At 40.3% G+C, this 123,730-nt stretch overlaps 11 protein-coding genes and 1 long non-coding RNA gene across 19 annotated transcripts; 9 read left to right on the top strand and 3 right to left on the bottom strand.

The window, feature by feature from the left end:
- The first annotated feature begins 2,752 nt into the window (after window positions 1–2,752).
- Window positions 2,753–6,790, top strand: acta1b (actin alpha 1, skeletal muscle b). Its single transcript, XM_079338697.1, has 7 exons — window positions 2,753–2,912; window positions 3,783–3,919; window positions 4,526–4,850; window positions 5,253–5,414; window positions 5,783–5,974; window positions 6,063–6,244; window positions 6,362–6,790. The coding sequence occupies exons 2-7, from the start codon at window positions 3,791–3,793 to the stop codon at window positions 6,503–6,505; spliced, it is 1,134 nt and encodes a 377-aa protein (XP_079194823.1). The 5' UTR covers window positions 2,753–2,912; window positions 3,783–3,790; the 3' UTR covers window positions 6,506–6,790.
- A 198-nt stretch (window positions 6,791–6,988) lies between these two features.
- On the top strand, window positions 6,989–13,367 carry ccsapb (centriole, cilia and spindle-associated protein b). 3 transcript variants are annotated; one of them, XM_079338698.1, is made up of 6 exons: window positions 6,989–7,993; window positions 8,967–9,348; window positions 9,439–9,543; window positions 10,330–10,544; window positions 10,629–10,777; window positions 12,297–13,367. In XM_079338698.1, exons 2-6 carry the CDS (start codon window positions 8,985–8,987, stop codon window positions 12,451–12,453), a joined length of 990 nt encoding a protein of 329 aa, XP_079194824.1. In that variant the 5' UTR covers window positions 6,989–7,993; window positions 8,967–8,984; the 3' UTR covers window positions 12,454–13,367. The 3 variants fall into 3 exon arrangements, with proteins under 3 accessions (XP_079194824.1, XP_079194825.1, XP_079194826.1); XM_079338699.1 differs by lacking the exon at window positions 6,989–7,993 and having other exon boundaries at window positions 8,747–9,348; window positions 10,629–10,741; XM_079338700.1 differs by lacking the exon at window positions 6,989–7,993 and having other exon boundaries at window positions 8,749–9,348; window positions 10,629–12,515.
- Window positions 12,964–18,533, bottom strand: rab4a (RAB4a, member RAS oncogene family). Of its 2 annotated transcripts, none has more exons than XM_079338701.1 (8): window positions 18,418–18,533; window positions 17,450–17,530; window positions 17,105–17,219; window positions 16,803–16,865; window positions 16,539–16,693; window positions 16,300–16,395; window positions 15,876–16,021; window positions 12,964–15,311 (listed from the first exon to the last, which is right to left on the bottom strand). In XM_079338701.1, the coding sequence occupies exons 1-7, from the start codon at window positions 18,431–18,433 to the stop codon at window positions 15,906–15,908; spliced, it is 642 nt and encodes a 213-aa protein (XP_079194827.1). In that variant the 5' UTR covers window positions 18,434–18,533; the 3' UTR covers window positions 12,964–15,311; window positions 15,876–15,905. The 2 variants fall into 2 exon arrangements, with proteins under 2 accessions (XP_079194827.1, XP_079194828.1); XM_079338702.1 differs by lacking the exon at window positions 18,418–18,533 and adding an exon at window positions 18,252–18,342.
- Window positions 18,534–18,895: 362 nt separating this feature from the next.
- Window positions 18,896–27,699, top strand: phf10 (PHD finger protein 10). The gene is made up of 12 exons (XM_079338703.1): window positions 18,896–19,016; window positions 19,800–19,909; window positions 20,016–20,146; window positions 20,250–20,333; window positions 20,467–20,591; window positions 20,725–20,874; window positions 21,203–21,312; window positions 21,466–21,613; window positions 21,739–21,888; window positions 25,454–25,562; window positions 26,149–26,337; window positions 26,485–27,699. Exons 1-12 carry the CDS (start codon window positions 18,945–18,947, stop codon window positions 26,580–26,582), a joined length of 1,476 nt encoding a protein of 491 aa, XP_079194829.1. The 5' UTR covers window positions 18,896–18,944; the 3' UTR covers window positions 26,583–27,699.
- A 994-nt stretch (window positions 27,700–28,693) lies between these two features.
- On the top strand, window positions 28,694–31,229 carry psmb1 (proteasome 20S subunit beta 1). The gene is made up of 6 exons (XM_079340172.1): window positions 28,694–28,895; window positions 29,240–29,347; window positions 29,549–29,630; window positions 29,847–29,976; window positions 30,386–30,492; window positions 30,618–31,229. Exons 1-6 carry the CDS (start codon window positions 28,795–28,797, stop codon window positions 30,801–30,803), a joined length of 714 nt encoding a protein of 237 aa, XP_079196298.1. The 5' UTR covers window positions 28,694–28,794; the 3' UTR covers window positions 30,804–31,229.
- Window positions 31,230–32,751: 1,522 nt separating this feature from the next.
- psmc3 (proteasome 26S subunit, ATPase 3) lies at window positions 32,752–34,748 on the bottom strand (the record flags this gene model as incomplete). Its single annotated transcript, XM_079339856.1, has 2 exons — window positions 32,752–33,206; window positions 33,753–34,748. 2 exons carry the CDS (start codon window positions 34,746–34,748, stop codon window positions 32,868–32,870), a joined length of 1,335 nt encoding a protein of 444 aa, XP_079195982.1. The 3' UTR covers window positions 32,752–32,867.
- Window positions 34,749–34,784: 36 nt separating this feature from the next.
- Window positions 34,785–40,921, top strand: tbp (TATA box binding protein). The gene is made up of 9 exons (XM_079339861.1): window positions 34,785–34,867; window positions 35,324–35,550; window positions 36,265–36,418; window positions 36,608–36,785; window positions 37,674–37,761; window positions 38,574–38,665; window positions 38,839–39,006; window positions 39,158–39,252; window positions 39,577–40,921. Exons 2-9 carry the CDS (start codon window positions 35,500–35,502, stop codon window positions 39,654–39,656), a joined length of 906 nt encoding a protein of 301 aa, XP_079195987.1. The 5' UTR covers window positions 34,785–34,867; window positions 35,324–35,499; the 3' UTR covers window positions 39,657–40,921.
- Window positions 40,709–45,322, bottom strand: pdcd2 (programmed cell death 2). 4 transcript variants are annotated; one of them, XM_079339857.1, is made up of 9 exons: window positions 45,274–45,322; window positions 44,185–44,396; window positions 43,656–43,764; window positions 43,249–43,305; window positions 42,597–42,773; window positions 42,328–42,483; window positions 42,052–42,152; window positions 41,832–41,945; window positions 40,709–41,411 (listed from the first exon to the last, which is right to left on the bottom strand). In XM_079339857.1, the coding sequence occupies exons 1-9, from the start codon at window positions 45,308–45,310 to the stop codon at window positions 41,229–41,231; spliced, it is 1,146 nt and encodes a 381-aa protein (XP_079195983.1). In that variant the 5' UTR covers window positions 45,311–45,322; the 3' UTR covers window positions 40,709–41,228. The 4 variants fall into 4 exon arrangements, with proteins under 4 accessions (XP_079195983.1, XP_079195984.1, XP_079195985.1 ...); XM_079339858.1 differs by having other exon boundaries at window positions 42,328–42,480; XM_079339859.1 differs by having other exon boundaries at window positions 42,597–42,770.
- Window positions 45,323–45,383: 61 nt separating this feature from the next.
- On the top strand, window positions 45,384–48,142 carry LOC306821477. The gene is made up of 2 exons (XR_013778800.1): window positions 45,384–45,645; window positions 47,438–48,142. It is a non-coding gene; the product is annotated as an uncharacterized lncRNA (long non-coding RNA).
- A 2,838-nt stretch (window positions 48,143–50,980) lies between these two features.
- rhoua (ras homolog family member Ua) lies at window positions 50,981–54,272 on the top strand. The gene is made up of 4 exons (XM_079339602.1): window positions 50,981–51,886; window positions 52,190–52,242; window positions 52,911–53,099; window positions 53,587–54,272. Exons 1-4 carry the CDS (start codon window positions 51,586–51,588, stop codon window positions 53,869–53,871), a joined length of 828 nt encoding a protein of 275 aa, XP_079195728.1. The 5' UTR covers window positions 50,981–51,585; the 3' UTR covers window positions 53,872–54,272.
- A 1,685-nt stretch (window positions 54,273–55,957) lies between these two features.
- Window positions 55,958–59,449, top strand: LOC306820952 (uncharacterized protein). Of its 2 annotated transcripts, none has more exons than XM_079339055.1 (4): window positions 55,958–56,055; window positions 56,241–56,421; window positions 56,586–56,714; window positions 57,553–59,449. In XM_079339055.1, exons 1-4 carry the CDS (start codon window positions 56,024–56,026, stop codon window positions 58,081–58,083), a joined length of 873 nt encoding a protein of 290 aa, XP_079195181.1. In that variant the 5' UTR covers window positions 55,958–56,023; the 3' UTR covers window positions 58,084–59,449. The 2 variants fall into 2 exon arrangements, with proteins under 2 accessions (XP_079195181.1, XP_079195180.1); XM_079339054.1 differs by having other exon boundaries at window positions 56,241–56,472.
- Window positions 59,450–86,688: 27,239 nt separating this feature from the next.
- LOC306821741 (immunoglobulin superfamily DCC subclass member 4-like) lies at window positions 86,689–99,990 on the top strand (the record flags this gene model as incomplete). Its single annotated transcript, XM_079340315.1, has 13 exons — window positions 86,689–87,778; window positions 88,058–88,222; window positions 88,597–88,734; window positions 90,574–90,756; window positions 91,190–91,399; window positions 92,089–92,275; window positions 93,631–93,758; window positions 95,049–95,219; window positions 95,368–95,502; window positions 97,211–97,313; window positions 97,499–97,730; window positions 97,844–97,972; window positions 98,811–99,990. The coding sequence occupies 13 exons, from the start codon at window positions 86,689–86,691 to the stop codon at window positions 99,339–99,341; spliced, it is 3,402 nt and encodes a 1,133-aa protein (XP_079196441.1). The 3' UTR covers window positions 99,342–99,990.
- Window positions 99,991–123,730: the final 23,740 nt, after the last annotated feature.

Genomic DNA, 123,730 nt, shown 5'->3' with positions numbered 1-123,730 from the left:
GAGTAAATGTGTCAGAACAGTAAATGCACATTCACTCTCTGACTTTAAAATGGTTTGTGGAGCTGCTAGCACACCTGGCACTGCTGATCTGAGAAGCCTTTTTTAGCAGTCAAGAGTTCCATAGTCACTGATATACTCTGCTCCTGGCCATGTCAAGTTTTTAGTAAAGGTTACATTCACTCACAAGTCTGTCTTCAACCAGAGATAGGTTCAGTGTATGACCACATAACTGGGTTTGGAAAAGCTTAAAAAAGTAATTATCTTTAGCCTTTTACCTGCACATTACCATATCCTCAGACTTTAGTCACTGTAACATCTGAGATGGAAAGCCTAATTCAAATCTCCAAAAGCCTCCTGTGTGTTCTCTCTTCATCTGTACATACAGCCCACAGCCACACTTAAAAAGGTAGGACCCTCATGTAGAGCGAGTGTATTGGTTCCAGCATCTGAATGCTGAGGCGTGTTGCTATTCTTACACTTTAACACTAGCACTCTCTCCCTCTGTGCTCTCAGGAGATAGAGAGTTGTGTGGACTGAAATACAAATCTGACTGGATAGGTAAGACAACTGTGCATGCTCTGGGAGAAAGAAAAATCTATTTTCGCCATCTGTCCACTTCTTTACCTTTTATTTTACCGGTTAAAATACAGACACGCGATGAATATGATATAGGAAAAAAAATGCTACTTGTAAATAAAGATTTAAAAAAATCCTCTCTATGTCCAAAGTGTCTCCTTCAGCTGGCTCCATCACATTTCTTCTGACAAACTGAACTCATTCTTTCTGCCACCTGCTGCCCACAACGCCCTTTCACCTCCCTCTTTCTCCTCCCAGTCCCCAAGAAGTCTCTCCAGGAGACTCCCTCTGCTCTCCTCCCCCCTCGGCCCCTCTGACCTCTCCTCCCGCCCCGACAACTGCCAGCTCCTTTACATTTTAGGCGTTTCACAGGCCCCTCGGATCCAGAATGGTTCACAACAAGTACATAAAAGTAGCTCTACCTTGCTGTGCAGCCCTCTACTACCAATCCCTGCCACAACATCCAAATACACACACGTACACATACCCTAGATTGTGATTGCAGAACCTGTAGGTTGAATTCCCTCCTTCTTTTAACCCTAACTTACTTAACAAATAATACAGTTGTATCCCCATATTTTTCAATTTAAAAAGCAAATACAGAAAAGATATTTTCTGAATGCTTTTCATGATCGATGAGGGCATAAAAGCTTAACTATGCCCTTGTCTGTCGACACCCAAATAAGTGTTTATACCTCAAGCAAATCATGTGGCTTATTCCCAACTCCTTGAAATCCATTTAAAGTTTACTGTTGATGCCGTAAGAAGATCCAGGTCATGAAAGGCTATACTGTATTTTAACAGAGCTGCTCCCTCATGAGTCCAGCTTTAGATTATGATTTGAGAGCTAAATGTTTGTTTCTTACAATGATTTTTTTTAGGGGGGGGGGAATAAAAGCACTTTTCAAATTTCTTATAATCAGCAATCAAAAGGTTCTAGGTTTAAATCTTAAATAAATGTGTATTGCTTTCTATCAGGTTTTTTTCAATATTAATTGCATTGAACAAGGAATCCCCTGCTGAAATGACCAAATCAAACCCATTATCTCAGATGTCCTGTAGCTGTTGTCTTGTTCCTCTGTTTATCTCCCTGCACCTGTGTCATTCTTACACTTCCATGCTCCTTATCACCTCCTCTACCACTACTTTCTTTCCGTCGTACCACAACATACAAACATACATGTATACACAATGTATTTTTTCTCACTCCTCAATGCACACGTGCACTTGCTCCCCTCCTCCAGTACAGTTATAATTAATCCAACTGCTCCAGTGACTGAGCAGAGTAGCTCCTGCAGATAGTGTTTCAGCTGTTGGCTGTTCCAGAGCTTCTGTCCTTTTTGGTTCAATTTAAGTTTCAGATCTGTTGCATTGCTTGCAAAAAGGCAGATTTAGAATGCACTGACTTTTTTTTATGGCAATTGATAAAGTTTGCACATGTAGTATAATCAGAAACAGGAATTCAAATTAGGAAAGAGCAACACCTATATTCTTCACATGAGGCAAAAATCCTTATTAACAATAAAAAATCAAGAACACTAAGAAGTTGGGGAAAAAGACTTCCAGAATTCTACGTAAGAGTTATATTGGCTCAGCTTAATGCAACCTGTCTGCAGCATGCAATGCATCAATTCTAGTCTGGTTGAATGTAAAAGTGGATTGTTTTGAATGAACTTGTGAAGCTCTGCTCCTCCCCTTATCCAAAGTGTTGAATATGATCTTTTATTGATAACAATGATCATCAATTGAATTCCTAATTGACCCTCTCAGACTGCAGATCAGTTCCTGGTTGACCTGTCACTCAAATGTGTAGGCCCTCTCTTTCTCTGAGGGCTAAATTTGTTGAGATGAGGGCAGCATTTTCCCATTTTAAGGCTGGATGAGGCCGACTAGCAGCAAATCTATAACCCTGGTTGGTAGCAACTGGCGTCTCCCCTAGAAAACCCAAGCGGCCCGCGGGCTCCTTATACGGCCCTCTAGGTGGGACCGCGTGGCTCGATGGGAGGTCAAAGCGACAGTTCCATATATGGCGCGCGCTTTCTTCTGACCGGGAGCGCGCAGCGTCACTCCTGATCCCCTTCTGAAGCCTGATGGATGGATCCCCCTGCGTACCTCTGCAAGGCGCGCCTCCTTGCTGCACCCCCTCCTCCCACTCCTCCTCCTCGTTCTGTCAGCGTCCTAATATGGCAGAGGGCCGGGATGGGGGCCATTGCTGAGGTTTGTGAATGGTGGAGGTCGGGTATATAAGGGAGACCAGCAGAGCAGAAGACCGTAGCTGGTTCAGCAACAGCAATTGTTGGGTCTTTCTCTCCGAGCCGCAGACACTCTCCACTAAGGTAAGACCCTGCTGGGACCTGCCACTCTTGAAGACCCACACCGAGGTTTGGACACCAGAATACAGGCCTTAAGCAAAGCAACACCGCAGCATCTACTGGAGCAGAAGTCAGCCAGGACTGCCAAAGACAGGAGGCTCAGGACCAGAACACCTAGAAAACAGAGTAGTCTGTAGGGGAGGCATGAGACTAAGGCAGAGGCGATGGAGATGTAGATGTAGGTCCAAGACTGATAGGTTACAGTGTTAAATCTTTATTATCATGTCTAGAAATTGAGGCCAGATAAATTGGTAGATTCAACAGAAAGTAATTTCACTTAGTGACTTATCATGTTCATAGGTGTGACACTACATGTTTAAAAGGTGCTGATGCAGCAGGATGCATTGCGCCTTTAAACCAATTAGAGCCAGAATGGTTTCCTCGAAGGAGGTTTTGGAAACTGAGAGTAGTAAAGATTTACACCTGACATTTGATCTCTGAATTTGCTTAATAAATCGCAGGTTTGTGCTCCGAATTAAAATAAAAGAGGAAACAGGTGATATATTGAGGCAGATTAGTGTCGATATCACAATAAGTGGAAGAAGAAGAAAAAAAGATATTTAGTTTCGTCTTGTCACTTTAAATGTGCAGGTTTTCACAGGCCTATGCGTCATGCGTAGTGGCCCGGGGGCATTGTGCCAGTGTGCACATTTAGCGCAAAACTTGGCCCTGCTCATCTTCCTGCTCCAGTAAATGCTTTAGTTGTTTTAAACAAAACACCTGGTGTGATCTCAGGAGAAACAAAGGAGTGAACCAACGTTTTGTTTTGAAGGCACATACAGCATGTTTCTTGATGTGGATCTTGACAGTTTTTCTCCCCCCTCTCTCTAACAGAAGCCACCATGTGTGACGACGAAGAGACTACCGCCCTTGTGTGCGACAACGGCTCCGGCCTGGTGAAGGCTGGCTTTGCCGGAGACGATGCCCCCAGGGCCGTGTTCCCCTCCATCGTTGGACGCCCCCGTCACCAGGTAAATAGCGGATAAAATAGCCACAGAACAATAAGAGAAACTAAATGACAAATAAATAGATGTATTTTATAAGAAAACCATTTTTACAATTATGGTGATACCTCTATCTCAGCCAATTTAGACAAATTGAAGAATTCCAATACTTTTTTTTTTGCAAATGTAGATAAATAACTAATTGGCTCTTCCTTATAGAAAATGTGGCCTTATCATTTTTTAAGTATAAGTATTGTGCTAGTGGAAATAATATATGTTTCACTGATATTTTCATATTTTTGTGTTACAATTTAGTTTGGTTTTTTTTGGACATTCAACAACAATTCGGCGTTGACAGCGCTGCATTATTTTGAGCCGAGTTGTTTAGGCTGCCTTTGCCAGCAAATGTGGCCTTTGACTCTGTGAGACTAAATTAGTCATAGATGAACAGTTGCACAGTTGTACTGTGTCTGTCTCTCTGACCCGTGCTTTTATTTGGCACATTTACGTAATGGTCAACGTGCCTTCTACACCACAATGTAAAGACTTTAATCTGGCCAGAAGAAGGTCACTACTCTGTTTGGATTATTTAAAGTAACCTTTCCATCATCTCGCCCTCTCTCTCACCTTCAGGGTGTCATGGTCGGTATGGGTCAGAAGGACTCCTACGTCGGCGACGAGGCCCAGAGCAAGAGAGGTATCCTGACTCTGAAGTACCCCATTGAGCACGGCATCATCACCAACTGGGATGACATGGAGAAGATCTGGCACCACACCTTCTACAACGAGCTGAGAGTTGCCCCCGAGGAGCACCCCACCCTGCTCACTGAGGCTCCCCTGAACCCCAAGGCCAACAGAGAGAAGATGACCCAGATCATGTTTGAGACCTTCAACGTCCCCGCCATGTATGTGGCCATCCAGGCTGTGCTGTCCCTGTACGCTTCCGGCCGTACCACCGGTAAGACTGACAACAACTAACAGCTGCTGATCACAACACAGACACATCTCCCTTAACACTCATTACACAGACAGACACACAGAAGTCTACAATGTCATAATATAATGTAACTTGCAAATATTACTTATGACATGGCACCGCATAATAGTAAAAGTGGTATTAATACCCAAAGTTCACTTATTTCCATTTTACGCAAAACTTTTACGCACTATCGACCAGCCTCTCTGAGGCGGTTGATGGTTTTTTTTTGTTTTTTTTTACGATACTTACCACCTACACATTGTGTGTTATTGTTAAACAAGTATTCAATTTACCACTTTAGAATCATTATTATGCACAAATCTGAAACGCGGTCTTTTTGTCGCCTGGACTTCACTCAACTCTTGTCTTTCCTCTCTTCAGGTATTGTGCTGGATGCTGGTGATGGTGTGACCCACAACGTCCCAGTCTATGAGGGTTACGCCCTGCCCCACGCCATCATGCGTCTGGACCTGGCTGGTCGCGATCTGACCGACTACCTGATGAAGATCCTGACTGAGCGTGGCTACTCCTTCGTGACCACCGGTGAGGAACTCAGCATAAAACACAAAGAATAAAGAAGGAAACCGTCCCTACTATGACCCTGACACATTTTCTGTACATTTTGCAAGAAAAACACATTTTGAGGTAACATTTAATGTAAGCTGGCCTTATTGGACACAGCTTGTGTGCGCCCTGTGCTCATTATTGCGAACTAAAATTTGGCACACCATATTTTCTTATTGACATGTGTTATTGTTCACAGTCAACATTTGATGCGGCCAAGAGTTAAAGAAAATATAGAAATAATCCGTTTTTAGCAGTCTGTTACTTAGAATAGCTGTTTAGACTGTCGTTACGCACACGAGTCTCCTTGCACTTTGATTAACATAGCATAACTTGTCTCCCTACAGCCGAGCGTGAGATCGTGCGCGACATCAAGGAGAAGCTGTGCTATGTGGCTCTGGACTTCGAGAACGAGATGGCCACCGCTGCCTCCTCCTCCTCCCTGGAGAAGAGCTACGAGCTTCCCGACGGTCAGGTCATCACCATCGGTAACGAGAGGTTCCGTTGCCCCGAGACTCTCTTCCAGCCTTCCTTCATTGGTGAGTCACTTAATCATTCATACTCTCTTATTAGCTCTAGAAATACTTCTCGTCCTCCTCTTAACACTTGTCACTCTCACCTGACTAGGTATGGAGTCTGCTGGTATTCATGAGACTGCCTACAACAGCATCATGAAGTGCGACATTGACATCCGTAAGGATCTGTACGCCAACAATGTGCTCTCCGGTGGTACCACCATGTACCCTGGTATTGCTGACCGTATGCAGAAGGAAATCACTGCCCTGGCCCCCAGCACCATGAAGATCAAGGTAAATATAATCGGGGGAAAAAAATCTATTTATCCCCTTATTGAAGCTTAAGCATTTTTACGCAACATAAATCTACTCCTGGTACTTGACTGATCCATTCTCTCCCCTCTTCTACAGATCATTGCTCCCCCCGAGAGGAAGTACTCCGTCTGGATCGGTGGCTCCATCCTGGCTTCCCTGTCTACCTTCCAGCAGATGTGGATCTCCAAGCAGGAGTACGACGAGGCAGGCCCCAGCATTGTCCACAGGAAGTGCTTCTAAATCATCAATCTTCTTCTCCAGCTTCTCCATCATCTCCATCCTTGACACCACCAGCTCTCTGGAGATCATGCGAGAAGGAGGATCGACCTCTGCGGCACAGCAACACTCTGCAGTCAATGGACTTTCTGTCTGCGCTGTTGACATTCTTATGCATTATTAATCTTTTTTAAATGTGCATATTTTAAAAACGCTGTCTGTTGTCTGTGTTGCACGGAGAGAGGCTGTGAAAACATCACTGAACCATGCATCCATCCAAAAATCTTTAATAAAAAAATAAGAACAACATGTTGCCCAACACATGTGAATGTAAGTGTATATACATATTGATAATTTATTAAAGTCCATTATTTGGTATTTTGGACCCCGGTCTTGTTCTTAAATCAGAGGGAGGGAAGGGGACAGGATGAAAAAAACAATAGACAAAATGCAGATCATTTCTATTGTTTTGAAAGGGTTCCATTTGCATTAACTAATGCAATTTCATCATGGGATTTAATATTTAGGAAATTCAGTAAAATAAAGGAAAATAAAAACGAATAACTATAATAATCATGACCAAAAAAAATCTTGAAAAGACTTGGCTGACTGGCAGATAAAGTTGTATAACAGAACACATCTATCCTGGCTCAGTAGCCGGAGGAGTTCATAGGGGTTGTATTGGCACAGCACCTCCGAACTTTGTTGGCTATGTGGGAGGGAGACAGGGTGCCACTCTCTGGTTGGGGGCTGCTGGGTGACAGAGACAGGAAAAAGACACGCCTCTCTGACAGTCCGAGTGTGACTTGCCAGGAATGTGCCCGTGCAGCAGCAGCTCCGCTTTAGAACGAGCGGATCAGTGGCATGGGACACCTGACACCCGGGTTTGAATCCTGTTAGGCTGCCTGCCCTGTGCGTCTTTACGCGCAACTCCGACACCCGGACCATCTATAGACAAAACCGGACCTCTGTCGTTCCTACCTTATATGCATAGAGGGCCGTAAGGTTATCAGGGTGTGGACTTAAAGCACAAAGAAGTGCGCTGGGCATGCCAAGTGCGCGCACCCCCCAGCGTAGCCTACCTTATGTAACCTTATGAGACATTATTCAAATGATTCTTTCACACCAGTGTTTGTTCCTCAACAAGACGTCGGTGCAAACACGAATAATAATAGTCTACCGTAAGCTTCTTTCAATTGTTATGAGGGGATACTGTCTGATCTAACTTACCAGACTAAAGGAACTCAATTAAGGACTTAGGCTGTGTTTAACGGTCTAAACAAATTAATCAAATCGTATTTCTATGCTCTTCTATCATTTGATAGAAACCATAATCAGCCACATGATAACTACCCTGAACACATTCATTCCCTGCCCACCTGTTGCGGGTGTGTTTGGCTTTTTAAAAACGTCCTCACGCGGGCGGAGCTAAGACACGCAGCCTGTGATTACAGCCACCGGCGTCAACGCCATCTGTTCTCCTCCGCTTCTTCCGTGAAACCCGACCCCTGGGTAAGTATATTTACTGTACACTAAATTAGACTCTTACCGCCCTGAATCACTGCTGCTGTCAGGCACTGCACAGCCTGGATGAGAGACGATTCGTTGTCAGTGAGGTTTTACGGTCACGCTTTATGTGCAACCGATGACAGACGATTATCTGCACCCTTAATACCCCCTGCCTGCCATCTATTAACAACACAGACACGTTTGCCCTGATATTCAAAAGCGGGGGCGAAAATCTGATAATTTGATCAGCCGACATATTTACGCGTTGTTATTGTGTAAGCTTATGATGCAGTAGATGATGATCGCATATTAGCGTATTTGAAAGCGTTGGAATAGAACGTCTTCCTTTGACATCGATAAGGGAAAGCTGTCATAGATCTAGAAAATTGAAATTAAGATTGTTTACATGTAGTGGATCAGCTGACCTTTAATATATAGCAGCCTACTCGACATACAAGAGGCGAGCTCTGGAACCAATCAAAGTAAGAGACACATGCTACGTCATCACGCTCGGCCGCTACAACCCGTTTGATTTCGGAAGATTAAATATTCATTTTTATTTATTTAACAGCAAAACGTGGTGGAGGTGAACCCAGAAAATATCTAGATGTAAATTTTGCAATAAACTATTCTTTTACCTCCAACCCCAGCCGAAAGAGGATAACTCTCCCAGAAAAGAGGAGGAAGTGGGCGGGTCCTTTAGTCTGGAAGTCTACCATCTGCTCTGCTATTGGCTGGAAGTCTACCATCTGCTCTGCTATTGGCTTTAACTGTCATCGCATCTTGGTTTAAATGTCTGGCGGTGATACTGAACGACTTTCATCTCGGCGTGAAAGAAAACTTCACGTTCGCTTAGGCTTTATTTAGGGTTATAAACTGTTGTTTTTTAAAAATAAAATAGGCACATGACTGTTTTGCTTGTTCAACAGAGCAGGACTTTCTAAAGTGTTTTTATTTTTTGTGCTCGATTTCAAAGTGTTTCCAAAGGGACAATATGGTGATGAAAAAGATCCGGTCGGAGTATATGAAAAAGTTCAAAGACCCCAAATGGGAGACCTACACAAAGTGTTATGAGGAGATGCTGAAGTACAGGTTGACTCGCAGGCTGCTTGAGCACACACACAACCCCTGGTTTTGGGCTGGCTCCGAAAGTGATTCCGATTCTGGAGGAAGAAGTCCCCCACCTCCTTCTCCTGCCAGCAAGGAGCTGGTACAAACTCGGAGCAGAGAGGAGCCTGCAGCGGCTGAGCTGGAGGAGTGTGAGGGGGCGAGGAAGACCAGAGAGCAGGAGGAGATACAAATCACAGAATCTGTTCCCAGACTGGCCCTTCAAGAGGGAGAGGAGTCTGCAGAACATGGTAAAAAGAAAAAGAAGAAAAAGATGAACATACTGGGCGATACATGCACGTTACTCTACTGTTATTCAGCATGCCTTTCACTGCTTGCAGGCTCACATCTTGAAGGTGTCAAGGAGACAAGAGTAGCAGAGGAGGAGAAATCCAGCAGTCAAGGGAGCAAACAGAAAACGCTCCCTCACAGGGGACAAAACAGAGGTAAGGTCATTAAAGCTAGTGTGCATTCTTCTGGGCCTTGCACATACACATGTAGACCTATGTAGTCAAAATGATGGTTAAGATAAATTAAAGACAGAAATATTTCTAAGAGGACAGCGGAGCAGGCTTTTGTCAAATTAAAAGGAAAAGCAAAAAACATAAAGTCACAAAAAAAGGTTCAGATTTAGAAAGGGGTTAGAAAGGTTTCATCATGTAAACAGTTGCTTGTAAACTTCTTAAGGCTATAGATGTTTTTAAATAGTGTCTAAATAACACAACTTCAATGCTTTAAATTCCTGACTAATTTTTTAAAGGTGTTCGCACATCACTATCTCAATAGGTTTACAGGACGTCAAACTATATAGCCTTGAAAAGAGAAAATCCGGCACACTTCTCCTGCTCAGCATCACCATTTATTATTACAAGAAGACAAAAACAAAGACTGTGTTTGTAACATGCATTACTGTGTTGCACACATGAATATATTTACTATTGTCCATCATTCTTTTTACAATATAGTGCAAATGTCACATGGTATCAAACACAGTATATCAAACAGTGTCGGTGGAGTAGCCTGGGACAGTCTCAGGCTCTATATGGATTTATAATGTTGAGTATTACTTGATGATTGTTCAGCTTATGATTTAATATTTGCATAAATTAATGTGTATTTATAATTATACAGAAATCGTTTGGTAGCAGCTTTAGCAAACCTTCTGCTCTTTTGATGTGTTGGTGCATTTTGGTGTTTATGTTGATAAACCTTTTTGTCTTTGGTCTTTGCAGTGAAAGACACAGGAGAACGGCAACAAATGAAATCCTCCAAAACCCCAAAGCAATCTTGGCGTTTTCAACGTGTGAGGCCTGCACAACCACAGCAGCCTGAGTGGGACAGTAAGGAGTCCAAACATCCTTTTGCTTTGTATGGCTCAGGAGAGAAGGATGCAGACATGGCAGCCCGGAAGACCCACAATGTCATCCCTGCAGCTTCCACTAATGAGGTCTCTCCAATGTCCTTTAGAAGTGTGCGTGACAGGTTGTGTTGTGACAACAGGAGTTAAATGTGTATTTTCTTCTACCGGTAGATCCATGACTCTGCGCTACGTGCCAAGACAAGACGGGAAGTGGAGCGTCAGATCCAGATCCAGAGGGCAGAGCGTCGGAGATCAAAATCAGCTGATCTGAACAAGGCCAGAAAGTTGGTTCAACCAGAATACAACCCCTGGCTCACTGAGTACATGCGCTGCTTCTCTGCTCGCTCTCGATAGGACACACACACACTCTCGCACACATATTCTAGCAGATGTATATTAGGGTGATGACAGGATCAGATAGAGAGATAAAGCCACTAATGCCTACAAACCCTGAACTTTGAATACTCAGAGATGGAGAAAAGAGGGTGTGATAGACACCCTCAATGTTTTTTACTCAAACTATTTAAATATGTAAGAAACATTTTACAGGGTAAAAAAGTTAATTTTTAAAAATTGAACTGAATTGCATTAATGGATACTTACCGTGAACTATTTAAATTAAGCTGTATTGTACAGCCAAACTTAAATGCAGCCCCTTTAAACACAGCTTATATAATATGTTGACAACAGGGATATCAGAACATGGTGGTCTCAGGGTAGAGAAGGCCACAGCTGCCTTCTGAAAAACAAAAAAAAAACCCACCCAAGATAAAATGTGAAGCCACAAACATGAAGAATAAAAAATACACTTGTTGTGTACACACGTAAGAAATGGCCATGCCCATTCGAATCGTTTGTATCCTTACAAGTTTTGTCTGTAGTAGCTTTCTTGTTTGTGTTTAATGGGAAGCACTGATTGGCATACAGATATGTTTCTATTGTATTGTAATGTTTTTGATCTGCTCAGATTTGGTGCTGTGACGTGGCTCTTATGGATGTGCAGCTTTCTCTGACGTGGCTCTTATGGATGTGCAGCTTTCTCTGTACTCACTGAGTTGGTCTAGAAAGATGAGGATACACACTTAATACTGTAGTCACATCCGGAAGGATCCTTTTATCTGTTACTGACTGTAAGAAGCTTTTGTTTTATTATGCGTGTTGTGATAAATAATGCTGGTGCTATCACAGTATGTAAATACAAGCAGCATGTGGCTGTTTAAGCCATTGGGTGACAGTAAACAGGGTGTTTTTGTGGCACTGTTTATACTGCAGGACTTACGTTATACACTTACACGCCATGGATATTCTTTTGTAAACCAGGTGGTGTCACGTTAAAGATGGAGAACTGTACTAGTACTTTTTAAAAATGACCAACCCTGCCTTTAAGGTTCTTCAACGTGTATCTATCAAAAGTTCATCATTAAAGCCAAATCTGTCACTACTGTTTCTAAATGTGCTCATGACCCAAAAGTTGAACCATTAAGATGGACATATGGATTTGTATCTTTATTCAGGAAAAAAAAGAGGAATACTTCTTCTCCTGATATTGAGTGTACACGCTAACGCTTGACCAAAATATAGAGCACTTTGAAGATAAATAAACTTTCTGATATCAATATTGAGCTACACGTATTTAGTCTGTAGAATGTTATTGTTGTGTGAATGTGTTGAGAATCAGACACAAGAAGACAAACCGAAATAATGTAATCAGATATTTTCAAAGACTGTTTTTAATTGTCAAAACGATGAATCAGACTGGTGTTGAAATCTTTGTGTCTGCAATCACGATAAAATCAACAGTGCCATAAAACCTTTAATCATTGTTTCCTCCTCTTGCAGCTGGGCTGGATGTATTCTCGTTGTGATAATGTGCATGGACAGTGATAAAAGAAAAGGAGGCCTGTACTTGACATCCAACCTCTGCTTTATTAGTGTATGTGTTTTGTTGATTCAACTCTTGGTTCAGTATTACTTTAATTTAGTTTTTCCTTGTTGACATATTGTTCCACTAAAGTTTTGTCATCAGTCATTAAAATTGTGCAATATTAGAAAACTGAAGATGCATTTCATCTTGTGTCACTTTTTTCACTTTAGTGACCCGGACAATCTCTTAGAGCTGAAGGAAAACACGTCAGTGTATAATTTTAGTCAGTTTAGAGGCTGAGCAAGTTCTTTTCTTTCCATGTGTCATGGAGATCCACGTCTTTGACTATAGCATTGATCCACTCTTAATCGGAGGTAATCTGTACTCTGAGGAAAAAGAGATAGATTTTATGTACCGTTTTCTTCTGTCTGTGTGCACATTTGGTATGGATCAGAGGACGAGAGGTGGAAGCTGTCAATAAATCACTCTCTGACCTGTTGGTTTGTTGTTTTTCCAGACACAAAACACTTATTTAGAGAAAGTCTTAGAAGTTGGATCTCTTTGAACAAAAACTGAGATTACACCAAGCTGTGCTTCCAAGAACATGGATTCTAGCAACAAAAGACACCTTTCAAACACAACTCTGGATCTGTAGAATTTCTTTTATTCTAAAAACATATGCTTTTATCATACTCAATAAATTAAAAATCCATGATATTCATAATGATAAGAGAAAACCAGACATACATCAATATAAACAGGAGTCAGTGACGTAAACACGAGACAGCAACCTGACATGTAACAGCCAGAGCCCCTTTCAACCTTTCAGTGAAATGCTTCTGAAGACTGATGTAGACTAATATGTCATTTCATGGGGCAGAAGTGTAAAGACATTAACAGCATGTCACGTTTCATTCAAGCATTGCACATCTCAGCCTTTCATCCAAATTTTACCGCCCCAAAAAAATCCCTGTAAGTGGCTGTTCAAATGATTCAAACTGTGGACACTGAGGATCTTCAAAGACAAAAAAATAAATCAAAACAAACACACATCAGATCGTTTCACACAGTCGCTAAAACTTGAAATGCATACAGTTAGTATTACCCCACAGTCACTGAGGTACTCATGTAAACAGGGGACGTTAAGAAATGTAAGACCGGAGTGAAGAAGTGTGTCCCTCTGTCAGATCAAACTTTTCTCTGAAGCTTCACGTGTCAACTAAAACATGATAAAACTCTCTCACACTCCAAGTGGTTACAAAGCAAACCCAAATGTATGCTCTAAATATATTTCAGGTTGCCTGTTTGTCAGGTTTTTTTTTTTTTTTTTTAAATCTATGGCCTGATACAATGATGACACAGCATTTTCTCACATAAATGTGGTAGCCCATAATGTCCTCCGCATGATCTTACAAATAAACATCATTGCAGTAAACAGCCCATCCAAACATCTTGGACGTCACCAGTGTATAGTAGCTTTACATGATAATAATACAATGGAGCATGAAACAGATACTGGATATGATTTCTACTTTAATATAGACATAATAGCTCTTCAAAATGAAATACTCTGATATTCTGTTTGAGAAAACATGCGTCAATCTTTATATACAGAAGAACACTGTACAGTGTGTAGGGTGCTGTAGGGGGGGGACAGGTGGGATGAGGAGGTGCAGGCAGGTAACAGAGAGGATGGTTAGATGTTAAGAATGTAAGAAAGAAAGGGATGGAGGGCAGGTGTTAAGTGGATCTTTACATCTGCTCGCCTGGGCTCACTTTACACGGAGAGAAAGTGTACAAAAAAAAAGAAGAAGGAATGATTAAAGCGATCAGGGAGTGCAAAATGTTCGGGTGGTCTGTACTATGAGTGTTGTACAGGTGGTTGGGAAGGTCAGCTCACTGGCTGATGCTTCAGGGGTTTAAAACATGAAGGTGCTTTAAGGAACTTGTCAACAATTTGGGATCATTGCATTCCAAAGCTTCAGGTGAGAAAATGATTCCTCTTGTCAAGCTAGAGTCTGGAAGCTATTTGCTTAGCTTAGCTTAGCTTAGCGTATGTTTTCATAAATCTGCTAGCTGATTGCTATCCGATTTAGTTCACTAACTTCAAAACACAGGGCGTCTACAATAACGTCTACAACATCAGTCAATGTGGGAACATTCAAACAAAACAGAGACGAGTTCCTGTTGTCATGGGGGAAGTTCAACTTTAAGAAAGCTTTGTTCTCATTAACTGGTAACTTCAACTACAACTCATTGGATTACTCTGAACCTCAGAGTGCATGCTCCATAAAGATTTTATTTAGCTTTTTCAAGGATATGACAAGTTTTCTGAAGATTACTGAGCAACAACATCTGCTTATTTTCGACATCAGCATTAAAAAACACATTGGATAAAAACCATTCTTATTTCATCGTAACTTCAAAGAGGAGAATAGAATGGAGGAGGCATGACTCCCTCCAAGATCCAATAATTATCGGCCGAAACCTTTTTAGCAAACTAATGAGCCGCATATATCTTATCTTAATTTGACAAAGAAAGAGAGCTAACTTTCCGAACGGTAGCTAATTGTGACAAGTTGGTTCTGTTCCTGGTCGAGGGGACAAGTGAGGAAACAAGAATGAACTTTGGTATGAGGTTAGCAGGGGTACGTGCACGATAAAAGACATACGTGTTAGTAGTTCACTTCCTGATTGGAGGGGCTTGTAGAGGGTTTGGTCCAATCGTGAGCAGAATGTTGGAGGGTGGGCCGCCAATAGTTACGATGAAGAGTTCTGAGGAGGGGGGGTAAAGTTGGGAAGTCTGTTTGGCTCTCTGCAGGTGAAGCTTTGAAAACAAGGGTTCAAAAGGCTCTGAAGAGTTGGTGTGAAGGTCAAACCGAGGGTCAGCGAGGAGTCACCAGATCATCCACCTGTACCCTCGACTGTGAGGGGCCCCCCCACACCCCGAGACTGATCCTCTCCTGGTCTTCACTAACCTGTCTAAAACACTAATCACACATGGTGATTAAACAGAGTCAGTAACATGGTCAAAGGCAGGCGACCATGGGAACAAAGCTGAATGTGGGCAAACAGAGACGCACATCTTTGAGTTTTCGTTTTACAAGACATTTTTTCTACCATGCATTGCATGCCTGTTGTATGTTTGATACTGTCCTTTGTATTTTACATCTATTTTGGATCTTTTATTTTGTATTTTGTGTATTTTGTATCATCTTATCTGGACTCTGAGTCTGTAATAAAGTTTTGATTCATTCATTAATTGTTGAAAATGAAAAAAAAAAGAATTACCAGCTTTTTGAAGTTTTAACCAAGCAGCAAATGTGTGGTTTTACTGAACACATTCTCTAAAAGTGTCTGAGGATGGTAAATCCTGACATGACTGACAGGTGTGTTGAGAACAAACAGATTGTGAGTGCTGCTGATGCACAGCGCCGAGAGCAACGAGCAGAATGTCAAGTGGCTCCACGGGCTCTAAAGCTCCAACACTCTGGATGTGAAAGACAACAGCAGAACAAACACGTATCTGTAAAGAGACACACTGGTCACTTCACCTTGTCTGTGTAGGATGCTGAGCGCCTCCACTAGCAGCCACACTCCTGGGTGCCCTGTGGCTGAGCACGACGAGGAGAACGGAGCTGTCGTAACGCAGCGTCCCCATACTGGATACCTGAACCCATCCTCTCCGGATCCAGTTCACCTGAAAGAGAGAGACGGGGGGAGAGGCAGAGGAGCGATGGTACGGGATTTTGAGAATAACTGTTTTTTAATACAAGAATAGACTGCAGATCATAAACAGAACATTGGCTGCCAGTTGTTTATCTTATCGAGTCCCTGCTGGAATTATGGGTAGGTACAAAGTTTAAGTCCACAAATAATGGAGATTTGTTTCAGGTACTTAGAAAAAGTCTATGAGTACCGGTAGTACCAAACCAGAGTGAGTGAGTGAGTGAGTGAGTGTAAAATGGGGTTTCCTACCTGACTCGATCTTGTTGAGGATTTTGCGAGCACACTGCACAAAGGCCTCCTCAACGTTCTCCCCTGTCAGAGCGCTGGTCTCCAGGAACATCAGCTCTGACAAATACAAACACACAGTCCTTTGTAAAATGCAATCAACTGACTCTGAGCAGTATCATTTTTTAGCAAAACAGATTAAAAAGTAATTCTCACAGAATTTTTTTTCTTCCCCCCACTAAATCCCACACTGCAGATCCTACCGTTCTCCTGTGCAAAGCGTGACGCCTCCAGGAATGTGACCTCCCTGTCAGCATCCAGGTCCTTCTTGTTTCCACACAAGATTATGACAATGTTCTGACTGGCCAGCATCCGGGCATCGCTAAGCCATGTGGTCAGAGCGTTGTATGTCTCTCGACTGCAGTGAGTGAAGAGGAAGTGGGAAGAGACGAATGTTTCATAAAAATACAAAAAGAGGCTTAATGCTGAGGCTATCTTGACTTAAGTTCTGTGATGGGAGGATGTACCTGGTAATGTCATACACCAGCAGAGCACCCGCTGCTCCTCTGTAGTAACTCCTGGTCACAGACCTGACACACACACACAGTCAATTTCATAAGACCTGGACTAAAATCTCTCCTGATTTTTTTCTGTTTTATTTGACCCTGGTGTCAGTTTGCCCTTAAAAAGAATGCTGAAAATATGGTCGGACCAAAAGTGTTTGGCAAGTCAACTTGTCCACCAAGCACATGTTTTTCATCAGCTCTCCATAAACATGAAGTGTAGAGAAGAACATTAAATGTCCCACCCAGTAGCATTTTCTCTTTACCTGAACCGTTCTTGTCCTGCCGTGTCCCAAATCTGAAGTTTGACCATTTTGTTGACCACATTGATGATCTTGGAGCCAAACTCCACTCCAATCGTGTGGTTCGATTCATCTTTGACTGGAGAACCGAAAGGTGACATTGCATTATTATAACAGAACTGCTATACATCATGGCCTACCTCAACCCAGTTTTTGCGTTTTTTTCTCAGGTGTTGATTCCTCACAAACACTTTGTGCATTGTGCTTGATGCATTCACACAGGATGCTAGAATTTGTCTGAGGAAAGGTGCAGACTCTATATCCATCGAGAGCACGGCATGAATGGTGTGGTGCATACTTCTGACTTACATCTCTTCTCTATGAACTGGTGCAGCAGACAGGATTTGCCTGTCCCAGCGTTCCCAATCACCAAGAATTTAAACAGGAAATCTAAGATGGGAAACCAGAAACAATGATGAATACATACACAGCAAAGAATAAGATGTGGCTATTGATACTGTTAACCAGACAAAGGCGTGAGCTAAACTAATTATACAGAAAAAAGACAAGGTTCTTACAGCTTTAGGATCATTTAATTTAGCTGATATTTATCAAGAAAAGGCAGTACAGAAATGTTAGAGTAATGACTAATATCATATAGAAAAGGTTTTTAACATATCATTTACAGGAAAGCACTTTCTTCATGTCATACAGTGAAATGTTCTGCTTAGTACATATTTTAGTCACAGTAACATTTACAAGGAGTTTTGTATCCATAATTGGTGATACAGAATCATCCATTTGAACGTGACTGATCTGACACAATGTGTCATGAAAATGAGCAGCTGTTGTAAACAAAGCTCATTCTGCAGCATGGAGGAAGTAGTTTTTATCTAAAAAAAATAAACGAACTTTACATTGACATTGATGTGAATATAAAGTAGTATACCAGCTTCACCCTAAAGCCATGATCAATATAGTATAGTAATAATATATTATAGACCAAATGTTAGTATAGCCTGCCATCATGGAGGTATGTCTAGTGAATTCACAGAAACACAGTCAGACTGATCTTCATGTCAGCTCCATCATCCGCAGCTTCCTGTCTAAAATCAGTGAGGATTAGAAACACAACAAACGAACTCAACTACATGAGCTCTAAGGTAAATACCATCGCTGACATGACGTTTTTTTAAGGCCACCAGCCATTACCAAAGGCTCAGTTAGCCTGCCAGCTATCTATTTACGATGGGAGAAATCTCTCTCGGCACACCTGCCTCCTGTTATCGTTGAGGCGTGATGAAGATGGAAACACTTTGAAGACACAGGCTCCTTACCGTATGACTCCGACATCGCCAGTTTGGCGCACTGACAGCAAAGAGGAGAGAAGGGAGAAAAACTATTTGACAGGTAGATAGCTAGCTAAGTACAGGAAAATATTGCTGTTGGTGGTTTCCGCGGACTACAGCTGATTTTGCCATCCGACTTCCCGTACATGGTTTGTTTCTTCAAAATAAAAGCCACATAAACGAGCAAAACATTGCAGTATTTCACGATGACCACAAGGTGGTGCTGATTTACAAGCATGAGTGTTTTAGCTTTTTGAAACAGACCATATTAAACCTTATTAAACTTAAACTGGAAAGTTGTATTTGCATTTCATTAACACTTTCTTCACTTGATCATGAAGCAATTATGTATGAAATTTAGAAGCTAGGAATTCTTCATTTATAATAACTAATAGTCCCTTGTACTCCGGCCCAGAAGGTGGCGACCACGTCCCTTCATGTAAAATAATCATCACAAAACCGAACACGAAGAGGCTAGTGAGATAGCCTTAACTCAAGGCCAAAATAAGCAAAATATGGCTACTGTACTCCCCGTTCGACCACCCTGCGAAAGCAATCCCGCTACCCCTGGAGCACAATCCATAAAGGTAACATGTATACTCCAACAAATACACCTGGACCAGTTTGTTGTGGCCGGGAAACACTAAATCTGCGCGTGCGCAGCTAATGGCGAGTTAGCTCTCTAACGGCTCTGTGTCCATAAATGAAGACAACGAGCAGCTGTAGAAACGTCATGTTTGTTTTAAATGTGTGAAAACTGAGAGCTTTGTACGAGTCACCCTTAAACACTGGTTGATGTTTATTTTTCTTCAGGTGAATTTAGAGTTTGAAGTGGTTTGACATCGAAAACGTTGTTTTGCCTCAGTCTAAACTTTGCAAAGTAAATCTACAAACTGCAATGACAAATAAATGTTCCTTTTATAAAGAGTTGATGCCTAAATTATCCGTTTGTGGTTGGTTTAGATAATGTCCTGCTTAATAAAGGATACACTAAGAACAGGACCGAGTTAAACCAGATTATAAAATAAGGCTGGAAGTGTTGTGATTCCTATTTAATGCACCGTGGTGTGTTATCATATTATATTATATGATGACTTACAGTAGGCCTATAGCAGTCCCTGTTGTTAGTGTTTGTGTCCTGTGGATTACGGTTACATTTATTGCTTCAGACTGCATTGATTCATCAGGATGTAGTGTTTATGAGGTCTTATCAACATTAAGACTATGCTGGAATTTAAAAGCACAGGTAGTGGACTTGCTCTATTTGTCCACTGTCTATCACTCTCAACCCCATTTAGTAAATAAGCATGCTTTTTTGAATTTACTGACATCAAATGGTACTATATTTTAAATTCCCTTTTGCTCTGTAGGAGGATGTGATAGAAGAGGTGTCCAACGATGGGAGCCAGCCTCCCAAGAGAAGGAGAATGGGTTCTGGGGACAGTTCGAGAAGCTTCGACACCTCCAGCCAAGAGCTTGGGTAGGTTTGCTTTTTAAAGCAGTCTTGCAGTCCCAAATGGGCTGGAAAAAAATGTCAAATCTTTTTCTTTTTTTCTTATTTAATCATGTCCTCTGCCTCCATCCAGACCGACATATTTCCCAGCAGAGAACCTGACAGAGTACAAGTGGCCTCCAGATGACACAGGAGAGTATTACATGCTGCAGGAGCAGGTCAGCGAGTATCTTGGAGTAACGTCTTTCAAGAGGAAATACCCTGGTAAGACTGACATGACATTAATCGATAATACTGTACCTGCTCTTTTCCTGACTTGGCTGATGTTAGGAATTAAGCAATCTTGTTTTTTTACATGACTCTGTAGATATGGAGAGAAGAGACTTGTCCCACAAAGAGAAGCTTTATCTGCGTGAACAAAACGTCATCACTGAGACACAGTGCACCCTGGGTAATAGCCAAACCTAAAACAGTTTGACTATTTCACATTGTTGCACTTCATTCTCTATGTGTTAGTTCTGTCAGCATATAGAACCTTACTTTGTTGACCAGACTCATTCTGTGCATCTGTTGTCTATGTGAAGGCCTGACAGCTCTGCGGAGTGACGAAGTGATAGATCTGATGATAAAGGAGTATCCTGTCAAACACTCTGAATATTCAGTAATACTGCAGGAGAGAGAGCGACAGAGGATAGCTAAAGAGTACTCTGTAAGTATACACATCAAAGTAATGTACTGGGGTTTGTGTTTTAGTAAAGTGACGTCTTTCATAGAAGTCCTTCACCTACTTCTCACAGAGTTTGAATGGTTTTTTTTGTTGTTGTTGTTTTTTTTTTTCACAGCAAATGCAGCAGCAGAACCCTCAGAAGGTAGAGGCCAGCAAGGTTCCTGAGTACATTAAGAAGGCAGCTAAAAAAGCTGCAGAGTTCAACAGCAACTTCAATAGAGAGCGAATGGAAGAGAGGAGAGCGTACTTTGACCTGCAGACACATGTAAGTGTTACCGGGGGAAAAAAGACAATGAAGTCAACTCTAAAGGTTTCACTTTGGTTTAATCTAGAATTGAGCCAGTCATGAAGATCAACAGTAGGGTTTATGATTTTCTCTGTATTTGTCCTACTTTTCCGTGTACATATGTAGCACCTTGAATATGTACCGTACGGTATTTAAGTATTTCTAATAACAAGTATCACGTAGAATGACACTAAATAACGGACACCTCTTTTATCTTACTACTTACAGAAATTTAAAAAATAACTCTTATTGTTAACATTGACTTCTGGGATGTTGACATGTGTTGTGTTTTTTTGTCTTCTCTCAGATTATCCAGGTGCCCCAGGGCAGGTTCAAGGTTCTGGCTCCAGAGTTGACAAGGACAGGGCCTTACCCCGTGGCTCTCATACCAGGACAGTTCCAAGACTACTACAAAAGGTACCTAACAGTTTCCTCACTATACCACTCTGTCGTACCCACCACAAGACTCTGAGAAGTTAGGCAATCTTGCAAATCTGATGACACCGTGTTTGGTGGATAGTCTGCTACCTGTTTTGATGTGCTGATGTGTAATTGTGTCGTTCATGACAGGTACTCCCCAAATGAGCTGCGATACTTGCCATTGAACACAGCTCTGTTTGAGCCGCCACTGGATCCAGAGCTCCCAGCTCTAGACTCAGAACCTGATTCTGACGACGCAGAGGATGGAAAGGGTGACAAAAAGAACAAGAACTCATCTGTAAGACATTGTCATATAATGTATCATCCTTGATTAACTCTAGACAATGAAAGCATGTTACTATGAATCAGTGTTAGATCCCGAGTCACTTCAATTTCCCTGCCTCCTCCTCTGTTTCTCTCCAGGACAGTTCTTCAGGCAACACATCAGACGTGGAGAGCCAGGAGGGAGGAAGTGGACCAGGTAGCAAGTCGAAGGCCAAAGACAGGACATCCACGCCGGGAAAAGACAGCAGTCGCCATTCTGCCTCGCATAAAGCCACTCCAGGGTACAAGGTAGAGGACAAAACCACCTGAACTCTTCTCCAACAACAGCAGCAGCACTTTCTACCCCCTCCTCCTCTTTCTACTACTACCACTCCCTTACTCCATCCATCCTGCCACCCCTCCCTAGATTTCTTCACTTTGTTCTCCGGCTTCTACAATTTGTCCATTTTTTTTTTTCCAAAGCTGGGGCAACCTGGTACACACGCACACGCACACACACACGCACACGCACGCACACACACACACACACACACACGCACACGCACACACACACACACACACACACACACACGCACACACACGCACACACACAGCGGGAGCTGTCTTCAGTTTTGTTTTTGTTTTTTCTGATGCCTCGTGGCTTTTTCCCCCTCTTCATACCAGACTGTGAGCAATAAGAACATTTTAAAGGAACAGTTCCCTTGTTTCTTTTCCCCTGCACTTTTCACTTTTTGTGTTTTCAGTGAAGACAAATTTGAACTTTAAACTTTTTTTTTTTTTTTTTTTTCATTTTGAATGTCTTCAATATACCTCTTGTCTGTCTTTACTTGTCAGAAACGATACATCTGAGACAAGTTAGTGGATGTTTTGGCTGCTAGTTTTCCTTTTTGAATAGCAAAGTCTTTTGTTATACTGATAGAGAAAATATAAACCACAACATGTGTGTGGTTGCTTTAAAAAAAGTAGTTCATCTTAGCACTACATCATTTTAGCATTTATATTTGAAGTGTTGAATGCACTCAACCCTTATGTTTTAAGTCTGTTCTGTGTTTATACAACATGTGATGTACTGTTAATCTGTTAAGAAGAATCAGACAGCTGTTTGACACGGGCCCTGCTCGTCCCTTTAATGTTCCATTGAAGAGCTAAGGACTTGTTGACCTTGGTCACACTGTTGCTGAGCTGAGCGAACAGTAGTGTCAGTTTGTCTGTCTGGGCTACGTCACCTTCCTAACCCTGGGTCAGTGGCTCGTCTTTGGTGGCCATTTGAATTTGATCACTTTCAAAGTGTGAGGGAGAGTTGATAGATAAAAAGTGAGCCAATCATTAATTTGATTTCTGTTTGGTTTTACTAAACATTACTTAACATTAAAAAAAAACCCAAACATCAAATGTTGGTAAGCTTCTGTTGATTGGAGTTCAAAGCTTCCTGGATTAGTCCAGTTGAGCTCAGCTCAGCTTTGTGGTGTGGGCACGGTCCTTTTCTAGAGTCTGTTTAAAATCGTTCCAGTTTTAGTGTAGCTGCTAAGTTTAATGGATTTTATTTAACTTTATTATTTTTTTAAATCCGATCATTCTGCAGACTTTGCATGCTGGTACAATAATGTTTAATTAGTCAGTACCATTACACCTTTTTATAGGAACTATTTGAAATGAGTACAAGAGTCTCTGAAGAAGGAAAACTTTTGTTGAGTTATTTTCCATCATTTTGAAACAGAAAACGTGTCCCCCATGGGTCACATGTAACACTCCCACTATGTCTCCCCTTTACACAAAATCCCCGTAGAGAGACGTGCGGACTGATTTGTCCTGACTGGCATGTCTCTACATAAGTCTAAACACGTGACAGCTGATTAACGTTACTCCGCTCTGGTCTGGCTAACATGGAGACGATGTGCACTGGTTTATAGTGACCTCATGATGAGTGATGTGCTATTTTACAAACGGCTCATTAATAAAGAATAATTATGGACAACAGAGTTGAAGTTAGATGTTCTGTTTGCATACAGAAGGACTTCATTCATATTGTGTTACATGTTGCATGTCTCATACATGTTTAACCTTTATTCCTCCATTAACATGATTTTGCTCTCCGTGAGACGACATGAGAAATGAAGCGTTTCATTCTGAGAAAGTTTACGATTGGATTCTTTTGAACTGAAAGGTTTTGACTCCAACCTGCACGTCTGAGAACATTTCAGCCTCCCTCATTAATACACATTAGGACCAAATAGGTGGTTATAAAGCACGGCTACGGTTAGCATTTTTAGCAGAGACTTAATCATGAGCTCTGTCAGTAAAAAGAACTGATGATGTTGATCCACTGATCTTAAATGATCAGCTTGTGAGGGCGTCAGAGTCCGTATGTTTGCCTCTGTGTCTGAAGGAGACGTAATGCTCCGAGCTTCATGTTCATACTGAAGCTATCAGGTTACATTAAAGCACATGTGCCTGACATAACGGTCTGAGTATGTTTTGCTTTAAGTCCTAATTATAAAAACACAGTATTACCTAACATTTATTAAACTTAGATTGATTGATTGATTGATTGAAACGTATGGGATTTTAGCCTGTGTGGATGTATTCCACTCAGGAAGTGTTTGAAGTGTGCAGTCATGATGAGGCCGTACATGTAATCGTTTCATAATGTGCCGCGAAATGATATTGAAGAAATATTGGTAAAAATCCACATTTTTAAATATATTAATATGGATATATTGCCATTGAACTCCTCTGTTTTTCCTGTTTCCCTCTCCTGCTGCTGTCTCTATTAGATGTTGCAATTGTCATTATTACCAAACCACGTCTTTTTGTCTGTACCCATTGCTGTTAAATTTGCTCTAACCTGCTTTCACCTTTTCATGGGACATTTGAATGAATGATGTCATTAACTGCATGTTTCAAAGTATCTGGACATGTTACTCGTTTAGCAACGGAAACATGTTAGCACACTAAAGTACAGGGGGAAACTACATCATCTGACAGGGGAAGATTTTCTTCGTGACACGGATTCCTCGACGAGAACTGTGCTGAAACTAAACGTTTGCACGTATTGTTTTGCACTAAATATCTCTTTGTTTTTAAGTTGAATAAGTCTAGTGCAGTTTAAATCTAAATGCTGGCACAGTCATCTCTGTTTGAAACGGTTTGCTGTAAGGTGTGAAGTGTTTCCCTGTGTGATATCCTGATTTCCATGTCCCTAAGCCTCCTGACTCCTCTGTGCTGGTTATTTCCTCTCTCCCAACTAAACTTAGAGACATGTTGCACAGAGAGCAACTCTTCAGATATCACTATCCATGTCTAATAACATTGAGCTCTGTTGCATAACAAGAGATGTAGTGCATCCTATAACTGCTGTGCAAGATCCTGCAAGTCAATAAATTGTTAAGTGAGCCGCTGCTTGATCACGATGAAAACTATTCCACTGTAATGACAGATTCCAGGTGCTGACACGAAGGTCTTTTAGACATGTGCATGCTTTACCCTGAGATTTTTTTATTCAGACCCGTAGGTCCATATCATGATAAAAAAAAAGCACAAGAAATATAAATACAGGACATTAACAAAGTGATATAATCTCTACAGTGATTCCAATACAAAGAGACTTTTGCACATATGAACTTTATAGTATGAGCTCCTTCGTGTGCTCGGGGTCCAGTAGCCTGGCCGTCTCCTCGTCCCTCTCCCCCGTGATGCGAGGGAAAACGAGCTTTGTCTTAAGTTAACAAATAGATCATGCCCAACTCTTCCAAATCACTTCTTGTTTTTTTCAGCCATGATACTTGTCTTGAACTACTTTATTGTCCATGACTGCAAGAATATCGTGGTTTTATAGCATTATTCTGCCTTGCAGCCTAAGGTCATTCCCAATGCTATATGTGGCATTTGCCAGAAGGGTAAAGAGGCCAACAAGAAGGGCAGGCCAGAGGCTCTCATTCACTGCTCCCAATGTGATAACAGCGGTAAGTTCACAATGTTTATATTTAAAGGACACATTATTTCTTGTTTTTTTTCCTCCTATGATCGATCGCCTGCCTCCAAAATGTTTACTGTTAGCTTGATTTAAAAAAAATAAATAATAATAAAGAAAAAACGATCCAACTGAGATACGATTAGATACTAATTTGAGCTGTAATCATAAATATGGCTCTCAAATGTTACTTCACTAATACATTAATTAATTATTTTTTACATGTGAATAATGAATCATCTCTGTGATCAAGAAAGGATATTTCTCAGTTTTATGTTGATCACTATCACAGGATTCTGGAAAAAAAAAAAAAGTTTAGCAGATGAGTGTTTACATCACGTCAGTCAAGCTTTTATCATATATCATTTATGTAGAGCTGTTTAAGTAACTGTTTTGTACAGTGTCTGAGCATTTAACATCTGTAAATAAATCAGACTGTTTTGAAGACATTGGTAAAAAAAAAAAAAGAAACCCCTGTCACACAAACTATAAAACTACCTAACCCCACATTCCCCTGATAAATATGCTTGTATGTATGTGTGTCTCTGTAAATGGGTCTCCCTGTTCATAAACCTCAGGCCACCCTTCCTGCCTGGACATGAGTGTGGAGCTGGTCAGTGTGATCCAAACATACCGCTGGCAGTGTATGGAGTGTAAGACCTGCACCGTGTGCCAACAGCCCCACCATGAGGACGAGATGATGTTCTGTGACAAATGTGACAGAGGGTACCACACGTTCTGTGTGGGGATGGACTCCATACCCACTGGTGAGTGGATGGAAACACTTCAGAGCACATTGTGAACATAAACACACGTCTTTGTACAAACAAACACCATGCAGTTACAGAGAACATGTAGGGTCTGCATCTATAACAAGCATGTTTGCTAACAGCTCAATCATTCTGTCTCTGCAGGCCTCTGGGTGTGTGAAGTTTGTGATACCAATTTCAACACACCCAAGAAGAAGGGAGGAGCCAAAACACCCAAGAAGGCCAAATCTGCTAAGAAATAATCAGCTCTACAAGAAACTGCTGTACTCTGACCAAATGCACTGTCTTCTTTAAAGCTGTTCAATTCTCAAATGTCACATCATTGCAATCCACGAAACAACACAAAAACTAAGTGTAGCCCTTCCTCCAATTATCAGGAGTCACAGTATGAGATCTTTACAGACCTTCACGTGCCTACCATGGAGGTTTTGACAGGTAAAAATAAAAAATGAAAGTCTTGAATCAGAGGGAAAAGAGATTTCTGCCAGAAAAAAAATGTATACATCCATGAGAAACATTCAGTTCAGCAACCACTAACATTTGACTGAACTCTAGACACTTTAAACACATCCATACATAATGTTGACACCTACACTGGAAATAGATAAAAACGTCATCTACATGTACTGCAGTAAATCCTTTCATTGGATGGCCACTAACGGTTTCAGTGCATTCATTCTTTAGACTAACAAGCCTCTTAGTTAATGACTCATAAGTGCTTTGATGAGCCTTAAGTGTTCAAACTGTCTTATTCAGACCGATGGTGCTTTTGGTCGATAACTACTGAAACTATAACAAGAGCCCACTTGTGTGCATCTCTTTCTCATAAAACGTTCTTGTATGACTTTTTGTAACTCATAACCTTAAGTTGGTGTTGTTGTTTTTTTTATTAACCTAATGAGCCAGGCCAGTGAAGAGCCGTCTGAATTGACGACATGGTGCTATAGTGATCTTATGTAATAAATAGACGCTGACTGTGGTAGACAGCAGTCATCAGGTATATTTATGTTTAAGTTTTGATTTATGAAACCAAGTGTTTCTATTTATGTGTCCAGTTTGTTTTCAGTCCTAATTAGAATTACATGGAACCACTCTGATATATTCAGATTAAGCATCAATCAGCTCTTGTTAGTCAGACGGTGTGTTTGCAGTCAGTTGGAAAAAAGTTTTTCATTGTTTTTTGTAACTTTGTTTCTTTTTGTATTTTCTTTCAGAATTTCTTTTTATACTTTTTTTTTTTGGAAAAATGTTGATGAATTTTTTTTTAACTTTAAAATAAAAGCTATTCCAAAAAAAAGGACTCATTTATAGATAACATATTGTTTGCTGTGTTATAAGAAATTCTCTGGCAAAAATGAGCCATTATGGATATCTGCATACTCTTTGTACATCATGAGTCAAAATATTGAGCATTTTTGTGACATATTCCTAATTAGACTAAACTCAATAGTATCCAAGATCAATTTACAACTTGTAGGAGAATGTTTTTTTTTGACGACCAATGATGATTTTAATGGTAATGTTTTATGATATAGATATGCTAGATCAGATGTACTACTATTGATATAGCCCCGTTATTCCTGCTTCTGCAGAGATTGTATTTCCACCATCAGTTAAGGAAATTGCTCACAACTCACTACAAACCACTACTAATACTACTAACCAAAAAAGAACTGCCCAATGTATTTACTTACATTTCCCAATAGAGCATTATGTATTTAAATGCATGACAATGAATGAAAGCTATGGCACTGAGTTGTTCATGGCTTACCATCAACATGTTGTATTAGTCAGTATACACATTGTAATGTTTGTTTTTTGTATTCCCTTTCTATTTTTGCATGCTGAAATTTCAGTTATTGGCTATGAAAAGCTCAGAATTTAACTCACTACCACACTGTACATCACACTGGGCTGTTTAACTCTACAGTTCTTCCCTTTGTGCCCATGTTTATGATACAATTATAATTATATTAACTCCCACCAGAAACAATACCATGAGATGCGTTTTTCTTTCTTGTTTTGGTCACACCACACGATTTAATCTACTTTGCAAGCCATCCAGTATGTCATGGGGATATCATTTAATTGACACAATGTGTCATTTTATTCTGCTTGACTTATTGATCCATTATATATTCGCTTGTAACAAAGTTATTGCTCTTGTAGGGGACAAATGGCCCCATATATGATTGCTTCATACACAGTATAATAAATAAGTCCAGGTTACGCTATGGTTCGGGTATGTGCATGTCCTGTACTTCTATGGTCCATCCTTGTCCCTCTCGGCTGTTTCTTGCCTGCTCTTCGTCAAACAGCCTGTGGGGGCGCTCTGCTGCAGATTACAGCTGAACACGCGGGTTTAACGATTAGAAGAAGAGGCTGCCATATTGCAGTGATACAGCGACTTTACCGGATTTCATCTTTTGCACTTGTTTGTATTTGTATCGAAAAATGCTCTCGGCGCAAACATTTGGTGATCCTGGAAAGATGAAGGATTATCATTACACCGGTCCCGTAGAGCACCGGTTTTCTCCTTACTCTTTCAACGGAGGGTGAGTGTGAATGTGTTTCAAACGCTAGCAAGTTAGCATGCGAGCTAACGGACATTGCTAACTAGCAAACCAGTGAATCAACACAACGAAACGACACAAAGATAAAGTGAAGAACAAGTGTGTGATCGGCGCACACTTTATTTATTTAAGTATAAGACTCCTTATTTAATCATAAAGTATTGTTAAATATGATGAGTCACGTTGTTTAGACTGAACATCGTGTCAGCTACAGTACTTTCAGTTTTGAATTAGAAGCTCCACCAGCGTCTTTGACCACTTTACTTCATCTTTTCAGTTTGGTGCTTTATAAGATGGACTAACTTGACTGTGTTGTGTGTTTTTAGGACCGTACTCGCTGTTGCCGGAGAAGACTTTGCCATCGTAGCCTCAGACACCAGACTGAGTGAAGGCTACTCAATCCACAGCCGGGATTCACCAAAGTGTTACAAGCTGTAAGTGTGCTCTGTCACTGTCCTGATGCTGATCAGTAATCTGTTTGTGTGTGTGTCTCCTGCTTTGTGGTAAATTTGCAAAACTCCTGAACTGTCTTAGTCTTAGGGGTGTTTGTGGTTAAAATCACAAAGACTTAGGCTTATAGAAAAGTGTACTACCCAGAGTGTCTCTGATTTGTGTGCTTCTTCTTCCCATCACAGGACGGACACAACAGTCATCGGTTGCAGCGGTTTCCATGGAGACTGCCTGACGCTGACTAAAATCATTGATGCCCGGCTGAAGGTGTGTTGATGCTGCATGAGGTTTTGGTTTCACTCTCTCTTTGGTGCATACGTTGCAGTTCCTGGTCTTCATGTCTCTACTTGAGTTTGAATTAACCTGATCATCTCTCCCAACACGTTTCTAGAACAATTATTCCATTTCGATTGTTTTGTTTGTTTTTTGAGTTTTCGTCTGAAGTGTACAAACACCTGAACTAATGCACTGTCCGTCTCTCAGATGTACAAACACTCAAACAACAAGACAATGACTAGCGGAGCCATCGCAGCGATGTTGTCCACCATCCTGTATGGAAGAAGGTTCTTCCCCTACTACGTCTACAACATCATCGGTGGACTTGATGAGCATGGTAGGTACTGCCGTAATCAAGATGGGTTAATGTTGGATCATAGATAGCCTAGGGTTAAGAGCGTGTGCACCATTACAGAGGCTGAAGTCGTCAAGAACTGGAGGTCTGGGTTTGAGTACGACCTGTCTCCTTTTCTGCATCTTGTTCTCCACTCTTTCCTTGATTTCTGACTATCCATTGTCCTCTCTCTAGAATAAAACAATAAAAGCCCAGAATGAAAATCTATGTGAAGTATAAGTAGGTATATAAATGTAATGTAGTTTGTCTCCATGTTTTATGCTTGATGATTGTAAGCGGCAGGTAATGGATTTGGGTTTTATTTTACTTTTGTTTTAAACAGCAAGTTATTAGTTGCGTCTTTTCCTTAACAAGATTTTTTTAACAATGTATTTCATTCTCCATCTGTTAGGCAAAGGAGCAGTGTACAGCTTTGACCCCGTCGGATCCTACCAGAGAGACACTTATAAGGCCGGTGGATCAGCTAGTGCCATGCTCCAACCCCTTCTAGACAACCAGGTAAATGTCACTGACGTGTTGCTGCCGTAACCCAAGTGTGTCTATGTTGTTAGATAATCAGACAATCTGGTGCCACAGCCAGGTTTCCAGGGGCACAAATTCATAGCCATCTCGCTTTTCCACAGATTGGTTTCAAGAACATGGAGGGTGTGCAGCATGTTCCTCTGACTAAGGACAAGGCGGTTCAGCTGGTCAAAGATGTCTTCATCTCTGCCGCAGAGAGAGACGTCTACACTGGAGATGCACTTCGGATCTGCATCATCACAAAGGAGGGCATCGAGGAGCAAACAATACCTCTGAGGAAGGACTGAGGAGGGAATTCTTCCCATTCTCAGCGTGTCCCTCTTTGGTTTGTTCTTTCCACATTCAGCCTCTTGGTTTTGAACTTTAACATCAAGTTTCTTTTAAATAGAAGTGTTGATCCAGAAGTTGTTTCTAGTGACCTCTTTAACCGGGGAGCTGATATTCCATTTTTTTTTTAACATTTACTGACTATACACATCAACCAGAATTTATACTTTGTTTTCAACACTCGTCCTCTTTAATTCCTGATTTAATTACAACCTTGTATCTGCGTTCTTACAGTTTCATTGTAGATCAGCACTTCTATTCAAAGAGGCAACAAACTCTCGTCAACTCTGGCTTCATTCTTACTCTTTTGGGATTTACCATTATTTCAGAAGGATACATGCCCTGCTGTTATTTTTACATTCTTAATAAATGTAAGGAATTGAAAAGTGTTGTCTCCTTTCTTATATCCTTTACTCATAAACTGGTCTTCTGGCTTATAACACAACCATGAGAAGTAATCTGCTTCCCAGAAAGGAAACTAAAAGAGCTGGAACCAGAATGTGTCTAAAATGTTTTACGAGTTGTTGATTAAATATAGACAATGTAAATCACACGTTACACTAGGACCTACTGTGTCAGTCAGCTGGAGTTTTTTTATTTTATTTTTTTTATTTTGAAGTAACTTAACTTGTACATTGACTCCATTTTGAGAGAAACCATGATCCACTGGACCTTTTCTCTACATTTAATGAATATATAAATGAGCATCCTTGATGTTCATTTATGTATAAACTTGTTTAAGGATCTATAATGTAAAATGTGATTAGAAGGCTTTAGACTACTCTGGGTTCATGTCACCACACAAGTCCTATTCATAAAAATGACATTCAAGTTGGATTTATTTCACCAAATGCATTCTCACTAAATGTGTATTTCCTACCACAAGTGTTTTAGTGTGTTGAACTAGATGTTCCTGCACAATCGCATCACTGTTTATTAGTCTTTAGAATAGAACGTGTATAAAGCACATTTCATTCCAGGTAAGCTCAATGTGCTTACCTGGAATACAGGAATACAAGAGACGAGTAGATATTTCAACAATCATGAATGTGATAGAGATATCAAGTTAGGAACGAAACAGTTGAGTTGGGCTTTGTCAGTAGAGACCGTTGTGATGGAGCTCAGGTCTACAGGTATTCTGTTCCAGAGAGGAGCACCGTAACTGAAGGCCTCCTCTCCAGACTCTGATCTTCTTCTTGGTATGACTAACAGACATATCGGATAACAGATATCAGGGTTTATCTGTTCCATTTTACAATTTACAGGCAGCTATCGCTATAGATACGCTGTGTGCCACATCCAGACTGCCGCACAGACTACATGTGGATTTCAGTGTGTTAAATGATGAATTGACAAAACTTTAATACTGGAGTTAGGAGGCAAGTCCTTTCAAATAGAAAACAGTCCTGATCATTTTGTTTCTCTTTCAAATTTAAAATGGCTTTATCTACCTAAAGATGTTAGGTTTTGGTTTCGGTTACACACGTCTCCTAAATCCTGGTAAAAGGTTTTTCAGAAACATTTGAATATCACATAATCTACAATAAATGGATACTTTTCTTTTTACATGAGTTGGAACTGGCTCCTTTGAATGGAATTCAGACCATTTCAATGTATTTATTGAATCCGGTTCTTTACCTTCTAAGTCTTAATGTCTATTAAAAAAAAAACCCAAAAAACAATGACAATACCGTTTGAAACTAACCGCTGTAATGACCTGGTGGTTTTTGAGCCTTCTGTTATTATTTTAGTTTACCTTCATTACAAAAAACAAGGTTTCATGTAGAAACGAAGATTTAACTAAACCTACAGTACCAAGGAAACAAAGACTCAACTTCTCTGTTTAATAATTTTACACTTGACATAATTCTGCGTGAGGTGAAACAGTGACAAAAGAAACACAACATATATAATTTCCATTTTATTAACCCAAATTAACCAGTAACTGTTACAAGTGTGAACACAACAACTGTTTTACTAATCAAAGACTCTCTCACACACAGGCACAGACACATGCAGTGTCTTCAGGCGTAGTACTGCAGATTAGCCTTCTTCTTTGCTTGGACCTCCAGGATTCCCTCCATGTAGTCTTCATGGTTCAGCTCTGTGGCCCCACGGCGCAGCGCAATCATGCCGGCCTCCACACACACGGCCTTACACTGGGCTCCGTTGAAGTCATCGGTGCAGCGAGCCAGCTCCTCGTAGTTAACGTCAGGACTGACGTTCATCTTACGAGAGTGGATCTGCATGATGCGAGCTCTGGCCTCTTCATTTGGCATGGGGAACTCAATCTTTCTGTCCAGACGGCCTGAACGGAGCAGGGCAGGGTCCAAGATGTCCACTCTGTTTGTGGCAGCAATCACCTAGAAATTAGAAAAGCATGTTGTGAGTCATCGGTGTAAAGCAATGCCAATATGGTGACACGACCTCTGTCATTGTTAAGTTTGTGAGAACTTTCCCATGCGCCTATATTTCAGGTTTAAAGTTTTTGGTTTTCTGTGTGCCATTCCCTTAAAGAAACCAACTTAATCTCAATATAAAGAAAAGTCCACGCACAGGTTTTTTTTATACCTTGGAAGAAGTTTGGTAATTATTATTTTTGTTGAATTAACATTTTTGGAGTACTGACTAAGTTATCTTTATTATCTATACCTTTTAATGCTCTTAATGTCTTGGTGCTTTCTTAATACATTTAAGATTTTCTTATCGATAATTTTTCTTCAGGTTTTTTTTTACTATGATGCACCCTAACATAGTTTGCAAATTCTCTTTCGTTAGTCTTCTAAACTGCTCGTATAAAATGGTGTTATATATTACACAGTTTACTGAATATGAAACAGGCAGCCTTGGTAAAAACACTTTGGTGATTGGTAAACTGTTCAGATTTTTAATTAAGGCTGCATCCTTACCTTAACCTGCATGTTGGGTTGAAATCCATCCAGCTGGTTGAGCAGCTCCAACATGGTCCTCTGCACCTCCCTGTCTCCTGCCTTCTCACTGTCAAACCTCTTGGTTCCGATGGCGTCCAGCTCATCAATGAAGATGATAGATGGGGCTTTTTCTTTGGCCAGGGCAAAGGCATCTCTCACCAGCTTGGCTCCATCACCGATGAACATCTGGACCAGCTGTGGACCGGCCAGCTTTAGGAAGGTGGCTTTGGTCTGAGCTGCACAGGCCCTGGCCAGGAGGGTCTTCCCTGTGCCAGGTGGTCCGTACATCAGGACCCCTTTGGGGGGTTGGATGCCCAGGTTCTCAAACTTCTCCTTGTGATTCATAGGCAGGACGATGGCCTCCACCAGCTCCTGGATCTGCTTGTCCAGTCCTCCTATGTCGCTGTACTGCTCTGTCGGGCGCTCATCGACCTCCATGGCCTTGACCCTGGAGTCGTACTCGGTGGGTAAGGTCTCCAGAATCAGGTAGGAGTCTTTGTTGACACCCACCAGGTCTCCAGGCTTCAGCTTCTCGGCGTCAACCAGCCCGATGACAGGCAGGAAGTAAGTCTGGCGCGTGGAGGTCTTAATGACGGCGCATTTTCCTTTCCTTTGAGAATCCAGGTCCACGTTAGCCCCGTCTTCCTCCTGGTCATTGGGGTCCACATCCAGCAGCTCGATCACATTGGACACAAGGTACGGCAGGGTTTTGTTCACCTTAATCTTCTCCGTGTTTTCTTTGATTTTATCTTTCATGGCTTGCAGCTCGTGGGTCACCCTCAGCACCTCGCTCTTCATGATCTTTATCTCGCTGTCGAGGAGACGAGTCCGCTGAACTATCTCCTCTGTGGACATTTTTAATACTTCTTCGCCGATTCCATCCTCCACTTCGTCCCAAACTGATTTGTCACTCAGCGACGCCATGTTTGCTCTGTCTGCTGTGAACTGTGACACGGCCGGAAGTGAAAGCTTCATCTCCCGGAAGTGGCCGACGACGCGGTTTATGAGCGCCGAAGAAGCAGGATGAGGATGAAACCGATTTGCAGCTGATTTTGTTCTGCTCGTGCGCCAACTTGGTTTGCGCGAGAGTTGCGGTGAGTTGACTAACTTTACGATGTGCTGCACTTGTGTGAGTTTAAGTATTTATTACTGTTTTAAAGCAAACAGTTTTGACTTGGGTAGCAACACTTTTCACATGTTAGCATTATATGCTAATATTAGCGTGGCGGCTAATGTCAGCTATTCACTGTGTTGACATGTGTCATTAAAGGGGCTGTCAATAAATCCTGCTAATACAGACCGCATGGGAGTGGATATAATGCTTTAGTATTTTTTTAAAAAAAAAAAACTTTAAAGGGACATTCCGTGTATTGGAAGCACAATGAATGAACGAACACATAAAGTTACATTATGTGGTGGTTAGCAAGTCGCTGTTGGCGCCACCGCTGCAGCTGTATGTTCCTTGTCTTTGTATTAATATCCACAAGTTAATATTTCACGGTGATAAAATAACAACTCGTATGTTTGTTTGTAACTGTCCACCTATCCAGTGGAGGCAGTGCTGCTGGGCAGAAGAAACGACAACCAGGTGTTTTTACAAGTCACCTGTGGTTTTTGTTTTCTGCTGCGACCGTACAGACCTCAGACACACAGTAGAGACACCTGCTGTTTAAAAGTGACCACTCTGTGCTAAGTCCTGCTCTCTGGTGGCAGAGAAGCTGAAGAGATGGACCAGAACAACAGTATACCAGCCTTCCAGGGCCTGGCCTCCCCACAGGTAATACTGCACTCAGGTATTATGATGAAGACAATTTAAAGTGAACGTGTCTTCTCATCCCCATCACACGCCTCCTGGTTACCCTCAACATGCTTAGATTCATCACATCACACTTGAAGTTTAATGAAGCTGAACAGCTCACTTAACATGTTCAAATTAACATCTTAACTCTGCCCTATGCTATTTAAAAAAAAATCCTGCTGCTTTAGCATTCATGTTATGACATGTACAGCCATTACTAAAGATCATTTGACACTCACTGAGTAGATATTCAAATGAGACCTAGACATTTGACCAATTGTATTAAATACAGGAAGGAGGAGGAAGTCCCTTAATAGATACTTTGAGACAGTCTCGAGATCGGATAAAGATTTTACTCAGACACTGTTAGACTGTTGCAGCTGATGAAAAGTATGTATCATATAGTAAGTATATTTAACCGAGTGTCTTAAATAGTACGCCAACTTAAAGGGTACCTGAAATGTGTTCAGTCTGACCCATCAGGGCCCTGACCTGTACTACTGCTACTTTATAGATGTCATAGCTTTGCGGTCAACATTTGGAACAAAACTCAACGTGAAGTTAGGGTGAAGATTTTTTTGAAAGGATTTTTTGATGTTGCCTTCTTTGTTTGTCATTTGTAGTCACAATTTGTTGTTTAAGACGTTTTCCTACTCAATCTTAAATGCAATATTATGGTGCGTCTTTTTGCAGGGTGCCATGACGCCTGGCGTGCCCATCTTCAGTCCCATGATGCCGTATGGCTCAGGCCTGACGCCGCAGCCTGTACAGAACACCAATAGCTTGTCCATACTTGAGGAACAGCAGAGGCAACAACAGCAGCAACAGGCTCAGCAGGCAAACACGGGTAAAACAAAACTCTACTATCCTATGCCTCTCTGTCTTGAGATAATAATGTCACACATCTGGAACTGATTCTGTTTCCATGATATTTTAAACCCAATCTTTGTTTTGTATTATTCTGTTCTTAAACATGGTAAAATGATACAATTGTTCAGTGTTTTTGATGACAATAAAGTACCTTCTTCTCCTTCAGGCCTTCCTGGGACATCGGGGCAGACCCCTCAGCTTTACCACTCCCAGACAGTCACGGGCTCGACCACCACAGCCCTGCCAGGAAACACCCCGCTCTACAACACACCACTGACCCCCATGACCCCCATCACACCGGCCACACCAGCCTCTGAGAGCTCTGGAATAGTACCACAGCTGCAGTAGGTTTCATTTCCGTACCAGAGTCTTGGAAGAGTCTCTGTTTATGGCATTTTTATCTACCTTTTTTGTCATTACTAAATGCAGTTTACATTGAAATATAGCATGCACCACAAGTTTGTTCTTTTTTAATTAAATGGTATTTACCGATCCACCACAAACAGAAGAATAGCTGATACTCCAGAGACTAACTTACAATGTTTGAATAAATTATTATTGTGACAATGTTTTTAAACACAAAATTATCTGAAGCTTTAAATGTCCCATATTAAGCCCTTTTTGGGCTTCATATATCTAATTTATGTGCCTATTAAGGTACATTCACAATCGCTAATGTTAAAAAAAAAAGTGTCTGTTTTCATGAACTGCCGCTCCATCAGGTTCTCTTATCTGCATGTGTTTCTAACTCTCAGAAACCCCCACACTCAGGGTCCCCACGTGGGCCCAGTCTGACCTGATTGTTCGGCCGTTCCGCTCTGTTGTAATTGGTCAGTCGGTCAGCTTGGACGGCGTAGCGGCGTGCAGCACGATCTTGGTCTTGCTACAGTGAGCCAGTGGGCTTGGATCAGTGACGTCACACTGACAAATTTCATTCGGGGAATGTTGAGTATTGTGAATGAAAATTCGAGGACTGAGTATAACATGCAGCTACTGCAACAGCTAACGTGAGTACGTAGGAGGTGACGCGTTTCCATGGACTGCACATAGATGTGACTAAACATGCACAAGAGACCTGGAAAACACATGGAAGAGCAGATAAAACCAGAAAAAGCAGAATATGGGACCTTTAAACATTTTAACCTGATTCTTTTTTTTTTTTTTAACTGACCGTTTGTACCTGGATGTCTCTTGGTTCTCTTCATTGTGCTTTTTTTGTTGCATACTATTAGAAACATTGTTTCTACTGTGAACCTGGGCTGTAAACTGGACTTGAAGACCATCGCCTTGAGAGCCAGGAATGCAGAGTACAACCCAAAGGTGAGTTTATGAAACATCAGTATATTTTCTTCTGTGTCACTAAGATGCTCAACTAGTGGTGCATATGTATCATAGTGGACTTGTGATCCCAAGTCTGTTTTTAAAATCAAAAACATGGAGTCATAGTCCCTTAACGCATGCTTCCCATTTTTGTTTTGTTCAACTCACTCAACACCCACTGCAGGAGCTGACAGTGCAGATACACACATTCAAAATGAACGGTGTGTGTCTTATATGTGCAACACCATGAACGCTCATACAGGGCAAATTTATTGTCCACAAAAGGATTTCTATTTTGGGCTTATAATGTTGATTTACTAATTTCCGGGGTTAAATACTGTACTTGAAAACATGCTGCTTTAAAAAAAATAAAATAAAAATAAAATATATATATATATATATATATATATATACACACACGCACACACACATATATATACATATATACACACACACACACACACACATATATATATATATATATACACACACACACACACACACACACATATATACATGCATGCATACAACTCATAAAAAGGAAATCCACTTCCATCTGACTGCTTGTTTTAGTTTTTGGAATTATGGCAGTATTGAGGCCTACAAGGAGGAATATGGCAGATGTAATGTGTTTGTGAGATGTGTTGTGATTTAATGTTGCTCATAATGCTGTTCAGTCATGGCTAGCTGAGGAGAAGAACATGTATATTCTAGATATATTTATCTATTAAGCTATTAACCAGGACACACAGCTGAGGGTAGCAAGGCTATGATAGCTGTAACAATGTTCTCGCTCTCTTCACGTCTTGTAGCGTTTTGCTGCGGTCATCATGAGAATACGAGAGCCCAGGACCACAGCTCTCATCTTTAGCTCGGGGAAGATGGTGTGCACTGGAGCCAAGAGGTCAGCTAAGTTTTCAGTTCACTATGATACCTAAAGTCAGCTGTATCTATCAGAAAAACACTCCTTCCAGCCCTGCACTGACTTTCACACCATTGATATGTTTTTCCTTAATTCTTGTTAAATGATTTGTCCTATAATCTAATCTCCCTCCCATGATTCCTCTTTCCCCCTAGTGAAGAGCAGTCGAGGTTAGCTGCCAGAAAATATGCTCGTGTGGTGCAGAAGCTCGGCTTTCCTGCAAAGTTCCTGGACTTTAAGATTCAGAATATGGTGGGAAGCTGTGATGTGAAGTTCCCCATTCGTCTGGAGGGATTAGTTCTTACACATCAACAGTTTAGCAGGTAGGTTTGTTTTGTCTCCTGTTCAGCTGATGGTCATCCTTTTGTAATTCTTTCCAAAAAAAGATGGTCAAAAGTTGACCTGCTGGAGATCTTAAAAAAAATCTTTTATTGAAATTTCTTGTGATTGTGTACTGGGGTTTGTCTGTTTCAGCTATGAACCGGAGCTGTTTCCTGGATTGATTTACAGAATGATCAAACCCAGGATCGTCCTGCTTATCTTTGTTTCTGGGAAAGTTGTACTCACAGGTAAAAGCAGCTCTTCTGTTTATGGCTTCAGTCCCCATAATGAAGTGAAATCACATCTTCTGTTATTCAACATGGTGATGTACTATTCCATATCGTCACAAAACTACACACGGCAGGAAATTGGTTCCGTTTTGAATGGATCATCCTGACAATAATGTAGACGCAGTAGATAGATAGATAGATAGATAGATAGATAGATACTTTATTGATCCCGAGGGGAAATTCAGGATATGTATGGGAAATTCAGTATGAGTATATGTCTGCGTCATTGTTAAAGGCTTTTCCTATGAAACTCATTTTGGTTGATCTTATCTTATTTTCTAGGTGCCAAGGTGAGAGCAGAGATCTACGAAGCTTTTGAAAACATCTACCCAATCCTGAAAGGCTTCCGCAAGACGACGTAGAACCTGCAGCTCCTTTTTCTCTCTCTCCCAAAGCCTGTCTGTTTTTACTCCTGTCTTTTAATCTCTCAAAAAGCATCATCTGTTTTTTTGTTTTGTTTGTTTTTTTAAGGGATGTGACATCTTTTCTATTCTTTTTCTCCACTAATGTTTTCATTTTTTTTGAAAAACCTTTCAAAAGTTTTTTTAAATTTTTTTTTTATTGCTGCTTTTGATCAGACATCACGTTTTTCAACAAGACACCTCACATTTTGGATCTCTACATTTTTCTTTTTTTTTTGCTTTCTCTGTTGTCCCACTCACATCCCTGATTGTACATAATACTGTAAAAATCGGTGAAAAGCAGTCTGACAAGGACTGTTTTTGTTTTACTTTCAGCTGTTTTAAATAGTTTTGTATATTGCGTTTTTATCATTGGTCAGCAGAGACCGCGAGTTTTATCAACACGTTCAGGTCGACCCGCCCTGCATTCCTTTTAACAGAATTGACTGAGTTTTTAGTTTTAGACACTTTGCACCAAACTGAGTCTGCTTTGTGTTCGTCATTGTGTCTCCATTCAGAATAAGTGGATCTTTGCCAATCTCGCTCCTCAGCTTTCGAATGTTGGAAGGGGGGTTTCCCTCCAAAGAGATAAGCCAGCATGGTCTTTGTTGTCCACTCTGGATCTCAGTTATGTTGGTTTCCCTTGAATGGTGTTGAATGAAATTGAACAAAGTCCTGGTAAAGTCGTGTCAATCAGTATGGGCTCAAGATAGATTTGAACTAAAATCCGAACTATAGATCTGATTTCCCTCTACTGTAGGGACTCCACTAGCTGTGTTAAGATGTGTTCAAAGTTGGATAATTTGTAAAAGGCTGAAGAACCCCAAGTCGTGGTGTATGTGTACCAGCGTTTACTGTACCGTGTTTGATTGTTCTAACGGTGCAGAGGATCTGAGTTTTACTGGATTGAGGGAGATAAGTTGAATCTTTAAGAAAGGTTAAAGAGGTGATACTCGGTCACATATTCATGAGCGTGTAAGCCTTAAATTCGATCTAAAAGAAACTCCTTACAGAGGTTACAGCATTTATTTTCTTGCATTGTTCTTTGTTTTTAAGTCTTTTTATCACTTCACATTTTATAACATTAGTGACAATCCAATGGTTTCACTCTTTGAGTAAGCAACTGTCTGACATTTCTGTAAAAACTTTCTGTAGGCTGTAAACCAGTCATAGGATGCTGTGGTAATATTCTCAGTCAGAGATGTTAAAGAATGGAAATATCTTCACATCCAAGTTTAAACTGCTTTGTGTGTTTTGTCTTTACTAAAAGTGCACAAAATGAGAATCTAAATTATAATTCTGATAACTTTGCTTGATGTGCAAACACGTTTTTTATTTATAACCAAATGTATGTAACGCTGGAAATGAACAGATCCCAGAGTCCACAGATATTAGACAGACTTGATAATTCCATCTTAATATGATTTTAAAATAATAGCATTCAGTGGGCAGGTTTAAGAACTCCTGTTTGACTCTTTGGACTTTAACCAGATATTTTTTTTATACAAACAAACAAAACACACAATCCAGAAACTATTCTGAAGGTTGAGTCTGTGTGGGTTGATCTGGGCTAAAGTCTTGTTTCCAAACGAACTCTGGGCAGTACAGGTCGTCATGGTTACAGCTGACAGAGCATGTGTAGATGGCCAGTGTCCCCCAGTCGATGCTTGCTCCTGTTGAGTCCACACAGAGACTATTTAACAGCTGGGGCATCACCTAAAGACAGACGCACACACTTTAATTACTGCATGAATTTAACAGGAATTCAATATACTGCACTGATTGTGGATTTATTGTATTTTTTTAAAACCATTAAATGTAAGAGGAAAAAAACACTTTCACTTTAAGGTTGCACACTTGAATATGACCATTTCTACTAACAGATATGATGGTTATGCTGGGGCAATTTATCAAGCAAATAATGGCCCTCTAACCAAATTCACTGCGAACAACAAGGATGTAATACTGCTATTTTTAACAAATACTTCAACTGGGCCTGTTTGACATCCTAAACCTGAATACACTGGAATACTAAATTCACTTCGCATAATGAGCATTTTATCACTTAAGACATACCTGACATTTACGAATGAAGTAAGAGGTGAGCTTAGTGAGCACTTAACAAGCAGTGATTACCTGGAATTCAAAAGTCCTCTTGGCGCCACAGGTGCATGATAGGATATCCTGATCTGTAGGGATGTTCTTTGAAGAGACCCACAAAGGGGAGCCACCTCGGCTGTAACGCACAACCTGAACACAACAAACCACAGTGAGCTGTACACCTGAACATCTGTGCAAATGTCTACTGCTTCAGGTCATAGCCATGTACCTTATTTTTGTTATGTTTATTAAATACCTGGTGCGGCTCTGGTGCAATCTTCTTTTTGAACTGCTGGATCACTTTGATGTCTTCAGTCTCATGCATAGCCATCTCCTCCAGGTCTGTGTCTGTCAGAGCTAACCAGGAAAAGTCAGGAAACAGGCTTTAGAAACATCTGTTGTGTTTAGAAATGAATGAAATCTCAGCATGGCTCGACTTTTCAATAAGATGTCGAAGAAGTAGTTACTTAAAGTAGCATATGTCATGATTTTCCCACCTAGATTAGATTTTTTTATGTGACAGAACGCTTACTGCTTTCTATAGATTGATAATCTGCAGTCTCTGCCAGTTCTTCTTCTGCAGCCTCCTTTGTTTCTTTCTCTTTCCCATCCTCTCCTTCCTCCTCGGGCTCAGTGACCAGCTCGGACTCAGGGAAGACAAAAGGAGACGTTGTGATGAGGGTCGCTTCTGTAGGGATGAAAAACCAAAAAAAAAATCAGCAAATTAATGTTTTCAAACTAAAGCTGGAATAAGTATCTTGTTTGACTGATGTATGAAGACAAAAATAAGATGAAACACACCTTGGCTGCAGCACTCCCTCTTGTGACTGTGTTTCCAATGAAGTGTCTGGTGGACTTTCCCACAGTATGTTACACTGTGACAGCGGGAGCAGGCCTTGGTGCCATGGCAGCCACAAACCCAACACAGTTTTACTCCAGAAGGAGACTTCTGTTCATAATCACTGGGCGGTTCATCTTCTGGAGAATAAAGGAAAAATCCATCAATCAATGCAAACGTCCTGGCAGACATTTGATCTGTAGATGTATTTTACTGATGCTTCATAACCGACACAGTATAGGGAGTTATACACTGACTATTCATAGTAAAAATAACCCAAGACATGACGTATAAAAAACAGTGTTTGTATTATTTGTATCATGCTGTTCAAAAACAGAAGAAAATAACACACTAGACACCTGTCTAAAATGCATTTGAAAAAAACAAAGATATATTCACTGAAACATTTCACAAGTTAATCAAGTATTTCCTACAATCTTCCTACTAGTGTTAATATTGCAATTAAAAGTAATGACACCCTTAACCATAATCTCCCCTCAGGGATTAATAAAGTATAATAGAAAAAAGATTAAGTCAACTACACTTTATGTATGTATAACTGTTTATCATATAAAGTGATGAATAACTACTCTGAGACGGGGTATATAAACTCACCTGACGGAGGGTTGTAGGGGTAGAATTCATTCCTCCTGCTGAGCTGACTTCTGAAAACTGAAGAGAAAACAAACTTGTCAGAAAAATGACTGAACGCAATCACTCGTAGATATTTCCCTCAATTTAAAGTTTTGTAAAACACGCACAAAGAAAAAACAAGCTGGACTATGTTATTGCCATACGTTACAGTCAGACCATAGAAATGTATAAACGCAGCTATAAATAAATCAGGAGAGTTATGTTAAAAAAATTATATATAAAAGTGAAAAATAAAGAAAACCCCTTCCATTTGTAGGTGTGCCCTAGATACATCATACGGTGTCTAATTTATAATATGTCATACTGTATTATTAATAATACCGTTACTGTTGTTGTCCACACTTTTGACTGGTAATATCTGCAGGTACCTTTCATACAGCGACTGTCGTTGTATGTGTAGCACTCCCGAGTCTTGCAGCAGAACAGAAAGAGCGTCCTGTGAAAACATCTGTCATCGCCAGAGATGGGTGCATACACCTGCATGACCCATGGCAGAGAGTTAGGACAGTTTAGTTAGATCTGAGCATATCTTACAGCCTGTTTAAGAGCAAAAAGCAGCATGAAGTGAACTGACATCACAATTCCAACATACAGTAGTGCAAAAAAAGAAAAGAAAGAAAAGACAACAGATAAAACTAAGAAAGAAGTTAATCTTAGTCTGTCTGGACACTTTAAAGTAAGATGCTTTGGGAATATTAATTGTCATATGTTGCAGAAAACTTCTTTCTTCTGAAATAATTTATAAAGTATCCTAAATCCCCAAATATATGTTATGAAGTAAACAAACTCTTGTCGAGTAACTTCTGGGTACTTTTAAAGCAATTTAGGGGTGGAAGGTCCCGAGTGGGTCCAGTGTCTTGAGGAACACCTTTCCTCTCCCCTCTCAGGGACACTGACCTGCAGTAGAAAGGCCATGGGCAGACGGCAGATCTCACACTCGAGCGCAGGCAGTGAGGGCAGCCCACGGAGACTGAGCCACGCCGGTTTCCCACCGACTTTGCTGGGGAACTGCGGGGACAGCAGCCGCCACGGCTCCGCATCCTCCAGAAAACCCAGCACTACTTCCGCTGTGGACCTGCTGTCTGCACTCGACATGTTAGCGGGCTTAGCTGTCAAAAAGCCACCAAAAGAGCTGTTATTATTTAGAGTCTACAAAAACACAAAACATGTGAAACGAGTGATGTTCAGCGTCCGTGAGGAAACACTGACCAGCTGATGTTTTGTTCCGCTTTCCTCTGTGCTCTGAAATTATAAATATTTAGAGAAAGGGCTACTTATCTGTTTCATGTGTGTCTGTATGTATTTGGTATCATTTTATTTCCTGTCTTACATGAAACTCTGCGTGCCTGGTTTTCAATTAAAAATAATATTTGATGAGGTCTTATTACTCAATAGCATGCGTTTCTCCACTATGGCCCTAGATGGAGCAACTGTACAATTATGGTTTTACAGTTGTTCTTTTCAGCACGTTGATTTACATTTGTTTAAGATATTTTATTACGCTGAGTGGAATATGTTATTTTCTTCTCCATAGCTGGACAGCTTTTCATTTTCTTTGGTTTTCATTTCATTGACATTATAGGTTTTTAATTTAAAAAAACGATGTAATGTCAAAATCTATAACATATTACACAGTGTTATATGATATATTGACATGTAGCCTAATTCGTGTCAACATATCTCACACACAAGTGATCTCACTTGTCGGTTTCAACAATAAAATGCTACGGTACATTGCCAGATACAACAACAAGAGTTAAAAGTGCAAACTAAGAAAAGCCTACTGATTAACTAAGTAAAAGTTGATGAACATTTTGATTCTCCATTTTGGCTCCACATAATTGAGTAACATTTACCATAGAGGCAAGAAACAGTCAGACAGACAACAGTGAGAACGCAAAAGCATAAGGTATGCTGATTAAAAGACCATTAACTTAAACATTTATTTGCAGTCGTGTTCATTCAAGTAGAAGAAAAACTTCTCACATAAAATGTACATCAGTTCAATAGACTCCGTCTGCATAAACTGCGGACCAATCACAATCAGGCTAACGCCATGGAGTGAACTTCGCTTGCTCGTGGTAAGGTAGCCAAGGTAACGGCTCAGCAATTTAAGTTTGAAATGTAAACGGAGTTTTGGGAAGAGAAGTTGTTGCTATTTTTCTAAAATGTCTGAAGTTCAGTTGCGGAGATCTGTCATCGAGCAGAGACTGTCTGCAGCTGCTGAAGAGATTTTGGAGCAGTTTGACGGAACAAATGCAGACTATGAGGAGGAAATCTGTCGATTAAAACGGGAAATGAAGCAACAACGCCACCTGTTGGATGCTTTCAACCCTAGAGTCTGCCTACACAGATTAGGTTTGTATTGGGTTTTTAATGCTGATTCATTTCCAGTCAAATGTGAACATTTTTAAACTAATGATGGGTTTATCGCTCAGATATACTCTCTGTTGAACCTTGTTTATACATAAACAAACGGCTGCGTCACAGACGTTGACGTTGACATACGACGTCTGTTTCTGGAGGATAGTGTTTAGTGTGTGGAGGCTTAAAAATAAAAAATAAAAGCAAGAAAATGTATGTTTTAAACTTCCAAAATTGATACAATTATTGAATATGTGACTTCAATCTGTGATTAATTCAACAGAAGTTTAAATTTAAAAAAAAAGGATACATTTTAGACTGAACGCCTGTGGAAATCCACTAACCTTGAGGTGCACAGGCTCTACCTCAGGGACCTTGTGTCCTCATGCAATGTGATGTTCGAAAATGCCAGATCTGAGTATATCCACCAACTGGTAGCACTAAATAAGAAAAACCCCAAAGTGTTATTTGAAACGATAAACTCACTTGTATGTCCTGCTGCCCCAGTTACCCCCGTGTTTTGTGAAGCTGACAGCAATGCCTTTTTGAGATTCTTCACAAACAAGATAAAGATGATTAAGGATAACATCCCGACCCCTCTTTGTGTTACCCCTGCTGTTTCTGAGCCTGTCTCTCTTTTAGGACGGTGACGGTTGCTGATATTTCAGCAGTGGTGTCTAAGATGAAGCCCTCCTCTTGCTCATCTGACGTCCTTCCTTGTAGGCTCTTTAAAAAAGTGTTTGGGGAAATTGGCCCGTGTGTGACCAAAATGGTTAACCTGTCTTTGTCTACCGGTGTGTTTCCTACTGCATTCAAAGATGCCATAGTGGAGACATTACAAAAAAAAAAGCAGGCCTAGACCAAACAGATCTTAATAGTTTTAGGCCTATTTCTAAGCTCCCTTTCATGTCAAAGATCCTTGAGAAGGTGGTCTGTAAACAGTTGACCCTTTTCCTGGATCAAAGCAACATCCATGAGCCGCTTCAGTCCGGTTTCTGTAACCAACACTCCACAGAAACTGCCTTACTGAAAGTGTCTAGCGACATTATGATGGCTGCTGACTCTGGAAAGTCCGCTGTTCTGGTTCTCTTGGACCTGTCCGCAGCCTTCGACACTGTAGACCATCAGATTCTGCTGAGAAGACTGAGGGATCAAGTTGGACTGTCGGGATCAGTTCTAAAATGGTTCTCCTCTTATCTAGCTGGACGTAGCTTCAGTGTAGAAGCTAACCAAATAAGGTCGGAGTCTGCGGACCTGCTGTGTGGAGTGCCTCAAGGTTCCGTTTTGGGTCCTGTCTTGTTTTTGTTCAAGGTTCAAGTTTCAGCCAGATGTTGGTGCCTTTATTTTAAAATGTTACAAGCTTTTAAAATCTATCTAAACCATATGGACATAAAAAAAATAGCTAGAGAATTAGCTTGAGAACAGCCACGATACTGTTGGTGTGTTTGATTTAATCACACAAAAACAACAACAAGTGGTTAATTAACACTGTAATTACAGCTTAAAGTACTGTTGTCGCACGTAGCAGCCATGTTGGATTCTAACTCAGGCTACTCCAAGTTGCCACGACTTTCCGACTAGTAAATATGACTTCAGGGGGCATTCCAGTTCACACTTCTGACTGAAAACTCGAAATTTCCCAGTTCAACTGGAAACATTCATGTGGGGTGAATTTGAAATTAAAGGCGTGTCTTAAAGATGATGTCATATATTGATGTTTTCAGTGGTTTCATCTAAGTAGTAAATTCAGGTTTTTATAACTTTATGTATTTCACTGTTTTCACAGATGTGCAGCAGCTGGTGTTGAGTCAAGACGAGGTTTCCCCTGAGGAGCAGGATCTGAGCCCTAGACTGGACCAGAGCGACCCACCAAACTCATCACAAATTAAAGATGAAGAAAAGGAACTCTGGGGCAGACAGCAAGGAGAGCAGCTTCAAGGGCCAGAGGAGTTTGATATCAGCATGTTAACGTTCCAACTTGTCCCTGTGAAGACGGAAGAAGAAAACGAAGAGAAACCTCAGTCCTCACAGCTTCATGAAAACCAAACTGAAGAGAGTAGAGACATCCAGCATATGAAAACAGAAGCTGGTGGAGAGGACTGTGGAGGACCAGAACCAGGCAGAGACTTTAATCCAGACAGTCATTTACAGCCGAATACTCCTGACAAGACTTCACACTTTTCTGGATCTGATACTGATGACAGTGGTGATTGGGAGGAGAGAGATGAACCTCAGGAAGGTTTAAAACTTTTGCCAAACAAAGACATACCAGATACTCTTGACAAAACCTCACACTCTGAATCAAAGACAGATGACACAAGTTGTGCTTTGGAGGACTCCAGGAATACTCAGGAAGATTTAAACCCTGTGAAAAACAAAGATGTACCTGTGAGTAATGTGGTATGTAATACAGCTAAAATATCAGTCAGCTCCTCTGAATGTGCTACAAGCTTCGGACAAAAGAAACTAAAAAAACAAAAAGGAATCCAAACAGGAGTGAAACTTTTGAGTTGCAAAAAATGTAGCTGTTCACTTTGTAAAACAAGGTTTTCTTCCCAAACAGCTGTTGTGAGGCACATGAGGACCCACACAGGAGAGAAACCATTTAGCTGTTCACTTTGTGGTAAAAGATTTACACAAAATGGAAATCTGAGGCGACACTCTGTAGTTCACTCAGGAGAGAAACCATTTAGCTGTTCAATTTGTGGTAAAAGATTTACACAAAATGGAAATCTGAGGCAACACTCTGTAGTTCACTCAGGAGAGAAACCATTTAGCTGTTCAATTTGTGGTAAAAGATTTACACAAAATGGAAATCTGAGGCAACACTCTGTAGTTCACTCAGGAGAGAAACCATTTAGCTGTTCAATTTGTGGTACAAGATATACACTAAAGAGAAATCTGAAACGCCACCTGGCAGTTCACTCATGAGAGAATTGAGTTGTTCGTGTTTTTGTTTGCTAAAACGTTGTTTTTCCAAACATAAAATAAAGTCTTGTTTGCTTCCATAGCAAAGATTGCATTGTTTGTCTGTGTACTTTCTGTGCATGGGGCCCAGAAGTAGAGAAGGTGCCCATTCTGGATCAGTCTCCATCATTTGTAAAGGACTTTTTAGAAATACAGCATATGTTTTTTTGAATTTCTTGTGATTTTTAAAATATATTATATAATCCAGTCTTTTGGAAACTCTGCTTTTGTTGTATGTGTTCTGCTGAGAGTCAATGGCCAGATGTGTTTGTTTACCACCTTATTTGCCTCTAAGATGGTTTATTCTCTGATGGGCCCACTGCCCAACAGAACTGTAGTATTGCTTAATATGTAAATGATGTAATATGAAACTCCGATAAATATTCATGAGCCGGAGTCCAGAGGCTCAGAACTCCCTGAGCTGCTGTGACAGGTGAAAGCAGAACCATGGGGACTGTGGAGGAATCTTTAAAGTGTCCTGTCTGCCAGGAATTCTTCACAGATCCTGTGACGCTGCCGTGTGATGACATGATTTCCCTCCCCTCTGACCTCACTCTGCAGGTAGGGTTGTCATGGTGCCACAACGTTCAACTGTGATATGATTCTAGTAGAAATCCGAAGATAAAGATACCTGGTTTAATAGCAGTAAACCAAAATGGAAGTAAAGGGAAAATCAAAGTTGGGAACTAATTTAATCAATTTAATTTTGATCATTTAATTGCTTTAAATGATCAAAAAACTCCTGCAGACTGTTACCATTTCACACTTGACACCTAGTGTGTGTAAAACAGGTCAACTGCAGTCTGATTTTGCTATGTGGCAGGTCACCATGGGGGTGACACTGAAGCTTCAGTGTTTAGCCAGCTCTGCATGGGTCTGTAAACCTTTCTGCGTTCTAACCTCTCTCCATTTTTCAAAAGTATCTCCAATACTGATCCTAGTTTGAGCAGGTTGGTTGAGCTTATTAGAAACATGCAGAGGGTTTTTAAGTCGGGTACAATCACTTCTATCTGAACCAGTTACACTGCCCGCTTCCATCGCTGCAACACCTGTTGGTTTGACCTGATAACTGCTCTCATATCTGGTAAACTGAGGGGCATCCAAAACGACCTAACCCATTTTACTTATTGGACTTTTAAGACCTGAACTACTTCAAATGTTACATGTTGAGTGTCCTGAAATGAGATGTCAGAAGCAATTTGGGCCTCTGCTTTTTTATAACTTGACATAAAATGTTTATGAGGACTATATTTATATATGAAAAGTTGAAATTGGAAGGATTCCCTAAACAAGACGTGATTATTTAATTAACATCGCTAATGTGTGTAAAATAAACCAACACCATCACTTTTAAAGGTATTTATAGTCCACATTATGTCACAAAGATGTATATTTACCCTCTATATCTAATATTTATTTTTCGTAAATATTAGATATAGAGGGTAGATATACATCTTTACAACCCTCATTTTGTTCCCGCTTTGCAAAACACCAGACATAACTACCAAAATCACCGTTTCTAGATTAACAGTTAAAATATCAGAAGTTAACAGATATGTTTCTTAATTATAAGGGCATGTAGTGTTGATACGAGTTAGCATTATCTTGCCACTAGAGGGCAGTATAAAGCTGCAGAAGGTCCTTGAGGTTGGTACAAGTTTTTGCCTTTAATCAATTAATTTAATGTTCAGCCAATTTAAATATTCAAATATGAAATCAAATGCCCTTCATTGTTTTTCTCATGTGCATACCTTTCTGTAAATATGTTTAGCAACGGTTCAAAGTTTAAACTGTGATTTGTAAATAGGAATAATAAAAATCTACGTGTCTTACCTCACCACTTGTTTTTCAGTCAATGCACACAGGATGTTGTTTCAATTAATGAGTATTTAATAGATTAGAACAATAAATCAGAATTGTTAATAACAATAAATCAGAATTAATAACAATTGTAATTTATAAATATTTACAATAAGTATTTTCAATAAACAAGAATAATATATGGAAACAATTAATGACAACAATAAAAAAGATTGATGAATAGGAATAATAAATAAAACATAACATGAATATTTAAATAACGCTACACAACTGAAGAAAAGTTAAATTTGGGAACTGCTGTGATGAATACACAGCACCAAACTCCTCCTCATAGCACAACTCTTGCATCTTTATTTTGACCCATGATTGTCTTTCTTGGTACAGGCGCCTTATTGCAGGAGCCAAACTCAAAAGAAAAAGCCTGATCATCTTTCTGTGACCTCTCATTTTCTATTTCTGCCCATCTAGCTTCCTTCTTCTTCAAATATTCCTCCAGCATGCTGTCACTGCAGGAAGGAAAGCAGCTTCAAGGGCCAGAGGAGTTGTTGCAAACAGCCAATAAACCTTGAAGAAGAAGAAGCAGGCGACCCCATGTGTGGATAAGGTCTTGTTTTGTTCATCGTTCACAAAAACCATCTAAAACGACAACGTGCTTTAACATATTGTTACTATAAGGCTCCCACATACACGCGCACACACGCCCGTGCACACAGCCTATGGTGCACTAACGCAGGCACGCGCGCGCGCACACACAAACACACACACACACACACACACACACACACACACACACCGTGATGTCACTTAAAGGGGAGTTTGGACAGTCTGTATGTCTGACTGGTGGACGGACACAGATTGTAACAAACGGTGAATCCCCGCTCTTTTATTCGGACTTTTATTCATTATTAAATCAACCATGGAGCTAAAAGTGGATACAAAGTCAGGTTGGGGTTTGACTGGGGTGAGCAAAAGTTCACATTTATAGTAATTGAACCATGGAAATGAAAAGGAAGCGGTCAGCCGCGACAGAAGAACAGGCAGCTGCTGAGCCCTTGCAGCCCAGCAGATAACGGAGGAATGGACGGTGTGAAAATGAGATCAAACCGGGACTAAACCAGATGCCTGGGTCTTCCCGAGCTATAGGATATGTCACCCACCTCCCCGTTCCAAATGCATCCGCGGGGCGATGGGGGCTACAAGCCAGCACCAGTGTCCCCTGCTCCGCCTGTCCCGCCTAGGAGGGTCCGAAGCCGGGACAGGGGCTCCGGCAGGACGCGGCGGTCCGGGGCAGGAGCAGGCTCAGGGGCCGGACCCGGAGCAGCGGAGAGGCGGGTGAAATGTGTACTCGTGGGAGACGGAGCTGTGGGGAAAACCAGCCTGGTGGTCAGCTACACCACCAACGGGTACCCCACTGAGTACATCCCCACCGCCTTTGACAACTTCTCAGGTGATTCTGTAGTTTAAGTTGTTTAGACCATAAAGTCTGATCATAAAGGACAGCTGTGTATTAAACAGAGACAGCTTACAGCTGTTAAAGACATTTATAAAAAACTTTCCTATAGACCTGTTTAAAATAACATCATAGCTATACACTTTTGCTATAGTTCTGGAGGAACATATTAAAATGTAGGCCTACTTACACCTGGGCTTTTTAAACATTTCTGTGGGGTTATTGATATCTCAGTGTCTTTATTGTTGATGCTCTAGACCTATAACTTCATTTTGTCTCATGGTGTGTGTGCAACGGTAGTATCGGTGGACGGTCAGCCTGTGAAACTACAACTTTGTGACACAGCTGGACAGGTCAGTAATACCCAAACACACACACACACACACACACATACACACAGGCAGAGGCAGCAGTATTTCCTGCTGTTGTTTCATTTGGAACAATCCCTATAAAGGCTTCCATCTTTATGGTTGCTCTAATTTGTTGATGAGCAGGCAGACAACACAACCATCAATGTCTCTGGTTGGAATTGAACCAGGGTTCTGTGGTCTAAGCTACCTCTCTCAAACTTGACAAACATCTTAAAACTTTTTCAGCTGGACATTTAAAACAAACTTAACAAACTTTTGGTGTTCTGTAACAGAAACTCGTCATTTTTTAAGACAGCATTTTAATAATATAGTTTTCCTTTACTTTATTTAAAATTTAAAAAAACAAAATGAACTACGAACAAGATATGTCATGTCGAATATCACTGTCAGTCTAGGTGGCCTCATTCTGTGTCCAGGAAATGGTCTGGTTAGTCCTTCCTCGGAAAGATTCCAATGTAGCACTCAGGAAGTGATGCGTTTTATTCCTGTTTGCAGCTGCAGCAGCCGTTTGTGTTGAAAAGTTCTTGTGATACAAAGCTTGTCGAACAGTTCTGCATTGATTATATCTGTGTTCTTAAAAGTGTTATTGTGCTGGACATTAAATTATTGCACTTGCTTAATGTTTTTTCTCTGACTGTTCTTCTTTTCAGGATGAGTTTGACAAGCTGCGTCCTCTGTGCTATACCAGTGCAGACGTGTTCCTGCTTTGTTTCAGTGTTGTCAGTCCTGCATCCTTCCAGAACGTTCCTGAGAAGTGGGTCTCAGAGATCAGAGGACATGCCCCATTTGCTCCGCTTGTCCTTGTTGGGACTCAATGTGACCTTCGAGAAGATGTCAAGGTGGAGTAAATTTACACTGTACTGCATATAATATACACAAACTCCATATGATCAATGCCCTTTGGGTCTTTAGCTTTTTTCTTAAAGGTGAAAAAGGGACTCTGCAGATCAAAAGGAGTTTGTTAGGTCGTTCCTCCACCAGGAGGTGACAGAGGAGTCTATTAGAGACTTAGGGCCCTGTTGTGAAATAGCATCAATATTTTGGGTAAGGGTATATCCATAACAATATACATAAATTAGCTAGTTAGTTTATGCCAGGAGAGTTGATTCTATTTATCTTTGTTTTTATGACCTTTTATGCTTCAAAGTGTGTGTGATGTTAACTATGTCTTAAAATGATCAAAATACTTTGTAAGATGCTTTTAAAATGTCTGAAATCTTTATTAATAAATTATTATTATTGGTCATTGGTTAAATCCTTCTTTAGTGATGTTTAGTAACAAGATTATCACAGATACAAATTAACCCAGTGTTGCCCTCTCTCTAGGTTCTCATCGACCTGGCTAAGTACCGGGAACGCCCTGTGGACCCAGCAGATGCTAAAGACTGTGCGTTGGAGATTGGAGCTGTGGCCTACATGGAATGCTCTTCCCTGACCCAGAAAAATTTGAAAGAAGTGTTTGACACGGCCATACTGGCCAGTTTGCAAAACTGCAGCTCCCATAAGCACCCGAGAGGAAAACAGCAAAGAAGAAAAAAGAAAAGGCAGACAGCGGACAAGATGAAGAGTCTGTCAAAGCCATGGTGGAAAAGGTACTGCTGTGTTGCCTAGGGCAGAACTTCAAGGTTACTTTGTCCTGCTCTGGATTGAGCTGGATTCTCATTCTGCCTGAACTCACGCTCAGTTTGTGTTTTTCTCTTGTGGAGCCACATGTTTCGCAACACCATTGGACTGCTGCTGAGAACTAAATCAAGACTTTGACGGATATTTTACATTTTTTTATTTTTCTAATCACTTCTTGTGTTATCATGGATAAGATTAACGTCTCAGACAATCCTGGTTCTAGCATGCCCTGAAAAGATTGCAGTGATGCAGTTGTTATCCAGGTTTGAATCTTACTTTGTGGAAAGACTCCTTCATAGAGGGTCTATGAAGGAGGCAGAACTTTCCATATGATGGACCCTCCTCATGTCACGTAGACTGTCCAGACTAAACACGAACAGAAATATTGATTTTCTCTCCTCTGCCTGACACATACATGGAATAATGTTTGGTCCAGTGATCTGGTGAAACCCTGTTTCAACCTCGTATGGATTTATGTGGCCTTATTATGTAACTCGGAGGGGGCCTGACTCTCTGGAGATTGTGCGTGACCTGAATGAAACTGCATTTAAGCTCAGCCCTGATTCCAACTTGTTTTAAACGTTGGTTGGATTTCTAACACTCATGATAAGAAAGAAACATTTTAACCTGATTCTTTTTTTTTTTTAACTGACCGTTTGTACCTGGATGTCTCTTCTTGGTTCTCTTCATTGTGCTTTTTTTGTTGCATACTATTAGAAACATTGTTTCTACTGTGAACCTGGGCTGTAAACTGGACTTGAAGACCATTGCCTTGAGAGCCAGGAATGCAGAGTACAACCCAAAGGTGAGTTTATGAAACATCAGTATATTTTCTTCTGTGTCACTGAGATGCTCAACTAGTGGTGCATATGTATCATAGTGGACTTGTGATCCCAAGTCTGTTTTTAAAATCAAAAACATGGAGTCATAGTCCCTTAACGCATGCTTCCCATTTTTGTTTTGTTCAACTCACTCAACACCCACTGCAGGAGCTGACAGTGCAGATACACACATTCAAAATGAACGGTGTGTGTCTTATATGTGCAACACCATGAACGCTCATACAGGGCAAATTTATTGTCCACAAAAGGATTTCTATTTTGGGCTTATAATGTTGATTTACTAATTTCCGGGGTTAAATACTGTACTTGAAAACATGCTGCTTTTTAAAAAAATATATATATATACACACACACACACACACACATATATATATATATATATATACATACATGCATACAACTCATAAAAAGGAAATCCACTTCCATCTGAGTGCTTGTTTTAGTTTTTGGAATTATGGCAGTATTGAGGCCTACAAGGAGGAATATGGCAGATGTAATGTGTTTGTGAGATGTGTTGTGATTTAATGTTGCTCATAATGCTGTTCAGTTATGGCTAGCTGAGGAGAAGAACATGTATATTCTAGATATAGTTATCTATTAAGCTATTAACCAGGACACACAACTGAGGGTAGCAAGGCTATGATAGCTAGTGTCTACTCACCTATTGTACTTAAAAAGACATTTAATTTCTAAATATTGAAATTCCCCTGTGAAAAAGCTTGATGATTTCCTCATAATGCAGTTTTGTTACTGTTATGTATGTGTGCCAAAGGTTTATTTGTTCACTTGGACTGTGATAGTGTTGCTTGTGTGCAGTGTGAATGGGACCGAGGCGGCTGGTGGGTGGGTGAGAGCTCCTGCCATCTGTTTCCTCTCCTCTCTATGTCCTGACTGCCAAAGAAACCCTGAATAAATGAATAATAATGAAGCTCTTCACTCCTCTGTCCAATGTTGCTTCATTTCTCAGCTACTTGTACTCTGTGTGATTTCATGAGGCCTGATTATATGTATCATATTTACTAGATACGTTAATGTGATACTTAACGTCCTCTCTCTGTACTGTACTGTGAAAGTACTTATAGCCTATTAGTATTACCTAATTAATATAGCCTCCAGCAAACGACTTAAACATGAAAATCAATATACAGTATATGTATATATAATAGTGTATACAGTATATCTTTAATTCTTATCACACTTATTCGATGTCTTCTGTTATTTTTACAGAGCTGGACATTCATGCTGTGACAGGCATCATAGTCGGCGTTTGTTTGGGACTGATTTGCATCCTGCTCTGCATGTGTTTTAGCTTTCGCAATGGGAAATCTAGGTAAGGTAATTCAGAGAGTAAGAACTTTGAATGATCTATTAACATGTCAAATGTGTTTTCTTACTTAAAACACTTGTTGTATTAGATACAAAAGTTAATATAAACGACCCTGACAAGAGTATTAATGTTCAGTATTCTATCCACCCCATCTCCTTTACTAACACTTTCATCTCTGCTCCACATAGGGAGGTGTCTGGGGGCCTGGACTCCACAGCTGTGACCCCAAAGTACAGGAGAGGAGGCAGCCCTGTTCCCTCCACAGCGCCGGAGTGCAGCGATAGCCATGAGCTGGAGACACTGATGCCCCTGGGCAGCCAAGAGTCTGGTCAGCCGTTAGAGGAGGCCCCAGAGGATCAAAGCCTGATGGCAAGTGCTAATTTAGGGGAGGGGGAGGAAGGCCCTGAAGCTGACGCCAAGGTCAAAGGGGGAGCTTTTTTCCAGAAGGGCTTTGGATGCTCTGTTACTTTTTTTCAGGTGTTGATAGAAGATAATTATGGTCATTTGGATCAACGTTGTTGTTCCTCTTGCAGGCTGCTTGGAATGGCTCTGTGAGCCATAACTGGGCCAACAGAATCACAAGATACAGAGAAACCATAACAGAAGACTCTCCAGCACTCATTAATGGAGCTCTCACCAAGCAAATTAGTGATAACAACACGGTAATGGATGACTCATTCATGGTATATAACATGTATCTGACAAGTGATTTTATTTTCACATCACTTGTTCATTAAATATGTTGCATTCAATTTTTGCCAAACCTATTTTATAGTCTTCTTTGACAGTCAAGTTTTCCAGTCTTGCACTTTATTCTCATATCACACTGAGGTTAGGGCAGCTTAAACACTTGAAATATAAGGTAAGTATTTTTTTATGAAGAAGGGGACCTAGATTTAAGTCCCACCCCCAGTTAACCTCTGAAAGAGGCTAACTGGGGGGTGGGGTCTTGCTTACTGTAGCCAGCTACTTTAGCTATAGGTCAAGTTCCCCAAAATGGTTGAATAAGATTTCCTGTGACTAACTGTGTGATATGTTAAACTGATTTATTAATGAAATCTATGAAGATTTCTCAAACATGCACCTGTGATACGGATGATACTAAACTCTTATATATCAGACAGGCTTCCACACAGTGGGGATATTAACACCTGGTGTCTTGAAGTGATTGGAGCCTTTTAACATATGCTTTAACTCTACTGAAGATATTCTGTATGCATTGAGCTGGTTTGATATTCAAACATTTAAAACTTATATTAAAGCAGAATAAAAACAAACAGTTTAATCCATACTTGCTCATACCTTTCTCTTTCAATAAAAATACAACCCTTCTGTACATATGGGAATTTTGGTCAGTTCTGTTATCGCTGTAAACATTTTGATCTTGCGGTGAGGGTTTGCACTGAGGAGAAGCTTTTGCTGACTTTTTACACATGTAACTCATAGATTAACTAAGAAGAAGTAACCAAAATAACCTTTTTTTTTTTTTTTTTCTCTCAGGACTGCGGAGATCGTCTGTGTACTTCCATGTGCAGTAACCAGGTGGAGGCAGAAGTCATAGTTCACTCAGAGCTGTCAGACCCAGTAAGAGAGAAAGAGAAGGAGGAGGGCAGCCAAAGGGAGACAGATAGTAATGCAACGAGGGGACACTCATTATCAGAGGACATGTATTCCCCTTTGAGCCCGCCAAGTCCACCAGGAGAGGAGGACACAGTTAAAGAACTATCAACAGCCCAGTGCCCCTTGAGTCTTCCCTTGATAAAGTTAGTGGCCAATCACAATGGAGAGCTGGAAGGCATGGGGGACCAGCCAGACAAAGAGCCACAGCAGAACACGGGGCTTACCAATGGCTTCCACTCCCCAAAGACAGTGCGTTGTGTGCTGAGGTCAGAGCAACTGGGGAATGGGGACTCAAGACACTGCCCATCAGGACCTGGGAAGGCCATTTCAGGAGGGCTATCCCCAGCCCCCTTTGTCAGCTCCGGCCTTGTCCACTCTACCTCAGCAGCTCATAGTTATTTGTGCCCGTAGCCTCTGCATGTAGGGCATGGACCCTTACACAAACACACAGACTGATTTTCTTTCTTTGATGTATCCAGCAAGTATCCCCTCGGATTATTTTTATGCACCTCATTATTGGATCCTTTCTCTCACTTGCAAAGGGTTTCTAGGTACTTTGAATCCATTGTTTCATATGTGTGTATGTACAGTTTACATATATATCATTTTAGTGGTAGAGTACTGTGTATGGGAATGCTTTCTCTTGCATTGCAACCATAGTTTTTTCTCTGGATATCGTTCCTGTTCATAGGAGGGAAAGTAACGTTTAAAGAAACCAAGCAGAGGGAAGAGGATTGAAAGAGGCTATCCCCACTGTGTCACGCATGGCTCTGTTCCCCTCAGGAATGAGAAAAACTGGAATGTTCTGCTCGCGAGGGAGTCAGGCTCCCATCTCGGATGAATCCAGAGCACAGGGGTTTCCTTGGGTTTCGATGTGTGAATGCTACTTTAAAGAGTGACACAGAAGTGTAAGCCTTAAAGAATACCTGCACTCTCTGACAGTGCAGTACACCTGTGTCTCTATCCAGCCACCTGCTGTCTCAGGGTCCACACACACACACACACACACACACACACACACACACACACACACGCACGCACGCACACACACACACATGCTCGTACACACAAACATACAAAGAAAGCTAAGTAAAGCTGATTCCTTGGTATTTCATGGTCATTTAAAACAAACATTTTCACATACATTTCTTGACAAGCGTGTGGGGGTCTCAGGTGCCTGACTATTAAGGTGAATTTATCACCTTTGTATATTTCTATAGATGTTATTCAGTACAAACACAAAACACACATCATCAAGAAAGAAAAAAACTCATGATTTAAAAATATTTGAAGAGTTCAGATTTGACACAAATGAAGATATGTTTCCAAAATGCTCTATGTCAAGGTGGTGTCATTCAGTAAACCAGGAGGCAGGCAGTTCGAAAGTGGTTTTGCAGTATTTCAGATAATCCCATTTTGGAATCCAAGTATTTACATGTTTATGTTAGGATTAGTTAAACTCTGTTGTTGAGAGAACTCGAGGATTTTACAGCAAACCATCTGTCGAAGATTCTTCTGGTTCTGCTCACACTTAGGGATGCACCAATGGGCAGCTATGCCACTAATTGGAGCCAGTACAAACACTGACGTGTTTTGGTTTGGTTTTACTTTGATGAAAATCACCTTACTCTACAAGCTTATTTGGTTCCAGCTGTATGAGCAAATCTCCAAACTGCTTTACTCTTACACAGTACAACTCACTCTAAATTAAGATGGATTATCTGAATGTCTCCGATAGGAAAGGAGTTAAGATGAGAAATAAACAAATCTATTCAAATGTTATTTTTTTCATTGATCCCAAAACCTTCAATGTTGTCCTCGTGAGTTCAATACAATTTCTTTCATAATAATGAAGTGTGAAAGAGGAAGTGGTGCATCTCTACTCCTTATCAACAACACTACCTCATTTATTTTCAGGACTATTTCCAATGTGTGTTATTTTTAGCTTAAATTAACTAGCACCTTTTTGAGATCTATCTTTAGCTTGTCTCATTCAACATTCTTTAGTATATTCCCAAATGTAGGGTCCCACATTCACAGTAAGTTCTTCACGTCAAAGGAATTTATGTCACTTTAGTGCATCTCTGCTTCCTCTCAGATCTTTGACACATTTTGTCAGTCAGTAATGTGCTTATGTTAAACTCTTCAGAAAACATACTGTACATCAAATGTCTTTCCTGTCTTTATTATCGAATAATGGTTTTGAACCTGAAGTTTCACTCAAAGTTGTGCCAAGTACAGATAAAGTAAGGTACTTATTATTGTTGGTTTTTTTTAAATAACAGTCTGTTTTTGGGTTAGTTAGGAGCTGGTTTCATTGGGTTTTTCATCACATCAAAAATATTATTCTAAGGATGCTTGGGACTCAGAAAGGGTAAGTGTTACTTCACATGAGTGCCATATAAACTGCAGATGACACCGTTTGTTGTAGATCTGTGATTATGAGATAATGGCGGGTTAGCAAGGCTGGGATGAATTAATTAATAATAGTAATAATTTATCCCTTCAAAGGATGGACAGAGTGAGACAGCGTAGAGTCCAGCTTTGTTTTGCGTGACGTCTTATTTTCTATCAGGTGGCTTTTGTCTCGTCATTCAGCATTGATGGAGATTTAAAAAAAAACAACCTTTCTCTTCTTCTCGTCTGTGTATGTGTTACATTTCACCAGCTGAACTCGATTACATCAGCAACAAACATGACATGCCTGGAGCACCCTGAACGCGTTTGTCACAAGCATAGTTGTTTATTCTGTAGAAGTGAAATAGTTTTCTGATCGAAAAGCATGGTTGGTACCTCAAAGAGACTTATTTTTTTAGCCTTGCCATGTATGTTCTAAACATCACAAAAAGTGTGTGTTTTTACTGCACTAGCAGTCATATTGGGACAGAAGTGAATGTGTTCTTAGCAAACCTGGGTCAAACAAGAATTACTGTAGGTCCCCAAGGTTTGCAGAATCAGGATAAGTCAGATTTTACAGACTATAAATTGCATAACTATTTTAAAATAGTCTTATCAGATTTTAAAAATGTATGGCACTTAGTGCAGACATAGTTGGACAACTACAATGAATTGATGCATTAAGACCAAATAAATAGTCTGCACATCTATAGTAGGAAACTGCAGCAGCATGTTAAACTTAAACATTGGCGACAGTCCAGTCAATGATGTCAGAGCAGGTTTCAATCAGCTGAGGGAAAATCTTGCTGTGAAGTCATTTATTTGGGTGACAATTTGAATAAACAGAGCAGTTCAGCTAAATCTCTTTATATGCAGTAAGCTTAAGCAAACCACCAAAACCACCAGTAATGTTTTATCCAGGTTCTTTTCTGATACTGTTTTATCTTGATACTGTTTTACATCATCCTCAAAAGCCCATGTGTCGCGAGTCTTAAATGAAAGAATTGTGTGTTCAAAAGCATTCCAGTTTTATATCTGACATAATACCTCTCTCAGTCCAGGTCGGCCATTATTAGTGTGTAGGCCTACATTAAGAAGCAATGTGCTTGAATGCCTTGATGTGTTCTTACATGTCTAATATGTTTCATCCAAAAAATTCAGTTCTTCTGTTCACATTTAAAATGTTTTTTTTTTTTTTGTTTCAAATAAGTTGTCAATCACTTTTTCTCTCCTGAAGTGACCATTAAGAAAGTAGTTCTTCACACTAATGCTAGTACCAATTTGTTTTCCCCCTAAAATAAAGCTGCATTACCCAGTGAATTAAGTATGCCTTTCCTACAGAAGCTCTTTCATCTCATCATCCACTATCATTTTAAAACAAGGTATGTGTTTTCTTCTTCCTGTTTGTTGGCTATAACAATCACAGATTGTTGTGAAGAAAATTGCTCAACTCTCATAATTACTGTGATTGTTTAGCCTCCTTATTAAGGGTTTTATTAAACTGTATACCTCATGATGTAAACTTGTTGGTTTAATTCTGATCAGTTGGTTTTGTAACGAGTAGAACATAAGCATCCTTTTGTATTTGTACGTGTCAAGTCGACACAAGACGGCTGACTGTTTCATTTTACCTCAGTGAGAGTTTTCACTCATTTCAGTGGCCTGGATTGTCTGGTCGGGTAGAGGGGGTCATTCAACGTCATCGAAATTGGATTTTACATAGATATTCTGCAAGGGTACAATCTTTCAAACGTAAACCGTGAGATTAAGCATAAGACCTTTCTGCCTCTGCAGTGTAAAAGCCCTTTTCAGTAGAAAGCCACACTGACACATCCAGGTGACTGAAGTAGCCTACGTTAAAGGGAGAGGGGCTGAAAGAACACCCTCCCCAGACAGATCATACCTCAGTGCAGCCAGACAATAAAAAAAAAAAAAAGTCTCATCTCTACTCAGGTGCCCCATCTTTGCATAAAATTGTGGAGGATCATGCCAGCATATTCAACTCAGATACATGTCATTTGTTGTCAAACCAAGCCTAGTTTTTACCTTTTAGAAAGTACATCTAGGAAAATCTTATCCATTGATGATAATTTGTTTTGTACAATCAATGTAATTTCTGTCTCTCTTCCGGTGCTTTGTGATGAGCTGATTTGTCAAGTGATGTCACATTGTTGTGTATTTTTTGTACATCTTCTCTAGGTTTATGTGTACCAGCTCAATTGTGCTTCTCAGAATGTGTAAAGCCCAGACTCAGACTCTGTAGTCATGTGCCTACACTCTGCAGCTATACTTAGACACCTTTGTAATAGTTGTGCGCTGGACAAGATCTCATTTGTATCGAAAAGATGCTACTGTCAGAGCAAATTGTAGGAACACTTCAACGATTAGCATTTTCTTTTTCTTGGGCCATAAGAAACTTTGGACGGTCATTTTTACATTTCTAGAAGTGCAATTTTCTTACTCTGTAAGATGACAGATGAATTACTCAGTGTTAGACATGGCAGCCATAAATTGTGATAGAAACATTGCTTGTTCAGAAGAATCTTCACAGGATAGGTAGTATTTGTGGTTGGTAGAAATGTTTCCACCATTGTTCTCGTCAAAACTCAAAACAACTCTCAGAGTGTTTGTCTAAAACAACTCTTCTGTAAATAAACATCAGAGAAAGATCAAGAGCACTGTGTCATGTTGTTGATATAGATATATATATATAAATATATGTGTGTGTGTGTGTGTGTATATATATATATATATATGGTAAATGGACTTGAGCTTAAATAGCGCTTTTCTAGTCTTCCGACTACTCAAAGCGCTTCTTACACCGCAGATCACACCTACCCATTCACACCCATTCACACTGATGGGCTGGATATGTGGCTCATCCAGTAACTATCCATTCACGGACATTCATACGCCCCAGACGGAGCAATTTGGGGTTAAGTGTCTTGCCCAAGGACACATCGGACATGTTGCTGTTTTTGCCTTCATAGTTATTAAACCCATATTTGCTTTTTGGCCTACCTTTGTCACTCAATATGTCTTTACAATAAGTACCACTTGGGGGCAGTGTGATACTTTCCAATGACTTGATATGAAGCGCCTGAAACTGCTGCCACTCCCGTTATTAGAAAAAAAGCTGCCTTAATGTTGGACCTCAGGTGTTGCTCTGACCTCATACCTGCCCTGGCTGTACAATTGTTTATTGAATCTATAGAGAACTATAATTAGTGAACTAAATTAATTTAAAAAATGTGTTTTCATCTCAAACCAAGGTGGGAGATGCAATTGTTCATGTGTATGTGTCCATGGGATGTGTGGGAATGTTGGTGGGTTTGTGTGTGTGTGTGTGTGTGTGTGTGTGTGTGTGTGTGTGTGTGTGTGTGTGTGTGTGTGTGTGTGTGTGTGTGTAAACAAGTGAGCTAGAAGAATGGGGAAAAAAAGGGGGAGGTAGAGAAGACAGGAGGGTGATATGAGGGCACAGAGTTAAGACTGGAGCTTGGAGGCAACGTCACATGACAGAATCCCCTGCAGAGATAGATAAAAGCTACCTCTGAGAGGAGGGTCGAATCATTCTTTAGCAAATCATCACTGTTATTAAAAGAGGAACATGCTTTGCTGAAAAAGAGGGGGCACATATGTTTAAAATCTACACATGAACACACAATATTTCACACCCATGCACAAACAAACATGCCTGCGTGCATTTACTGTACTCACTGCTGCACCTGTCTGACTGTGTATTGTTAGAGTGTACATTGTGTATGTGTCCTCCGGCAGCAGAGTGGTCCCTGGGCTACTTCAGCATGTCTCATATTTCATTGCAGAGTTAGGCAAGTGGAGCACGCAAAGTCAGGTGAGAGCTGGAACCATGAGGTAGAGCTCAATGCCTGTGGATCATAGTCATGTGCAAAGCTCTTGAATCTGCCTCTTCCTGCTTCTGCTACTACCACTACAACAGTCTCTAACTCAGCACCAGCTGTGTAAGTGTGCAGTCTAATACCTGCTGGGTTAGCAAGCATGGTTACATATTTACATTTCATTGTTTTGGATTGCAGAAACTGTTGGCTTTTGTGTCCAGGTATCCAACTGATAGATTTAAACAGTCTAATAGAAGAAATCCCAATGAAGATGTCTGAATAAAAACAAAAAGTTAACCTCAATCATAACATCACTGATTCCTTGCATGTTTATGACCTCGCCAGAAAAATAGGCATCATGATAATCCAGTTTTTGGAAAAAAAAACAAAAAAACAACAACCTATAATTCTGAAATTTCAGTTATAAATGGTGTATGGTGAGATCCATTGTCCTCTACATGTTAAAACACAGGTTCTAAATGACTCTTGTCATCTTTCTTTGGATAGCCGCCTGTTTAATTTTAACCTCTCATACTCTCTTTTCTTGGTCTACTCCTGCTGCATCTTCACAACTGTGTGATGTGTTGCAGCTGGTGTAATTATATTACATGGTGATCACACTTGGTGCTGGTCTAGCGCATAACCTTAGTTGAAAGTCATTTCACTCTTTTTTTATACTTAATATTTTCTCTTTATGAAAAAACCCCCCAACAAATTCTCTGAAGATTTCCACATCCCTGTCTCTCTTATTCCCTGCATTCATTTAGTTATTCTCTAAAATTACAAGATGAAATGCTTCTTACAGATAAGACATTTTCTCATTCTCGGCCCAGTGGGTTAAAACCTGCCAATCAAATATTCCCCAAACTCAACAGAGACAGCCAGAGGAGAAAGACAATGAAGGAGAATGAGGCGAGAGATAAATGAATGAAGTCAAAGAGAGGTTGGATTTGAGAAAAAAAAGTGAACGGGGAGGAAGTTGTATGATTTTTGTTGGACACATCTCTGGAATTGTATTTACTCGTGTGTGCTTCACAGTAAGCGTTAACATTGATTATAAAGTTAAAGATGTTAAAGATGAGCTCACAGGGGCCTGGCTGACAAAGAAAGGAGGGAGTCATGGCTGTAGACTGTTTGAGCCAGCTTTCTCTTTCACCTGTGCAGCTCACTATTTACTGTTGGCATGTCACGATAGGACCCTAATAGGAGCAGCTTTAAGACACATTCTACACCCACTTCCAACACTGTGGCCGCAGGTAAAGTGATGCCACTCACGCAGGAAGTTATTTCAAAATCAAAAAGTGATATATTGGGATAAATGAGGATGAAAAGCTTCACGAGGTCCCGGAGGTGTCGGAGGGCCATAACATCACAGACAACATTCTTCCTGACATCAAGAATACACTGTAGGGCCTTGAAAAAGAGGAGGAGCTTAAGTAAAGAAATTACGATTCACTAGGGGAGCAAGGAAGAAGAGTTATAGGAGATCTGCATTATGGTCAAGCGGACCAGGGAGGTGAGGAAGCTCCTGGTCATGAAGTTAAGAGTGAAAGACATTCACAGACCTTGCATGCCCAGAACCATTAACAACGTTGAAAGAGAGAAGCTAGAGAAAAAGATAGGTAATCTTGGTCAGGACAGGAAAGACAACGATGAGAGTCACTACATCCAACAAGCCTATATGGTGCCAAGGCAACACACATGAGAACCTGTAGCTACTCTCACTTCCAAAACCTGCAGGCAGAGCACCTCCAACCCACGCAGACACCAGTCAGGTTTCTGGGATCCAAAATAGACATTTGACATAAACACAAGGCCCTAATTAAGAAGCACTTTGAAAAGACATTCCATTTCCCAATCCTGCCCCTATAGCCTACTCTTAAGTTAAATAGCCTAACCTGTGGCCCTTAATTGCCACCACAAGTAAAACTGCATGGCCACCTTCTACAGGCCAAGGCTGTGTTGATGCAAGCTATAGGTAAAAATGGCGATATTGCTTACCTTACCACATGGCCACCCCCACAGCTCAACCGTATACGCCAAAGGACAGCAAGAGCCACGACTTAATTGGTGTTGTCAAGTGGGTCCCATGACACCTAGAGAAGGCCGGACATTGAGTTCCAGCATCCCAGAGGCAACCCCTCCAGGTGTATAGTTAGTCAGCGAGGGTGAGAAAAGCAAAGAGGTAGATCTTTCAGCAGACACAAGTGAGGCACTTTAAAGTGCACTTCTGAGTAGGAGATTCAAAAGGATTTGGGAGGAAAACATTTTGTGCCACAGGAAATTATTTACACTATCCTGAGGAATGACATGTGGTCTGCAAGTCAGTGGCTAGTTTATTTTATATAACTGACAGTTCCCTGTGAAGCAAACATGAGAAATAAAAAGGCTGAGATACCCAGGTTTAAGGGGCTGAAGCTGCAGCGACCAGAAGAAGCGTGATGTAAAGGGTTCATAGCGAGATCAGCTGTGTCATTACAGGTATGTCAGATGAAGCAGCTCAAGTCAGGATTTGCATAAGAGTAGTGGGAGAAAACAACTGATTTGTTTAACTCTGTTCTCCCCTTTCGACCCTCATAAAAATGAGGGGCTTGGGGAGTAGTGGGCTCGTCTCTTTTTTTTTCTCTTCTTTCTTTTGGAATGTGTAATGTGGGCACAAGGAATAGTTAAATTTTGTCTGTGGGGGGCCACAGACAAAATACAAAATTCAGTGGTAGGTTTACATAGTATCAGTGTTGTCACTATGTGTGTTGAAGGAGGCAATGCTTTTTGGTGCTGTCACATTCCATGTGATAAGGTAGTTCAAACAAAGCATTTCTACTGTACATGAAGGTGTGGTGAGTGGTTGCCATAGTTGATTCTTCTTCTTTCTGCTTCTTGGCGGATTTTCAAACAAATTATGTGCATACCCCCAGCTACTGCAGCCTTTATATACCCAAGTGTACTCTGGCATTGAACTATGTTACTCATGTAAAAGCAGACGGGGATAGGAAAAGAGGGGAAAAATGTTTTTCGGCTATATAGAAAACAGCCTTGCCCTATGTGAAAACGCTATTAAGAATTAATTTTGTAAAATTGTATCGTGTATTTCAGTACTCTTTGTGTGTATGCTTTCTCTTGTTTTATTCACTGCTGGAGTTTACCTGAAGTTTACCTTGATCATGCCCTTGACGAATGACTCCCTTATCCAGACAAATTCTAGTTTAAAGGATATAAAAGATTGTCTAATATTATGCTTGTCCCCAATTAAGGATTTATATACATTGTCAATTGTTAAGTCTGGGTTTTTGGGTGTTTCACTGGGTGTCCCCCAGTGAAACTGTGCCGATGACACACAGTTCTACATCTCCTCCACACACTGCCACCACCTGTCCCACCTCCATGGACAACATCCGGAGCTGGATGTGCAGAAACTTTCTGAAGCTCACGAGCAACAAAACTGAGGCCCTGTAGTGTACAGTGATAGTTATAGTGAGGTGAAACTCTAAACATATAAAGCTTCCAAGGATGGATCTTTCACTGGCTGTTAGCTTTCGTCAGCTTTACAGCTTGCAGTGTAGGTACAAGCAGTAAATGAACATACTACATCCTGCAGTGTGTGCTGCTGGTGGAGATGAGTCCAGGAGGAGGAGCCGATTTTTTTAATTTAACATTTCACATACACTACAATACAAACCCACCAGACTAATAAACACTTCTCTGAGGGGTGATAAATGGCAACATTAAAGCCATTAAACAATTTTTAGCCTGCTGGTTGAATGTTAACTTGTTTTAGGTTAAACAAAAGATAAAATATGTTTCCAATTGGGAGATGTGGCTGTACAATAATTTCTAAATGGACATCAACTCCAGGTCCATCAATTTCCTCAACAACATGCACACAGGGATTCAAACCAATGCTTTTTAGCCTTGGAGCTATTCTCAGGATTAATGCAAATAAAGTATCTGAAAACAAAACAAACACAGTAGTTAAATGTGGCCACACTAGTGTATCACTAAAACAGTTTTCCCCTTTAAGGGGTTGCATGCTTGTCAATATAGCAACAGTCTGCTGTCTCTAGATAACAGACTGTTGAAAGACGCACTCTTACTATAAACAGGGCTCATAAACATTTAGTCCCAAAAGTTTGCCACAGCTATTCAATGATTTTGAGACAAATTTTTCGCATCTGTGTAAACTAAACTAAAAAATAAGAATACTCTCTGCTTTCTCTGCTACTAACACACACTGCCTTTCTCCTGCATTGCAGTAATTTGAGTGATAGATTAGATGCACACGGGGGGAAGACATCCTTGATTTTAAATATTTAATAGTCCACAAATAAGCAGCTATCAGCTACCTTAGCTTGTTTTAAGACAGCTACGAAGCTAACTGTTTGAATGTAGGACTGAGATGGCGAGAGAGACAACGCAGGCTTAGGTATACGAACAATGAAATAAAAGATGGAGTAGAATGGGCTTAGTTAAATAAACCAAAGCAGCACTTAATTGTTGTTAACTTTGGATAAACTCTAAGATGCACAAAGCCTCTTTAGGATACTGCAGATTGAAGTCATAATAACTTGCAAAGACAGTTGCAATCCCATCGATAAAGTTGGCATGTGGTCCCGTGACCACTTGCCCCTCAAATGAACACTTCATTACATCACCTAAAGCCCCGTTTCCACACAGCAGTCCAGTACGGATTGGTACAGTTACGGTTTGGTTTGATTAAGCCCGCAGCCACCCGTTTCCACAGCCACCCGTGCCCTATTTGGTAGGCGCCTGGATGACGATAGCCGCTATGTATAGCGTCATATGGTAGCAGCTAACTGCTAACAGCTAACCGCTAACTAATAAATTCAACAAAGGAGAAAAACGCTACACAAACAAAACCAATGCTGGAAGACATTCATCTACTCGGCAGTTCAGTCTGAGGCCGTTTCGTCTGAGGCCGTTGAGTCTGAGGTCTGACGCCGTTTAGTCTGAGGTCTGACACCCGACGGAGGTTTTCCTGAGAACTGATGCTTTTTCGTCTGAGGTCTGACACCTTCGTCTGAGACCTGAGGATGTCCTAAAATGTATGCCGTACTCTATTACAAAAACTCAATCAAGCTATGCTTCAGAGAAGGCTGTGTGCCACGGAGAAATACAGACGTAAACAATCAGCTGTGTATTACAGTCAATGGTTTAAACACGGCGGAGTTTTGTTTGCCAACGTAACACGGGAAGTGACGATTCTTTCAACTAATCAACGGACTGCAGTGTTTAGCGCCAACTTATCGGGTCGGCTCCATATTCTTGGCACCCCAACGGAAGGGTCACAAAAAGTGGGACGGTACGGATCGGTTATTTGGGAATCTTTCTCTGGATAAGTCTATGGAAACGCCGCAAAATGCGCACCATACCGAGACGAACTGAGCCGGACCACTCGGTGGAAACGGGGTTTAAGATAGACACAAAGCAGGTTTATTCTATTTCTTTTAATTAGATTATTTATTTTTTAATAAATAATTATACACAAAATAAACTTGGGCTGAAGCTATTTGCATATGAGGCAATTTATCAAAAGGTGAATAATTTACAATTTTGACCGATTTGTTTCGGCCTCACGTGTTGCTGGAGCTTTTTGACCTATTCAGGTACTTTCGTGAGCATTCAGGCACTCACACAGTTTGCAATAATTGGCTGCATTACTGTGCCTCATTATGTTCTGAATGAATTGCATTACAGTATCTGAAAAATTTCCAATGGTACATTGTGACAAACAGCTTAGAAAGACTTAATAAAGTGAGCACTTATAGTATAATCAACAAAAATGTTACTACTGTTGAGCTGACAGAAGCTTGTCTGATTATTAGGATGCAAGAAACATTTTCAATAGTTTGTAATTAAGTATCTCAGTGATATCAAAGTTATCTTTATGTTACTGAATTATCAAAACATGTCTAATAAAGGTGCTTTAACTACTATTCTAATCAGGCTTCTACTACCTGATGTAATCAAACCAGGACACTTACCCACTTGCAGTTGTTGTGTAGTTGACTTACTCAAACCATGTCAAAGACAGGGGTTTAGAGTTCATAAAAATCAAGAATGGTTTAATATTTACTTAAATAAAGAAAATGTATTATCCCACTAAGCTATTTTTCAAAGCTAAATGACTGTATTTCACCTTGTGTCTTGCTGAGTGGCCACATAAGTTTCACTACTTGCTTCCAGTCAGGCTGAGGCAAGATGCAAGGCAATAAAGGTCTACAAACAACTACATCAAGCTACCATACAACATATTTATTTCATGACATGTTCACATTATTTGGAGAAACAACTTAATCTATTTATAGGTAGACATTGAGGGTGCCCATAGAGCGTGAATTGACTGGGGTTAATGAGTTTTATGTGTATATGGGGATTATTATTATTTGTTTTGGGGGTGGCAGTGGCTCAGTCCACAGGAACTTGGGTTGGGAACCCGCCAGTTCAAGTCCCGATGCAGACCAAAAATGTGGCAGTTGGTCTGGTTGCTGGAGAGGTGACAGACCACTTATCGGGTACTGCCGAGGAGCCCTTGAGCAAGGCACTGAACCTCCACCAGCTCAGGGGTCGCTTCCAGTGGGAGCAGATGCCGCACTCTGACATCTCTCCATTAATGCATTCCACAGGTCCTTCTTGTGCATGTGTGTAATTTAGGCGTGTGTGAGAGGCATGTCTCTAATATAAGAGTGCAAACCAGAATTTCCCCCTCTGGGATTAATAACGTATATAAAATGAATGAAAAATAAAAAAGTCAAACAAATTGTTAAAGATTTGATGCTTTGGGGTCAGTGCTACAATACACATTTATTATGCTCACTATTGTGCTTATGATGTAGACCTATGGATCTGAAATAAAGTATAATGTAAATAAAGTATAACCAATATGATGTTTGGAGTTTACCTATTGGTCTGATATTTAATTTTTACCTCAATTTAAACTAAGCAGGACTTTAGCCAATCGGGGGATGGCTTACATGTACTGCCAGCATGCCGGGCCTTATATTTGTCCAAGAGTGAGTTGATCTAGCAATAGCTTGGAGCCAACCATACCAATGAAAAAGCTGCTCTGGTCAATGCATGTGGATTAAAGGAAGCATGTAGCCTGCCATGAAGAGCCTGCTTAAAGTGAAGTGCTGGCTTCTGGCCATCAGTTATCCTTAAACAAGGGTTTTACTTGTCCTTACATTATATCCAAGAGTGACCCGATGTCAAAACTGCAGAAGCTCAAATGTTTGCTTACATTAGATTAGGCTCTGCAGAGTCATATGAACACATAGGCTCTACAAACGGTATGCCTGCTAGCAATACAATGTATTGTGTTACAATTGATAAACAGCAATCAAGTTTATGTGTCTAACTCTGTCTTGTGCAGGAGCATGTGAGGTGGCCTCAATGCCCACTGTTTACACCCCCTTCTTTTGTTGTTTTCTTTTTGTTATTACTGCATGTCTTTCTCTCTCCATCACAACAACAGAGGAATACAAGAGAAATAACTTGACTTGTTATATAATGCATGGCAATAACATGGCAATAAGGTCATAAAGGCTGTTCCTTGGAGAAAAAATGGCACTTATGTTTATGTTCTATCTAGTTATAATAACCTCAGTTTTAAATGCCACTATCTAATTGTGAACAGTCTTCAGGGTGTGTCAATTAAATAACTGTTAATATTATTTATTGAATAACTATTGTGGGGTGCAGATCCAAAATTGCAGAGAAAGACTCATTGCTGGGACCTGATGGTGGTTGTGTTTGGAAGTGCATTCTGCGAGCAGAGCCTGATGCAGGAGACTTATTTCCACATCAGTGAATGGTACAGGCTGCATCTCAGTGGGCTGGGTGACCCACTTTTCAGCTCTCCAAGTCTATGTAACCGTTGTGCACTGCATCGAATAGCACTCTACAGTTATGTACTACTCACATGCCAGCCAGTAGTGTCTTATCCCAACGCATCAGAAGCATCATTGAAGATAATTTGTTTTATATCTGCTGGCTATCAATTTAGATAAATCATCACAGTTCTAATAAGGAAGCTGTGTTTGCGTTGTAAAGTCAGCCTGAATTTTAAATTAAACAACATAAAGAGCTTGTTTATTGATTGCCTCATGTGAAGCTATTATAGTTGTGCCTTCAAAAATTGGTAAAAAATGGTATATACCGTAAGTATGGAGGCCAATTATATACTGTGCCCCCCAAGTTAGTTGAAAGTGGCGTGTGCATTAAAACCTGATATTAGAACTTCATCATTATCCGGCCAGGTTATCAAAAATATTTAACACATGCCTGTTATAGGTTTTGTGTCCTTTGCCTTAAGAATAAGTAATCAGATCTGCCTGACCTCTACTGGAGGAATCCTGGCACACATTTTGGATTTAAGTCAGGTGTGAAAGAATCTGACAGGCAGCTTCCAGTTTTGAAAAATGAGCCTAATGTGGGAGTGCAAAAGCAGTTTCTCAAATGTCCAGCTGAGAGGGGTTCCAAAAGCTAAGAAGTCACATTGAGTGGCTGCTAGCTGCATGCTAGACAACTCAATTCAGTCAATGAACTAAACATTGTTTGAGGTTGATTGTCCCTTCTGTGTTTTCGTATAATAATTGAATGAATATTTATAATATTATCATTTAATAAAAAATAAAAATGGGAAAACATTTTTGTAAATAGTCCACTTAAGGGATGTTATTGATTAATCAATGAATCGTTGTTAAGAATTTAACCGTTTAAAAATGCATTAACCTGTTTACAATTTTACCGGTTTTCACGTTTGCTATCTATTTAATTTGAAGTATATACATGTGTATTCAACTGTGGTCATGATGTCTAAGGGCTGTAGCTAGTGCAGCATAGTGAAGTTCCAATTTGCTGATAAACCTTTGCATGCTGCCTGACGTTGAAGTAAACATGATATCTCAGTATATTTGGATCTCGTTTAGGGCAATTTTTACTTGACAGTGCTGTTCAGTGTTGGCTGGGACGGCACACATTGGCCAGTGTCGTAGGCTTAGCTGCTTGCGGCTTATTGGGATGGTGTCATGTCATATGTCGACGGAGGTTGCTGCAGTACGTTACCTTGTTTCTGCAAAGTTTGCTAATTGAATGTGTCATATCCAACTCCAGACATCCTGGTGGCACAAAATCCAAAATTATCCCATATCTTTGCTTCCAATTTAGCTGGCGGTGGTTAGAGTTTCTCATTCATGCTTGTTTGTTTTTGGAATGTGTGCTGCGGCCTATAGTTTGGCTACTTCTGACACCTATTGTCTTTAATGTAAACTGCTCCGAAGTAAAAACCGAATATTTGAATATGCAGCCCTATTGATTCTGTAAATACTGCATCGACTGGAAAGGAATAAATGACAATGTGAGAAAGCTTTTTAGGGTTTTAATTTAATCTAACTTTTAATTATACTTTATATATTCTGGTTTGCACTTTGTAGAGAAATGCTTCTCACACACACAGGCCTAAATCACACACATGTACAAGCACGACCTGTGGACATGCATTAATGGAGAGATGTCAGGTCCAAAACTACTTTAATGAAGGCTTGATGAGGCCAATGCAGACATGATGCAGCGTGCTGAGTACATAGTGGATAAATACAAAATAAAATGTGTACTGGGTAAAGACTGGAGACAAGTTTGAGGACAAAATTTCACAGTGTATTATTATTATTATTATTTATTTTTTTTACATATAGGCAAAGTAAAAAAGAAGGTAAAATATTTGCCAACCACTAAACACTTGGCCAAAAGAATTAACACATTTGACCACAAATCCATCTATTGGATCAGTGGTTCCTGTAGTGGGGGCCTTGAGCCACCAAGAGGGGGATAGTGACATGCTTTCCAAAATATAATGAAAGGAGTGTGTTGTGTACTGTAGTTGGCTGTGCACTATATTGTATGTTTCAACCACCTCCACCTTATTTTGGGGGATCAAGCACTGAATTAGATATGACACTATTTATCCTTAAGTTGCTCAGCTTCACAATATGACCTCAGAGAGGAAGCAAAGAGTTAGCAGTTAGAACTACATGGCAGTAAGATGAATAGGAAACTACTCATGACTCAAAATATTTCCCCCAACATATAAGCCTCATCCTAAGCTTCTGACATACAGTGCGGCACTCACTCTTAAAGAATAAGTAGGTTGATTAAAAAAGGTTAATGAAGTTAATAATAAGCAATAGCTTATTTACAGTATAAACTCAAAAGCACTGCATGCAAAAGCAATTGGTACGAGTAAAAAAAAAATGTAGCCAAAACCATACATAACATTGGTGGTAAGTCAACTCAGGCACACTCCTAATTATGAACATCTCTTTGCTGAATACAATGAAAATAGATGAGTTACTAAAGGAAAATGTGAGAAAACTGAGCAAGGTTTTTTGGGGTCAGCCCTGGGATGCCTGGAGTCACCACAAGATGCAGGGCTAACTGAGCTTCATTGCTAACCCTGTTCGGACTTCTTCATTTTTAGCCCTCCGAAAAGGCTTATCAGGAAGAGCACAATGTCATAATTCGAGTTTATCCTTAATTTTTTATTTCAAATTAAATGACCACAGGTCATAAACCTGAAATAAAAAAACAAATATCATCAAATACTTTTCAAAAATATTATTCAAATAATATAATATAGAAATCAAAGAAGCCTGCAAAGACAAAAAAAAATGTCTTAAACAATATAAACTACATTACCCAGAATGCCTAGCCCCGGAGGAGCATGCGCACAGCGACTCTACCGTCACTGGTTGCTATGGACGCTGTCACAGAACCCGTGCCACCCGTGCTTCTTCCAAGTGATTTACACGCACAAACGAAACATAATGACGCGGCATTACACCGTGAATCACCAAACCAAACCACCGCCTTCACCAGAAACCAGCAGATTGCTCTAAACAATCAGACTCCCGTAAGTGGCTAATAATGATAGCCTAATGCTACACAGCTTCTGCGTTGCCGAGCGATCGCGTCTCGCGAGCTACAGGCTAACAAGCTACTCTCGGCCAGATAGCACAGACACATTGATGAACAGTGCTCACACATATAAGTGACTTTAACAGGGTTATTAGGCAGTGTGAGTAGTAGCAGTTGCATACCAACGGGCTAATGTGTTTTTACCGCAGCTGCGCATGCGCACACGTCTGAGCATTAAAACATCACTCATCAGGATTAGCTTGTATTTAATTAGCCAATCTCAGCAAAGCTGTGGGAACAACGTTTGTATTTCAAACAAGTTGCCATGACAACAATGGCTACATTCCATTGTGACGTTTACATCAAAGGCATATCAAATGACGTCACGTTATGACATCATATCTTTTGTTTTGGTGAACTGATCTGATTGAACTAACAAATCTGCGGTCTTATCAGGCAGCTAATTCGGACCTTATTGTCAAGAAAAACTAAGGCAAGAAGCAAAGAATCGAGGAGGAGAACCGTGAGATAGCCAGAGAACAGATGAAGGACCAAAAAGTCCAGGAGGCCATTCGGCATGCTAAAGAGCGGCAAAAACAAATAGAACAGGGTGTCAATACTGAGAAATACAAAGTAATGGTGCGAAAACATAAACAGGAGCAAAAAAATACTGGTGCTTTCCACTACCACACAGTATCTCCTCCCTATGCACTTGACGAACGGGTAAAGGCAAATTGTCCTGAAGAGGCTGTCTTGTCATCATCTCAGTGGCAGTCGATGGCCTTAAGGTCTCAGTTTAATGCAGAGGCTGAGAAGAATGCCTATCAGAGGGAGGATGAATACAAGGTAGGAGAAGCCATGAAGCATAAAATGATTGAGATAGACAATGTCCGCAGGCAGAACATGCCACCTTCTGAGACGGAGCTTCAGGCCCGGCAACGCAACAGGATGGTGAGGGAGCGAGCAGTCATTCTACCTACGATGGCTAACGATGAGGTCAAGAAGCGCCACTCGACATTTCTTGCTGCTCAGTGTCAAGAGGAACCTGAGGAGAAGATACAGACCAAGGAGAGAGCCAGACAAGAGACGGTGGAACGAAAAGCCCTGGAGTATAAACATACTAAAGAGCGCCGAAAACAAATAGAACAGAGTTTCATTACATATGATTACGAACTAATGTTGCAAAAAAATAAAGAGAAGCAAAAAATCAAAGACCAGGAACAAAAAGAGAGACTGAGAATGGAACAAAGTGATAGAGAGATGGTGAGACAGAAGAAAATCGAGGATCGGACGCAGGAAATAGAGATAGGACAGGCAGCTAATTTGGCCCTTATTATCAAGAAAAAAGAAGCCGAGAAGCAAAGAATCGAGGAGGAGAAGCGCGAGCTAGCCAGAGAACTGATGATGGACCATACAGCCGAGGAGGCCATTCGGCAGGATAAAGAGCGCCGACAACAAATAGAACTGGGTTTCAATACTGATAATTACGAACTGATGTTGCAAAAAAATAAAGAGAAGCAAAAAGTCAAAGACCATGAACAAAAAGAGAGACTGAGAATGGAAGAAAGAGATAGAGAGATGGTGAGACAGAAGAAAATCGAGGATCGGACGCAGGAAATAGAGTTAGGACGGTTTTATCAGGCAGCTAATTTGGCCCTTATTATCAAGAAAAAAGAAGCCGAGAAGCAAAGAATCGAGGAGGAGAAGCGCGAGCTAGCCAGAGAACTGATGATGGACCATACAGCCGAGGAGGCCATTCGGCAGGATAAAGAGCGCCGACAACAAATAGAACTGGGTTTCAATACTGATAATTACGAACTGATGTTGCAAAAAAATAAAGAGAAGCAAAAAGTCAAAGACCATGAACAAAAAGAGAGACTGAGAATGGAAGAAAGAGATAGAGAGATGGTGAGACAGAAGAAAATCGAGGATCGGACGCAGGAAATAGAGTTAGGACGGTTTTATCAGGCAGCTAATTTGGCCCTTATTATCGAGAAAAAAGAAGCCGAGAAGCAAAGAATCGAGGAGGAGAAGCGCGAGATAGCCAGAGAAGAGATGGACGAAATAATAATCCAGGAGGCTTTTCTGAAGTACGATAAGACGAACGGACAAAACTTTAAGGACTTAGAACATCAGAGAGAGACACGTGATCAATCGGCCTTTGCAAATCGTGAAAAGATCATGAAAGGCTCGTTATCTTACTGACTTAGCTAAGAAGAGACGTGCGAAAGCTGATGAGTTCCAACAAAACAACCATTACAACGCTATAGGACACAATGAATATTATTACAAAGAGTGTGAAAGGAGAAATAAGGAAGAGATTAAAAGACAAAAATATCAAACACCCAGGCATAATGCCCGTGGTTCATTGAATACATTCCTTAATGTCACAGGACAGAGGATTCAGCTTGGAAACCAAAGTGACAAAATTGGCAACATGCTGCCAATGCCACATGTACTGAATCAAAGACAACAGTTTGTGGATGGACGATTGTCTGCATGCCACCCAGACTTCCGCCTTCCCCCTATTTGAAAATAGTTCAAGGAAAGAGGCTAGAACTTTATTTCCTTTTCCTGTCCCACCCACCCGACTACTCACCATTTCTCATTTTCTGGGTTTTCTCCGGGTGCCCCGGTTTGTCCCAACGATATAATCAATTATGACCAAAAAGATCATTGACTACAAAGTAATAAATTGATAAATAAATGATTGACTCAATTTGAAATAAGAGATATTACTTTTTGACTGTGTTAAAGTAACTGAAAAAAGTCAAACAAAGCTGTTGTTCATTTAATGTGTTTTTGAATTCTAATTTATGTTTATGGATTAACCTTTTATTCTATTGGAACAACTTAAAAAAAATGCAGCAAGACTTTAAACTGGAATACTTAATTTAATCAATGCACTTTTTTAGATTAAGCAAGGTTTGCGTCAACCTGCGTCATGAGGCGGGAATGCGCTGTAACACTGTGCATGCGTCTGTCACGAGCCCACTGTAACTGAAGCGATGAATCTGCAATTTGACAGACGATCTGACATTTTTCAAGTATACTCCTCATAGCGTTCCTGAATTTTACACTGGTAAGTGAAAACTACAAGACATTACATGACAGTGAGGGAAAAAAACTAGTGGAAAATCGCAACCCAAATTTATTTTACTTTTCAATTAATTTGTTTTATTTATTGACAGCATTTGAAAAAAGCTCCACAACCCAAATTTGGGTCCCAAACCACCATTATAATAAGTCTGTATTCATGTCAAATGTGTTTTCCCTCTAAATTAATTTAGCTTTTGCAACAAACAACTTTGATCTGCTCAATTTATCCACACAGACACAAGCGAGCAGCTGTACATTAACATTATTAAAACAAAGCTGATTCTGTTTCAAACTCGCATAAATAACAGAATATCTGTTAAAGTACAACTGGTGAACTCCTATAAATAATGGAATATCAAGTGGGATTATTTGAAATGCGAGTCATTGAAAAATTAAGCAGATTAAATTTGTTGCAGAAACAAATTTAGAAGAAAAAACACATTAGATATAAATACCACGTTTACTGTAATATAAACATAACACATCATATTAAAAGGTACTCTATGTCATTGTATATGTGTATTTTTCATCTCTCTTATCACAGGTTTCCTGTTATTCATGCATGTGGAAATGCAAAGAATGTGCTATACCCAAGAATAGTGCAGCTTCTTAAACGCCACAGACTTGATCACCTGCATTATGGGAGGGGTCATGCCATTTTGACTCACTGGCCAAGGTGAGTCCTCAGCCTTTTTTTGATCATGGCCATTTTGTGTAAATTTACATCCAATGTGAAGCTACAAGCAAACTAAAGGGCACTACCATTAGCCTGCTAGTGTTGCTTCCCAGACCTGGCCTAGGGGTGCCAGGGAGGAGAGTTTCTCAAACCTTTATAAAAATACAAAGTGGCCATAAAGTTTAGCTGTTCAGCTCGGCTGCAGGATTTATTCTCTTATTACACTAATTAAACACAACCTTTCTGTAACTAGTATTACATTTACATTAGACAATACGTGAACCTCAGTAGCTGTCTTTACTTGAATTACTCAGTGTCAAACTACACATCACAAACCTACAAACATCAAACGTCCATATTTGCTCTCTGTATGATTTCTGAATCCTTAGTTTAACAAAACAAAAACCTTTAATGTGCCTTAATATGTTCACATGCTCCGTAATGTCACCATGCATAAGCACCAGGTGCGCTAGCCCAGCATGCTAGTGTAAAGCTTCACATCTCTATTTCTCACACAGGTAACTGTAAAAATACTGGACTTCAAACATTATATTCTTACTGATGTTGGGTCCAGCCAGGATGATGTGTCCTTTTGGAGAACTATGACAAAAGACTCTTATTCCCAGCATGCCTTGCAGGTACTCCCAGAATGCTTTGCCACACCTAACACATAGGTGTGAAGTTTGGGAGGGATACAACCAGTTGTCTCCCCTTGTTCTTCCTCTTCCACACGTCATCTGGAGACGTCCGGAGATACTCCTCTGCATCCTTTTTCACAGCACGCTTCTCTTTGTTCAAAAGTTTTGGCGCGCAGCTAACCCAAGGCCTTGTAGCATACCGACATCCATCTTTACTTTCATTTTAGCTTAAAACAATACTTACTTAAATGAATTATGTACACTTTTTTTCAAACCTTTACATTAGCGCAACAATGCAGCTCAAGTTTTGGTTTCATGCTGGTGATCAAGGGCGACATCTACTGGATCAAAACATTTCATATTCGTCTAAAGTTAGAGGAGATTTCCCCATGCTATTGTCTTGTCACTTTTGATGAATACTTTTATTGTGGAGTTGAGGGGGGGGAAAAATTATATATATAAGTAGTTTTTTAAGGGAATTAATAAAACAGTACTTTTGAAGCTTTTCCTTTTTTATTTGTATTTTTATAATTTAGAATGTGCTTGCTTAATATTTGTATGATTTTAGAAGAGAAATACATTTCATAAACAGCAGTTATACTGTGTGTCATTCGATGACTAAGCATATAGATTATTAACACCATTTAGTTTATTGCAGTCATAAAAGTTACTATATTGTCCACTGCAGTCCCACAGTTGTTTGCAGTCCCACAGTTTTTCCAAATCCTTAAAGAGCATATTGCAGGTTAAAGACAAAACTTAACTAATCATAGGAAAATACGTTAACAATACTGTTTTTAAAGAAATTCTGAAATTAATAACCCACAGGGTCTCCTGGAGACGTTTTAGTACGTTTTCGCACGTCTTTGCTTTTTACTTCCGCATTCGGCTGTGACGTAACATAAGGGAGTCCCGCTGAATCCCCGTCTGTTTAACATAGAAAATCATGGATCCGAGTGTCACTCCCGTCAATAAAGAGGAAGAAGACATGTATTCCTTTACATATAATGGTCCACTGGCTTATTATTCTGAACCTGTTAAATGTGATAGAGAGCAGAAACAGGCAGGATTAAAGGAATAACGGCCTCAGGAGAGAAGTGAAGCTGTGGTGTGAGGAGAGACCCGGAGCAGGCGTCCTGCTGAGTGACAGGTGTCAGCTCGCCATATATGGGCGAGTGCTGTGTTCACATCAGCATATGTAAAGTTTGTAATCACATTCAATCAATTAAAAAACTATTTGTAGAAGGTGCAAGTGACGATCATTCACCTTTACATTGTATGGGAGCTGCTTGTAAAAACGGCAAATCTGTACAACGTATTACGGTGCCGCGCTGTGCGCGCGCGAGAGAGAGAGCGAGAGAGAGAGAGAGAGAGAGAGAGAGAGAGACAGACAGACAGACAGACAGACATAGAACCCGATTACACGGCCTGTGCAAATGCAGCACCATGTCTTAATTGTTTATTCCTCATGCAGCCCAGTGCTCACGTTGTTATAGAAAATACAGTGTATGGTGCAGGATCACGGCGCACGTAATCCACACAAACATGCACAACAGCGCACACACTCCACAGTTTAATGCGTGCACATATATTAGGCTACTACAAAAAGTTTAAAGTTTTAATTGGATAGAGGACCGACGTAAAGCTTGTGTTTCTGTTTGTTTCCAAACCGCGCGTTCCGTCTTTTCCCACTGCGCACACACAAACACACACACACACACACACACACACACACACACACACACACACACTCCACAGTTTAATGCGTGCACATATATTAGGCTACTACAAAAAGTTTAAAGTTTTAATGGGATAAAGGACCGACAGAAGTAAAGGTTGTGTTTCGTTTCGTTTCCAAACTGCGCGTTCCGTCTTTCCCCACTGCGCACACACACACACACAAACACACACACACACACACACACACACACACACGCGCTCTCTTGTAACAGAGTTGGATTTATAATAAATCGTATGACTACATATATTAAAACAGACTGTCCGTGTCTATTACGCTCACACTAGAGAATATACAGAGGATTCCAGCAGATCAAATCATTAAACGCTTTCTGTCTGCGTATATAATATTTTATGTTAAACAGCCAGAGATTTAAATCATTAATAAGGAAACGTTTTTGTGTCTGATACCGAAATATTCAACGTGTCTGTTCGATCGTTTCTGAGGTTGTGAGAATAATTCACCAAAACACACTATGAATAATCAAGCCACTTACACTGTGCACCTGAATGTGCGCCGCTCAAGTTACAAACTATAGCAGGGAGGCATCCTGTCTGTTCTCACTCACTACCACGTATCATTACTCCTCTTTAATCATGTTTTAGCCTGTTTTTTTGTGCTTTAATTCTTTTGTGCTGCCTTCTAAATGTTTGTTTGTAAAGTGTTTGATGCTCTCGGTGCAAGACAAGTTCCCCCAGGGGCAATAAAGGCTTCATTCATTCATTCATTCATACACGGACGCATAAAGCCGATCAAAGCAGAGTCAGAGAACGGGACTCCCTCATGTTACGTCATATGACGCGTTGTTGAAAAAAAAGCACGTTCTAAACGGCTATGCTAAAACAGCCACTTTCTCCTCTAAATTAGAGCACTTATGTGTTGTAGAACATATTAAAAAAATAACCTACTTATTTTACAGCCATTAACAGACTATATAAAATATTAATTAAAATTTTTTTTAACCTGCAATATGCTCTTTAAGCTGTATTTCTAACATACTGATTTTTTGCTAAATTTGCAGAGCATTGAGGCTGAAGACCTCGAGCAGTCGACCCTGGCAAGTTTCACCATTGAGATAGAGGATCCTTTCCATCAACCCAAAGAAATCAAAATTGTCATCGAAGGATCAACAGTCATGAGCAGCCTGCACTCAGTTCCAGTATGCAATTTTAAAACATGAGTAAAAACTGAAATTCTGGACATCAGTTAGAGTGAGAGGCCAATGTGTGTGTATGTGGTGTGTGACTGTCAAACAAATGGCTCCCCTGGGAGACTGGAACATTTTATGTTTTTACTTTTTGCTTTATGACTGAGAGGACACTCAGAGCTTTATTTTGATGCAATATGTCCTCATGTATATATATACATATAGCTGAAAAATGACTTTATGAGGAAGAGGACATGCAGGTGAATGCGTTCATGTGATTTTTATGTCTGGGACCCAAGAAATGTGTTAACCACAGCGATGTAAATACTTAGTCCAAAGAGCGTTGCTCATTAAAGTTGTTGTGAAGATTAAATATAATTTAAAAACATATATATATATATATATATATATTAATATATATATACATATATAAATTAACACTTCATGTTGTCTGATAAGGGCTGTAGAGTAAGTACATCAATTTTCTGTATGTTCTTCAACACATAAGTGCTCTAATTTAGAGGAGAAAGTGGCGTCTTATGTCGTAACGTAAGGGATCGCATTCTGTTACTCTGCTTTGATCGGCTTTATGCGTGCGTACGTGTATGAATGACTGAATGAAGCCTTTATTGCCACTGGGGGAACTTGTCTTGCACAGAGAGCATAAAACCCTTTACAAACAAACATTTAGAAGGCAGCACAAAAGAATTAAAGCACAAAAAACACGCTTAAAACATCACATGATTAAAGGGGTGTAATTATACGTGGTAAGTGCTCTAATTTAGAGGAGAAAGTGGCGTCTTATGTCGTAACGTAAGGGATCGCATTCTGTTACTCGGCTTTATGCGTGCGTACCAGAGACTGTAAAAATAATGGACGGGACAAGGTCCCCTGTGAAGTGAAGCTTTTTTTTTTAGATCGCCCCCTACTGACTGGCTGCAGTATAGGTCATAAACCCCGCCTCCTCAATGATAACAGACGGGACTTGGGTCACATAATTTTTTTCCAGACCTAAACTCTGCTGTGATCATTAGATATTATCACCCTACATGGTGTTCAAGTGCTCATTTTTCTGTGAAGTTTGTTTTAAATAAGTTATTTGAGGTTAAAAAACGGGATTTTACGTCACACATGGCGATGATTGACAGCCGCGGATCTTGCGTAGCTCTCTTGGTAAATAATCAGTTACGTCGTGAAGTGAAGCCGAGACCCACGGAGCTTTTCTGTTCAGTTTTTTCGTCTTTTTTGAGCTGGTGAAAGCTGTTTTTTCTGCAGTAAACTAATGTCACGGACCTGTGGACTCTAACGCATCTTTGCAGTTTTTACAGTAAGTAATAAAGTTTGATTTATGTGTCATTGCTTAAAGCGCTATGAGCGAGCTAACATATTAGCAGTCTAAGCTAGGTTAGTTATCAGGCATGATTTATCTTTTTATTTTACTTTTTAATATGAGCAAACCTAATAACTGACATGATATGTTTCTTGATATTGTTATATCGTTTTTGTGAGTGGAATTGTATTTAAAACCAAAACATGGTAATTAAAATCAGCTCATAGATGGCGTTCATTGACTGTACAGTTATGTTTCAGTAAATAATAAATATGTCTGATAAGGTTTTTAAAAAAGTATCAAGGACAAAAACAAAGATAAATACTATAAATCTGTATAATTACTGATGTGTACATGTTTACAGTCTGTGTAAAGAGTGTGTTATACAGAGATTAACATGTCACCATGCAGCCTGATATTTATAATACTGTATAATGAGGGAGAATATGTCTGTAGATATCAGGATAAAACTAAAGTAAGCTCTGATCTAATATAACTTATAATACTGTATAATGAGGTAAAATATGTCTCTAGATATCAGGATAAAACTAAAGTAAGCTCTGATCTAATATAACTTCTGTCTGATTTAAGAGACTGACAGAAACATGAACACAAACAATCAGCGGTGGTGTAATATAATATTAACCAAGCATCACGCTGCTGTCAAATATTCAGCATGAGCTTACACACACATTACCAATCCAATAATCACAAGTTGATCATGTTGTACATTTAATGACGCTTATTAATAAATGGGGTTATAACTTCACACAACCTGACACAGACTACAAAACAGGCTGCTTGTGATGGTGGTTAGGAGGAGACAGACAGGCTCAATAACAGAAGTCATAAAGATCACGTTTCTCCCAAAATGATATATTAATGTTTTTTATTTTGCATCTATAATCATTAATGAAGATTTTATGTCTTTTAATAGGTATTTCCCTGTTTTCACCAACATATTATGCATTAAACTGAGGATTTCCTTTTTCTCATGTTCTCTCTCTCTCTTCCAGCTCGTCCTCGGAGGATTGGAGGACCTGACCACTGCTTCTCTTACCAGGGCGTTTGGTCTGATCTTACACTGGACGGCGGTCTGATGTGAAACAGTGGGCCGAGTGTCGCGCCTGAGCCACAGAGGACGCAGCTCGCACGTCCTGAGCAATGTTTGACAATTCATTCAAAAGATGAACGGAAGAAAAGAGAGGCTGTTTAATACAGAGGTTTTTCTTATAAGCCACATTTTGTTTTTGTTATTTTTAGATTAATCTGCTTTAACTTTAAAATACTGTTCACTCATTTGCCTCTTTCAAACCTGTATAACCCACAAAAACCTTAAATACTGCCTCCATCTAACTGAACAATCAAGTGAAAGAAAGTAGCTTAAAATACCACACTATGTTTTTAAGCACATTCTGTATTTGTTAAAGTTACAAGACTAGTGTTACATTTCATGTGATTGAATAAAATATAATAATGTAATTGCCTTCTCAGTTGTGTCTGTATCATACCACTCTACTGTCTTTATGTGCATGCTGTCTTTAACACTAACCTGAATTAAATGTTCAGCACTCGAGTGTTGAAGTACTTTTAAAGCTATTTGTTTCCCAGCTGGGAATTCTGTCATTGCCCTACACGAACATGAGACATTCAATGTTTTTACAGCTTAAAACAGGAGAGAAAAGGTTTAAATCAATAAATACTTTATTTGATTTATAACACATAGTGGGAATGATGGTTCGGTTATAAAAGTGAGGAGGCTACTGGTTTGAATCCCTGTCTGACAGGAGTCTCTCTGTGAGGAGTTTGCATGCTCTCTTCCCTCCACAGTCCAAAGGTGTTCACCGAGAGGAGAACAAAGTAAGGGAGACCATCAGGTGAGCTGGCAGGGGTATCTATCAGCCATCTTTCTTCTTCCTTGTGTCTAAAATGAGGATGATAAAAAAACAATGAGATAAACATGTTAGACAAGGAAAAGAACCAGAGAAAAGGTCCATACAAACAGAAACCTTAATGAAACAGATTCATTTACCAACTCCACAGTTATGCACAGAAACACATAGACTCTGTAAATGTACATAGAACTGAAGTAACTACTGACAGCAGATATAACTTAAGTACTATGTGCACCACTACTTTCTATCATATAACATATTTTCACCAGCATATGTTAGATCTGTACACAGCTTATGTTGCTAATTTAGCTAAAAATAGTTTTAGTTCGTTTTTTGCCAAAAATAAAAGGTTTAATAACCCACAGAGTTAAAGAAGATAGATAGACAGATAGACAGATAGAAAGATAGATAGATAGATAGACAGACAGACAGATAGACAGATAGATAGATAGATAGATGGATCCTGAGGGAAATTCAAGGCATCCAGTAGCAATAAACAAGACATACAGGACACGAAAAGACGTTTAAATTCAATAATTAATATAATAAGTGTGATTTTCTTAATTTCTGAATGAACTACGTTTAGATATTTGACTTGAAATATATGGTGGTTTTGTACTCACCTCTATGGTCGGTAGATGAATTTCTCTCCGTAAAGATTCTTAAATTCTTGGCGTAGCTGGGCTGCGTAAGCTATCAGAGCGGTACGCAAAGTGGGCGGGGCGTGTTGCCAGGGCTCCTCCCGCCAGACCCTACTGCGCAGACTGGTTGCAAAATTCCAAGATGACAGCGCCCATGAAGGCCGTAAAAAAGCTTCACGAACGTAGAACGGAAACAGCTACAGTCCACACCCACTGGTGCGTACGTGTATGAATGACTGAATTAAGCCTTTATTGCCACTGGGGGAACTTGTCTTGCACAGAGAGCATAAAACCCTTTACAAACAAACATTTAGAAGGCAGCACAAAAGAATTAAAGCACTAAAAACACGCTTAAAACATCACATGATTAAAGGGGTGTAATTATACGTGATAGTGAGTGAGAACAGACAGGATGCCTCCCTGCAGCACAGACTCTTCACTGCAATAGTTTGTAATTTCGTGGCGCACATTCGGGTGCATAGTGTAAGTGGCTTGATATTGTGTTTTGGTGAATTATTCCCACAACCTCAGAAAACAGCGTTGTCAACGTATTTTCCTATGATTACTTAAGTTTTGTCTTTAACCTGCAATATGCTCTTTAAATGCCAGCTTTATGGTGTGTGTTTGTGTCAGTGACCATTATCTATGTCATTATTTAGTGATAACAAAATGCCACGCAAAGGAAAGAGATCGCAAGCTGCGAAACAACGCTGGACAAAGTTTGTCCCTTCAGACCAACGGTTCCAGGACCCACAACCACACTGCAACACTGTTGCAAATGAGGTTTGTGAAATGGAGGTAAGTAGTCCACCTGTGGCTGAATCTCCATGCATGGCTCAGCAGGAACTACAGAGTGATGTTCAACTGTTAAGTAGCACGATGCAGCTCATAGACCTTTTGGAAGAGAAAGTTACACAGGTATCACCCTCCGTGATATCTGTCCAGGCATCTCACTCTCAAGACGATGACAGATATCACCCTACTTTAAGGAATAAACAGTGTTCATGCATGGCTCTGACATTCCTAACACACCATCAAGAGGGTCATGACTTGAAAGAGGCTGATCTGGATAACATACTAGATGAGGGACACATTCTCTATGGTCAAACCATTCAACGTCTTCAAGATGAAAACAGGTTTTACGACTACTATTTGAACATTCAAGAAACACCTCACACCGTGCAAACTGCTAAACACCAGTATAAGGTGCAGAAAACCTGCGAGTATTCTGGATACATTAGAGACAATGGATATCCTGGCACAGAAAGTTGGTGTCAAAATCTTCGTACAAGACTTCAGTGTCTGTCCTCAGATGTTACCCATGCACTGCTCACCATCACGCCATATACTATTGCATTGTTTAGAGACCAGTCTGGTAGATATGGACTCTTTGACTCCCATAGCAGAAATGCTGATGGCTTACCAGTGCCAGATGGGAAGGCAGTGATGATGACATTCACACAGTTGGATGATCTGATAAAGAAAATCGAAGAACTCAATGCTCAGCTCCATCCTTTTCAGTCTATTAACAGGATGCTGTTTGACTTCACACCACTTAAATTTGTACAGAAAGAGGCTGTTTCACTACAAATGCCAACTCAGATACCACTTGACACAGATGTTGGAATCCCAACCAATGTTGTCATGGATGACAAACAGCAACATGTGGCTTCTCTGGAGCCACTCACTGCACCATCCACAGTAGTGATGTCAAAGGCTACACAGGTTGTTAAATCTAAGAAAGTCAGTGAACACAAGCGTAGAAAGATAATGAGGAAACTAAGAAAAGATACAGAGGGGGGGAAAAAACCATCTCAGAGAGAGCGATACAGAAGCGATGAAACTTTCAGGCTGAACAAAAAAATAACCATGAAGAAATACCTCACCAACAAATATGCATCAGATGACATTTTCAGAGAAAAACAGAAGCAGGCAATAACCAAGAGGTACGCGACTGATGAGGATTTCAGAAAGAAACAGAAGCAAGCAACAACCAAGAGGTGCGTGTGTTGATTTTAAATATGTTTCTGCCTTTTAGGCTCTAATAATGTGGAGTACCAGTTTGCAATGAACAACGACACCACAGAGTATCATGTCAAAGAGCTTCTCCCACACACTGCCTACACATTCTTTGTGGTGGCTTACTCTCCCAAAGGAGCCAGTGGCCCATCCCTACCTGTCACTGTGGAGATGCTGGAGGACGGTTAGTATTCAAAATCACACAGGTAAAAAAATAAAAAGACCGTACAACTAAATAGCCTTGGATTGGTCATTGACTTAATTAGCAAACTTTATTGGTCTGCCAACCTTGTAACTTCTAATGAATTTTTAGGAGCTCATTAATTTTAAAAGAAAAGAAAAAAACACTGCAATTTTTTGAGAAAACACTGACTTTGTGCACACTTTTTCTCAGCATAGATGAGTTTTCTTTGTTTAACTGCTGTTTATAAACTCATGCTGTTTATAAACTCATGCTGTTTATAAACTGTGTCAGCTGGTTTCCTGTGCAGCTCTAAAAGACAGGCTTTGTACGTGAATCATGTAACAGTTCAGCGTGTCTTTTATTTCCTCATGCAGTGCCGAATGCACCTCCTCAGCTGTCTATAGCCAGCACCTCCCCCACAGACATCAGACTCATGTGGCACCCATTGTCCTCGCAGCATAGTCGAGGAGCTGTCACTCGCTACCGCATTGAGTACAGCGCTCTGGATCAGGGTGAGTAACCTTAACTGGTCAAAAGCTGGCCTTACCTGCCAGTAAAAACACCTTTTTAGTAAGACAGAGTATATTCAATTTGCCTATTTTGGTTTCAAATAAGTTGATAAAATAAAAAGGACATTACTTATAGAGAAATACCAGCTGTAATGTTTCTGTTCTGTTTGTAGAAATTGTCAATCATCGCATAAAAGTTTAGAGGCAGAGGCTTATATACACGCGTATGCTACTTAAGATTATTTGATCAACTTTTAGAGAAGAATAATATCTTCTGAATATTTACCTTTCCAGAAAAGAGAACAAGTTCAGTCTTCACCAAAACTGTGCTATGTTCTCTGCTTTCTAAAAGACAGCAAAATACCTGAATGAACGCAGGACCAACACAGTCATGAACACTGGAATAATTATCTGTGTAATATTCAGTATCACCTGTTGAATCATCAATTCAAAAGAGAATAAACCTAAATTTAATAATGTCATCGTCTTAAAAAAATATTCCAAACTACCAAATAAGAGTCAAACTGCATTCTTAGAAACATAAAAAATCCAAAGTATGCACATTGAAATATAACAGCAAATGTAGACACTCTATTTTGATTCTTACTGTGTCTTTAAATCATATACTGAAGCAAACTGTACAATTGCTGACAAGTCAAAGTCCTTTATTCGATTTGAAGAAATAATAAAAATGCTAATTAGTTCCACGGAAATAAATTAAAACGTGAAAAAGAAGGATGTGTCATCAGAAAGAACCCTATAGGGACCATCTGATTTCAAGTGTCTTGTTTATTCTTTGTTATGTATGTGTGTGATATCACCCTCACTATAGCAGATAAGCTCTCGGTCTTTGGTAATAGGTTGGAAGGTGTACAGGAGTCAGGTTGGGGTTGGAAGGTCTCCAAAAATATGTTTGTCTACAAGTGGCAAAGGTTACAGACAAATGTTTTAGTAGCAAGAAAACCTTAGCATTTGAGAAGGGCCTCATATCAACGATAAAACAAGAAAGGGGAAGTGTAACGGTTTCAGCTTGCTTTGTGTATCATGTTCAGGCAGAGGCGCTAGTTATCAACATGTAAGGTAGACAACCGCTTGGGGCCCCAGGCCAACAGGAGGCCCTGTAATGGCCGACATACTTCACAGCAATGAGGCCAACATGTTGAGGCTCAAAATGTGCAAATTCAGCAATGACAGTCGGAAACCGCACTCGCTTTCCTTGCTCTGTTAAGTGTCACATGCTATATTGAACGAGGAATTATCTGAATGGGAGTGAAAACCGAGGCAAAAAGAGGAATAGGCATCTCGACTCTTGCAGACATGATGGTGACGTACGCTGGTTTGAGGGGCCCCCAATGGATTTTTGTTTGGTGTCCTAATGGAGTCTAGAACCGCCACTGGGTTCAGTCCAACTTGCAATCAATTTAAACCTAAACTCTGTGAATGCTTGAGGAGACAGTGAGACCATCATTCCCTTAACCTGACAATGAAACATAAATGTGTCTTTCAACCTTGTTCCAGAGCATCCAAGAATCCCACAAAAGACTGGTTAAAGAAGAAGACATTTAGGGTTATTAAGCCGCCTAGTCAATAGCCACATTGGAATTTCCTCAAATGTTGTTTATTTTAATTTGCTTGACCTACATACCCAAAATATCTCTTCTGAATAAATGTTTGGAGGAATTGTGAAAAGGTCTTTCTGCAAAATGAGACAAATTATCAGCTCCTGAGTCAATAGTAGGCATTCATGTATTTCCCAGTAGAATATTTTCACTGTGTCACTCAACATTTCTTATGGAGTGTAGTGTATACATTTGTGAGGCTTTGTATTATGTGTTCCCACAGTGGACTCTGTGTTCTCAGTTGAAGTGGGGGGTAATGCGACTCAGTTCACACTCAGAGAGCTTCAGCCCAACCAGGCCTACAAACTGAGGATCGCAGCTGGAACAGTTGTTGGCTTCGGGGTTCCCTCTGAGTGGGCCCAGCACCAAACATTAGCCCTTTACAACCACAGCAACCACAGCTTGGGTAAGGACCACAACACAGCTGGCTCTAGTTTAGTTTATTATTGTTGTCAGTTTGTTTGGTTTTTTTTCCCCCCTAGGGTTGTCATTTGTCTTGTAGCACCATCTTTGAATTACTTGTAACCTCAACAGGTTTAGTCGGTACAGGGAATTTAAGATACCGTTACTAACCCTTTTTTCTAACCTTCACAGAAGACATTTTATTTGCTTCTAAACTGTTGCTCTGTTTCTCACAATCATTACAGTAAAGCCATCTTACTAATGTTTCAGATGTTTCAAATTCATGGCCCCCCCCTTTTTTTTTTTACTACTGACTTTGTAGTCTGCACGTTGAACTGCTGTGCTGTCCCTACCGCTGATATGTAACTACGCTTGTACTCTATATGATGTTATCATGGCGAATTCTGTTATGTTTCCCCTTTTTAAATCCCTTTCAGTGATCTTTGCCCCTACTGAGCTGAAAGTCAGAGCCAGAGTGAACACACTCAATGTGACATGGCACCCTCCCAATCACACATTAGTGTCTGGGTATAAGCTGTCATGTCGAGAGATGGAGGCTGAAGATGCAACCAATGGAGAAAGAATGAAACAGACCCACACCATCAGGCTCCGGAAGAAAGCCCGGTATCATCTCCTCACTGGGCTGGGTACGTTTGTTGAAACGGGCCTGTTTGCTTAGCAGATTCCAGGGTGTTGAGTCCAGAACTTTTAATTACTCCAACTGTCTGACAAATAATATTTTATACACCACTTCGCTTAAAAAAGTCGCGCTTGGCGGACAGCCATTTCAAGGCTGACCAAGGGAACTTGTGTTCAATCAGAGACCTTGCAAGAGCAAATTTGACATGCATTTCTTGGAAAAATCAAAAAAAGCAGAAAATTATCAGACCCCTCTCTTAAAAAGTGATCATAAAACCTAAGAAATACATTAAAAGGGGCCACAAATGTAAGTATTTCCATGAAGGTGGTAGTGCAGTTGCCATATGTAATCTCCAGATACACGGTAAACATCAAGACTTTTCAAATTTCCCCAGTTTACTTGCAACATGTGCTACATACACAGTACGTATAACTTAATCATAAAACAGGTGAAGGTTTGGGCTTTCAACAAACAAATAGAAGGAGCAGCTGCTGTGTGGAAGGGAAGGACAGACAAGGCCCCAGGACGTAAGACTCATCTCCTTCATGTGTGCATCTATTCATAAAAAAACTGAATGAATAAGTGACATTTACCAGGACCCTCATCACTGTCTTGACCTATAAACAATGACAAATTGTATTTACATTGGCTAAGATCCATGTCTTATATGTCTGCGTGTGTGTGTTTGTGTTAAAGCAACAGTGCTGCCCATGCGCCCCCCTCCGCTGCCCCCAAGCAGCATCAGAGCCACGGCCAACAGCTCCACTTCCATCTGGCTGTGCTGGGAGAAGCCACGGTTCAGCAATGTACGCATCATCAACTACACAGTGCGCTGCAGCCCTGCAGGGACCACCAACGCCTCGCTGGTCTCCTATCACACCAGGTCAGATACAAGGAAAGGAAGCTAAGTCGTGTCTGCGATGTTGTACATTACATTTTTCATCAGTCACTGTTTGTATAGTATTTTATTGTATGAATGTGAAATAATGAAATCATGCCGGTTAATTTATGGAAAGAGGACCGTGCAGAGTAAGGTAAAAATTCAATGCCTTAGCATTTTTTGTATCTTATTTCTTCTCTTAGAAAGTCATTTTATTTTTCAAGTAGGCTAATAGAATTTCTCAACTTCATTAACAACTTCATCAAGAACCTTACCTGGCTTTCTTTTTGACTTTTTGACATTTACCTTGAGATTTCTAAAAAGAAAACTGTTGAATGAAACAAAAGGGAGCTTTTTATAAACCTTAAGTAGTCCCTTTGTGAAACATCTATTTAACATTAAGATTAGAGGAGCTCTGTTTTGAACCATCATTTAAACATTTTAGAAGAAATGTGTATTATTTCCACTGTAAAAAAGGAATGGTACGGTGACTTTTAACTGGGAGAATAGTGTCTCTGTCATGTCCCTGCTGCTATTAGCACTATGTAGCTTTGGCATCGGGCCGCAGCTACAGTGTATATTTATACTGTATTTTGGCGAAAGCTTTGTGAAACAACAGTTTGTAAGGAAGTTAAATAGTATATAAGCCTACACATACCTTACAGATTGCAACGTAACATTAGGCTGTATTGTTTTCTTTGTCATTGTTTTCTCATGTTTTCTCAGCCAAGTTGCAGTACAGTATGTCTCAGGCTTGAATACAAATAAATGAATAAATAATCTGAAGTCAAAAAGTTTTCTCTTTCCTTGCTGGTCTTAATATTATTCCACTTTGTCAGTTGGCGTGGTTCTTCGGCTTTTCAAAACATCTTTGTCCTCTGTGCACGGTGCCCATAAGAGAGAGGCAACAGCACTGTTTGACTTAGAATAATGCAGATAAAGTCAGAAACCATTGGCATGTGTGCAACCACAAGCGCACTTATCTGAAATCCGTCTTATTGTTGCTTTTACCCAAAACACTCAAAATGAGTCCACTAACTAACAGTTCAAACATATTGTCTGCTTTATTTTAGTTATGTTCTTTACGCGTCCTGTTAGTATTTTCATGTAACATATACAAGAGTTATATTTTTATGTAGAGCATTAAGTCTTAAGGCAAAAGAGCTGCATAAATATTTACAAACATAACATTAAAGGATTGTCACCCTGGAGGCAGGTATTACGAGTTAATGATGTGAGAGAACATTTATTGTAGATAGTTAGGATTTGTTCAGTACATGTTTTTTTTTTGTTTCGAGCAGGTAATGAAGTGCAGAACACTCAACACACACACTAAAAACATTTTTTTTGTTTTGCAGCTCTGCTCAGGAGATACTGCTCGGGGCATTGAAGCCCTTCACCCGCTATGAGTTGGCAGTGCAGTCCAATGGGGTGGGCGTGGTGGGACCCTTCAGCGGCACTGTGGAAGAGTCTACTCTACCTGACCGTGAGTCTCTACTGCGCTCTTGTCACGATAGCCAGTCTCACTTAAGATCCAATTTACTAGATTATATATTTCATTTTCTCGGGTTGGATGTCTCTGGTGCGCTCCGGAGTGCGCTCGTCTCTTCACTCTACAGCCCCCTCCCCTGCTGCTGTGCTGTGGGACGCTTGAATGGGGGGTTCACCACTGCTTGTACCCCCAACTTCAGTACCTGTTGCCATGGCATTTACTGTATGTCCTGTATATCAGACACAGCGCTGACCAGCTTCTGGTCCGCAACAATGGCACGAGTGGCACACGCACTGAGCAACAGTGCCACAGAGGACTCGCACCTCCTGCGCAATGTATGACAATTCATTCAAAAGAGGGAGGGAAGAAAAGAGAGGCCGTGTTTAATACCAAGGTTTTCTTATAAGCCACGTTTTCCTTTTGTTATATTCAGATGTATTACTTGAAAATACTGGACGTTCATTTGCCTCTAACTAGTACCTATGTTGCGCTTGCAGTCGTCCTGCTTTCCATCCAAACTCTCCGTGACGTAAACCAGTACAACACGCAAAAGCCTATCTGAAATACTACCGCCTCCACAGGGTTTGCATCTGACGTTTTTCACGCAAATATTCTTAGGAAATGACCCGCAAAACGCCCACGAACTAAACGTGCAAACTTTTGCAGTGAACATGCAATTTAGTACACGTTAATTGAGATCTTAGTAAATCAGGCCCAAAGTTTCTTCTAGTTCTTGCGCAAAGTCCATCTTCCTGAATGTTTGTCTGATCAGTTTCAATTGGCTAATTCCAAGTTGTGGCTGCAGATGCTTTGATATTTACATGCAAGGTTGTGCTTGAGTGCATGCAGCTGAATATGTGCTCTCTCATGTGAATCATTTAGTTGGCTGGCTGTTTGCCAGCGGACATGGGAATAAGTGGTTGGCATCGATGGCTGATAACTGGCTGTAATGAAACACCCAGGTGTAGTAGCAGCTCCTGTGTTGGCCAGCAGCTCTGTCACACAGCCAAGTCAGGGTGCTGAGAGCAGAGTGGTCTGCTTTTAATGACATTATTACAACCAGTCACCCCTTCACACGCTCCACTTCCAGGTATTATCACTCAAGCCCTGGCCTATTCCACCCTGCTTGTCCTCTCTCTGCTGTACCCAGGTGGCCCAGACATGAGGGCGCAGATGGTTGTCACACAACATGTCAAATCCCCCACCAAGGCAATATACACGCTGCAGATGTGACGCCTCATTGCTGGGCTCTAATTACTGACCCTGTCGTCCGCTTTACTTCAGGGCCCTCAACACCTCCAGAGGAGCTTCAACTGAGTGCGCTGGACTCATCCTCTGTGCTGGTTAGCTGGCGCCCTCCACTGGAACCTAATGGTATCATTGTCAGCTATAAAATCCTTTACAGTGGCAACCTCAGCCAACCAGAGCACATGTGGGAAAACCTCTTTCAGGATGGTGAGTCTTAGTCAGCTATCATGGCTCTTCTTCACTAAAAACATCACTTCTAACTTTCTCCTTCTTTGTTGAAGAAGAACTTCATACTTTGACATTTCATTTTTAAAAGGCCATGACATTGTTTTCCTGTCTGGCATTTTTTTCTCAGGGAAAATCACCAGCATGGAGGTCCAGGGTTTGTCCAGTGATACACAGTACTTTTTCAAGTTGGGGGCATCTACTGAGGTTGGGCCAGGGCCTTATTCACCTGTAAAGGATGTTCACATCCCCCAACAGCAATATGGTGGGTATGGTGGTCATGAAATTAATCTTAAAAAAAAGAAGCAAATGTTTACTGAATGTAATTTCAAAAGTATTTGTATTAGAGCTGGGAATCTGTGGGTGTCTCACGGTTCCTTTTGATTACTGTGGTAATGGTTTGATTCAGAATCAATTTTCAATTCAAAATGATTCTGGATTAATTGAATCATGGATTCAAAGAGAGCAGGGAGTGACTGATTAGAAAAAAAAAACTTATTTAAAAAAAGAACGTTTTTAGAGTTATTTAGAAGAAAAAACTGGATTATTATTATCAGTTATGTGTATATGTATATACAGTAGTAGTGGTTAGAATTCACAATGAAATGTATGTCCTTTTGCTTCAAGATTTTGCTATTAGAAGCAGACACACATTGGACAACATGTACACATACACCCATCTACACTTACTACACACATACTCACACACAAAGTATTTCCTTGCAAAGTGGGTAATTTCCCTGCCAGCAGGGAAAATGTAGCTCAGCAGGACCCTATAATTTCACTTATCCTATTCTGGTGCATTTAGAGAATAATATTAAGTTTGGATATCAAAGAGCGGCTTCATCAGTGACCCCCAGGGGAGGGCTTAAAACTCCTCTGTACCCAGCAGAATAGCTGTAAAAAGCACTTTCTTCACTCGTACAGCACTTTGTGGTTAAGCATGCCATCTTATTTTGCACTTTTTAATTCCATTAGTCAGCATGCTAAAATCACCTGTAATTATTGAATGCCCCTTCTGTCTTGAGTCATAAATTCAACGCAATTAACTCCCCTGTCAACTGTTACACGACATGGGCCTGTCATTCCTCAAAGTTCTACAACAGGTCCCTGTTGTGCAGGAGGGCGCAATACGGCAGAAGCCTGGTGCCTGCAGTCATTTCAGCCCTCAATAAAAATCCACCTCAGTCCCAATTCCCGATCCCCCCATAACCATATGTACTGTATGTCCTGTTGTCCCACATGTATGTTCCTGTGTTCACCCTCTGTCGGCGCGCAGCCCTTAAAACTGTACTATGTTGGTGAAAAAGAATTTCCCCTCTGGGACAACAAAAATTAAAGTCTAAAAGTCTAAAGTGTATACATCGAAGTTAAAGATTAGAAGCATCTTGTGTTTTTCTCAACTTTGTGAATGTACTGTCTACTCACCTATTGTACTTAAAAAGACATTTAATTTCTAAATATTGAAATTCCCCTGTGAAAAAGCTTGATGATTTCCTCATAATGCAGTTTTGTTACTGTTATGTATGTGTGCCAAAGGTTTATTTGTTCACTTGGACTGTGATAGTGTTGCTTGTGTGCAGTGTGAATGGGACCGAGGCGGCTGGTGGGTGGGTGAGAGCTCCTGCCATCTGTTTCCTCTCCTCTCTATGTCCTGACTGCCAAAGAAACCCTGAATAAATGAATAATAATGAAGCTCTTCACTCCTCTGTCCAATGTTGCTTCATTCCTCAGCTACTTGTACTCTGTGTGAGTTCATGAGGCCTGATTATATGTATCATATTTACTAGATACGTTAATGTGATACTTAACGTCCTCTCTCTGTACTGTACTGTGAAAGTACTTATTAATATAGCCTCCAGCAAACGACTTAAACATGAAAATCAATATACAGTATATGTATATATAATAGTGTATACAGTATATCTTTAATTCTTATCACACTTATTCGATGTCTTCTGTTATTTTTACAGAGCTGGACATTCATGCTGTGACAGGCATCATAGTCGGCGTTTGTTTGGGACTGATTTGCATCCTGCTCTGCATGTGTTTTAGCTTTCGCAATGGCAAATCTAGGTAAGGTAATTCAGAGAGTAAGAACTTTGAATGATCTATTAACATGTCAAATGTGTTTTCTTACTTAAAACACTTGTTGTATTAGATACAAAAGTTAATATAAACGACCCTGACAAGAGTATTAATGTTCAGTATTCTATCCACCCCATCTCCTTTACTAACACTTTCATCTCTGCTCCACATAGGGAGGTGTCTGGGGGCCTGGACTCCACAGCTGTGACCCCAAAGTACAGGAGAGGAGGCAGCCCTGTTCCCTCCACAGCGCCGGAGTGCAGCGATAGCCATGAGCTGGAGACACTGATGCCCCTGGGCAGCCAAGAGTCTGGTCAGCCGTTAGAGGAGGCCCCAGAGGATCAAAGCCTGATGGCAAGTGCTAATTTAGGGGAGGGGGAGGAAGGCCCTGAAGCTGACGCCAAGGTCAAAGGGGGAGCTTTTTTCCAGAAGGGCTTTGGATGCTCTGTTACTTTTTTTCAGGTGTTGATAGAAGATAATTATGGTCATTTGGATCAACGTTGTTGTTCCTCTTGCAGGCTGCTTGGAATGGCTCTGTGAGCCATAACTGGGCCAACAGAATCACAAGATACAGAGAAACCATAACAGAAGACTCTCCAGCACTCATTAATGGAGCTCTCACCAAGCAAATTAGTGATAACAACACGGTAATGGATGACTCATTCATGGTATATAATATGTATCTGACAAGTGATTTTATTTTCACATCACTTGTTCATTAAATATGTTGCATTCAATTTTTGCCAAACCTATTTTATAGTCTTCTTTGACAGTCAAGTTTTCCAGTCTTGCACTTTATTCTCATATCACACTGAGGTTAGGGCAGCTTAAACACTTGAAATATAAGGTAAGTATTTTTTTATGAAGAAGGGGACCTAGATTTAAGTCCCACCCCCAGTTAACCTCTGAAAGAGGCTAACTGGGGGGTGGGGTCTTGCTTACTGTAGCCAGCTACTTTAGCTATAGGTCAAGTTCCCCAAAATGGTTGAATAAGATTTCCTGTGACTAACTGTGTGATATGTTAAACTGATTTATTAATGAAATCTATGAAGATTTCTCAAACATGCACCTGTGATACGGATGATACTAAACTCTTATATATCAGACAGGCTTCCACACAGTGGGGATATTAACACCTGGTGTCTTGAAGTGATTGGAGCCTTTTAACATATGCTTTAACTCTACTGAAGATATTCTGTATGCATTGAGCTGGTTTGATATTCAAACATTTAAAACTTATATTAAAGCAGAATAAAAACAAACAGTTTAATCCATACTTGCTCATACCTTTCTCTTTCAATAAAAATACAACCCTTCTGTACATATGGGAATTTTGGTCAGTTCTGTTATCGCTGTAAACATTTTGATCTTGCGGTGAGGGTTTGCACTGAGGAGAAGCTTTTGCTGACTTTTTACACATGTAACTCATAGATTAACTAAGAAGAAGTAACCAAAATAACCTTTTTTTTTTTTTTTTTCTCTCAGGACTGCGGAGATCGTCTGTGTACTTCCATGTGCAGTAACCAGGTGGAGGCAGAAGTCATAGTTCACTCAGAGCTGTCAGACCCAGTAAGAGAGAAAGAGAAGGAGGAGGGCAGCCAAAGGGAGACAGATAGTAATGCAACGAGGGGACACTCATTATCAGAGGACATGTATTCCCCTTTGAGCCCGCCAAGTCCACCAGGAGAGGAGGACACAGTTAAAGAACTATCAACAGCCCAGTGCCCCTTGAGTCTTCCCTTGATAAAGTTAGTGGCCAATCACAATGGAGAGCTGGAAGGCATGGGGGACCAGCCAGACAAAGAGCCACAGCAGAACACGGGGCTTACCAATGGCTTCCACTCCCCAAAGACAGTGCGTTGTGTGCTGAGGTCAGAGCAACTGGGGAATGGGGACTCAAGACACTGCCCATCAGGACCTGGGAAGGCCATTTCAGGAGGGCTATCCCCAGCCCCCTTTGTCAGCTCCGGCCTTGTCCACTCTACCTCAGCAGCTCATAGTTATTTGTGCCCGTAGCCTCTGCATGTAGGGCATGGACCCTTACACAAACACACAGACTGATTTTCTTTCTTTGATGTATCCAGCAAGTATCCCCTCGGATTATTTTTATGCACCTCATTATTGGATCCTTTCTCTCACTTGCAAAGGGTTTCTAGGTACCATTGTTTCATATGTGTGTATGTACAGTTTACATATATATCATTTTAGTGGTAGAGTACTGTGTATGGGAATGCTTTCTCTTGCATTGCAACCATAGTTTTTTCTCTGGATATCGTTCCTGTTCATAGGAGGGAAAGTAACGTTTAAAGAAACCAAGCAGAGGGAAGAGGATTGAAAGAGGCTATCCCCACTGTGTCACGCATGGCTCTGTTCCCCTCAGGAATGAGAAAAACTGGAATGTTCTGCTCGCGAGGGAGTCAGGCTCCCATCTCGGATGAATCCAGAGCACAGGGGTTTCCTTGGGTTTCGATGTGTGAATGCTACTTTAAAGAGTGACACAGAAGTGTAAGCCTTAAAGAATACCTGCACTCTCTGACAGTGCAGTACACCTGTGTCTCTATCCAGCCACCTGCTGTCTCAGGGTCCACACACACACACACACACACACACACACACACACACACACACACACACACACACACACACACACACACACACACACACACACACACACGCGCACGCACGCACACACACACACATGCTCGTACACACAAACATACAAAGAAAGCTAAGTAAAGCTGATTCCTTGGTATTTCATGGTCATTTAAAACAAACATTTTCACATACATTTCTTGACAAGCGTGTGGGGGTCTCAGGTGCCTGACTATTAAGGTGAATTTATCACCTTTGTATATTTCTATAGATGTTATTCAGTACAAACACAAAACACACATCATCAAGAAAGAAAAAAACTCATGATTTAAAAATATTTGAAGAGTTCAGATTTGACACAAATGAAGATATGTTTCCAAAATGCTCTATGTCAAGGTGGTGTCATTCAGTAAACCAGGAGGCAGGCAGTTCGAAAGTGGTTTTGCAGTATTTCAGATAATCCCATTTTGGAATCCAAGTATTTACATGTTTATGTTAGGATTAGTTAAACTCTGTTGTTGAGAGAACTCGAGGATTTTACAGCAAACCATCTGTCGAAGATTCTTCTGGTTCTGCTCACACTTAGGGATGCACCAATGGGCAGCTATGCCACTAATTGGAGCCAGTACAAACACTGACGTGTTTTGGTTTGGTTTTACTTTGATGAAACTACAAGCTTATTTGGTTCCAGCTGTATGAGCAAATCTCCAAACTGCTTTACTCTTACACAGTACAACTCACTCTAAATTAAGATGGATTATCTGAATGTCTCCGATAGGAAAGGAGTTAAGATGAGAAATAAACAAATCTATTCAAATGTTATTTTTTTCATTGATCCCAAAACCTTCAATGTTGTCCTCGTGAGTTCAATACAATTTCTTTCATAATAATGAAGTGTGAAAGAGGAAGTGGTGCATCTCTACTCCTTATCAACAACACTACCTCATTTATTTTCAGGACTATTTCCAATGTGTGTTATTTTTAGCTTAAATTAACTAGCACCTTTTTGAGATCTATCTTTAGCTTGTCTCATTCAACATTCTTTAGTATATTCCCAAATGTAGGGTCCCACATTCACAGTAAGTTCTTCACGTCAAAGGAATTTATGTCACTTTAGTGCATCTCTGCTTCCTCTCAGATCTTTGACACATTTTGTCAGTCAGTAATGTGCTTATGTTAAACTCTTCAGAAAACATACTGTACATCAAATGTCTTTCCTGTCTTTATTATCGAATAATGGTTTTGAACCTGAAGTTTCACTCAAAGTTGTGCCAAGTAAAGTAAGGTACTTATTATTGTTGGGGTTTTTTTAAATAACAGTCTGTTTTTGGGTTAGTTAGGAGCTGGTTTCATTGGGTTTTTCATCACATCAAAAATATTATTCTAAGGATGCTTAGGACTCAGAAAGGGTAAGTGTTACTTCACATGAGTGCCATATAAACTGCAGATGACACCGTTTGTTGTAGATCTGTGATTATGAGATAATGGCGGGTTAGCAAGGCTGGGATGAATTAATTAATAATAGTAATAATTTATCCCTTCAAAGGATGGACAGAGTGAGACAGCGTAGAGTCCAGCTTTGTTTTGCGTGACGTCTTATTTTCTATCAGGTGGCTTTTGTCTCGTCATTCAGCATTGATGGAGATTTAAAAAAAAACAACCTTTCTCTTCTTCTCGTCTGTGTATGTGTTACATTTCACTGGCTGAACTCGATTACATCAGCAACAAACATGACATGCCTGGAGCACCCTGAACGCGTTTGTCACAAGCATAGTTGTTTATTCTGTAGAAGTGAAATAGTTTTCTGATCGAAAAGCATGGTTGGTACCTCAAAGAGACTTATTTTTTTAGCCTTGCCATGTATGTTCTAAACATCACAAAAAGTGTGTGTTTTTACTGCACTAGCAGTCATATTGGGACAGAAGTGAATGTGTTCTTAGCAAACCTGGGTCAAACAAGAATTACTGTAGGTCCCCAAGGTTTGCAGAATCAGGATAAGTCAGATTTTACAGACTATAAATTGCATAACTATTTTAAAATAGTCTTATCAGATTTTAAAAATGTATGGCACTTAGTGCAGACATAGTTGGACAACTACAATGAATTGATGCATTAAGACCAAATAAATAGTCTGCACATCTATAGTAGGAAACTGCAGCAGCATGTTAAACTTAAACATTGGCGACAGTCCAGTCAATGATGTCAGAGCAGGTTTCAATCAGCTGAGGGAAAATCTTGCTGTGAAGTCATTTATTTGGGTGACAATTTGAATAAACAGAGCAGTTCAGCTAAATCTCTTTATATGCAGTAAGCTTAAGCAAACCACCAAAACCACCAGTAATGTTTTATCCAGGTTCTTTTCTGATACTGTTTTATCTTGATACTGTTTTACATCATCCTCAAAAGCCCATGTGTCGCGAGTCTTAAATGAAAGAATTGTGTGTTCAAAAGCATTCCAGTTTTATATCTGACATAATACCTCTCTCAGTCCAGGTCGGCCATTATTAGTGTGTAGGCCTACATTAAGAAGCAATGTGCTTGAATGCCTTGATGTGTTCTTACATGTCTAATATGTTTCATCCAAAAAATTCAGTTCTTCTGTTCACATTTAAAATGTTTTGTTTTTTTTTGTTTCAAATAAGTTGTCAATCACTTTTTCTCTCCTGAAGTGACCATTAAGAAAGTAGTTCTTCACACTAATGCTAGTACCAATTTGTTTTCCCCCTAAAATAAAGCTGCATTACCCAGTGAATTAAGTATGCCTTTCCTACAGAAGCTCTTTCATCTCATCATCCACTATCATTTTAAAACAAGGTATGTGTTTTCTTCTTCCTGTTTGTTGGCTATAACAATCACAGATTGTTGTGAAGAAAATTGCTCAACTCTCATAATTACTGTGATTGTTTAGCCTCCTTATTAAGGGTTTTATTAAACTGTATACCTCATGATGTAAACTTGTTGGTTTAATTCTGATCAGTTGGTTTTGTAACGAGTAGAACATAAGCATCCTTTTGTATTTGTACGTGTCAAGTCGACACAAGACGGCTGACTGTTTCATTTTACCTCAGTGAGAGTTTTCACTCATTTCAGTGGCCTGGATTGTCTGGTCGGGTAGAGGGGGTCATTCAACGTCATCGAAATTGGATTTTACATAGATATTCTGCAAGGGTACAATCTTTCAAACGTAAACCGTGAGATTAAGCATAAGACCTTTCTGCCTCTGCAGTGTAAAAGCCCTTTTCAGTAGAAAGCCACACTGACACATCCAGGTGACTGAAGTAGCCTACGTTAAAGGGAGAGGGGCTGAAAGAACACCCTCCCCAGACAGATCATACCTCAGTGCAGCCAGACAATAAAAAAAAAAAAAAGTCTCATCTCTACTCAGGTGCCCCATCTTTGCATAAAATTGTGGAGGATCATGCCAGCATATTCAACTCAGATACATGTCATTTGTTGTCAAACCAAGCCTAGTTTTTACCTTTTAGAAAGTACATCTAGGAAAATCTTATCCATTGATGATAATTTGTTTTGTACAATCAATGTAATTTCTGTCTCTCTTCCGGTGCTTTGTGATGAGCTGATTTGTCAAGTGATGTCACATTGTTGTGTATTTTTTGTACATCTTCTCTAGGTTTATGTGTACCAGCTCAATTGTGCTTCTCAGAATGTGTAAAGCACAGACTCAGACTCTGTAGTCATGTGCCTACACTCTGCAGCTATACTTAGACACCTTTGTAATAGTTGTGCGCTGGACAAGATCTCATTTGTATCGAAAAGATGCTACTGTCAGAGCAAATTGTAGGAACACTTCAACGATTAGCATTTTCTTTTTCTTGGGCCATAAGAAACTTTGGACGGTCATTTTTACATTTCTAGAAGTGCAATTTTCTTACTCTGTAAGATGACAGATGAATTACTCAGTGTTAGACATGGCAGCCATAAATTGTGATAGAAACATTGCTTGTTCAGAAGAATCTTCACAGGATAGGTAGTATTTGTGGTTGGTAGAAATGTTTCCACCATTGTTCTCGTCAAAACTCAAAACAACTCTCAGAGTGTTTGTCTAAAACAACTCTTCTGTAAATAAACATCAGAGAAAGATCAAGAGCACTGTGTCATGTTGTTGATATAGATATATATATATAAATATATGTGTGTGTGTGTGTGTGTATATATATATATATATATGGTAAATGGACTTGAGCTTAAATAGCGCTTTTCTAGTCTTCCGACTACTCAAAGCGCTTCTTACACCGCAGATCACACCTACCCATTCACACCCATTCACACTGATGGGCTGGATATGTGGCTCATCCAGTAACTATCCATTCACGGACATTCATACGCCCCAGACGGAGCAATTTGGGGTTAAGTGTCTTGCCCAAGGACACATCGGACATGTTGCTGTTTTTGCCTTCATAGTTATTAAACCCATATTTGCTTTTTGGCCTACCTTTGTCACTCAATATGTCTTTACAATAAGTACCACTTGGGGGCAGTGTGATACTTTCCAATGACTTGATATGAAGCGCCTGAAACTGCTGCCACTCCCGTTATTAGAAAAAAAGCTGCCTTAATGTTGGACCTCAGGTGTTGCTCTGACCTCATACCTGCCCTGGCTGTACAATTGTTTATTGAATCTATAGAGAACTATAATTAGTGAACTAAATTAATTTAAAAAATGTGTTTTCATCTCAAACCAAGGTGGGAGATGCAATTGTTCATGTGTATGTGTCCATGGGATGTGTGGGAATGTTGGTGGGTTTGTGTGTGTGTGTGTGTGTGTGTGTGTGTGTGTGTGTGTGTGTGTGTGTGTGTGTGTGTGTGTGTGTGTGTGTAAACAAGTGAGCTAGAAGAATGGGGAAAAAAAGGGGGAGGTAGAGAAGACAGGAGGGTGATATGAGGGCACAGAGTTAAGACTGGAGCTTGGAGGCAACGTCACATGACAGAATCCCCTGCAGAGATAGATAAAAGCTACCTCTGAGAGGAGGGTCGAATCATTCTTTAGCAAATCATCACTGTTATTAAAAGAGGAACATGCTTTGCTGAAAAAGAGGGGGCACATATGTTTAAAATCTACACATGAACACACAATATTTCACACCCATGCACAAACAAACATGCCTGCGTGCATTTACTGTACTCACTGCTGCACCTGTCTGACTGTGTATTGTTAGAGTGTACATTGTGTATGTGTCCTCCGGCAGCAGAGTGGTCCCTGGGCTACTTCAGCATGTCTCATATTTCATTGCAGAGTTAGGCAAGTGGAGCACGCAAAGTCAGGTGAGAGCTGGAACCATGAGGTAGAGCTCAATGCCTGTGGATCATAGTCATGTGCAAAGCTCTTGAATCTGCCTCTTCCTGCTTCTGCTACTACCACTACAACAGTCTCTAACTCAGCACCAGCTGTGTAAGTGTGCAGTCTATTACCTGCTGGGTTAGCAAGCATGGTTACATATTTACATTTCATTGTTTTGGATTGCAGAAACTGTTGGCTTTTGTGTCCAGGTATCCAACTGATAGATTTAAACAGTCTAATAGAAGAAATCCCAATGAAGATGTCTGAATAAAAACAAAAAGTTAACCTCAATCATAACATCACTGATTCCTTGCATGTTTATGACCTCGCCAGAAAAATAGGCATCATGATAATCCAGTTTTTGGAAAAAAAAACAAAAAAACAACAACCTATAATTCTGAAATTTCAGTTATAAATGGTGTATGGTGAGATCCATTGTCCTCTACATGTTAAAACACAGGTTCTAAATGACTCTTGTCATCTTTCTTTGGATAGCCGCCTGTTTAATTTTAACCTCTCATACTCTCTTTTCTTGGTCTACTCCTGCTGCATCTTCACAACTGTGTGATGTGTTGCAGCTGGTGTAATTATATTACATGGTGATCACACTTGGTGCTGGTCTAGCGCATAACCTTAGTTGAAAGTCATTTCACTCTTTTTTTATACTTAATATTTTCTCTTTATGAAAAAACCCCCCAACAAATTCTCTGAAGATTTCCACATCCCTGTCTCTCTTATTCCCTGCATTCATTTAGTTATTCTCTAAAATTACAAGATGAAATGCTTCTTACAGATAAGACATTTTCTCATTCTCGGCCCAGTGGGTTAAAACCTGCCAATCAAATATTCCCCAAACTCAACAGAGACAGCCAGAGGAGAAAGACAATGAAGGAGAATGAGGCGAGAGATAAATGAATGAAGTCAAAGAGAGGTTGGATTTGAGAAAAAAAAGTGAACGGGGAGGAAGTCGTATGATTTTTGTTGGACACATCTCTGGAATTGTATTTACTCGTGTGTGCTTCACAGTAAGCGTTAACATTGATTATAAAGTTAAAGATGTTAAAGATGAGCTCACAGGGGCCTGGCTGACAAAGAAAGGAGGGAGTCATGGCTGTAGACTGTTTGAGCCAGCTTTCTCTTTCACCTGTGCAGCTCACTATTTACTGTTGGCATGTCACGATAGGACCCTAATAGGAGCAGCTTTAAGACACATTCTACACCCACTTCCAACACTGTGGCCGCAGGTAAAGTGATGCCACTCACGCAGGAAGTTATTTCAAAATCAAAAAGTGATATATTGGGATAAATGAGGATGAAAAGCTTCACGAGGTCCCGGAGGTGTCGGAGGGCCATAACATCACAGACAACATTCTTCCTGACATCAAGAATACACTGTAGGGCCTTGAAAAAGAGGAGGAGCTTAAGTAAAGAAATTACGATTCACTAGGGGAGCAAGGAAGAAGAGTTATAGGAGATCTGCATTATGGTCAAGCGGACCAGGGAGGTGAGGAAGCTCCTGGTCATGAAGTTAAGAGTGAAAGACATTCACAGACCTTGCATGCCCAGAACCATTAACAACGTTGAAAGAGAGAAGCTAGAGAAAAAGATAGGTAATCTTGGTCAGGACAGGAAAGACAACGATGAGAGTCACTACATCCAACAAGCCTATATGGTGCCAAGGCAACACACATGAGAACCTGTAGCTACTCTCACTTCCAAAACCTGCAGGCAGAGCACCTCCAACCCACGCAGACACCAGTCAGGTTTCTGGGATCCAAAATAGACATTTGACATAAACACAAGGCCCTAATTAAGAAGCACTTTGAAAAGACATTCCATTTCCCAATCCTGCCCCTATAGCCTACTCTTAAGTTAAATAGCCTAACCTGTGGCCCTTAATTGCCACCACAAGTAAAACTGCATGGCCACCTTCTACAGGCCAAGGCTGTGTTGATGCAAGCTATAGGTAAAAATGGCGATATTGCTTACCTTACCACATGGCCACCCCCACAGCTCAACCGTATACGCCAAAGGACAGCAAGAGCCACGACTTAATTGGTGTTGTCAAGTGGGTCCCATGACACCTAGAGAAGGCCGGACATTGAGTTCCAGCATCCCAGAGGCAACCCCTCCAGGTGTATAGTTAGTCAGCGAGGGTGAGAAAAGCAAAGAGGTAGATCTTTCAGCAGACACAAGTGAGGCACTTTAAAGTGCACTTCTGAGTAGGAGATTCAAAAGGATTTGGGAGGAAAACATTTTGTGCCACAGGAAATTATTTACACTATCCTGAGGAATGACATGTGGTCTGCAAGTCAGTGGCTAGTTTATTTTATATAACTGACAGTTCCCTGTGAAGCAAACATGAGAAATAAAAAGGCTGAGATACCCAGGTTTAAGGGGCTGAAGCTGCAGCGACCAGAAGAAGCGTGATGTAAAGGGTTCATAGCGAGATCAGCTGTGTCATTACAGGTATGTCAGATGAAGCAGCTCAAGTCAGGATTTGCATAAGAGTAGTGGGAGAAAACAACTGATTTGTTTAACTCTGTTCTCCCCTTTCGACCCTCATAAAAATGAGGGGCTTGGGGAGTAGTGGGCTCGTCTCTTTTTTTTTCTCTTCTTTCTTTTGGAATGTGTAATGTGGGCACAAGGAATAGTTAAATTTTGTCTGTGGGGGGCCACAGACAAAATACAAAATTCAGTGGTAGGTTTACATAGTATCAGTGTTGTCACTATGTGTGTTGAAGGAGGCAATGCTTTTTGGTGCTGTCACATTCCATGTGATAAGGTAGTTCAAACAAAGCATTTCTACTGTACATGAAGGTGTGGTGAGTGGTTGCCATAGTTGATTCTTCTTCTTTCTGCTTCTTGGCGGATTTTCAAACAAATTATGTGCATACCCCCAGCTACTGCAGCCTTTATATACCCAAGTGTACTCTGGCATTGAACTATGTTACTCATGTAAAAGCAGACGGGGATAGGAAAAGAGGGGAAAAATGTTTTTCGGCTATATAGAAAACAGCCTTGCCCTATGTGAAAACGCTATTAAGAATTAATTTTGTAAAATTGTATCGTGTATTTCAGTACTCTTTGTGTGTATGCTTTCTCTTGTTTTATTCACTGCTGGAGTTTACCTGAAGTTTACCTTGATCATGCCCTTGACGAATGACTCCCTTATCCAGACAAATTCTAGTTTAAAGGATATAAAAGATTGTCTAATATTATGCTTGTCCCCAATTAAGGATTTATATACATTGTCAATTGTTAAGTCTGGGTTTTTGGGTGTTTCACTGGGTGTCCCCCAGTGAAACTGTGCCGATGACACACAGTTCTACATCTCCTCCACACACTGCCACCACCTGTCCCACCTCCATGGACAACATCCGGAGCTGGATGTGCAGAAACTTTCTGAAGCTCACGAGCAACAAAACTGAGGCCCTGTAGTGTACAGTGATAGTTATAGTGAGGTGAAACTCTAAACATATAAAGCTTCCAAGGATGGATCTTTCACTGGCTGTTAGCTTTCGTCAGCTTTACAGCTTGCAGTGTAGGTACAAGCAGTAAATGAACATACTACATCCTGCAGTGTGTGCTGCTGGTGGAGATGAGTCCAGGAGGAGGAGCCGATTTTTTTAATTTAACATTTCACATACACTACAATACAAACCCACCAGACTAATAAACACTTCTCTGAGGGGTGATAAATGGCAACATTAAAGCCATTAAACAATTTTTAGCCTGCTGGTTGAATGTTAACTTGTTTTAGGTTAAACAAAAGATAAAATATGTTTCCAATTGGGAGATGTGGCTGTACAATAATTTCTAAATGGACATCAACTCCAGGTCCATCAATTTCCTCAACAACATGCACACAGGGATTCAAACCAATGCTTTTTAGCCTTGGAGCTATTCTCAGGATTAATGCAAATAAAGTATCTGAAAACAAAACAAACACAGTAGTTAAATGTGGCCACACTAGTGTATCACTAAAACAGTTTTCCCCTTTAAGGGGTTGCATGCTTGTCAATATAGCAACAGTCTGCTGTCTCTAGATAACAGACTGTTGAAAGACGCACTCTTACTATAAACAGGGCTCATAAACATTTAGTCCCAAAAGTTTGCCACAGCTATTCAATGATTTTGAGACAAATTTTTCGCATCTGTGTAAACTAAACTAAAAAATAAGAATACTCTCTGCTTTCTCTGCTACTAACACACACTGCCTTTCTCCTGCATTGCAGTAATTTGAGTGATAGATTAGATGCACACGGGGGGAAGACATCCTTGATTTTAAATATTTAATAGTCCACAAATAAGCAGCTATCAGCTACCTTAGCTTGTTTTAAGACAGCTACGAAGCTAACTGTTTGAATGTAGGACTGAGATGGCGAGAGAGACAACGCAGGCTTAGGTATACGAACAATGAAATAAAAGATGGAGTAGAATGGGCTTAGTTAAATAAACCAAAGCAGCACTTAATTGTTGTTAACTTTGGATAAACTCTAAGATGCACAAAGCCTCTTTAGGATACTGCAGATTGAAGTCATAATAACTTGCAAAGACAGTTGCAATCCCATCGATAAAGTTGGCATGTGGTCCCGTGACCACTTGCCCCTCAAATGAACACTTCATTACATCACCTAAAGCCCCGTTTCCACACAGCAGTCCAGTACGGATTGGTACAGTTACGGTTTGGTTTGATTAAGCCCGCAGCCACCCGTTTCCACAGCCACCCGTGCCCTATTTGGTAGGCGCCTGGATGACGATAGCCGCTATGTATAGCGTCATATGGTAGCAGCTAACTGCTAACAGCTAACCGCTAACTAATAAATTCAACAAAGGAGAAAAACGCTACACAAACAAAACCAATGCTGGAAGACATTCATCTACTCGGCAGTTCAGTCTGAGGCCGTTTCGTCTGAGGCCGTTGAGTCTGAGGTCTGACGCCGTTTAGTCTGAGGTCTGACACCCGACGGAGGTTTTCCTGAGAACTGATGCTTTTTCGTCTGAGGTCTGACACCTTCGTCTGAGACCTGAGGATGTCCTAAAATGTATGCCGTACTCTATTACAAAAACTCAATCAAGCTATGCTTCAGAGAAGGCTGTGTGCCACGGAGAAATACAGACGTAAACAATCAGCTGTGTATTACAGTCAATGGTTTAAACACGGCGGAGTTTTGTTTGCCAACGTAACACGGGAAGTGACGATTCTTTCAACTAATCAACGGACTGCAGTGTTTAGCGCCAACTTATCGGGTCGGCTCCATATTCTTGGCACCCCAACGGAAGGGTCACAAAAAGTGGGACGGTACGGATCGGTTATTTGGGAATCTTTCTCTGGATAAGTCTATGGAAACGCCGCAAAATGCGCACCATACCGAGACGAACCGAGCCGGACCACTCGGTGGAAACGGGGTTTAAGATAGACACAAAGCAGGTTTATTCTATTTCTTTTAATTAGATTATTTATTTTTTAATAAATAATTATACACAAAATAAACTTGGGCTGAAGCTATTTGCATATGAGGCAATTTATCAAAAGGTGAATAATTTACAATTTTGACCGATTTGTTTCGGCCTCACGTGTTGCTGGAGCTTTTTGACCTATTCAGGTACTTTCGTGAGCATTCAGGCACTCACACAGTTTGCAATAATTGGCTGCATTACTGTGCCTCATTATGTTCTGAATGAATTGCATTACAGTATCTGAAAAATTTCCAATGGTACATTGTGACAAACAGCTTAGAAAGACTTAATAAAGTGAGCACTTATAGTATAATCAACAAAAATGTTACTACTGTTGAGCTGACAGAAGCTTGTCTGATTATTAGGATGCAAGAAACATTTTCAATAGTTTGTAATTAAGTATCTCAGTGATATCAAAGTTATCTTTATGTTACTGAATTATCAAAACATGTCTAATAAAGGTGCTTTAACTACTATTCTAATCAGGCTTCTACTACCTGATGTAATCAAACCAGGACACTTACCCACTTGCAGTTGTTGTGTAGTTGACTTACTCAAACCATGTCAAAGACAGGGGTTTAGAGTTCATAAAAATCAAGAATGGTTTAATATTTACTTAAATAAAGAAAATGTATTATCCCACTAAGCTATTTTTCAAAGCTAAATGACTGTATTTCACCTTGTGTCTTGCTGAGTGGCCACATAAGTTTCACTACTTGCTTCCAGTCAGGCTGAGGCAAGATGCAAGGCAATAAAGGTCTACAAACAACTACATCAAGCTACCATACAACATATTTATTTCATGACATGTTCACATTATTTGGAGAAACAACTTAATCTATTTATAGGTAGACATTGAGGGTGCCCATAGAGCGTGAATTGACTGGGGTTAATGAGTTTTATGTGTATATGGGGATTATTATTATTTGTTTTGGGGGTGGCAGTGGCTCAGTCCACAGGAACTTGGGTTGGGAACCCGCCAGTTCAAGTCCCGATGCAGACCAAAAATGTGGCAGTTGGTCTGGTTGCTGGAGAGGTGACAGACCACTTATCGGGTACTGCCGAGGAGCCCTTGAGCAAGGCACTGAACCTCCACCAGCTCAGGGGTCGCTTCCAGTGGGAGCAGATGCCGCACTCTGACATCTCTCCATTAATGCATTCCACAGGTCCTTCTTGTGCATGTGTGTAATTTAGGCGTGTGTGAGAGGCATGTCTCTAATATAAGAGTGCAAACCAGAATTTCCCCCTCTGGGATTAATAACGTATATAAAATGAATGAAAAATAAAAAAGTCAAACAAATTGTTAAAGATTTGATGCTTTGGGGTCAGTGCTACAATACACATTTATTATGCTCACTATTGTGCTTATGATGTAGACCTATGGATCTGAAATAAAGTATAATGTAAATAAAGTATAACCAATATGATGTTTGGAGTTTACCTATTGGTCTGATATTTAATTTTTACCTCAATTTAAACTAAGCAGGACTTTAGCCAATCGGGGGATGGCTTACATGTACTGCCAGCATGCCGGGCCTTATATTTGTCCAAGAGTGAGTTGATCTAGCAATAGCTTGGAGCCAACCATACCAATGAAAAAGCTGCTCTGGTCAATGCATGTGGATTAAAGGAAGCATGTAGCCTGCCATGAAGAGCCTGCTTAAAGTGAAGTGCTGGCTTCTGGCCATCAGTTATCCTTAAACAAGGGTTTTACTTGTCCTTACATTATATCCAAGAGTGACCCGATGTCAAAACTGCAGAAGCTCAAATGTTTGCTTACATTAGATTAGGCTCTGCAGAGTCATATGAACACATAGGCTCTACAAACGGTATGCCTGCTAGCAATACAATGTATTGTGTTACAATTGATAAACAGCAATCAAGTTTATGTGTCTAACTCTGTCTTGTGCAGGAGCATGTGAGGTGGCCTCAATGCCCACTGTTTACACCCCCTTCTTTTGTTGTTTTCTTTTTGTTATTACTGCATGTCTTTCTCTCTCCATCACAACAACAGAGGAATACAAGAGAAATAACTTGACTTGTTATATAATGCATGGCAATAACATGGCAATAAGGTCATAAAGGCTGTTCCTTGGAGAAAAAATGGCACTTATGTTTATGTTCTATCTAGTTATAATAACCTCAGTTTTAAATGCCACTATCTAATTGTGAACAGTCTTCAGGGTGTGTCAATTAAATAACTGTTAATATTATTTATTGAATAACTATTGTGGGGTGCAGATCCAAAATTGCAGAGAAAGACTCATTGCTGGGACCTGATGGTGGTTGTGTTTGGAAGTGCATTCTGCGAGCAGAGCCTGATGCAGGAGACTTATTTCCACATCAGTGAATGGTACAGGCTGCATCTCAGTGGGCTGGGTGACCCACTTTTCAGCTCTCCAAGTCTATGTAACCGTTGTGCACTGCATCGAATAGCACTCTACAGTTATGTACTACTCACATGCCAGCCAGTAGTGTCTTATCCCAACGCATCAGAAGCATCATTGAAGATAATTTGTTTTATATCTGCTGGCTATCAATTTAGATAAATCATCACAGTTCTAATAAGGAAGCTGTGTTTGCGTTGTAAAGTCAGCCTGAATTTTAAATTAAACAACATAAAGAGCTTGTTTATTGATTGCCTCATGTGAAGCTATTATAGTTGTGCCTTCAAAAATTGGTAAAAAATGGTATATACCGTAAGTATGGAGGCCAATTATATACTGTGCCCCCCAAGTTAGTTGAAAGTGGCGTGTGCATTAAAACCTGATATTAGAACTTCATCATTATCCGGCCAGGTTATCAAAAATATTTAACACATGCCTGTTATAGGTTTTGTGTCCTTTGCCTTAAGAATAAGTAATCAGATCTGCCTGACCTCTACTGGAGGAATCCTGGCACACATTTTGGATTTAAGTCAGGTGTGAAAGAATCTGACAGGCAGCTTCCAGTTTTGAAAAATGAGCCTAATGTGGGAGTGCAAAAGCAGTTTCTCAAATGTCCAGCTGAGAGGGGTTCCAAAAGCTAAGAAGTCACATTGAGTGGCTGCTAGCTGCATGCTAGACAACTCAATTCAGTCAATGAACTAAACATTGTTTGAGGTTGATTGTCCCTTCTGTGTTTTCGTATAATAATTGAATGAATATTTATAATATTATCATTTAATAAAAAATAAAAATGGGAAAACATTTTTGTAAATAGTCCACTTAAGGGATGTTATTGATTAATCAATGAATCGTTGTTAAGAATTTAACCGTTTAAAAATGCATTAACCTGTTTACAATTTTACCGGTTTTCACGTTTGCTATCTATTTAATTTGAAGTATATACATGTGTATTCAACTGTGGTCATGATGTCTAAGGGCTGTAGCTAGTGCAGCATAGTGAAGTTCCAATTTGCTGATAAACCTTTGCATGCTGCCTGACGTTGAAGTAAACATGATATCTCAGTATATTTGGATCTCGTTTAGGGCAATTTTTACTTGACAGTGCTGTTCAGTGTTGGCTGGGACGGCACACATTGGCCAGTGTCGTAGGCTTAGCTGCTTGCGGCTTATTGGGATGGTGTCATGTCATATGTCGACGGAGGTTGCTGCAGTACGTTACCTTGTTTCTGCAAAGTTTGCTAATTGAATGTGTCATATCCAACTCCAGACATCCTGGTGGCACAAAATCCAAAATTATCCCATATCTTTGCTTCCAATTTAGCTGGCGGTGGTTAGAGTTTCTCATTCATGCTTGTTTGTTTTTGGAATGTGTGCTGCGGCCTATAGTTTGGCTACTTCTGACACCTATTGTCTTTAATGTAAACTGCTCCGAAGTAAAAACCGAATATTTGAATATGCAGCCCTATTGATTCTGTAAATACTGCATCGACTGGAAAGGAATAAATGACAATGTGAGAAAGCTTTTTAGGGTTTTAATTTAATCTAACTTTTAATTATACTTTATATATTCTGGTTTGCACTTTGTAGAGAAATGCTTCTCACACACACAGGCCTAAATCACACACATGTACAAGCACGACCTGTGGACATGCATTAATGGAGAGATGTCAGGTCCAAAACTACTTTAATGAAGGCTTGATGAGGCCAATGCAGACATGATGCAGCGTGCTGAGTACATAGTGGATAAATACAAAATAAAATGTGTACTGGGTAAAGACTGGAGACAAGTTTGAGGACAAAATTTCACAGTGTATTATTATTATTATTATTTATTTTTTTTACATATAGGCAAAGTAAAAAAGAAGGTAAAATATTTGCCAACCACTAAACACTTGGCCAAAAGAATTAACACATTTGACCACAAATCCATCTATTGGATCAGTGGTTCCTGTAGTGGGGGCCTTGAGCCACCAAGAGGGGGATAGTGACATGCTTTCCAAAATATAATGAAAGGAGTGTGTTGTGTACTGTAGTTGGCTGTGCACTATATTGTATGTTTCAACCACCTCCACCTTATTTTGGGGGATCAAGCACTGAATTAGATATGACACTATTTATCCTTAAGTTGCTCAGCTTCACAATATGACCTCAGAGAGGAAGCAAAGAGTTAGCAGTTAGAACTACATGGCAGTAAGATGAATAGGAAACTACTCATGACTCAAAATATTTCCCCCAACATATAAGCCTCATCCTAAGCTTCTGACATACAGTGCGGCACTCACTCTTAAAGAATAAGTAGGTTGATTAAAAAAGGTTAATGAAGTTAATAATAAGCAATAGCTTATTTACAGTATAAACTCAAAAGCACTGCATGCAAAAGCAATTGGTACGAGTAAAAAAAAAATGTTGCAAATAGCCAAAACCATACATAACATTGGTGGTAAGTCAACTCAGGCACACTCCTAATTATGAACATCTCTTTGCTGAATACAATGAAAATAGATGAGTTACTAAAGGAAAATGTGAGAAAACTGAGCAAGGTTTTTTGGGGTCAGCCCTGGGATGCCTGGAGTCACCACAAGATGCAGGGCTAACTGAGCTTCATTGCTAACCCTGTTCGGACTTCTTCATTTTTAGCCCTCCGAAAAGGCTTATCAGGAAGAGCACAATGTCATAATTCGAGTTTATCCTTAATTTTTTATTTCAAATTAAATGACCACAGGTCATAAACCTGAAATAAAAAAACAAATATCATCAAATACTTTTCAAAAATATTATTCAAATAATATAATATAGAAATCAAAGAAGCCTGCAAAGACAAAAAAAAATGTCTTAAACAATATAAACTACATTACCCAGAATGCCTAGCCCCGGAGGAGCATGCGCACAGCGACTCTACCGTCACTGGTTGCTATGGACGCTGTCACAGAACCCGTGCCACCCGTGCTTCTTCCAAGTGATTTACACGCACAAACGAAACATAATGACGCGGCATTACACCGTGAATCACCAAACCAAACCACCGCCTTCACCAGAAACCAGCAGATTGCTCTAAACAATCAGACTCCCGTAAGTGGCTAATAATGATAGCCTAATGCTACACAGCTTCTGCGTTGCCGAGCGATCGCGTCTCGCGAGCTACAGGCTAACAAGCTACTCTCGGCCAGATAGCACAGACACATTGATGAACAGTGCTCACACATATAAGTGACTTTAACAGGGTTATTAGGCAGTGTGAGTAGTAGCAGTTGCATACCAACGGGCTAATGTGTTTTTACCGCAGCTGCGCATGCGCACACGTCTGAGCATTAAAACATCACTCATCAGGATTAGCTTGTATTTAATTAGCCAATCTCAGCAAAGCTGTGGGAACAACGTTTGTATTTCAAACAAGTTGCCATGACAACAATGGCTACATTCCATTGTGACGTTTACATCAAAGGCATATCAAATGACGTCACGTTATGACATCATATCTTTTGTTTTGGTGAACTGATCTGATTGAACTAACAAATCTGCGGTCTTATCAGGCAGCTAATTCGGACCTTATTGTCAAGAAAAACTAAGGCAAGAAGCAAAGAATCGAGGAGGAGAACCGTGAGATAGCCAGAGAACAGATGAAGGACCAAAAAGTCCAGGAGGCCATTCGGCATGCTAAAGAGCGCCAAAAACAAATAGAACAGGGTGTCAATACTGAGAAATACAAAGTAATGGTGCGAAAACATAAACAGGAGCAAAAAAATACTGGTGCTTTCCACTACCACACAGTATCTCCTCCCTATGCACTTGACGAACGGGTAAAGGCAAATTGTCCTGAAGAGGCTGTCTTGTCATCATCTCAGTGGCAGTCGATGGCCTTAAGGTCTCAGTTTAATGCAGAGGCTGAGAAGAATGCCTATCAGAGGGAGGATGAATACAAGGTAGGAGAAGCCATGAAGCATAAAATGATTGAGATAGACAATGTCTGCAGGCAGAACATGCCACCTTCTGAGACGGAGCTTCAGGCCCGGCAACGCAACAGGATGGTGAGGGAGCGAGCAGTCATTCTACCTACGATGGCTAACGATGAGGTCAAGAAGCGCCACTCGACATTTCTTGCTGCTCAGTGTCAAGAGGAACCTGAGGAGAAGATACAGACCAAGGAGAGAGCCAGACAAGAGACGGTGGAACGAAAAGCCCTGGAGTATAAACATACTAAAGAGCGCCGAAAACAAATAGAACAGAGTTTCATTACATATGATTACGAACTAATGTTGCAAAAAAATAAAGAGAAGCAAAAAATCAAAGACCAGGAACAAAAAGAGAGACTGAGAATGGAACAAAGTGATAGAGAGATGGTGAGACAGAAGAAAATCGAGGATCGGACGCAGGAAATAGAGATAGGACAGGCAGCTAATTTGGCCCTTATTATCAAGAAAAAAGAAGCCGAGAAGCAAAGAATCGAGGAGGAGAAGCGCGAGCTAGCCAGAGAACTGATGATGGACCATACAGCCGAGGAGGCCATTCGGCAGGATAAAGAGCGCCGACAACAAATAGAACTGGGTTTCAATACTGATAATTACGAACTGATGTTGCAAAAAAATAAAGAGAAGCAAAAAGTCAAAGACCATGAACAAAAAGAGAGACTGAGAATGGAAGAAAGAGATAGAGAGATGGTGAGACAGAAGAAAATCGAGGATCGGACGCAGGAAATAGAGTTAGGACGGTTTTATCAGGCAGCTAATTTGGCCCTTATTATCAAGAAAAAAGAAGCCGAGAAGCAAAGAATCGAGGAGGAGAAGCGCGAGCTAGCCAGAGAACTGATGATGGACCATACAGCCGAGGAGGCCATTCGGCAGGATAAAGAGCGCCGACAACAAATAGAACTGGGTTTCAATACTGATAATTACGAACTGATGTTGCAAAAAAATAAAGAGAAGCAAAAAGTCAAAGACCATGAACAAAAAGAGAGACTGAGAATGGAAGAAAGAGATAGAGAGATGGTGAGACAGAAGAAAATCGAGGATCGGACGCAGGAAATAGAGTTAGGACGGTTTTATCAGGCAGCTAATTTGGCCCTTATTATCGAGAAAAAAGAAGCCGAGAAGCAAAGAATCGAGGAGGAGAAGCGCGAGATAGCCAGAGAAGAGATGGACGAAATAATAATCCAGGAGGCTTTTCTGAAGTACGATAAGACGAACGGACAAAACTTTAAGGACTTAGAACATCAGAGAGAGACACGTGATCAATCGGCCTTTGCAAATCGTGAAAAGATCATGAAAGGCTCGTTATCTTACTGACTTAGCTAAGAAGAGACGTGCGAAAGCTGATGAGTTCCAACAAAACAACCATTACAACGCTATAGGACACAATGAATATTATTACAAAGAGTGTGAAAGGAGAAATAAGGAAGAGATTAAAAGACAAAAATATCAAACACCCAGGCATAATGCCCGTGGTTCATTGAATACATTCCTTAATGTCACAGGACAGAGGATTCAGCTTGGAAACCAAAGTGACAAAATTGGCAACATGCTGCCAATGCCACATGTACTGAATCAAAGACAACAGTTTGTGGATGGACGATTGTCTGCATGCCACCCAGACTTCCGCCTTCCCCCTATTTGAAAATAGTTCAAGGAAAGAGGCTAGAACTTTATTTCCTTTTCCTGTCCCACCCACCCGACTACTCACCATTTCTCATTTTCTGGGTTTTCTCCGGGTGCCCCGGTTTGTCCCAACGATATAATCAATTATGACCAAAAAGATCATTGACTACAAAGTAATAAATTGATAAATAAATGATTGACTCAATTTGAAATAAGAGATATTACTTTTTGACTGTGTTAAAGTAACTGAAAAAAGTCAAACAAAGCTGTTGTTCATTTAATGTGTTTTTGAATTCTAATTTATGTTTATGGATTAACCTTTTATTCTATTGGAACAACTTAAAAAAAATGCAGCAAGACTTTAAACTGGAATACTTAATTTAATCAATGCACTTTTTTAGATTAAGCAAGGTTTGCGTCAACCTGCGTCATGAGGCGGGAATGCGCTGTAACACTGTGCATGCGTCTGTCACGAGCCCACTGTAACTGAAGCGATGAATCTGCAATTTGACAGACGATCTGACATTTTTCAAGTATACTCCTCATAGCGTTCCTGAATTTTACACTGGTAAGTGAAAACTACAAGACATTACATGACAGTGAGGGAAAAAAACTAGTGGAAAATCGCAACCCAAATTTATTTTACTTTTCAATTAATTTGTTTTATTTATTGACAGCATTTGAAAAAAGCTCCACAACCCAAATTTGGGTCCCAAACCACCATTATAATAAGTCTGTATTCATGTCAAATGTGTTTTCCCTCTAAATTAATTTAGCTTTTGCAACAAACAACTTTGATCTGCTCAATTTATCCACACAGACACAAGCGAGCAGCTGTACATTAACATTATTAAAACAAAGCTGATTCTGTTTCAAACTCGCATAAATAACAGAATATCTGTTAAAGTACAACTGGTGAACTCCTATAAATAATGGAATATCAAGTGGGATTATTTGAAATGCGAGTCATTGAAAAATTAAGCAGATTAAATTTGTTGCAGAAACAAATTTAGAAGAAAAAACACATTAGATATAAATACCACGTTTACTGTAATATAAACATAACACATCATATTAAAAGGTACTCTATGTCATTGTATATGTGTATTTTTCATCTCTCTTATCACAGGTTTCCTGTTATTCATGCATGTGGAAATGCAAAGAATGTGCTATACCCAAGAATAGTGCAGCTTCTTAAACGCCACAGACTTGATCACCTGCATTATGGGAGGGGTCATGCCATTTTGACTCACTGGCCAAGGTGAGTCCTCAGCCTTTTTTTGATCATGGCCATTTTGTGTAAATTTACATCCAATGTGAAGCTACAAGCAAACTAAAGGGCACTACCATTAGCCTGCTAGTGTTGCTTCCCAGACCTGGCCTAGGGGTGCCAGGGAGGAGAGTTTCTCAAACCTTTATAAAAATACAAAGTGGCCATAAAGTTTAGCTGTTCAGCTCGGCTGCAGGATTTATTCTCTTATTACACTAATTAAACACAACCTTTCTGTAACTAGTATTACATTTACATTAGACAATACGTGAACCTCAGTAGCTGTCTTTACTTGAATTACTCAGTGTCAAACTACACATCACAAACCTACAAACATCAAACGTCCATATTTGCTCTCTGTATGATTTCTGAATCCTTAGTTTAACAAAACAAAAACCTTTAATGTGCCTTAATATGTTCACATGCTCCGTAATGTCACCATGCATAAGCACCAGGTGCGCTAGCCCAGCATGCTAGTGTAAAGCTTCACATCTCTATTTCTCACACAGGTAACTGTAAAAATACTGGACTTCAAACATTATATTCTTACTGATGTTGGGTCCAGCCAGGATGATGTGTCCTTTTGGAGAACTATGACAAAAGACTCTTATTCCCAGCATGCCTTGCAGGTACTCCCAGAATGCTTTGCCACACCTAACACATAGGTGTGAAGTTTGGGAGGGATACAACCAGTTGTCTCCCCTTGTTCTTCCTCTTCCACACGTCATCTGGAGACGTCCGGAGATACTCCTCTGCATCCTTTTTCACAGCACGCTTCTCTTTGTTCAAAAGTTTTGGCGCGCAGCTAACCCAAGGCCTTGTAGCATACCGACATCCATCTTTACTTTCATTTTAGCTTAAAACAATACTTACTTAAATGAATTATGTACACTTTTTTTCAAACCTTTACATTAGCGCAACAATGCAGCTCAAGTTTTGGTTTCATGCTGGTGATCAAGGGCGACATCTACTGGATCAAAACATTTCATATTCGTCTAAAGTTAGAGGAGATTTCCCCATGCTATTGTCTTGTCACTTTTGATGAATACTTTTATTGTGGAGTTGAGGGGGGGGAAAAATTATATATATAAGTAGTTTTTTAAGGGAATTAATAAAACAGTACTTTTGAAGCTTTTCCTTTTTTATTTGTATTTTTATAATTTAGAATGTGCTTGCTTAATATTTGTATGATTTTAGAAGAGAAATACATTTCATAAACAGCAGTTATACTGTGTGTCATTCGATGACTAAGCATATAGATTATTAACACCATTTAGTTTATTGCAGTCATAAAAGTTACTATATTGTCCACTGCAGTCCCACAGTTGTTTGCAGTCCCACAGTTTTTCCAAATCCTTAAAGAGCATATTGCAGGTTAAAGACAAAACTTAACTAATCATAGGAAAATACGTTAACAATACTGTTTTTAAAGAAATTCTGAAATTAATAACCCACAGGGTCTCCTGGAGACGTTTTAGTACGTTTTCGCACGTCTTTGCTTTTTACTTCCGCATTCGGCTGTGACGTAACATAAGGGAGTCCCGCTGAATCCCCGTCTGTTTAACATAGAAAATCATGGATCCGAGTGTCACTCCCGTCAATAAAGAGGAAGAAGACATGTATTCCTTTACATATAATGGTCCACTGGCTTATTATTCTGAACCTGTTAAATGTGATAGAGAGCAGAAACAGGCAGGATTAAAGGAATAACGGCCTCAGGAGAGAAGTGAAGCTGTGGTGTGAGGAGAGACCCGGAGCAGGCGTCCTGCTGAGTGACAGGTGTCAGCTCGCCATATATGGGCGAGTGCTGTGTTCACATCAGCATATGTAAAGTTTGTAATCACATTCAATCAATTAAAAAACTATTTGTAGAAGGTGCAAGTGACGATCATTCACCTTTACATTGTATGGGAGCTGCTTGTAAAAACGGCAAATCTGTACAACGTATTACGGTGCCGCGCTGTGCGCGCGCGAGAGAGAGAGCGAGAGAGAGAGAGAGAGAGAGAGAGAGAGAGAGAGAGAGACAGACAGACAGACAGACAGACATAGAACCCGATTACACGGCCTGTGCAAATGCAGCACCATGTCTTAATTGTTTATTCCTCATGCAGCCCAGTGCTCACGTTGTTATAGAAAATACAGTGTATGGTGCAGGATCACGGCGCACGTAATCCACACAAACATGCACAACAGCGCACACACTCCACAGTTTAATGCGTGCACATATATTAGGCTACTACAAAAAGTTTAAAGTTTTAATTGGATAGAGGACCGACGTAAAGCTTGTGTTTCTGTTTGTTTCCAAACCGCGCGTTCCGTCTTTTCCCACTGCGCACACACAAACACACACACACACACACACACACACACACACACACACACACACACACACTCCACAGTTTAATGCGTGCACATATATTAGGCTACTACAAAAAGTTTAAAGTTTTAATGGGATAAAGGACCGACAGAAGTAAAGGTTGTGTTTCGTTTCGTTTCCAAACTGCGCGTTCCGTCTTTCCCCACTGCGCACACACACACACACAAACACACACACACACACACACACACACACGCGCTCTCTTGTAACAGAGTTGGATTTATAATAAATCGTATGACTACATATATTAAAACAGACTGTCCGGTGTCTATTACGCTCACACTAGAGAATATACAGAGGATTCCAGCAGATCAAATCATTAAACGCTTTCTGTCTGCGTATATAATATTTTATGTTAAACAGCCAGAGATTTAAATCATTAATAAGGAAACGTTTTTGTGTCTGATACCGAAATATTCAACGTGTCTGTTCGATCGTTTCTGAGGTTGTGAGAATAATTCACCAAAACACACTATGAATAATCAAGCCACTTACACTGTGCACCTGAATGTGCGCCGCTCAAGTTACAAACTATAGCAGGGAGGCATCCTGTCTGTTCTCACTCACTACCACGTATCATTACTCCTCTTTAATCATGTTTTAGCCTGTTTTTTTGTGCTTTAATTCTTTTGTGCTGCCTTCTAAATGTTTGTTTGTAAAGTGTTTGATGCTCTCGGTGCAAGACAAGTTCCCCCAGGGGCAATAAAGGCTTCATTCATTCATTCATTCATACACGGACGCATAAAGCCGATCAAAGCAGAGTCAGAGAACGGGACTCCCTCATGTTACGTCATATGACGCGTTGTTGAAAAAAAAGCACGTTCTAAACGGCTATGCTAAAACAGCCACTTTCTCCTCTAAATTAGAGCACTTATGTGTTGTAGAACATATTAAAAAAATAACCTACTTATTTTACAGCCATTAACAGACTATATAAAATATTAATTAAAAAATTTTTTAACCTGCAATATGCTCTTTAAGCTGTATTTCTAACATACTGATTTTTTGCTAAATTTGCAGAGCATTGAGGCTGAAGACCTCGAGCAGTCGACCCTGGCAAGTTTCACCATTGAGATAGAGGATCCTTTCCATCAACCCAAAGAAATCAAAATTGTCATCGAAGGATCAACAGTCATGAGCAGCCTGCACTCAGTTCCAGTATGCAATTTTAAAACATGAGTAAAAACTGAAATTCTGGACATCAGTTAGAGTGAGAGGCCAATGTGTGTGTATGTGGTGTGTGACTGTCAAACAAATGGCTCCCCTGGGAGACTGGAACATTTTATGTTTTTACTTTTTGCTTTATGACTGAGAGGACACTCAGAGCTTTATTTTGATGCAATATGTCCTCATGTATATATATACATATAGCTGAAAAATGACTTTATGAGGAAGAGGACATGCAGGTGAATGCGTTCATGTGATTTTT

This window comes from Symphodus melops (genome assembly GCF_947650265.1).
Source record: "Symphodus melops genome assembly, chromosome: 3".
NCBI lineage: Eukaryota > Metazoa > Chordata > Actinopteri > Labriformes > Labridae > Symphodus > Symphodus melops.
Note: the sequence above shows the minus strand (reverse complement) of the source record. Positions and strands in the feature narration are given on the sequence as shown.

What these genes read in the sequence shown, in the direction of transcription:
- acta1b (XM_079338697.1), top strand. Translation starts at nt 3,791, where the DNA reads ATGTGTGACGACGAAGAGACTACCGCCCTTGTGTGCGACAACGGCTCC. An exon ending in CTACTCCTTCGTGACCACCG is followed by an intron (nt 5,415 to 5,782) that starts GTGAGGAACTCA and finishes GTCTCCCTACAG; the next exon opens with CCGAGCGTGAGATCGTGCGC. An exon ending in CCAGCACCATGAAGATCAAG is followed by an intron (nt 6,245 to 6,361) that starts GTAAATATAATC and finishes CCTCTTCTACAG; the next exon opens with ATCATTGCTCCCCCCGAGAG.
- ccsapb (XM_079338698.1), top strand. Translation starts at nt 8,985, where the DNA reads ATGGTGATGAAAAAGATCCGGTCGGAGTATATGAAAAAGTTCAAAGAC. An exon ending in AGAGGAGTCTGCAGAACATG is followed by an intron (nt 9,349 to 9,438) that starts GTAAAAAGAAAA and finishes CACTGCTTGCAG; the next exon opens with GCTCACATCTTGAAGGTGTC. An exon ending in CTGCAGCTTCCACTAATGAG is followed by an intron (nt 10,545 to 10,628) that starts GTCTCTCCAATG and finishes TTCTACCGGTAG; the next exon opens with ATCCATGACTCTGCGCTACG.
- rab4a (XM_079338701.1), bottom strand. An exon ending in CCAGTTCATAGAGAAGAGAT is followed by an intron (nt 17,220 to 17,449) that starts GTAAGTCAGAAG and finishes TCGGTTCTCCAG; the next exon opens with TCAAAGATGAATCGAACCAC. An exon ending in GCAGGACAAGAACGGTTCAG is followed by an intron (nt 16,866 to 17,104) that starts GTAAAGAGAAAA and finishes TGTGTGTGTCAG; the next exon opens with GTCTGTGACCAGGAGTTACT.
- phf10 (XM_079338703.1), top strand. Translation starts at nt 18,945, where the DNA reads ATGGCTACTGTACTCCCCGTTCGACCACCCTGCGAAAGCAATCCCGCT. An exon ending in TGAGACACAGTGCACCCTGG is followed by an intron (nt 20,334 to 20,466) that starts GTAATAGCCAAA and finishes GTCTATGTGAAG; the next exon opens with GCCTGACAGCTCTGCGGAGT. An exon ending in CTCCCAATGTGATAACAGCG is followed by an intron (nt 25,563 to 26,148) that starts GTAAGTTCACAA and finishes CATAAACCTCAG; the next exon opens with GCCACCCTTCCTGCCTGGAC.
- psmb1 (XM_079340172.1), top strand. Translation starts at nt 28,795, where the DNA reads ATGCTCTCGGCGCAAACATTTGGTGATCCTGGAAAGATGAAGGATTAT. An exon ending in CCTTACTCTTTCAACGGAGG is followed by an intron (nt 28,896 to 29,239) that starts GTGAGTGTGAAT and finishes GTGTGTTTTTAG; the next exon opens with GACCGTACTCGCTGTTGCCG. An exon ending in AACCCCTTCTAGACAACCAG is followed by an intron (nt 30,493 to 30,617) that starts GTAAATGTCACT and finishes GCTTTTCCACAG; the next exon opens with ATTGGTTTCAAGAACATGGA.
- tbp (XM_079339861.1), top strand. Translation starts at nt 35,500, where the DNA reads ATGGACCAGAACAACAGTATACCAGCCTTCCAGGGCCTGGCCTCCCCA. An exon ending in ACACATCAACAGTTTAGCAG is followed by an intron (nt 39,007 to 39,157) that starts GTAGGTTTGTTT and finishes TGTCTGTTTCAG; the next exon opens with CTATGAACCGGAGCTGTTTC. An exon ending in TGGGAAAGTTGTACTCACAG is followed by an intron (nt 39,253 to 39,576) that starts GTAAAAGCAGCT and finishes CTTATTTTCTAG; the next exon opens with GTGCCAAGGTGAGAGCAGAG.
- pdcd2 (XM_079339857.1), bottom strand. Translation starts at nt 45,310, where the DNA reads ATGCAGACGGAGTCTATTGAACTGATGTACATTTTAT. An exon ending in TGAACTGATGTACATTTTAT is followed by an intron (nt 44,397 to 45,273) that starts GTGAGAAGTTTT and finishes GCTTTTTGACAG; the next exon opens with CTAAGCCCGCTAACATGTCG. An exon ending in CGACAGTCGCTGTATGAAAG is followed by an intron (nt 43,306 to 43,655) that starts GTACCTGCAGAT and finishes TTTTCTCTTCAG; the next exon opens with TTTTCAGAAGTCAGCTCAGC.
- rhoua (XM_079339602.1), top strand. Translation starts at nt 51,586, where the DNA reads ATGTCACCCACCTCCCCGTTCCAAATGCATCCGCGGGGCGATGGGGGC. An exon ending in CGCCTTTGACAACTTCTCAG is followed by an intron (nt 51,887 to 52,189) that starts GTGATTCTGTAG and finishes GTGCAACGGTAG; the next exon opens with TATCGGTGGACGGTCAGCCT. An exon ending in ACCTTCGAGAAGATGTCAAG is followed by an intron (nt 53,100 to 53,586) that starts GTGGAGTAAATT and finishes CCCTCTCTCTAG; the next exon opens with GTTCTCATCGACCTGGCTAA.
- LOC306820952 (XM_079339054.1), top strand. Translation starts at nt 56,024, where the DNA reads ATGTGTTTTAGCTTTCGCAATGGGAAATCTAG. An exon ending in TTTCGCAATGGGAAATCTAG is followed by an intron (nt 56,056 to 56,240) that starts GTAAGGTAATTC and finishes TGCTCCACATAG; the next exon opens with GGAGGTGTCTGGGGGCCTGG. An exon ending in GCCCTGAAGCTGACGCCAAG is followed by an intron (nt 56,473 to 56,585) that starts GTCAAAGGGGGA and finishes TTCCTCTTGCAG; the next exon opens with GCTGCTTGGAATGGCTCTGT.